This window comes from Peromyscus californicus, unplaced genomic scaffold (genome assembly GCF_007827085.1).
Source record: "Peromyscus californicus insignis strain IS unplaced genomic scaffold, ASM782708v3 Scaffold_19__1_contigs__length_69161282, whole genome shotgun sequence".
NCBI classification, from domain to species: Eukaryota; Metazoa; Chordata; class Mammalia; order Rodentia; family Cricetidae; genus Peromyscus; species Peromyscus californicus.
Window position 1 is genome coordinate 1,864,305 of NW_026294491.1, and position 139,012 is coordinate 2,003,316.

At 51.0% G+C, this 139,012-nt stretch overlaps 6 protein-coding genes across 21 annotated transcripts; 5 read left to right on the top strand and 1 right to left on the bottom strand.

Moving 5' to 3' along the window:
• Positions 1-59,523: 59,523 nt before the first annotated feature.
• On the top strand, positions 59,524-80,509 carry Ddr1 (discoidin domain receptor tyrosine kinase 1). 15 transcript variants are annotated; one of them, XM_052744141.1, is made up of 19 exons: positions 62,617-62,815; positions 67,825-67,885; positions 68,628-68,757; positions 68,851-68,953; positions 69,363-69,591; positions 70,847-70,994; positions 71,202-71,301; positions 72,357-72,543; positions 72,647-72,893; positions 73,925-74,008; positions 74,099-74,250; positions 75,170-75,335; positions 75,899-76,009; positions 76,924-77,168; positions 77,280-77,407; positions 77,943-78,161; positions 78,576-78,810; positions 79,275-79,424; positions 79,550-80,509. In XM_052744141.1, the coding sequence occupies exons 3-19, from the start codon at positions 68,670-68,672 to the stop codon at positions 79,688-79,690; spliced, it is 2,733 nt and encodes a 910-aa protein (XP_052600101.1). In that variant the 5' UTR covers positions 62,617-62,815; positions 67,825-67,885; positions 68,628-68,669; the 3' UTR covers positions 79,691-80,509. The 15 variants fall into 15 exon arrangements, with proteins under 15 accessions (XP_052600113.1, XP_052600106.1, XP_052600103.1 ...); XM_052744152.1 differs by lacking the exon at positions 67,825-67,885 and adding an exon at positions 67,608-67,693 and having other exon boundaries at positions 62,724-62,815; XM_052744151.1 differs by lacking the exons at positions 62,617-62,815; positions 67,825-67,885 and adding exons at positions 64,891-65,028; positions 67,608-67,693.
• Positions 80,510-86,052: 5,543 nt separating this feature from the next.
• Positions 86,053-91,475, top strand: Gtf2h4 (general transcription factor IIH subunit 4). 2 transcript variants are annotated; one of them, XM_052744157.1, is made up of 14 exons: positions 86,053-86,232; positions 87,006-87,148; positions 87,402-87,506; positions 88,327-88,458; positions 88,694-88,790; positions 88,876-88,964; positions 89,146-89,257; positions 89,370-89,438; positions 89,594-89,677; positions 89,873-90,005; positions 90,169-90,299; positions 90,481-90,528; positions 90,669-90,747; positions 91,186-91,475. In XM_052744157.1, the coding sequence occupies exons 2-14, from the start codon at positions 87,009-87,011 to the stop codon at positions 91,356-91,358; spliced, it is 1,392 nt and encodes a 463-aa protein (XP_052600117.1). In that variant the 5' UTR covers positions 86,053-86,232; positions 87,006-87,008; the 3' UTR covers positions 91,359-91,475. The 2 variants fall into 2 exon arrangements, with proteins under 2 accessions (XP_052600117.1, XP_052600118.1); XM_052744158.1 differs by lacking the exons at positions 86,053-86,232; positions 87,006-87,148 and having other exon boundaries at positions 88,327-88,454.
• A 125-nt stretch (positions 91,476-91,600) lies between these two features.
• On the top strand, positions 91,601-102,634 carry Vars2 (valyl-tRNA synthetase 2, mitochondrial). Its single transcript, XM_052744156.1, has 29 exons — positions 91,601-92,129; positions 92,258-92,339; positions 92,433-92,533; positions 92,963-93,084; positions 93,191-93,257; positions 93,345-93,442; positions 94,367-94,448; positions 94,588-94,707; positions 95,026-95,137; positions 95,668-95,756; positions 96,157-96,247; positions 96,413-96,540; positions 96,632-96,735; positions 97,361-97,442; positions 98,046-98,122; positions 98,195-98,270; positions 98,378-98,483; positions 98,585-98,655; positions 98,754-98,879; positions 98,960-99,064; positions 99,162-99,230; positions 99,325-99,403; positions 99,492-99,619; positions 99,696-99,848; positions 100,558-100,764; positions 101,647-101,758; positions 101,866-102,041; positions 102,152-102,274; positions 102,363-102,634. Exons 1-29 carry the CDS (start codon positions 91,929-91,931, stop codon positions 102,456-102,458), a joined length of 3,183 nt encoding a protein of 1,060 aa, XP_052600116.1. The 5' UTR covers positions 91,601-91,928; the 3' UTR covers positions 102,459-102,634.
• A 5,949-nt stretch (positions 102,635-108,583) lies between these two features.
• Positions 108,584-110,233, bottom strand: Sfta2 (surfactant associated 2). Its single transcript, XM_052743826.1, has 3 exons — positions 109,130-110,233; positions 108,858-108,946; positions 108,584-108,725 (listed from the first exon to the last, which is right to left on the bottom strand). The coding sequence occupies exons 1-3, from the start codon at positions 109,188-109,190 to the stop codon at positions 108,639-108,641; spliced, it is 237 nt and encodes a 78-aa protein (XP_052599786.1). The 5' UTR covers positions 109,191-110,233; the 3' UTR covers positions 108,584-108,638.
• A 2,351-nt stretch (positions 110,234-112,584) lies between these two features.
• Positions 112,585-121,002, top strand: Mucl3 (mucin like 3). Its single transcript, XM_052743827.1, has 3 exons — positions 112,585-114,646; positions 117,567-119,953; positions 120,363-121,002. The coding sequence occupies exons 1-3, from the start codon at positions 114,490-114,492 to the stop codon at positions 120,507-120,509; spliced, it is 2,691 nt and encodes an 896-aa protein (XP_052599787.1). The 5' UTR covers positions 112,585-114,489; the 3' UTR covers positions 120,510-121,002.
• A 10,560-nt stretch (positions 121,003-131,562) lies between these two features.
• Muc21 (mucin 21, cell surface associated) lies at positions 131,563-133,533 on the top strand. The gene is made up of 2 exons (XM_052744030.1): positions 131,563-133,050; positions 133,384-133,533. Exons 1-2 carry the CDS (start codon positions 131,563-131,565, stop codon positions 133,531-133,533), a joined length of 1,638 nt encoding a protein of 545 aa, XP_052599990.1.
• The last annotated feature ends 5,479 nt before the right edge of the window (positions 133,534-139,012 follow it).

Below are 139,012 nucleotides of genomic sequence, written 5' to 3' on the forward strand. Positions count from 1 at the left end.
GCCTAGAGTTACAGACAGTTGTGAGTGCTGGGAACTGAATTTGGGTTGCCTGCTAGAGCCGGCCAGTGATCTTGACCGCTGAACCACCTCTTCAGCCCTCTTGCACCATAATATTTGTCATTCTGTTTATCTCACCCTCTTCTGATCCCCCGAACTAAGGCGCTTCCTCTTCATATACATCAGCTTGACCAGCTTCCTCTTCATATAATAACTGATGAGGGAGAACTGCCCAGTGCAGGAGCAAGCTGGGAAATTCTTGTGGCCTTGGGCAGAGAAGCTGTAACTATTATTTTTTACAGAAGCTGCAAATAAGCTTAAGAGAGAGAAGCCACTTAAGGATCTACAGTAGTGGGACTGGGAGATAGATGGCTCAGTGGTTAAGAGCGCTGACTGCTCTTCCGGAGGCCCCGAGTTCAATTCCCAGCATCCACATGTGACTCACAACCATCTGTAATGGGATCAGATTCCTTCTTCTGGTGTGCATGGAGACAGAGCACTCATATACTTAAAATAAATGAATAAATAAATTATAAAAAAATAAGACTCTATAAAATAAGACACAGGGGGAGGTAAGAACTGATTTCTAGGTTTTCTGACTGAGGAACGTTCGTGTCCTGGACAAGGTTTATCTGTTCAAAATGGAGTCCCCAGCCACATATGGCTGCAATCCTGGATACTCAGGAAGCTGAGGCAGGAGGATTAGTTGAGGCCAGCCTGGGAAACAAGACAGAATTGCCAGTAGTGCTGCACACCTTTAATCCCAGCAGGCAGATCGTTGTGAGCTCCAGGCCACTGTGGTCTAAATAGTGAGACCTTGATTACCACCCCCACCTCCCCCAGAGAGAGGGGGGGTGAGAAGAGCCAAGGGAGGCATACATACCATAGTTTACAGTTACTCCAGAGGGGACAAAACTGGTGGTAATATTTGATAGCATTTAGCACCTTTGGTTTGGTTTGGGGTAGGTTTTTTGTTTGTTGTTTTTTGAGAGTCTCATGCAATCCAGTTTGGCCTCTTATTCACGGTGTAGCTCAGGATGATCTTGAACTCCTAATTTTCCTGCCTCTACTTCCTGAGTATTGGGGTTAGTAATGCTTGGCACCAACCCCAGTTTATTCTGCTCTGGACAATCAAACCCAGGTCTTTGGGCAAGCTAAGGAACTCCTCTACCGACCGAGCAACAATCCCAGCCTTCTTTGTATCTTAAGACAGGATCTCACTTTGTAGTCCATGCTGGCCTTGAACTCTTGGCGATTCTCCTGTCTCAGCCTCCTGTAATGCTGGGATTGTAGGTGTAGGCTGCCATACCAGCTCCAGTTTTCTTTTGTCCTGTGCTTCTTCCTAGTCTGAATTCTGCCAACCCTGAATCTAAGGTGCCAGGCAACATAGTCCCCTGTCCACAGATCTCTTGGTCAGTTGAAAACTACATCTAGAGGCAGGAGCAGGCTGGGGCTTGGTGCTTTCTTCCCAGAGACTCCTCGACTGCGTCATGCATGCTGGTTCACAATCACCAATGGATCTGTGATGTCACTAGGGCCTTTAAGATGGTGACATTGGCGTTCTGTCACTTCTCTTTTCACTTGTAAGATGTGTCACGTCTGTAAGTGAAATTACTTCATTTTCTACATGATCTCTTCCTGCAGGCAGGCAGGATTCATGCTGAATTTACCAGTTTAAAAATAAGTATATGTATCTTCCATCTGTCATTCCCCCAGAAAGTGACCCAGCTGTTGCTCTCCTAGAAAATGTCCCAGCTGTTATTTATGTTTACCATTCGAGAGAAGCCATGAGGCACAACAAAACCCACTATGAGAGTTTATTAAGGGAACAGAGAGGGGGTGTGCATAGGCCTATGGAATGACCGTGCAGGAAGAGAGGGGAGGAATAGGTGGAACCTGCTTTTATAGGTGCCCCCCCACGCATGTGGGCTTACTTAGCTACGCCACACATGCGCATAGATTATGTGACCACGGAAGGCCCTAGGATGACTAAGCATCTTGCCTGGCTACTGGACAGCACACACGCAGTCATGTAGCTGAGGGAGTGGCTAGGAATTTTTTTTTTTCTAATTTTTCAAGACAGAGTTTCTCTGTGTAACAGTCCTAGCTGTCCTGGAACTTACTGTGTAGACCATACCCACAGAGATCTGCCTGTCTCTGCCTCCCAAGTGCTGGGATTAAAGGCTTGTGCCACCACCACCCGCCGGCTAGGAATTCTAACACCAGCTTCCAAACATACCAGCATATTTAGTATCTTCAGTAGTTACGCACAATTTAACCCCACTCTCAAGCTGCTTTCAAACTCCAAAGCTCATGGGAATCAGCTTCCTGAGAATATAGGCAGACCCCACAGATATGGGTCCTTACCAGTTTTGTTTTGAAGACAGGATCTCATTTTGTAGCTGTGAGTGGCCTGGAACTTGCTGGGTAGATCAGGCTAGCTTTGAACTTGAACTTGCAGAGATCTACTTGCCTCCAACTCAGAGTGCTGGGATTAAAGAAGTATACTACCACATCTAGCCTTTGCCAGAGATTTGGTTTTTCAAGACAGGGTTTCTCTGTGTAGCTTTTGGTTCCTGTCCTGGAACTCACTCTGTAGACCAGGCTGGCCTCGAACTCACAGAGATCCACCTGCCTCTGCCTCTTGAGTGCTGAGATAAAAGGCATGCACCACTACTGAGATTTTTTTTAAAGTGCTTTCCTAGAAGTAATATTGCTTTAAAAGGATATGTATGTGTATGTAGCTCTGCAAACTATTGCCGCTGACAGACAGACAGACAGACAGACACACACACACACACACACACACACACACACACACACACACACACACACACACGGGTTACCTCTTTTGCATCCCACCAATGATGCCCTAGAGGTCTGGTCCCCACAGCTTTGCCAGCCACTCTTCCTGACAGGCTTTGAGTTCTTCTCAACCTGATTTGCAGGATACAATACTAAAACGTTTGCGTTTCTTATTAGGAGCAAGACCCAACACCTCTTTTGAATTTCTTTTTATGGGGACATTTGTTTGTGTCTCTTTACTTTTCGAAGCTGTACGTGTGTCAGGGACGTTAGCCATTTGTCTGTGACATCTGCTGTTTTTCCTTTCACTTTTGTTGTGGAATGCTTCCAGGTTTTTACTTTTATATGTGGGGGTACTAGGGCTGGTATGATAATGCAGCTGGCCCTCTTTTCAGCTTTCGTATGTGAGGCAAGGGCTTTACCCTGAACTATGCCCCCTTGAACTTGACGAGGTTTTGCTTCTAAAGTATTATGTGTAAGGAGGCTGGAATGATGGTTTAGGGATGAAGAACATGTATTGCTCTGGCAGAGGACCCATGTTTGGTTCCTACCCACATCAAGTGGCTCATAATTGCCCGTACCTCCAACTCCAGAGAATCTATACCTCCAGCCTCCTCAGGCACCTACACACACACACACACACACACACACACACACACACACACACACACACACACACACACACACACACTGAAAAAAAATTTTGGTGATGTTTTTGAGATAGGTTCTCACTGTGTAGTTCTGTCTGTCCTGGATCAGGCTGGCCTCTAACTCACAGAGATCAGCCTGCCTCTGTCTCTACCTCCTGAGTGCTAGGATTAAAGGTGTGTACCACCACATCCAGTAAAAAAATTTTTATGCCAGGCCAGTGAGATAACTCAGCAGATGAAGGCACCTGCTACCAGGCACAAAAACCTGAGCTCCACGTCTGGGGTCTCACACAGTGGAAGGAGAGAACCGATTCCTGCAGGTTATCCTTTGACCCCCACATCCATCATGATATGCATTTCCCTCCCCCAATAAATACATGAAACAGTTTATGTAGTCAAATTCATCAGGGCTACAGTTATAGCTTAGTGGTAGATCATTTGTCTACTGAATGAGAGGGCCTTGGTTGATTCCCCACAACAAAACAATCGGATGAAACAAGTGTCTCAGACCTGACCTTCAACCATGGCTGTGAAAACCCCCACTCCAAGCTGTAGAGGAATCCACTTCTTATCTATAGTGTAGAGAACAAACCATTTGGATCCGACCATTTTGTTCACTACAATGAGCTAATTAAACTTTATCCTTTTCCATCAGAGTCCTGAGTTTGACTTATGGCCCTTCCCCGCCCCGCTCAGCTTCAGTTTTCCTGGACAAGATCTCCTTGTCCTGGCTGGGCTGAAACTGGACTTGGGTCAAAATCAACAGGAGTCTGGTTCCCTGCACTGGGCTCCTAGTTGCTGTCTGTTTTCCTTTCCTGGACTCTGGGTTTTCTCTTTAGTGTTTTTCCAGCCATTCAAAGGTGTTCTGACCTTCAGGGCTTGAGGAGGAGGACACTGAAGGTCCATGCAGGGAGTGACTCATGCTGGGGTGGCTCTTGAAGCCCAGAGGTCTCTGCAGTGAGTTGGGAGATTTCTAGGAGAAGGAGACTTAAAGTCTCTCTGTCTCTGTCTCTGTCTCTCTCTCTCATGGCTTTCAAGCTGGCCACAAACTTGGTATGTAGCTGAGGTGACCTTTAACTCCTGATTCTCCTGCCTCTCCACCCCTTGGGTGCTGGGATCACAGGCATGAACCATCACACCCATTTTACGTGGTTCCAGGGATTGAACCCAGGGTCTTCTGTATGCTAGATGAGCACTCTACCAAATGAGCCATACACATCAAAACCAGGCATAGCGATGCTTACCTCTAATCTCAGCATTGGGGAGGTAGAGGCAGGAGGATCAAAGTCATTCAGCTACATAGCAAGGTTGAAGCCAGCCTGCAATATGTGAGACCTTGTCTCAACAAGACAAACAACTAACCAACATTAGTAAATAATCTATTCTTGTCTGTTGGTTGCCTAGGGTTATTTCCAGAAAGCTATAGAAGTGCAGAGATAAAGCCACACAATTGGTAGACAGGGTTTGGGTCTGTAGGACGTGAAATTCCAGGCCATGTTGGAACTCCCACAGCAGCCTGTGTTCCCATCCAGTCTTCTGTCTACTGACCAACCTCACTCTGATGACTGTGTCGATGGGCTCAGCTCCGATGCGGGCACTGACTCAGTGGTCACCACCCTGGGCTACAGGGACCCACAGCCAAGGAGGGGCTCCCGGTTGACATCTTTATTCCATTGCCAGCATGGTGCCTGGAACACTGTGGCATTCTGCGTGTATCTGTTGGGTGACTGAACAAAAGAGTGGGGGAGGATTGTCGGTTAGAGATAAAGGTGGTATTGTAGAGGTTTGGGTGAAGGCTGTGATATGTGGCTAAATCCATGGCCCTGAAGGTGCTCACCAGGCACCTTGGCCACTGATTGCCCAGAAATGATTCACTGACTTACCATCTCGACCTTGATAAACAGCCCGGACTGTGCTCACATTAAACTGCTCAGGAGACTGGGCACTCTTCTAGCATCCTTGCTGTAGTAAAAGGCCCTTACAAAGGGAAACTTAGGGGAAGAGGGTTTATTTTAGCTAAAAGCTTCAGGTTACTGTCTATCATTGTGGGGAAGTCAAGGCAAGAACGTCAAATGTCACATGTGGACAGCTAGGAAATGCGAATGCGTGCCTGCGGGTGTGCGTGCACGCTAACGTGGTTGCTTCTCCTGTCGACAGCAGAGAAATGAGAATGCGTGCACACTAACGTGGTTGCTTGCTGTGCTTAGCGCTCTCCCCTCACTCACATGTAATCCAGAAATCTCTACCTAGGGAATGGAGTCACCCACAGTTCCCTGGTTCTTCCCACATCACTTAAGACAGTCCCACACAGGTAAGCCCAAGGCAGACAATCCCTCACTGAGACTTCTTTTAGGTGATTCTAGGCTGTGCCAGGGTGACAGTTAAAGCCAATCATCATAGGTTTGTATTCAGGACGGGATGCCATAGATTCACTTTCTGCTTCTTATCTCTTACCAGACAGATTTCTGAACACTTAGTCTTACTGGTCTGGGCTGATGTGGGAGTCTTCCTCTGTCCTGTGTATCTCAACGTTTCCACCCCATAGTCCAACCTCTGTCCATCATCCCAAACTAGAAACTGTGGACATGTGAAAGACTTTATTAGGAGTCTTTTTAAAAAATATTCATTTCATTCATTTTGCGTGTCTTTTAAAAGCTATTTTGGCTGGGTGGTGGTGGCACATGCCTTCGATCCCAGAACTTGGAAGGCAGAGGCAGGAGGATCTGAGATAGAGGCTAGCCTGGTCTACAGATTGAGTTCCAGGACTACACAGAGAAACCCTGTGTAAAAAACCCAAAACAACAACAAGATTTATTTTAATTTTAATTTTATTATTTGTTGGTTTTATGAGACAGGGTTTCTTTGTGTAGCCCTGGCTGTCCTGAAACTCGCTCTGTAGATCAGGTTGGCCTCGAACTCACGGAGATCCACCTGCCTCTGCCTCCCCGGTGCTGGGATTAAAGGTTCTGTGCATGGGTGTTTTGCCTACATGTTATGTCTATGCACCATGTTCATGAGGTGCCCCTGGAAGCAAGAAGCAGGCATCCGATCCCCTGGAATTGTGTTTCAGACAGTTGAGTCACCATGTGGTACTGAGGATTGAACCCAGGTCCTCTGGGAGAGCAGTCAGTGCTGTTAACTGTGGAGTCATCTCTCCAGCTCCTCGTTATATTTTTAAATTTGTGTGCAGCATGCATGTGCGTTTATGTGTGTGTGTGACTCAGCAGGCCTTGCTCTTTCCCCATTCACTCTGCCTTGCTAAAAACTGTAAATTACATTCCTAAAGCTAACCACCAAGGTCTATTCCCTTATTTGGCCTCTTCCTCCTGAGGCTGACTACCAAGCTCCAGCTATCAAAGTCCTGAAGTCCAGTAATCAAAAGCCCCTTTTGGGTGCCCTAATTAACATGCCCAAACAGAATTAAACACCTCATCCTAACATGGGATTTCCCCTTTTATCTTTATAAACCGCCATTTGCCTTCCGGCCACTTTGTCTCCTCTCCGTCCAGAGGCAGTCCTTTGTCCCTCCGGGACAACTATCTCTTCCTTCTCTCCCTTGTTCCCTTCCCCTTCTCCCTCTTCCTCTATCTCCTGTCTTTGTCTCTTATGCCCTGCCCTTTGTCCCTCTGGGGCAAATAAATCTCCTTTGTGCTAAGAACTTGGTCTTGAGGTGTCTTGTGCCAAATACTTGTTCTTTCAAGTGACAGCTCACAAAAGCTGGGGACCTAGAGCACACTGCCCAGCCCGTAGGCAGCTCAACAAGTTAGAAAGTGCCCTTTCCAAGTGACTCAGTTGTCTAAACCTCTTTTAGATAGCTCTGCTGGTTTCTGTTTCTTCATTCTTCTGGGTAGCTGGTCAGATCTCAAGAGTCATCTTTGCAGCTTGCCTTAAGGAAGGGCACTCAGCTTTTATTGTTTAATTTCGAAGGGAGGGACCTAATGAATCTGGTCAATTTCAGGGACTTCTGGAAGTTGTCTTGTGTTGTTTACCTCCCTGTTTAAAGAGCCTCCCTGAAGTAGAGAATGTTTCCATCTCAGGGGAAACTTACACAACAGACATTCAGAGAGGCACCCCAGCTGGGGAGCAGGGAGTGCGGGGAGAGCTTTTAGGGGCACCCACAGGGGAGGAAGGAAGCAGAGGGTACTTACACTTGGGAGAACCTGAGTGCTACCCAGCTATAGTGCAGCTGTGCAGGGAGGGGAACGTACTCTGATACCAGGAGATGCCACAGCCCCTACTTTATACCAGGAAACACTAGTGTGTCCCATTGATGTGAGATTACCTCAAGAATTATCAATGGTCACCAAAGCCACCGAAGCTAGTGTCTTCCAAATTCGTTGTCTTGTTCCCAGGAATAAGGAAACAGAGTAAGCAGAGAGAGGTAGAGTTGTGGAGGGGCTGTGAGGAGACTCCCAAGTGGGAGGGGCTCTAAGGGAAGAACGCTGATGGGCTGCTCTGCCTGATGGGCTCTTAGAGGGCCTTACACCGGGAACTGGACGGAACTGGATGGAGGCTGAGGTGGTTTTTATGGAGACAGGTCACTTTTGAGCTCATCGCAGGCTGAACTAGTAAGTGGTCCACACACCTTACCCATGTCCCAACTAGGAAAGTAATCATGTCGGTGCTCCAATCAGAGGAGAGAGTTCATAGGTGCTGCTGGAGTGCTCGAAATCCACCATGTCCGTCACCGCCTAAGGGAAGCTAGCGTCTCACGGTGATTACATGAATGAGGGCAGAGCAGGTCTGAGAGGCGTCCGCTGAGCACGATGAAGATAAAGTGTGTGAAAGAGTGGGGTTGAGAATTGTCCACAGAGGTGTATCCCAGGCAGAGATCATCGTATAGACCATTGTCTCTGACGTGAAATTCTGCTGTTTCTCCCATAAAGTAGGGGCAACGCCATCTCCTGGTATCAAAGTATGTGCCGCACCCCCATAATTTTGGTTTTTGCAGACAGGGTTTCTTTGTGTAGCCTTGATTGACCTAGAACTCGCTCTGTAGACCAGGCTGTTCTCAGAGTCACAGAGATCTGCCTGCCCTTGCCTCCCAGTGCTGGGATTAAAGGTGTGCGCCTCCACTGCCCTGCACAGCTGCCCTTCTTAATTGGATTATTCATGGTTCAAGCTTTACTACAGTTGAGTTGAACGCCAGCCAAGTGTCAGCTTGTACTACAAGGGAGGTGAGAGGAAAAAGAAGAGGTGAATGGATGTACTTCCCAGGCCAGGGTCCTGGACTTTCCGCAGCAGAAGCCAAGTCAGGACCTGAGTTTCTTGACTGTGGAAAGGCATCCAAAGGTTGAGACTCTTCTGGGATTCCCTGTACCATCTGGAGGCAATGTTTCCCTCCAGGTATCTGCACCCCTCAGAATTTTTCCCTTTTATCTTCTTCTCCAGCTACTTCTCCTCATTCCTCCCAAATACTTTCAATCACAATCATCAACATTTTTCTTTCCATATTTTTCTCCTTTTTTCATACCAACATCTTTATCCCTTCCCTCCCCCATCTCTCTCCAGGATTCCACTATGTAGTCGAGGCTGGCCTTAAACTGAAGAGAGGTCCTCCAGCCCCATGAGCCTCCTGAGTATTAGGATCACAGACACATGCCACCATGCCCAGCTTTCCTTTTGGGGTATTGCCTTTTTCACACTCTCACCCAGGTCCTTGCTTTTCTTTGCAACAGCTTATTTTTTTTAATGTATTTTATTTTTATTTATGTATATGTATGTGCACACGCATGCAGGTCCTGGAAGAGGTCAGAAGAGGGGGTTGGATCCCCTGGAGCTGGAGCTACCGACAGTCATGTGCTGGGAATTGAACTTGGGTTCTCTGCAAGAGAAGTACACACTCTTAACCCCTGAACCACCTCTCCAGCCCTTTTCAACAGCAGAGCTGGAGAGACGGCTCGGAGGTGAAGAGCACTGGCTGCTCTTCCAGAGGACCCAGGTTCAGTCCCCAGCACCCACATGGTGGCTTACCACCGTTTGTAACTCCAGTGCCAGGGGACCTGACACCTTCTCTTTCTGGCCTCCACAGGCATGCACACCGCCATACATGCAGAGGAAACACCCACACACATAAACAAAACAACAACGACAACAGATCTAACAGAAACCGTCCAGGATTCTGGTTGTTTTTCCTCAGGAGCCCAGCTCACGGCTGGTAACAGAGTGAAGCTTCATGGAGTAAAGCTGGGCCGGCGGTCCCTCAGGTCAGGTCTGCCTGTGTGCACTACCACGTGAGGGAAATTTGAATTAGCTCTTAGCTCAAGCAGTTTTTTCTTTTTCTTTTTTCCTCTAGAAGATACAGCTCATTTTGTACCCATCTCCCATTTTTTTTTCTTTTTTTTAAAGATTTATTTGTTTATTTATTGTGTATACAGTGCTCTGTCTGCATGTGTCCCTGCAGGCCAGAAGAGGGCACCAGATCTCATTACAGGTGGTTGTGAGCCACCATGTGGTTGCTGGGAATTGAACCACAGTTCTCTGGAAGAGCAGCCAGTGCTCTTAACCACTGAGCCATCTCTCCAGCCCCAAAGGTCTTTTTTTTTTTTTTTTTAAAGATTCATCTCCTATTTCTTTATCCAAAGGTAGGCAAACAGAGAGTTGGCGAAGACCCCTTATACAAAGATGCAGCCCTGGATGTCTGGAAACTCCAGGTGCAGTGAGAGGCCCTGTGTCAAAATATAAGATGGAGAAGTGATTGAGGAAGACACCTGACAGTGACCTCTGGCCTCCATACACACACACACACACACACACACACACACACACACACACACACACACACACGTATGCCCACAATCAGGGACACATACACACACCACAGACATACACAAAGGAAGGGGGAATGGATGCAGGATCTGCTCCCCTCTCCAGCCCCCTCCCCCAAGGCTCCCTTCCCTGCTCCAGGATCACAGGCAGCTAACTCTCACTTTGCTGTTTATTTACTAACTTTTGGGGGGTGGTCACATAAACTTCCTTGAACTCTGCCAAACTTTGGTTACTTAACTCCAGGTTTCCTGTTTATTTGTTGAGTTTCCAAGATGTAATTTGCATATAATTCAGGAATTATGTGGAGTAAGAGTCCCCTGCAGTTACCAACTGGCCTTATTTTTTAGGAATGACAATTGTTACTGAAACATTTGGAGGCTTTGGAAAGGCTCCCTGCTGTGTGTGAGCCTGTGTGTGTGTGTGTGTGTGTGTGTGTGAGCCTGTGTGTGTGTGAGTCTGTGTGTGTGTGTGAGTCTGTGTGTGTGTGTGTGTGTGTGTGTGTGAGTCTGTGTGTGTGTGTGTGAGTCTGTGTGTGTGTGTGTGTGTGTGTGTGTGTGTGTATGTGTGTGTGTGAGTCTGTGTGTGTGTGTGCCCACACATCACAGGAAGGGCAGAGGGAGGGGAGGACTTTCCACATCCCTTCCTCTTCTTTTCCAAACCGGTGTCCCTAACTGAAAATGCTTTCCTGTTTCAAATAACCAGGTCACCGGGAGGGTTGGATCGGTGCCATCCTGCCCATGAACTCCAACAGAGTCTGGTAGGCGGGGCTGAATGCCAGCCTGGACGCCAGCCTGGACTCAGCTTCTCGGTCAGGTCATGGGCTGCCTGCCCAGAGGAAGGGAGAAGCCCCTCTTCCTAACTCACACAAAAGCATGAAAGGAGCTCCTTGTTGTCAGGCTTGTGTGTGTCTGCCAGCTGCCTGTGCCAGCAGGAACACTCTCCGTGTGTGTGTGTGTGTGTGTGTGTGTGTGTGTGTGTGTAATAAACTGAGGACACACATGCTCTGTCTTTCTTTGAGACAGAAGCACTCTGCTCAGGATCTGTCTCCTCAGTGAGATGGTCAGCTCCCCTGGGCACTGCCTGGACTAGTGAGGGGCACCGGGAACATTCCAGCCAGGCTCCAGCTCACATACAGATTGTTTCTGCAGGTGTCTGCCCTTGGTCTCCCTCATTTTAATTTTGTCTGGGATGTGACATTTTCTGATACTGGTGGCAACTTGTGGAGCCCTGTGTGCCTGGATCATGCCTGGTGACCTGATGTCTTAGGACTGAAGGAAACAAATCTGTCTTAAAATACTATCTGAACAGGGCTTGGGAGCCTCGCTTGGGGGTAGAGTACTGGTCTACCAAGCATGAGACCCTAGGTTCAATCTTCTCTACAGAAAACCAAAAACACAGGGTGTTATTCTGAGGAAATGGTTCAATGGTTAAGGGCACATACTGCTGCTGTTGCAGAGGACCCAAGTTCAATCCTTAGCACCCACATGGGGTAGCTTAAAACCACCTGTCACTCCAGCTCCAGGGAACCTGGCACCTCTGACCTCTACTCACTCTTGTTTTTTTTCGAGACAGGGTTTCTCTGTGTAACCCTGGCTGTCCTGGAACTCACTCTGTAGCCCAGGCTGGCCTCGAACTCTCTGAGATCCACCTGCCTCTGCCTCCTGAGTGCTGGGATTAAAGGTGTATGCCACTACTGCCCAGCTACAAACACACTTGCTAAGACACACACACACACACACACACACACACACACACACACACACACACACACAATTACAAATAACAAAAATAAATCCTCAAAACCAAACAGCCTAGTGTAGGCTATGGTGGCTCATGTCTGTAATTTCAGTATTCGAGAATGGAGGTGGGAGGCTCAGAAGTCCAAGATCACCCTGGGCTATATAGTAACTTTTAGGATGGCCTGGGCTATATAAAACCCTGTTTCCCAAAAGCAAGCAAGTCAGGCAGTGGTGGCACACGCCTTTAATCCCAGCACTTGGGAGGCAGAAGCAGGGGGATGTCTGAGTTTGAGGCCAACCTGGTCTACAAAGTGAGTTCCAGGACAGCAAGGACTAAACAGAGAAACTCTGTGTTGGAAAAAAAAAAGAAAAAGAAAAAAGCAAACAAACAAACAAAAAAAAAAAACCCAACAGCAACAAACCAAAAGTAATATGCAGCAGCTCAGTTGGAAGAATGCTTGGAAAGCACATACAAAGCCCTAGCTCAGTCCCCAGTACCAAATAAAACCAGGTATGGTGGTACACAGCTGTAGTCATAGCACTGGGCAGGAGGCAGGAGAACCATGCATTTGGGGCCAGCTTGGAAGACTTAATAGAAGAACAAACCCCCCAACACAAACAACTGGTTAAGAGCACTTACTGCTCTTGCAGAGGACCTGGGTTTGGTTCCCAGCACTGATGTATTTTTACAACCATCTGTAACTCCAATTCCAAGAGATCTACCGCCCTCTTCTGGCCTCCAGGTGCACATACATATATGCAGGCAAAACACTCACACATATAAAAAATTAAAACACAAAAGGTAGGGCTAGTGTGATGACTAATCAGAGCGCTAACTGCATAAGCCTGATGACCGTAGTTTGAACATCAGAACCCACGTCTTACTGTTCTGTTGCTGTGAGGAGACCGTGACCACAGCATCTGTTATAAGGGAAACATTTAACTGGGGCTGGCTTACAGTTCAGAGGTTTAGTCCATTATCAGCATGGTGGGAAGCATGGTGGCATGCAGGCAGACAGTGCTGAAGAGGAGCCAAGAGTCCTGCATCTGGATCAGTAGGCAGAAGAAGAGTGAGTGAGCTTCTGAAACCTCAAAGCCCACCTCCAGCGACACACTTCCTCTAATAAGGCCACATCTACTCCTACAAGGCCACATGTCCTAATCCTTTCAAATAATGCCACTCCCTGTGACCCTATGGGGGACATTTTCATTCAAACCACCACACCACATAAGGGTGGGAGAACCAACTCCACAAAGTTGTCTCCGACCGCGACACAAGCATCATGACACATGTGTCCACCCCCATCATAAATACATTACCGTCATTGAAATAAAGTTACAAAAACAACAAAAGCCCTACCATAAAAATAAAAACCATATAAGGAAAGTAGATAATAGATAGTATAGTGGCAAAGGGGAGAAAAGTTATCAGTTATTTAATATCATTTTTAATTTTTAACAGTTCGTAGATGTACATATATAATGCATTATGATCATGTTCACCCCTGTTCCCCTCTTATCTCCTCCCTCCTCCCACTGAGCCCCTCCTTCTCAGTCCTCCTCTTTTCCTGTCTTGTGTGTGCACCTGCACATGTGAGTGTGTTCATGATCACGACGACCATACCATGTCCAGAATACCGAGTCTCACGGCATCCTTCCTGGTCCTCCAGTTCTTACCACACTCACATCCCCTCTCATCCCCTCTCTCACTGTGTCTCTTTTAGGGCACACCACCCAACAATCCCTTATTCTCAGCACTTGGCTTAGTTATGAGTCTCTGCTTTTACTGTTGCCCACTGCTGAAAAGACTCCTCTGATTCAAGCTGAGTGTAGCAAGCTTTTTTTTGGCTGCCAGTTCACAAATAATGACACAGAAACTTATTAATTATGAAAGTTCAGCCTTAGCTTAGGCTTGTCCCACCAGCCCTTATAACTTAAATTAACCCATTCATATTAATCTACATTTTGTCTCATGGCTTTTTATCTTTCTTTCATTCTGTATGTCCGACTCCCCCCATGTCTCGTTGGTGTCTCATACATACCTAGATTCATCTTCTACTTCCTCTTTCTCTGCCCGGAAGTCCTGCCTATACCTCCTGCCCAGCTATTGGCCAGTCAGCTCTTTATTAAACCACTCACAGCAATATATCTTCACACAGTGTACAAAAATCCCCAACAACTGAGAGCTGAACTAGTCTGTTAGAATATATGTAACTATTTAGAAGGCAGTTTTACATGGCCATTTAGCAAAACATCTGTAGTATATCTTCCCCTGTTGCCTAATGCCTCCCCAACCATAGGGTTTCACCCAGGTTTACAGTAATAGGTGTTTGTTTCCTCTTGTGGAATCCGAGTAGAGCGTGGTTGGTTACTCCCAGAATAGTCACTATTGCCTAGTAACATCTTGCCCAGTAGATCTGTCCTGTGGCATGTGAAGTCCACAGCTAGGAAAGAGCGTGGATGAGTTTTCTTCCCGGAAATATGCACAGCTCCTTCGGGTGCTGAGAATGCTAGCCAGCAGGAGGCGTCTTCCAGCTCAGTTCCGGCATCATTTCTCTGTGTCTTGTATTCAGAGTGGGAGGTGTCTTCAGCAATATAGTCTTACTGTCTAGTTCTGATGGGCAAGCAAGAGCAGCAGCCACAGCCTCAATTGTTTTAGGGGCCTTTGGGGGCTCCCTGGTCAACAACCCATAGAAAAGCATCCCACACCTAGAAGTGGGATTTTTGACTTAAAAACCTATAGCCATGGGAGCATCAGGCACCTATGTTGGGTGTCCCTGTTCAAGCTCCTTTATTTACTTATACATTCCAGTCAGCTTATAAAGTAGTACGTTTCTATATGGCTTCTTCAGACACCCTTCCCCCAACTCCACCTTTCTCTCACCCTGATCCCATTCCAGCTTTCCACCCGGTACCCCCATCTACAAGTCACCCATGTTACCTAATAGGTCTCACAGCAGAGCTCACAGTCTGGCACATCTGATTCAGTCCCAACCATTGTGTTCCCTCGGGGACAGTCATTAGAGCCCTGGTACCCCCAATCAAAGGTCATTGTATTGAACGTGGTTTGCAAATGTGTGGACCCTAGAAAGAACTCGGGCTCAGTGTTATGGAACGGGTTGAGTCCCTGCTGCATTGTCTCATGACCCGAGGCGGTGAAACAACCCACTCTTTCCCTATCACTCACCAGCTGACACCCACAGGAACGGAACAAGCCAGTGCCCGTGGCTGCTCTGCCGAGGGAGGCTGGCTGGGTTTCGCCGCCTCCACCTCCTCCTCCTCTGCCCTGAGTTGTTTCTCAGCAGCCTCCTCCATCTTCTCGCCTGGCAGCTCATCTTGACGTACTCTGGCCGAGAGCCCAATGCCACCTCTCCTGCCTCGCCATGACATCGCTGTCCCTCCTGGAAATGCTCACTTCCTCAGGTCTCTTGTACCTGAGCTGGTCCAGAAGTGGAAGTTACCCTGCAGTATGACTCCTGAGAGTGGAGTGGCCATCTTGTACTCACGGTGTACAAAAAGGTGTGAAGACATCAAGTAGCAGACTGGGCTCCCGGTGACTCCTTCCCGGAGCTCTACCAGCCTGGTTTTCCTACTCCATCTTTCTTTCATGCACCCAAACTGTCTCTGAACTCACTATGTACCCAACTGGAACTCCTGACCCTCCTGCCTCCACCTCTAAGTGCTGGGATTACAGTCCTGTGCTATCTATCACATCTGGCTTTGCATTGTTTTTGTTACTCAAAAGGAGTCAAGTATGAGAGGGCTGGAGATGATGCATTTATCTAATTATTCTTTATCAACAAAAATGTGGGAGTCAGATACCTGGGTAAGAACCAGATAATACCTCTGAATGATCAGAGAAGTGGAGAAGTGAACCACCTTCTATCTCTGTTCCTCCATCCAAACGGGCTGAGACCTTCTCTAGGCCCTGCCCTACTACTTCCTGTCTTTCTATCCCCAGTCCTCCAAAACCTCTAGGGTTAATTTGGTCAGCTAGTAGCTAGCTCTGCCCTCTGATTCAGAGCAAACTTTATTGTCAGAATGTGATCAAAATATCACACAACAGGAGAGACCGTGTAGCAGTTAAGAACACTTGTTGCTCTTGAAGAGGATTAAGTTCCATTCCCAACACCTGCATGGTGGCTCAGAACCTGTAACTGGACTTCCAGGGGGTCCATTGCCCTCCTGTGGCCTTCACAGGTGCTGTGTGCGTGTGGTGCGGGCAAAACACTTATAAAAAATAAATCTAAGCCGGGTGGTGGTGGCACACGCCTTTAATCCCAGCACTCGGGAGGCAGAGGCAGGCGGATCTCTGTGAGTTCGAGGCCAGCCTGGTCTACAGAGTGAGTTCCAGGACAGGCACCAAAACTACACAGAGAAACTCTGTTTCAAAAACCAATAAAACAAAACAAACAAAACAAAAACAATCACAGTGAAACATTTTCACACAGTGTAAAGGAATATTCCACAACATTATCCATGATGTTTTTGCTATACATGATATTTTAGCTCTTGGTGGATTTCTCCAGGGGGTGGGCTTCTCTGCTGTTTGATGTGGTCTTCATCTAAGAGCTCAGAGGGAAGACAGAGGACTCTGCATTGTGACCTGCGTCATCACTGTACACAGTCAAGAATCACATTTCATCATGGCTGCTACTGGGAAGTTCCTATTTTCCTTGTGAATCATCATGAGAGCCATTATCAGATAATGAGGGACAAAGAGGGAAGAGAGAGGGATTCATTGCAAAGTACATTTAGAGAACTCATAAATGCTCTTTGTATATAATTTTTCTTTTCTGTTAATTAAAAACAATCAGAATCGGGTATGGTAGGTGGAGACAGGAACTCGGGGCTAGCCTTAGCTACATAGCAAGTCCTAGGTCAGGCAGGACTACATGAGACTGTCTTAAAAAAAAAATCAGCCTGTAGTTTGGCTCTTGCCAAGGAGTCTGTGTATCAGCCTGCCTGCTGCTTTGATGAAATGATCATTTGATAAATCATCCCTGTCTAATTTCTTCCTTTTTTCTTTGTTGAGACGGGGTGTCCTGCTAAGGGTGGCCCTGAACTTCTGGTTGATCTTCCTGCCGATCACAGTGTGTACTCCCACCCTCGTGGTTTGTGATAGACAGGTATCACACACGAGACCAGCCCACCTGCCTGCCCAGCCCCTACCATCCGTCGCCAGAGCTGGGTGCCTGACTGGTTAAGGCCACTGAACACCTGCCCTAGCTGACGGTGTCTGTGTAGGTGGGAAAAGGCCAACACCATTATGGGTGAGTTTTAATTTTTTTTCAGTAGTTTTTATAGTGGAATAGCTGCTACAATCTGAGAAAGGGGGGCAGAGGTTAGAGGAGAAATGCAAATCTGATCTGTAATCTTTCCCGTGGTTTGTCTTCTTTACAATTCGCATTTGTCCGTAAGTTCTGCTTGGTTGTTTTTGTTGTTGTTTGTTTTGTTTTTAAGAGATCCACATATGTGGGAGCCCGTTCTCGGGTTCCTCGTGGCTTTACCCAGCAGGTCTGCATAGAGGATGATTAGACCACGGGCCTAAGTGCAGGTGTCTGGGATGGTCTGCACTTGGCTGTGCTGGGGGAGGAGGTCTTTTGCTCCACCCCTTGGTGTCTCTATAAAAACCCTGGGGCAGAGACAGTCGGGGCCCGTTGGAATAGGTTCCAGGCCCTTTCGAGGCTATCCTTTATTTTCTATCTGTTTATCTCCAAGATATTCTCCACAATAAATCCTTCTATCTAATATTTCCTGCTGCTCGCACTCAAGAAAACTCTGGGGAACTGTGGGGGTGGTTGGGTAAACACCCCACACACATACATGCCGGATACATATATAGGTCGCCCACAGTGGTGTAGCGACTTCAAGACTACCATGGCTACAAAAGACCCTGCACCAATTTCTTTCTTTCTTTTTTTTTTTTTTTAAAGACAGGGTCTCTCTTCGAAGCCCTGGCTGGCCTGGAACTCACTGTGTAGCCCAGACAGGCCTCAAGCTCACAGAGAACCCACCTCTGCCTCCCAAGTGCTGGGATTAAAGGTGTTGTGCCAACACCTGCCCGCCTCAAAATAAAAATAATTTAAAAGACTTGGAGATGACACCACTGAAGTAAGAGTCAGGGCGCCTCACTCCTTTTCTCAACCCCCGGTCGGCAGAAACCAATGTAGAACATTGGTTTCTCTAATCTTCGTTATTACGTGATAAAAATCGTGTATTGAAATTCACAGTTTGCCCTGTTTGGTTTGTAATGGCAACTTGCAAAGCATAGTTTGAAACACAATTAGAAGCTAATTGAAACACAAAGGTTGATTGTGTATTTTTTAAAAGTGTGCACCCCCATGTCTAATAGCAGTCTCTTTTTGGTGGGCATCGTCCTTCTTAGGGAGCTAGTAGAGATGGGTTCTTGGGGCCACCAACACCACCCTACCCACGATGATGGTGAAACAAAGGACAATAAGGGACTGAGTCTGAGCTGTGGCCTTTCGGGGGTCAGGGGACAGCCATTTGGCCTTTCCTGGTGTTTTCTTGTGATGATATGTTTTTCCTGGCTTTGAAGAAGTAAATGCTGATTTGTGAGAGGTCTACATGGGTAGCCTCTAGGAGCTGAGCAGCCAGGAAGAAAATAGGGTCTTAGAATCCACAGCCACGGGGGATTGAACTTTGGCCACAGCCAGAATGAACTTGGAAAACACAAGCTCTGGACAGACTCGGCATCCGCTGGGTTTGGTGGTTCACAAGAGCAATCTCAGGATTTGGGAGATGGGGGCAAGTAAGGGTTCAAGGCCAGCCATAGCTACACAGTAAGAGTGAGGCCAGCCTGGGCTACATGAGACCCTGTTCAAAAAAAAAAAAAAAAAAAAAAAAGAACTCAGCCTCATTGATTTCAGCCTGTGATACCCAGAACACGAACCTTGTCACACTGTACACAAATGTGTCATCCTCAGAACCTCATGAGGCAACAAATGAGATGTCACATCATGTCTCGAAGCAAACAAACCAAATACTATGTTAATAATCCCCCACCGCTGACCTTGACCCTCCCTAACCTCCCAGGGTATTTCCGTTGTGCAGAATTTGGCTTTGGCTCTAGGAAAGTTCCTTGCTATTGTTTTTTGTTTATTTTGTAATTTTCTGATGATATTCTTCCAATAGCTTTTGCAACTGGCCATTCTTCCCTCTCTCAACAAAGTGCCACTGTTATCTCCTGCTTATTTCTATTTCTCCTTGAAATTTGATCTGTTCTTAGGGTCTCACCTCAGGAGTCCTTCCGTTCCCTGGAAACCCACATCATTCTGGCAGTGGCTTTCTGGAGCTCTAGTTGCTGGTCTGTGCTTGTGTTCGCCTTAGCCCCCACCAGCCTCTAAAGTGGGGACCATGCCCCTCCCTATACACCAGCCTCTAAAGCGGGGACCATGGCCCTCCCCCCCAGCCTCTAAAGTGGGGACCATGGCCCTCCCCCACACCAGCCTCTAAAGTGGGGACCATGGCCCTCCCCCTCCACCAGCCTCTAAAGTGGGGACCATGGCCCTCCCCCACACCAGCCTCTAAAGTGGGGACCATGGCCCTCCCTATACACCAGCCTCTAAAGTGGAGACCATGCCCCTCCCCCCAGCCTCTAAAGTGGGGACCATGCCCCTCCTCCCAGCCTCTAAAGTGGGGACCATGCCCCCACACCAGACTCTAAAGTGGGGACTATCCCCCTCCCCCCAGCCTCTAAAGTGGGGACCATGCCCCCACACCAGCCTCTAAAGTGGGGACCATGCCCCTACACTAGCCTCTAAGATGGGGACCATGCCCCTCCCCCTCCCCCAGCCTCTAAAGCGGGACCAGCCTCTCCCTCACCAGCCCCCCCCAGCCTCTAAAGCTGGAACTATGCCCTGAGGAGCCCCCACCTCCACCCAACACAGGCCTCTAAGGCAGGGACTATGCACCTCCGCACCGGACCGTGCTTGGCCTTGCCCACGATTACTCATTAAATTCAATTAAAAATTTTCAATTTAGGGAGAGGTGACAGATATATACCAAGTATAATGAACTAAATAACTTGGAGATGATATCCCTTGAGGCACACCTCTTGTATCAAGCAGGTCTAGGCCTGGGGATGAAAGGTGCGGCTAAGACCCACCTGCTCAAGGGATTCTCTTTTAGAGGAGCTATAAAACAAACCACTGCCTTTCATCACCTGTAATGAGGAAATTCTGAATAACTTTCCTAGGGACCCACTGAGTCAGAGCTCACGCCTAGTTGGGCAAGGAGTGGGTGTGGCCAGGTGACTGTTTTCTTGGCCTCTGCACCCAAACATCCAACTATTTATGGACCAGTGAGGGAAGTCCCCCATACTCAGAACCCTGATACCCTCTAGGTTCTCTCTTACACAAGCAGGGACAGGCGGGCTAGTTGCCTGAGCCAGAGGCTCCAAGGATCTTCTCAGTTCTCACACTGGAAAGGAGTCGGCTGGCCTCTCTCAGGGAGATACGGAATTCACTGTCCTGCTGGCCTGGGCCTGGAGACCCCACAGCCAGTCAGATAGGAGGAAGCCTGGAGAGAGGGTGGGCTGCAGGGACGCGGGGTGGTTGACAGTGTTTGCTGTTCTTGCAGAAGACCTGAGCTGGTTTCCCAGCTGCGGGGAGCTGGGCAGTCTTTTCTGGCTTCTACCAGCCCTACATAAACCCACGTGCAAACACTTAAGAAAGTAAAAGTTTTTTAAGACAAGTTTAAAATGTGTGTGTATACACACATGTGAGTATAGTTGCCTATGGAGGCCAAAGGCATCAGATATCCCTGGAACTGGAGTTACAGATGGTTGTCCGCTGCTGGACATGGATGCTGGGAATCAAAACCTTTAGAATAAAAAAAGCAATACATCTTCTTCACCACTGAGCCATCTCTCTAGCTCCAAGAGGTGTTTTGTTTTGAGAGAGATAGACAGGGAGAGGAGGAAAGGAAGAGAGAAGCAGGGAGGGGAATGGGAAGCTTAGAAGGACTGCAGAACAGAGATGAAAGTCATTGTGTAAATGGGAATTCACTATGGCAGTTGGAGATGTCTCGGTGGGAGGGCAGATAATGGACTGAGGATGGAGCCCAGCACTTAGGTGTGTGGAAAACAAGATGCTTGTGGAACCCAGGAAGGCACCTCTGGGAAATTCAAGAGGTTAGAGAAAGTGAATGTGGAGAGAGAGAGAGAGAGAGAGAGAGAGAGAGAGAGAGAGAGAGAGAGAGAGAGAGAGAGAGAGACACCATGAGCCCCAGTGGACTGCAGTCGTTTGTGATATACAGTAAGTTTCAAAAGCACTGTTGTTTTGGCAGTAAGGGAAAGGGATGGGATGACATAATAAAGTGGGGCTGAAGGTGGATTTGAGGTGTCCCAGGGAGGAAAGAGGAGTTCTCAGAGTGTGACAGACACAGGGATGTGCCACTGAATCTCCGTGGAGGACCAAGAGGAGTCAGTGACCATCTCCAGCTGTCGGCTCTTTTAGTTCCCTGGGGTTGCACAGCTTCCTGGCCCCTCTCCCTGCTCACAGTTCTTCTGGGTTGAGGGCTGGGAAGGGCTGCAGAGTCCTGCTCCAAGCTCTCTGCAGCCTGAAGCTCTCTGGGTCTGCATCCTTTTGAGATGCTGGTTGAGGGAAAGGGTAAAAGCAAAACAAACAAACAAAACAAATCCTGGGTTTGTTTTTCTTTTTGTTATTAGTTTTGATTTTTGGTCTTTTTTGAGACAGGGTTTTTCTGTGTAGCCCTGGCTGTCCTGGAACTCACTCTGTAGAACTCAAGAGATCCGCCTGCTTTTGAGTGCTGGGATTAAAGGCGCTGCCGCCACCTGGCCCTATTTTGTTTTTTAAGATAAGGAAGGAGCCAATTCAGAGGAGGAGGAAATGGATGGTTTTTAAGACCCAGGAAATGGCTGAGAATGGGCAGATGGCTCTGTGGGTGATGTGTTTCCAGTGATCATGAGGACATGGGTCATGAACTCCAGACTCCAAGCATCTGTGTAAAGGCTGCACCTATCACCCCTGCACTGTGGATGTGAGGATGGGCACATCTTGAGAGCTTGCTGGACAATCTACACCGAGAGACTCTGCCCCAAAAACACAAGGTGGAGGGCTGGTGGGGTGGCTCACTGGATAAAGGCATTTGCTTCCAAGCCTGATGGCCCGAGTTGGATCCCTAGGACCTACATGTTCGAAGCAGAGAACCCACTCCTGTGACTTATCCTCTGACCTCCTCACACATGCACACTCACACCGAAAAATCAATAAAAGGTAACAAAACAAAACATGGTGGAGAGTGATGGAGACACCGACCCTGAACCTCTGGCGTCCACACGTGCATTTGTGGGCTTGTTTACACACACACACACACACACACACACACACACACACACACACACTCACACTCATACAAGTCTGGGAAAAGTAATTAGTCTGGAACAAGAGAGACTCCCTGAGGTTTAGGCTGAAGACTCCAATGAGTCTAATGTGGTTTGGGAGTCATCAGAGAGACCTGATGTCTTTGGTTGCTCATCCAATGACCTGCCTGATGTCTTCGATTGCTCAGCCAACGTCCCCGGCTTCATTCCTGTTGCTGTGATAAAAATACCCCCACAAAAGCAGCTTGGGAGAAAGGTTTATTTGTTCACAGTTCCAGGTTACAGTCCGTCATAGCAGGGAAGTCACAGAGGGAGGCGCTTGAGAGGAGCGGTCACATCCATAATCAGGAAGAGAGACCGCCCAGGATCTCCGGCTTAGGGAATGGTGTGGCCCATAGTGGGCAGGCCTTCTTGCCTCATAATCAGATCGTCTCTCACAAACATGCTTACCAGCCAGCCTGATCTAAACAATCCCCCGTTTGAGCTCTCTTCCCAGGTGATTCGGATAGTGTCCAGCTGTCAGCTAATGCTGACCGCCACAGGATGGTCCACCCTTTCGGAGGTGAAGCAGGGGTCTTTGGGGTGAAGGTTGTTAGAGCACTCTCTGTCTCATTCTGGGTGAAGCTTTAGCACCGGTGACAACAGATGAGAGACTGTAAAGCCAACACACAAGGCCCTGCGGAGGGATGGGAGAATCCAATCAACCTTTCTCCACACTGCCCTCCACGCATGTGCAGAGTGTATCTACGGGATGTGCCCAGGCTTGGTAGCCCATACCTGTAATCCCAGCACTCGGCAAGTAGAGGCAGACAATCAGGAGTTCATCTTACTACATAGTGAGTCTGAGGCTAGCCTGCGCTACCTGAGACCCTTGTCTCAAACAAACAAACAAACAAACAAACAAAAGGACAAGACCGAGGTAGGAATCATCTGCTCCTCCACTCAGCCACTGAATTCATCCCAGTTCCTCCTGGCTGTAGCTTCCTTACCCATTTCTCCATTTGCTTCAGAGGGGTGGAATTGGGGTGTCAGGCAAAGTGTGTTGGTTAGTTTTTTGTCAACTTGACACAAACAGGGGTCATCTTGGAAGAGGGAACCTCCTTGAGAAAATGACCCCACCAGATTGGCCCATGGGCAAAGCCCGTGTTGAACTTTCCAGCCCACGGGAGCAGTGCCACCCTGGGCAGGAGGTCCCGAGTCGTATAAAAAAGCCGGCTGAACAAGCCATGGGGAGCAAGTCAGTAAGCAGTGTTCCTGCCTGGTCTCAGCTTCAGTTTCTGCTGCCAGGCTCCTGCCCTGACATCCCTCTGTGATGGACTCCAACTGTAAGATGAAATAAACCCTTCCCTCCTCAGGTTGCTTTCGGTAATGATGTTTATTACAGCAATGAAAATCTAAACCGAGACTTCGGACCTAATGAAGGGTGGAGCCCTTGCTCTCCCACACTGCCCCATTCTATCCATCTGGAGGCCCTGAAGAGAGCGGAAATAACGCTGGTGTGGTTTGTCCTCGATGAGCTCCTTGCGCCCCCTGGTGGCCGCATGTTTTGATTTGGTACCGTGTTGCCCAGGCTGTGATCCTGAACTTTGTGCTCCTCATGCGCCTCAGTCTCCCCAGCGCTGGGACAACAGGTGCATGCCTACATGCCCCAACGCATTTTGCCGTCAGGATTCACAGGACACCCTTTTGGGTCTAACTGGAAGGTTTCCACAGTCACTCTGAGGCCGCCGACCTGTGGTTCTGATCATCGTCTATTTTCTGTCTGTTGTACGGGACGGTCCTCTGAGACAAGCAGCCGCCGTCTTGGGGAGTTCAGCTGTTGCCCTTTGCAGAGCTTGTGTATTGCCTATGGAGGGGTGGGGTCAGGAGACCCTCACCTGAGTATCCAGCTGCCTTAATTGCTCATGGCCTGAGGGGAGGCCAGGGAAAACTGGGGGCCGGGGACCCACTTTGCGGCTGGCTATGGAGAAGCCTTCATTCCCCGATGTTGCAGGAGGAGCACCCACACTTCTGTAAGCAACCCCTCACCCCTGCTCTGTCGGGGAGCTCATTGTTCTCCCCCCGGAGTGAACCTTGGTGGAACTGTGTTTGTCACTGGGACCTGAGAAGAGGGTGGCCCTTGGGAAGTCGGGGCTCTGCTCCCCCAGTCTCCCGACTCTTCGCCTCGGTGATTGCTGGTGCTGACTCGTGACCCATGGTTAATTCTGGTTTGGGTGCTTGTTTAGAACAACTGTGGAGATCTTTCCCGGGGTTGTGCTGCAGTCCCCAATATCAATGGCCCTTGACTGTTTTCTAGTCAGAGACCACGCTTCCCTCGGGAACCTGGAGGGGCTCAAGACTGCTCAGTCTCTTACCTGAAGACAGTAAATCATGGAGTGTGAGGAAAAGCCTCTCTCTTTTTTCTTTAAAAGAAAACTGTGTTTATGATGTGCATGTGTTTGTCTCTGTGTGGAAGTACACTGAGAGCCGGAGGAGGACTCCACAGGAAGCCATGGGACCCCGGAGCTGGAGTTACGGGCAATTATGAGCTGCTGCTGTGGGTGCTGGAAACTGATCTGGTTCTCTGAGAGGGCAGCAGGTGCTCTTAAACGCCGAGCCATCTCTCCGGCCCCCCTTCTTTTTAAAATCAGGGTCTCATGTAGCTCAGGATATAGCTTAGGTCAGTGGTTCTCACCCTTCCTGATGCTGCGACCCTTTAATACAGTTCCTCATGTGTGGTGACCCCCAACCATAAAACTTTTTTTTTTTTTTTTTTTTTTGGTTTTTCGAGACAGGGTTTCTCTGTGTAGCTTTGCGCCTTTCCTGGAACTCACTTGGTAGCCCAGGCTGGCCTCGAACTCACAGAGATCCGCCTGGCTCTGCCTCCCGAGTGCTGGGATTAAAGGCGTGCGCCACCACCGCCCGGCAAAACTATTTTTTGAGTGCTACTTCATAACTGTAATGTTGCTACTGTTATGAATCTTAATGTAAATATATGTGTTTTCCAGTGTTCTTAGGTGACCCCTATGAAAAGGTCGGTTGACCCCAAAGGGGTCGTGACCCACAAGTTGAGAAGCACTGGCTTAAATGATCTTGAACTCTAGATTTTTCTGCCTCCACATGCTGGGATTGCAGGTGTGGGCGGTGGTGTCTGGTTTACGCAGCACTAGGGATGGAATCCAGGGCTCCGTGCATGTGAGGTAAGCGCTCCACCGTCTACGGCAGGTCCCAGCCTCTTGTCATAGCCAAGGTCGTTCGTGTCTAGACCAAGCTTTCTCACTTTTCCCACTCGGGGATCTAGACAGGAACACAGCTAACGCCTTGAACACTTCCTGATGTGGGGCGTGCCAGATGCTGACGGGAAAGGGAGGGATTCTAAAACAACACGTTAGTACTTTCCACTGTTGAAAGGGCCCTGCTCCACCAGGAAAAGCCAATGTACGGTCTAATTTTCGTGGCCGCCAGAGGGCAGCACCGAGTCAAGGAGGAGCGAAGAGAGGCCAGAGGCCAAGGAAACCCGGCGGAGATTGCTGACCGCGCCGGGGAAGCGCATTCCACCAGCGTGGTTTTCTGTCCGTCACAGTACAGTGGCGAGGGTTTGAAATCCTTTCCTTGGTGGGCTTTATGGTGCATGCCTGTGATCCTGGCAGCCCGGAGATCGAGGGTGGCCCCAAGTTAGAGTCCAAAATGAGTTCCAGACAATTTGTGTCCAGTTTGGGCAATTTAGCAGACTCTGTCTCAAAAAATAAAAAGTGAAAAAAAAGGGCTGGAGAACCGATGCAATGGTTAAGAGCATGTGCTGTTCTTTCAGAGGACTCGAGTTTGGTTCCCAGCACCCTCCCATCCAACTCCTCACAAATCACCTGTAACTCCAGCTCTAGGGGCATTCGACGCCTCTGGCCTCCACAGGAACCTGCACTCTCATGCTCAGATACGTGCACACACACATAATTAAAAATAATAAATTATTTAAAAAGCGAAGTTAAAGGGGCTGGAGAGCCAGGGGTGGTGGTGCACACCTTTGATCCCAGCACTTGGGAGAAAAAGACAGGTGGTATCTGAGTTGGAGGGCAGTCTGGTCTACATAGCAAGTTCCGGGCCTGCCAGATCTGTGTACATAGAGAAATCCGATCTCAAAACAAAAGCGGGGTGGATGGGATGAGGAGGGTGTGTGTGCGTGCTGAACTGGAGATAAAGCTGAGCGATAAAACAACCATTTTTTAGCGTGAATTAGGCTGTAGGTTCAAACCTCCAACATTGCTACAAGATGTTGTTAAGGGCCAGGAAGGTGGCTCGGCAGGTAAAGGCACTTGCCACTAAGCCGGATGATCTGAGTTCAATCTCCAGAACCCACAGGGTGGAAAGAGAGAACTGACTCCTGAACACTGTCCTCTGATCTCCATACTTGAGCTGGAGTTACAGGTGGTTGTGAGCCATCAGACGTGGGTGCTGGGAATGGAGCTTGTGTCCTCGGGGAGAACCTAAGTGCCATCTCTTCAGCCCCTAAAACATTTTTTTAATTAAAAAGCTTTTAAAAGGTCAGGCGGTGGTGGCGCACACCTTTAATCCCAGCAGAGGCAGGCGAATCTCTGAGTTCAAGGCCAGCCTGGTCTACAGTGAGTTCCAGAACAGGCTCCAAAAGCTACACAGAGAAGTCCTGCCTCAAAAAAACAAAACAAAACAAAACAAACAAACAAACAAAACAAAACCAAAAAAATTTTAAAAATTAAAATTAAATAACAAAGAAATCCTTCTCTAAGACCATTTTCTAAGACCCTTGCTGCTCAAGTATAAAAGTCCCCTGGGAGGAAGATGGAGGATGAGCTATCTTTGATGGCTGTGAATGTTTTCAGTGAGCTGACTGGAGCCCTTTGGCCCTACTTGGCTAGGAATTGTGGGGAGGCCAGGGAGAAGGAAGTTCTTCCAGAACTGGCAATCCCAGCCCTTGGGTGCTCACGACTTAGAACCTATTGCTCCAGGCTTTAGAAGCCAGAACCTGTGGCTGCAAACCCTCGGGCCAGAGGCTGCTCTGCGCTTTAGCCCCCGACACTTGGATTTCATAATCCTCTGCTTCCAGATGCAGCTGCTGGTGCTGCGACTTTTGTTGTAAAATTTTTCTAAACCGGGTTTCCGTGTGTAGCCCTGGCTGTTTTGGGACTCGCTCTGTAGCCCAGGCTGGCCTCGAACTCAGAGATTCGCCTGCCTCTGCCTCCTGGGTCCTGGGATTAAAGGCGCGGGCCGCCAGGAGCTGATGTTGAAACTCTTTGAGGCAATCTCATGTGCTGGGGCCTCCGCTCTACAGGAGCAGGAGTTGCAGCTCTGGAGGCTGAGCGCCGGGACCCCCAGTCCTCAGCAGCCTCGACAGCAGCAGCGTATTTATAACCAACGGGCCTCAGGACTGGGACCCTCACTCCTTCCAGCTTCTCAGTGACTTTGAGCTCTCCCAGTGAGCAGGCCCCAGTTTCTCTTCTCAGGCACCTCTTTTTCCAGCCTCGCCCTCACCGTCTCTACTCCCATGGCCGCTCAGCCCTCATCGCCAGGCTGCTCACCCCTGGCTGTTGTAGAAGTGGCCTTCGCCGTCCCTGCTGCTGCTGCTGCCACCAGGGGGGCATCTCCTCACTGACCCAAGAACTTTGGGTCTGGTGACCCGAAGGCAGTTTATCTGGCTGCTTGTCCATAGACCTTCAGTTAAGGTAAGGAGACACCAGAGAAGGGACCCAACAGCTGTCATTTGGGGAGTCAACTCACCCCAGCATCTTAGCATATTTAAAGGGAAAATAAGGTTTGTCACTAATCCCGACAGTGCTTAAAAAAAAAATCACATTTCCCCAACTATTTCTTTTTGTGTGTGGAGGCCAAAGGACCAGTGAGCTCTCACCTTTACTTCGTGGGCTCCAGGGACTGAACTCAGATTATCAGATTATTATATGGCGGAACGTACCTTTACCCCTGAGCCATCTGGATGGCCCTCAAGAGCTCTTTAACAGTGTCTACATTGCCTTGAGAAGGCTTAGCTTCTTCTCTAGTGCCCTCTGCACAGGAGAGTCCCTAATCTGTCCTAACTAGCTCCCTCCCTTGCTGTGAACTTTTCTCTACTAAATCTTGAATCCAGGGAAGAGGGCAATGTACCACATCCTGTGAAAAGTGGGGGTCTAAGGGTGAGTGGAATTGACCAGGTGTCAGCCGGCCTCTTCTGGTTACGCATGGACACAGCTTAGCCCATGTCAGATGTGGGTCACATCAAGAAGGGGAAAGACAGCCAGAGAGGGGTTCTGTGTCTCCATGTGGGGCTGAGGGTGTGGCTCTGCTGGTGGAGTCCTCGTTTGTCCTTCACGACACTCTGGGTTTGAACCACAAAAGCAGGGTAAGTGACTCGTACCTACAGCCTTAGCTCTCAGACGTGGGGGCAGGAAGAGCAGAAGTTCAAGGCCATCCTTGGCTACCTGGCAAGTGGAGATCCTGTCTAAAAATAATAAATAGAAGAGTTCTTGCCTTTCTCAGATCTTCCTTCAGTTCTGGGGAGCCCACCAGAGATGGCCTCTTAGACACAGTTTAAAGTCAATTAAAATCTTCATTCCAGCCAGCTGGGACTGCACCAGGCATCCAGGGACCTAGGTGTGGCCCCGAGTGTCCATAACACAAGGTTTCTGAAGGCAGAAACCTCGTCCTGGCATCTCATTCAGAAGCTTTGGGGAGGGGTGCGGGGGCAGAGCAACTTCCAGGTAAGCAGGCAGTTTAACAGAAGCCAAAGGTGAGTTAGTGAGAACATCTTGATCTTGGGTTCCTAGAAAAGGGCTGGGTAATTTTCCACGGGATTCTCCATCAATGAGATCAAATTCTAGTTAAATCTGAAACGGCCTCAGCAAGAAGGACAGATGGAGGAACCTCTGCCCTGCCTTGTCCTGCCACACTTTCCCTCCCTCCCTTCCTCCTTCCTTGTTCTTAGGTAGATATTGAACCCAGGGCTTCACACATCCGAGGCCTGTGCTCTACCACTGAACCATGTTCCCCACATTCAAACTTTCTGATTTTGTTTTTCAGCCCCACAAACACAAGCTGGAAACCCAGCAGAGGCTGTTTGGAGCTCAGAGGGAATACCTGTTGTGTACAGGTGTGGGTGGAGACACAGCTCTTGGAGACAGAATTTGATTTAAATTGTTGATTGTGATGGACAAGTCAAAATGACCAATGTAGCATCTCGGTCCAGGGCCATGAGAAAGAAGACGTTGAGGTTGGGCTTTATCTTGACTCTCAGCAGGAAGGGACAAAGTAGATCCCAGTGTATGGGGCCTCATTCCTTCCCCCATGGGCCTTAATTTTCCCTGTCTTTATTTTTTTAATTTTACATGGGTGTACCATTTGCATAAGGGTGCTTCATGGCAGGGATGTCTGTGTGCTGCTTGCATGGCCCCTCGAGACCAGAAGAGGGCTTCGTTTTCTCTTAGACATCCTACTACCTCTTGTAGAACAAGAACCCTGCTGTTGCCCTGACTCTTTCCTTTCTGTGTCTGGACCACACTTTCTCCATGTCATGATGGCCTCCTATCAGCCTCTGGTGATGGGACCCGAGCTGTGTGCTTATGTGAGAGCCCTGTGGAAGCAGACTTCACAGTCAATCCCAAAGGGTCACCTTAGGCCATGTGCAAACAGTTCCCTGAACCACAGGGGGACAGAGCTGTCAAAAGCCGCTCCCCAGGAGGGAGGGCTAAGGGGCAGACATCGTTCAGTAGGTTACTACCTGGCTCTGAGCTTTATTTCAGTGAGATTTGGAAACAGCAGCCATGGTGGCAGTAAAGTTTCCTCAAGGTGTCTGTGGAGTGCTGCCACCAAGGGAGGGACCGGTTGACTGGCAGGGAGAGGCCGGCAGGGGTGTGGAAGGGCCCATCCAGCTGCCAGCTCTGGACAGTGCGGCGGTCACTCACAGAGAGCACTGCAGGGTGTTTCTGATAAAAACTTACCTAAAACTCAACACAAGACTCACAATTTCAGAGTTGGGTGTGGAAGGACATGCCCGAGACCCCAGCACCAGGAAAATGGAGACCCATAAAGAGTTAGAGGCCCACCTGGAAGATACTGTTTCAAAACAAGACACAAAATCACCCCACACTCGAATTAGTAATTTTTTCCTACTTATTTGTGTCTGGGCTGGGGCACCACTGTTTGCGGGCCTCGGAGGTCAGAGGACCACTTTTGGGAGTTAGTTCTCTATTTCCTCCACGTGGACCCTCAGGGCCACCAGGCCTGGCGGTAAGTGCCTTTATCAGCCGAGCCATTGGACAGCCCAGATGACAGTCCTAACTGGACTGTACTCACCAGTGCTCAGCACTGCTCATCTGCTCAGTCCCCGGATAATCATCTCTCCCAAACTGTTCATTGAATACTCTTCAGTCCCGCTGTGTTTTCAGGTTTTGTTTTTTGGGTTGTCTCACTGTGTAGCTCTGGGCCCAGAGGTGTGCACCACCAGGTCTGGCTGCCCCATTGATTTTCTATGGCACCTCTCTGCCTGGTTTTTTAATGCCAGTCACTTGTTTTGAAATGAACATAATGTCCTAGTTATCTTTTCCAGGTGACTAAAGTCTTTCCAGCCATTCTTTTCTTTTGTCCCCGATGCCGCGTCTGCCTCTGGCCTTCACATTCGGCTGGCGGCTATTAGTGGCTACTTTCTGCCTACATTGCAAGACCAGTTTCCAGGTTCTCCCCTTTCCTCTGCTCTCCTGTTCCTCCTCTCTGTCTCCTGACTGTGCAGTTGCTGCCCAGGGCCAGGTGTCCTGGAGGTTTCATATGGCCACTGGGATTCCTGGCCTGGAATGACAGTGATTCAGAGAGCTGGAGGCCAAGGGACGTGAGGCCCAGGTGCGGCTGGATCGCCTGTTGGAATCCATGGTCCTCCCCAGTCCCCTGTCCCAGGCAAAGTTAGTAAGGAGTTATTTGTAATTTTCCTTTTCTGAAGATAGTGAAAGAGAAACAGGCAGAGGCAAATCCTGGCTCCTGATTGATGTGTCTGTTTATTTTTGAGACAGGGTCTCGTATATCCCAGGCTGGTCTCCAACTCACTTTGTAGCCTAAGGTGACCTTGAACTTCTGATTCTCCTGTTTCCACTTCCCTGGTGCTGGGATGACAGGAGCGCGGCCTCTGCCCACTTTGTGTGGTGCTGGGAATTGAACTCGTTGTTAGGTTTTCGCCGCAGGCCTCTTTACTTGCTGAGCCATCTCACCAGCCCCAGCTGGGCTGGCTTTTGTTTGCTTTTAAAAAAGATTTATTTATTTTTTATATATATCTGAGTGTTTTGCTTGCATGCATGCCTATGTACTATGTGCATGCATGCCTATGCATTATGTGCATGCATGCCTATGCACTATGTGCATGCATTACCTTTGGAAGGAAGGCAGAAGCCCCTGGAATTGGAGTTTTAGACAGCTGTGAGCTGCCGTGTGGGTGCTAGGAATGGAACACAGGTTCTCTGGAAGAGCAGGCAATGTTCTTCACTCACTGGCCCATCTCTCCAGCACCGCCATTCTCCCCCCTCCACTTCCTCCCCTTTTATCTTCTTTTCTTTTTTGAGACAGGTCTCATTGTGTTTCTCTGGCTATCCTGGAACTCCCTATAACCCGGCTGGCTTCACACTCACAGAGATTTGCCTACCTCTCTCTGTCTCCTGAGAATGTGCATTAAAGGTATGTACCTGACCTGAGCATAGGATTTTAAGGTGTCTTCTTTAATATTGTGTCTCTCACTGCTCTCTGTCTTGGTAACTGCTGTGCTAACTGCTCTGGCTTACTGGCATCATCTACTCTGCACATGTCAATTACTGTAGCTTTTAGCTGTGCATTCAGGAGGCAAGTAACAGCCTCTAATCACATTGGAATCACTCTCCAGGATCCAGTGGGAGGCCTGGACACAGTGACTGAAATTGAGGACTGAGGAAGACGTCTAACCTGGAGAACAAATTGAGGAGCTCTGGTCCGCAGGGCTGTGCAACAGTCCCTGGGAGTCCTTGGGTGTCACGTGTGATGGGGACATTTCCTCCCTCAGAAACTAAATGCTGGGCATGGAAACCAGGGTGCCCCCAGGGCACTGTATAGCTGGGTTCTAAAAGCCGGCTGAGTAAATTGACCAATGCTGCAAATCTTCTTTGACCTAGTCAGTGATTGCTTCCAGACAGAGGCCGAGCACAAGACCTACCCCAGCTGGATGCCTTTCCTGATGCGCAGGGAGTATTTCTCAGTGGCACAGTCAAGATGCTCTGGACAGGACCCTGCGTAGGCAGTGGGCCCTCCTTTCCAATATAAGCAGGCTTCTCTTAGCTATGGGAAACACATTCTAAGATCCTCAAGTGTAAACAAAAGTTCCTGAAAAGAAGCTATGTCTGGCTGTAAACAAAAGGCTCCTGGAAGGAGTTTCTGTGTTTGCAGAGACTGATGGACCAATTGGAATTTCAGTACTGTAGAGAGAATAGGATTTCGTAGGTTCAGAATCTAATTACTTTAATTCGGGCTAGTTTTAGCCTCCTAGAACAGCCATGCCTTGACCCACTCTGTAGCTGAACTAATACCTTGTGATAATAAATAAAAACCTCTTAGAAGCTATTGCCTCAGCAGAACACCAGTTTTCACCAATCTAAGAGCTTTCCTGTCTCCATGTATCTGCCTCTCTGGTGAACCCACCAACATTTTTTAAACTTGTCTTGATGTATGACTTTCTTTGTGAATGAAAAAAGAAAAAGGCAGGACATGACTGCTCCTAGGTATGGTGGAGGAGAAGGTTTGTTGTAGATAAAAGGGAGAGCATAGCCAGACACATTGGGAGAGTCCAGAGTGGACATGACCCTGAGCCAGGCCGTGTGAGGAGAGGGAAGAGCCAGGAGAGTAAAGGGTACACAAAAAAGGCCAGGTAACCAAAATGGCTGATTAGATACTCTAGGGGTAGGGCAGCCCAGCCCTGGACTGGAGAGTTTCTGGTAGTGGGTGGGATATGCCAGCCATACCCTATAACAGATTGAGACTGAGGGATGCTGGGAGAACCTGGCAGCCAGGTCCACTTTGATATGTTAAATAAACCTCAGCCATTTATTCCAGGGTTTGAGACCTAACAATGTTCTGTAAAACTATAAAGATGTTGGAACATGGAATCTGGGGTAACATAAGTACGTGTTCCTGGGCAATCGCACTCATAATGGCTCCAGAATAAACTGTCTCTTATTCTCTTTTTGGTGAAAGATGTAGTTTGCATGTCGACACAAGCGATGCCTGAAACCCAGACAGTAACAGTCCATAAAGATGCTGCATGTTTGTCTGTCCCACGCAGACGTACCCATGATGACTAATTTTTAATTGTGTGTGTGTGTGTGTGTGTGTGTGTGTGTGTGTGTGTGTGTGGTGAGTGTAGGTGCTTGGGGAGGTCAGAGGTGTCAGATCACTTAAAACTGGAGTTATAGGGTTATGGGCTGCTCAGGGTGGGTGCTGGGAACCAAATTCAGGTCTGCAAGAGCAGTATGTGCCTCTTAACTGCTGAGACGTCTCTCCAGCCCCTGTGTTTTTTTGTTTGTTTGTTTGTTTGTTTGTTTGTTTTAAGGAAGGGCTTCATGTTGCCCAGGCTGGCCTTGAACTTCTCATCTTTCTGTCTCAATCTCTCAAGTTTTGAGGTTACAGGCATGTGTCATCATGCCTATCTTAATTGATTAATTAGGTATAATAAGAGATTAAGAACAGCTAATGATAGAACAATTATAATGCTGTGCAATGTAGGACACCTTTAAAACTATGCATTGTTTGTTTCTGGAATTTCCCACTTAGCATTTTCTAGCCGTGGCTGACGCAGAGTATTTGAAAATGTGGGGACTAAAGGTTTAGATATGGGGCAGCTACTGAAGAGACAGTCAGGCCCTCTGCCTGGCTGAGTCCAGGCTCCCTTTCCAGGACTCTGGTCAGGCAGCTGGGGCGGAGCCCTGTGGGCCATCTTCTCAAAGTTACTTTAGACAACCCTCGCGGCCAGACTGTCTCCTGGGCCGCCTGTGCAGTTTTTTCCAGAGGCCGGTTCTTCCTGGAACTGGGTGTCAGCTCAGGACAGAGAATGCCGGGAGTGAAACTTGGCCCTGAAGGGAAGAAAAGCTTTCCAACTGAGCCTGAGATAGCAGATTGCGGAGCTGCATTGGGCGGGGCTTGCAGTTCCTCCAGGACGATGCCACCAGAGGGCGCCCTTTCCACACCTCACACCTAAAGGGCACGCTCCTGCTTGTGTAATGCGGCAAATGGCTTTCTTGCGATTACAGTACGAAATCATGATTCAGCTTTCCTAAATGAAGTATTCAATTCAGTCTTCTGCAGCATCCTGGGTCTGTCATACTTCTGAGTTACACGTGGCTCTAGTTACGTCACGTAACAACCCTTGACGATGTGCTGGGGGGCGGGGGGGGGGGGGAAGAGTGGTAACTAGCTCTCACACTTTTCAAATGCCATTGGGTCTTCTCATTGGCTGTCAGGGTCACGAGACAGTGGTTGGAGACCCAGCAGAGGGAGGAGAGGTGTGTGGAAGCTGAATCATGAGCCCCAGCTTCTGGATGAATTCTGCCATTCTCCAGAAGGTACCATCAGTGACATTAAGAGATCCAGGGCCAGCAGGGCAGGGGTGGCGCACGCCTTTAATCCAAGCATTTGGGAGGCAAGAGACAGGAGAATCTCTGAGTCTGAGGCCAGCCTTGTCTACAGAGTGAGTTCCAGGACAGCCAGGGCTACACAGAAAAACCCTGTCTCGAAACCAAACCGAAACAAAACAAAAGGTCCATGGCCACTGGCAAATTCTCCTTGTTCCTGCCGGGTGTCATAGAGACAAGTGTTATTTGACTTCCTTTTGGGGCCTCCGACCCACAAATAACGACACGGAGATGCATTATTAATTATGAAAGCTTGACCTTTAGCCTAGGTTTGTCCGCAGCTGGCTCTTTTCTTTTCTTCTTTTTAAGATTTATTTGTTTATTATGTACACAGTGTTCTGCCTACATGCCATAAGAGGGCACCAGATCCCACTATAGATATTTGGGAGGCACCACATGGCTGCTGGGAATTGAACTCAGGACCTCTGGAAGAGCAGCCAGTGCTCTTAACCTCTGAGCCATCTCTCCAGCCCCAACTAGCTCTTATAACTTAAATTTAACCTGCTTCGATTAATCTGCATTCTGCCCCGTGGCTTTTTTACCTCTGTAAGTCTAGCTTGGTCCGAATCTCGCTGGTCTCGGTGTGCCTAGATTCACCTCCTCTTCCTCTCTTTCCCCGGGAATCCCGCCTATCCTCTCCTGCCTAGCTATTGGCCGTTCAGCTCTTTATTAAACTAATCGGAAGGAGCCTTGGCAGAGACACAACTTTACAGTGTGCAACAGCCAAGGGTGGGGCTGGGGGCAGTGTGGCTCAGGGTCCGTCAGCTGACCTAGCACAGGCAAGCAGAGGAGGTAAGGGGCCGACAGTGAAGTGAGGGCTGTGGAGAGGCCGCGTAAGGGGAACAGGACCCAGGGGACTAGGCTGGCTGTTATTTAATGGCATAAAGAGCACCATGTAATGCATACTCACTCAACCTCTATATAAAGCACTGCTCACCCCAGCCTGGGTCAAAACACAAGCAAGGAAGGTGCTGGAAGCCATCCAGCAAGTCTGAAGGGATTTCAGGGTTATAGGGCTGAGAAATCCCCTGGATAAGGCTAAGAGAATGGTATGTTTTTCTAGAAAAGTACCATGTTCATACAGTGCTGCCAGATTGTGAGAGGTGGGGGTGGGGCTCTAAGTTGGGAGAGAATACAGGAGATGAGGTACTGGATCCTCTGTGGTGTCTGTGAGGTGGACCAATTGAAGTTTCCTTGATTGTTCCTGAAGGGAGAGGCTGGATGGCAGTCAGGAGAGGAATGCTTACCTTTTGGCTTTTGCCAAAGGTGGGCAGATGTAGAACACAGAAGGTGTGGGTCTCCTCAGCAAGCTGGAGCCAGAGGCACAGCTAATGGTTTTGGGGGCACCCACAGGATGCAGTGGGATGCCTGTGATCTGGAGACGTGAGGACCAAAGGACACTCAGCAGCATCCCTGTGTGGGTTGATGGCCCTCACCCAGACACTCTCCTTTTCTTTTTTTGAGACGTATTTATCTTATGTGTATGAGTGTTACGCTTGCATGTATATGTGTACCACATGTGTGCCTGGTGCCCAGGGAGGTCAGAGGAGGTTGTGGGGTACTCTAGACCAGGAGTTACTGATGGTTGTAAACCAGCATGTGGATACTGAGAATTGAACCCAGGTCCTCAGCAAGAGCAACAAGTGCTCTTAACCTCAGAGCCACCTCTCCAGCCCTGATGCTCTCCTTTGCATGTAAATGAGGAGAGAGCTGGAGATGGCTCTGTGATTAGAGCTCTTGCTGCTCTTCCAGAGGACCTAAGATAGGTTCCTAAACCTACATCAGGGGCTCACAACTGCTTGTAACTCCAGCTCCAGGGTCTGTAACTCCTCCTCCTGGTTTCCATGGACACCTGGCTTCAATCCCAGAACTCTGGGTAGAGGCAGATAGATCTCTCTGAGTTCCTCACCAGCCATCGCACCTGACTCTGCGCACGACTGCTGAGCCATCTCTCAAGCCCCTTGCCTTGTCTTGTCTCATATAGTTCAGAATGGCTTTGGACTTTGCATCTTTCCCTACCTTAGCCTCTGTTTCGGGCATGTTCCACCGTGCCCATACTTAGGCCCTGTGTTTGTGTTTTATTTTAATACCTGTGGAGGCCAGAAAAGGGCATCAGATTTCCTGGAACTGGAGTTATCAGTGGCTGTGAGTTGTCACATGGGTGTGGGGAACTAAACTCGGGTCCTTCGGAAGAGCAGCCTGGGCTCTCCAGCCGGGTCATCTCTCCAGCCTCTGTGTTTTTAAGAGTGTGGGAGTGGCCAAGAGCATCACCAGCTAGCAGTCAAAGGCCCAAGAGAGATGGTAGCGGTGCCTAGCTCCAAATCAAATCCTTTGGTTGCAGCTGGTGAGGCGTATTTTAATTTCCCTCCCCACCACTGTCTCCCTGTTTCTCTCCCACCCCCCCACATTCAGCGGAAAGCAGATCACAGCAGCACATTTGATCTCCTGTTTCAGATATGAGGCCTTCTGGGGAAAGAAAGGAACTGGGAGTAGGGTTCTTTTTTGTGCTTGGCACTTTCCTTGAATCTTTTTTTTTTTTTTTTTGATACAGAGTCTTATTATCTAGCCCAGGCTGACCTTGACATCATGGTGATCCTCCTGCCTCTGCCTCCTAAGTGTTGATAGACCTATGCTGTCACACTTGGCTCTTTCTCAGGGCTGGTGGCGCAGAGCGCAGGACACAGGAAGAGTGAGTAGAAGAAACTGTTCACAAAGCTTACAGGGCAATCATGCTGTCAAACTGGCACCTTCCTGAAAGGGTTGCATGGAGCCAGGGAGTAAGTGCAGCTCATGCCTGAAATCTCGGAACTCAGAAGCTGAGGCAGGAGAATTGCTATGAGCTCCAGGCCAGCCTGGGCTACATAGTGAGGCGCTATCCCAAAATAAAAGACTGAAAGAAAATCAGTGTTGCATGAAGCAGGGCACAGAGCGAAATGTCCAGGCCAAAGCAGGTGTCACTTCTGGCTTTGCGTGTCTGGGGAGGGTCCCGGCCAGGAAGGCCTCCAGGTGCCCCATGCCCCCTTGAGCCAGGCAGCTATCTTTTCTCTCCGTCCATCTTCAGGCTTGTATGTGGTCCGCATCAGTCTGTTCAGAGCTCATGGTGTTCTTACTGCCCAAATCCCAAGGTCTCCTGATGGAATGGGCTCCTTTGCTTGTCTACATGATGGCTATTTGTGGACTCAGGAGTTTGTGCCAGGGCACAGCTCCTCAAGACACTCCCTGTCTCCTGCCCTGGCCTCCCCTGAGGTCTTGCTGGACCTTGACCTGGCCTGGGCTGTGGAATTAGGGACAGTCGAGGGATCTCTTGGCTTCCCAGCTCAGGGACTCTTGCTCTCTGGCTGCCCTCTGGGCTCCCTGCATACTTCCCAGTACACAACCCTCCCAAGTCACTGCAGGCAAAAGCACACAAAAGCCTGCCTGGGGCTTCTGGCCTCCTCCGCGAGGGGAGTCCAAAGTCCTCTCTCCTGGCTTGGGAGTGTGGGATGCAGAGGAGGGGCGGGTAAAGAAAAGCAAAGTATACATTAGCTTCACTCACTCAGGCTCTCAGGAGTCTGTGTTCTCTAGTCAGAAAACTGACTTCCACCGCCGCCGTCCTTGGCCACAGCTGCTGCTGCTGCTGGGCCTGTGGGGTGACCTCAGCTCCAAACCGAAGGTGCACTATGGAGGGTCTTTAGGGCATTCTTTTTTTCTTCATTTTTCTGGACAAAGTCCCATGTAACACAGGCTAACTGTGTAGCTCCAGATTACCCTGCACTTTAACCTTCCTGCCTCCATTTCCCAAGTGATATGATTACAGGTATGGGCCACCATGCTTGACTTAGGACAGAATAAAATGTTCTGCAGTTCTGGAGACAGAACTCTGGGCCTCGTGCTAAGGAAGAATTCTACTGCTTCCATTCCCAGGTCCTGCACTGTAGTGATTTATTTATTTATTCTTCTTTTTCTTCTTCTTCTTCTTCTTCATCTTCATCTTCTTTTTTGAGACAGGGTTTCTCTGTGTAGCTCTGGCTGTCCTGGATCTTGCTCTGTAGACCAGGCTGGCCTTGAACTCACAGAGATCCTCCTGCCTCTGCTTCACAAGCGTTGGGGTTAAAGGCATGCGCCACCATCGCTTGGCCCTCTTTCTTTTTTGATACAGGGTCTCCCTAGGTTCCCCAGGATGACATTGAACCCCTGGGTTCAAATAATCTTCCTGTCTCGGTTTCCTAAGAGGCTGGGAATACAGGCGTGCACCATAGCACTTGGCCTATGGACAGCTTTAAAATTTTGTTTTATTTTTAGTTATGTTTGTTTGTGGCTGAGCTGTGGGTTTGTGTTCACAGAGTTCAGAAGAAGGCCTCACATCTCCCAGATATGGAGTAAACACATTGTGAGCTGCTCTGGCGGTGGGATGCTGGGAAATGCACCTGGGTCCTGTGAAGGAGCAGCATAGGTTCTGAGTAAGGCCAGCGTGGATCCGCGAGGGAAGAAAAAGTCGGAGAACTCGGAAAGAGCGTGAGGGTGAGGCAGAACCGGAGAAAGAGAAAAACGGTGACCGCAGGGGGGAAGAGGGGGAGAGAGAGATGAAAGAAGTGTGAGGGATGGGGCGCTGAGCCCTGCCTGGAGCAGGCTGGCTTTCCTAGTCCCTGGGGGCCGGAGGAGGTGTGCGTGCCCTCCCGTCTTTCCACCTTCCTTTGTCTGAGTGAGATGTCAGTCTCTGGCTCCTTCCCCATCCCTCTGACGCATGGAGTGTGTGGAATGCTGTGCTCACTTCTCACAAGCAGCTGGAGACTGAGATAACTCCCTCCCTGGAATCTAGAGAATTCGGGGTGCTGTGGAGAGAGAGCTAGCAGAGGGCCAGAACAGAGAGGGAGCTGGTGTCAAAGCCTCTCCGAGCTGTCAGCGGGACCTGGACAGCATCCATCTCTGAAGGCGATGGGCCACGGGGCTGGGGGAGGGGTGGACGGCAGTCTTAGAGAAGGGTCCCTGGGATACAAGCATGTATTCATGTTTGCAGGGACCTCTTCCCAAAAAGACAGCAAGTGGGAATGTGGTGCTGAAGCCACATGCTCCCACCATGCTGTGCAGTTGGGAACTGAGGCAGGACACCCAAGAGCTCCTGGAGGACCTTCTTGGCGATTTCTAGTCCCTCATCTCTCAATTGAGGGGGCACCAACGTGCTCCTTATCCTTCAAGGTAGAGATTCAAGGACTGCAGCACCCAGGCCAAGGACCTGTCTCCAAGTGGCAGTGGCTGGGGTGCCTGGTGGCAGAGAGTCTGCCCCTGTCCCCTGAGTGGTAGTGCCTGGGGTGCCTGATGGCATGGCGGGGAGCCTGTCTCTGTCCCCTGAGCGGCAGTGGCTGGGATGCCTGATGGCAGGGAGCCTGTCTCTGTGGCCTGAGTGGCAGTGTCTAGGGTGCCTGACCCAGCCCACCTGGCCCAGCCTCTGTATTCAGCCGGTCACGGTCACTCCTTCTGGCAAGAGCTTCTCACAAACACCTCCGGTTTGTGATCCACAGCTGTTGCTCAGACTGTCGCCTTGTAACTGGAGACTATGAATGCTGGTCATAAGAAACACTTGTCAGTTGAGGAAGAGAAAGATGCTTGTCCACTGCTGCAGTCTGAATCGGGCATGTCCCGAGGAGGAGCTCATGGGCTTGGTCCCCAGTATAGCAGAATTCAGAAGTGGAGCCTTTAGGGGGTAATTGGATCATGATTTGGTACCTGGCCTCAAATTTGGTACATAGCCAACCATGACTTTGAATTCCTAATCCTCCTGCCTCTACCTATCTTGTCTGACTGTGATTTGGGTTTTTTTTTTTTTTTTTAAACAGCATCTTGTTATGTAGCACATGCTGGGCTGGAATTCACCATACAGTCCAGGAAGTCCTGGCACCCAGGAAGATTTCCTGCCTCAGCTTCTTAGTGGTGGGATACTGGGATGCCCCATTATTGACTTAATTTTTTTTTAAACTGTACTAGGGCCTCACAAGTGCTTGACAGGCTCTCTACCACTGAAGCATATCCCTAGAACTATCTATTTATTTCCTAGAGCTCCTTCTGCCTTTTCTATTTTATTACACTTTTTTTTATGTTACACATGCATGTGCACATACGCCACAGTGCTCCAGTGAAGTCAGAGGACAACTTTAGGGAGTTAGCTCTTCCTTTCCACTGTGTGGTTCCCAGAGACTGAACTCAGGTCATAAGGCTTGGTGGCACGCTCCTTTACCCCCAGAGCCATCTCTCTGACCCATACTTTTCCTTTTTAAAAGCAGACTTTAGGAAGAGCATTGAGGAAAAGTTCCCAGAGCTGAGTTCAGTTTCTAAATGTTCGTCCTTCAGATGCAGGAGGTGTCTATCCCCTTCTCCCAGTGAAGAAGAATCCGGTCTCCCCAAGGATCAACGTGCCTGGGTGCACATGGCTGAGGATATCGTCATAAGCAAACTTGACTTCCCATGTTTAACCTCATGCTCAACACCCTTGGAGACCACACTGCTGTCAGACAAACCTGAGAAAATGTACCTCAAAGCACACTCCTCAGAGGAGTCTCCCATGGTCACCAAGTTCAGCCTAAGGACACAGACTTGATCACCCAGTCTGATGTGGTTAACCGACATCTGTCTGTCCTCATCTCCCACAGGCTTGACTCACTTGAAACAGTGGTGCAATTCAGCAAGGTATCAGCAAGCAGCCAGACAATGGTGGTGCACGCCTTTAATCCCAGTGCTCAGGAGGTAGAGGCAGGAGGATCTCTGAGTTCTAGGCCAGCCTGGTCAACAGAGTGAATGGCCAATAGCTAGGCAGGAAGAGGTTAGGCGGGACTTCCAGAGACAGAGTTCCAGGACAGCCAGGGCTCCACAGAGAAACCCTGTCTTGAAACAACAACAGCAACAACAACAACAAGATATCAGGCACCACTGTCTTGATATGTTAGCTGTTGGGCTAACTGAACTTAAGAGCAAACTTCCAGACAAGCAGCTCCTCATCCAAAAATATCAAATCTAAGACAGAAAGGATTGTCTCTGATGTTGCCCAATTTTCACCAAATTTAAGCATATAAAGGTCATGACAGGACCTACAACATGGACACTAGATGCTTTAGAGACACATGAAAAAAAAAATCCACCTCCAGGACCTGTTTTGAGTACATTAGAACAGCATGGAGTTATGAACGATAAAGTCCTGTTTATTCTATTCCCAGCTCTGAAGAGGCTGGGGGCAGGGGGAGGGGGGCTGACCTGGGAGCTCTGTGTGCCAGTCAGGTGAAGGAGACAATTTTCCCCAGTGTGATCTTAAGCCAAGGCCTCTTCAGCGCCTCCTTATGAGCCCCTTGACGGGGAACTGTAGCAAGCTTTCTTGTCCGACTATCTTTGGACTGACATCCACAAATAATGACCTGGAGACTTATTATTAATTATGAAAACTTGGTCTTTAACTTGGGCTTGTCTCAACTAGCTCTTTTTTTTTCTGTTTTATGTAAGTGCATTTTTAAAAAATTTTTATTTTATTTTATAATTTAATTTTACATATCAGCCATGGATTCCCTTGTTCTCCCCCCTCCCACCCACCCCTCCCTCAACTAATTCTTATAACTTAAACTAACCCATATTTTTAAAATTATGTTCTCCCACATGTCGTTACCTCTCTTCCATCTTGTACCTCTCCTTTCTTCTCCGGGTCTGGCTGGCAACTCTGCCTTTTTTCTTCCCCAAGTCCTCTCTGTCTGTGGAAGTCCTGCCTACCTCTTCCTGCCTAGCTACTGGCCATTCAGCTCTTTATTAAACCAATTAGAAGGTGCCTTGGCAAAGACACATCTTTACTGTGTGAACAAATATTCTGCAACAGGGAACCACACGTGTAGCTAGAGTTTTCCTGCCTGACCCACAGTTAGGACAAATCTCTGTCACCCGCCAGTCCCACAGCCACTCAGACCCAACCAAGTAAACACAGAGACTTATATTGCTTACAAACTATATGGCCGTACCAGGCTTCTTGCTAACTGTTCTTATAGCTTAAATTAATCCATTTCTATAAATCTATACCTTGCCACATGGCTCGTGGCTTACTGGCATCTTTACATGCTGCTTGTCATGGCGGCGGCTGGCAGTGTCTCCCTCCACCTTCCCGTTCTCTCAATTCTCCTCTGTTAGTCCCACCTATACTTCCAATCAGTGTTTTATTTATTTTTTTTTTTTCTTTTTTTTTTTTTTTTTTTTTTAAGGTTTATTTATTTATTATGTATACAGTGTTCTGCTTGCATGTATGCCAGCATGCCAGAAGAGGGCACCAGATTGCATTATAGATGGTTGTAAGCCACCATGTGGTTGCTGGGAATTGAACTCAGGACCTCTGGAAGATCAGCCAGTGCTCTTAACCTCTGAGCCATCTCTCCAGCCCCAGTGTTTTATTTATTGACCAATCAGAGCAATTTGACATACAGATCATCCCACAGCACACATGGCTTTCCATGAGTTGGTGAGTGTCACAACAAGTGAGCAGGAGTCCCAGCAATCTTCAAGGTGCTTTGGATGAATTCAATCAAAGGCTGGCTTCTGTGGGATGTCTTTCTGTGTGTTGGGAATATGTGTTGCTCTGATTGGTTGATAAATAAAATGCTGATTGGCCAGTAACCAGACAGGAAGTATAGGCAGGGTAAGCAGACAGGGAGAATTCTGGGAAGTGGAAGGCTGAGTCAGGAGTCGCCAGCCAGACACAGAGGAAGCAAGATGACAAGGCAGAACTGAGAAAAGGTATCAAGCCATGTGGCTAAACATGGATAAGAATTATGAGTTAATTTAATTGTAAGAGCTAATCAGTAATAAGCCTGAGCTAATGACCAAGCAGTTATAATTAATATAAGCTTCTGAGTGATTATTCTATAAGCGGGCCACAGGACTGCAGGGGCTTGGCAGGACCCGAGAAAACTTCTGACTACAGCAGGCAGAAGGGTTGTCAGTCAAGACTGCTGTCCTGTCCATAACTAGGTGAACTGATCATTTCTGAAACAGTCCTGCTCCGGTCAATGATATTAAATTCAAGAGAGAACTGCCCCAAGCCTGTCACGGAAGTCTGGGGACTGTGCCCACAGGAGACACCACACTGGAGAAAGGGTGGGTCTTTATTTATATAACCCCAAAGGGTGCAATAGGGTTAAAAATCTAAAAGTTGGTCATGCTTCAGCTCTTTTTACCAGCCGCATTAGGTGAATCATCACCCGTGGTATTAAATAAAGTAGTCATTTTATCCTTTAATTGATGTGATAAACATGAAGAAAAAAAGGCATGTGAGGGAGGATCGATACACCAGGGGCTGGAAAAACTATGCCAGGCACAGAACTTACATCAGCATCAGAACCGAAGTACATTACTGTGAGTGATAGAAGGGGAAGCCTGACAAGATGGCTTCTCCTCAGAGCATGCCAAAAGATGCAGATGATGCCCAAAGTCCCAAAGGATACGGGGTCACAGAATGTGAGCCCAGAGTTATAATCAGATGTTGAAGATGGCCTCCTGGTATGTGACTACATTTCTAGATGGCACTAAAATTTATCCGAACTCTAACTACTAATTTATCCAAACTACGCTAAGCTACTGTTGATGCAGATGATGTGTGACTGGAAATCCATCATCATGCCAACCAGCCTTTCACTTCTCCTCACCCAAGAGGTTTCTTGCTATATTTTGCAAGACAAAGAAATGACAACCCAGCTTACACATTATACAACACGATGAAAGGATGATTTGACATAGTTTTATTATTATTATTATTATTATTATTATTAATATTAATAGGTTTTCTACACACTTTGTTTCTCTGTTTAATCATTATTAATTGTTCCTCCAATGCAGTAAGCCCTATCAAGCCGGATTGAAAAAGTATAGCAAAAGGTATGTTGAACAAAGCAACTCCCAGGCAGGTTCACTGGTCTCGGATAATGAGGCCAGAGAAGTTGCACTCTTAAGCAAGGGCAGGAAGGTTTTATATCTTGTAGTCGAGGGGTGATGACCTGTCTGCCACAAGCTGGTGGTCAAAAGCTCAGGTGGGGACTAAGATGCCTGGTGGCATCGGGAGGGGGCTGCAGCAGCGGCCAAGAACATGGAACTGGGCTTTTGGTGCCTTTGTTAAGAGACTCTGAGCAGGCAGTGATTGGAGAGAGAGGGGTGGGAGATGGGGCTTCCTGGATCATGCAGGGGTGAGCTGGAGGCTCCAACGGAACTATTATTATTATTATTATTATATTGTTTTTCAAGATAGAGCTTCTCTGTGTAGCTTTGGCTGCCTGCTGTGGGATGGTCTGTATGTCAAATGTGTTGCTGATTGGTCAATGAATAAATCACTGATTGGTCAGTGGCCAGGCAGGAAGTATAGGCGGGACTAACAGAGAGGAGAATTGAGAGAACAGGAAGCTGGGAAGAGAGACACTGCCAGCCGCCATCAGGATAAGGAAGATGTAAAGTACCGGTAAGCCACAAGCCACGTGGCAAGGTATAGATTAATAGAAATGGATTAATTTAAGCTGTAAGAACAGTTAGCAAGAAGCCTGCCACTGCCATACAGTTTGTAAGCAATATAAGTCTCTGTGTTTACTTGGTCGGGTCTGAATGGCTGTGGGACTGGCAGGTGAGAGAGTTTGTCCTGACTGTGGGCCAGGCAGGAAAACTCTAGCTACAGCTGTCCGAGAACTCACTCTGTAGACCAGGCTGACCTCGAACTCACAGAGATCAGCCTGTCTCTGCCTCCTGAGTGCTGGGATTAAAGGCATGCACCACTACCACCAGGTTTGATATAGTTTTAAAAAGAGGAACAAAGGGAATATGTTCAGTTTACAAAGTCCCTTTCCTTCTTGAAAATGAGTATAGTCTAAAATTTAGAAATGAGACAAAGAAGGTAATGTTAGGTGCTAAGTGTTGGGTTGGAGCCTCTAGCTCCTGCATGGTCCTGGAAGCCCGGTTCCCCTTCTCTCTCTCTCTCTCTCTCTCTCTCTCTCTCTCTCTCTCTCAACGCTCCCCACTCAGAGAGTCTCCTAACAAAGAAAGGCTCCAAAAAGCCCAGTTCCACATTCTTGGCGACTATCGAAACTTCCTCCCCTGATGCAGCCAGTCACTCAAGTCCCCGCCTAAGCACTCAGCTTTTGACTATACTTGGGCAGGAGCTCAGCTTATGGCAGACACGTCATCACCCTTCACCTACAATCTATAAACCTTTCCTGCTCTGGCTTGGGTGTGTGACTTCTCTGGCCTGGGTCTCTGGAACCAGAGAACCCTCCTGGGAGTTGCTTTGCTCAATATACCCATTATTACACTATGGGAGTCCAGCTCCCACCTTGTGGAGGGTTCTTAGGAGGAGGAGAGAAGGATAAGAAAATATCATGTAGAATGATAGGCCTACCGATGAGAAGAAAGACAGAAACACAGGATAGCTTCAGGAGGGCCTGGATCAATACTAACAGCCTCAGGGCTTTATTCAAAAGGCTTTTTATAACATGCCAAGGGGAGAGGCAAACGACCTTCCCCTTGCAAGATCAAAGCACATCATAGAGCCAAGTGTGGACCCTTCCAAACACCTGGTAACCACGCCCGTGGTCAAATCATCCCATTATTCAGCCCTGCTGGGTAAAGCAAGCTCAGATTCTCTGACCCTGAGTAATTTGGGCCTCTACACTACACTTCTTCAGTTTGGCTTGATCTAGCTTACTGTGTCAGCAAAGGAACTTATTATAAGGAGGAAGAAAACCTATTAATACGAAAGGACAGAATGTAGGCAAAAGAACACATGAGTCAAGAAAGGGCATAAAGTTATTTGTTTTCCCAGTTTCAACTCTGTCATAGTTTTTCTTATGGTGGATCTGTGAATTCAGCTTTCTGGGTATTGAAGTGGCCTGTTGCTCTGATGGACCTTGAACTTGCTATCCTGCCTTACCCTCCCCAGTGGCTTGCAGACAGGTCTAGTCCCACCGTGGTCAGCTGTACTAACTCATTTATGAATTCTCTGCCTCCCAGCTACTACAAAGCAAGCAGCTCTGCTCAGCCCTATGCTCCCACCACACCCTGGGTCTCCCTCACCCTGGGCCTGTAGCTTGGGGACCAAAGAGTCATTGTCTGAGACTCAGAAACCACAAAGCAGAATAAACCTTTCTTCCATTTAAGAGGTTTATCCCAGGCATTTTATCACAGCAACACAAAGTGGACTGAAAGACAGCCTTGAAGATTTTTATTGTCACATGCCTGTAATCCCTGAACTAGGGAAGCTGAGGCTGGTGGAGAATCATGAGTTCCAGGCCGTTCCAGGCTATAGAGTAAGGCCATATCTCAAATAATTTTTGTTGTTAAAGATAAGTCATCTCTAAGTGGCCCAGACTGGCCTCCACATCTCCATCTTCCTGCCTCCACTTCTGGAGTGATGGGATACAGGTGTTTGATAACGTATACCCAGCCACTTAAAGCCTTACAGCATGATTTCATCGGAGGTGGATAGCAGAATTCACCTAGCAACCTGGTAAATATTAACCACCTGTCTGTGACCCTGCTGATCCAGCTTAGCTCATTGTACAGTCTGGTGCTTGGACACTGTGGAAAGCTGTTCACTTACAATTAAGGGCATTTAGCCAGGTGTGGCAGTGTACACTTGATATCCCAGCACTCAGGTGGAGACTTGAAGGACCAGGTGCTCAAGGTCATTCTCAGTTACATAGCAATTTGGAGGACAGTTTTTAATTACATCGTGGGGACTGGAGAGATGGCTCAGTGGTTAAGAACATTTTCTACTCTGTAGAGAGCACCATGTGGTGTGTGTACAGTGTCTGGGGAGGCCAGAAGAGGGTGTTCAGTCCCATGGAACTTGAGTTACAGGCAGTGTGAACTACCCCATGTGGGTGCTAGAAGCCAAGCTCCCGTCCTCCATAAGAGCAGCAAATACCCTTAACCACTGAGCCATCTCTCCAGCCCCTTATATTATTATATTATATTATATTATATTATATTATATTATATTATATTATATTATATTATATTATATTATATTATATTATATTATATTATATTATATTTTACCTCCTGGATTGAGACTCCAGAAATATTTTTGGTTTATTGTCTGTTTAGTGTGGATCCTTTGAGACAGGGTTCTCACTAGGCAGTTCTGGCTGGTCTGGTGATCCTCCTGTCCATGATGTCCATGTGCCCAGATTACAGGTGTGCACCATCCAGGGAGACTCATACATCTTGAGAGTTCTTTCAGAAACACCCAGAATTCGGGAGCAGGGAAAAGGCTTACTTAGCAGACCAAGACGCTGTGTACCGTCTCTAGCAAGCCAAGACGCCGGATTTCATCTCTAGCATAAATTAGGTAAGAAGGAAACTTCTGATGTCCAGTATGTTTCCAGGAAACTTCCTAAAAACAGCCTTCCAGAAGAAGGACGTTTTCTCTTCTCTGTTCTTTGCACATTATCAAAGGAAGCCTCCAAGTTCCAGGCAGATGTGACTACCGATGCCGGTAAATGGACACTGACACAGTCACTTTCTAACAGACACCCATGGCTTATGCAGTGCTTGCCCTGGGTGGAGGAGGACTGAGGTAAGTATTTTATTTAAGCCTTAAAGGTACCCTTAGTAGCCGGGCGGTGGTGGCGCACGCCTTTAATCCCAGCACTCGGGAGGCAGAGGCAGGCGGATCTCTGCGAGTTCGAGGCCAACCTGGGCTACAGAGTGAGTTCCAGGAAAGGCGCAAAGCTACACAGAGAAACCCTGTCTCCAAAAACTAAAAAAAAAAAAAAAAGTACCCTTAGTTTATCATCTGAAGTACGGTGGTTTGGAGATGATGAATTACCAGTGGCTAACACAAGGTCCATGAAGACATTGGGGAACTTCCTCGTCTGCTTAGAAAACTGGTGGTGGTCATTTCAAACATGTCAAAGCCCCAGGGAATGCCAAACAAGCCTTTCTGTCCCCAGCCCAAGACTTCAGCTAGGCTCAGAGTAGGGGAGATCCTCCTGCTTTAGCATCCCAAGTCCTGAGATTACAGGCATCATACTCTACGCCTGGCTTGTTGGAGATCCTTTCAAACAAATTCCAGACACCATGAAATTTCGTCCCTATGGTCTTTGACATGACTTTCAGCCCTTACTGGCTCCTTGTAGGCCGAAAGCACAGAGCCAGTGCACAGTTCACTGGAAGACATTCGACAGAGGTTTAAAACAGCACAGGGAGGCTGTTAAAATGGCCCCGATGTTTGTCACAGGTAAAGGCACCTGCTGCCAAGCCTGGCAACCCGGATTCAGTCCATGGGACCCAACAGCAGGAGAGGATAGACTCCAGAAAGTTGTCCTCTGACCTCCACAAGCAAGCCATGCATACAGGTGCACCCCTATACCGATAAATAAATAAAACGTCTAAAATAAATGAATCAATATGATCAGTCTTAACAATAAAAACCCAGAGTCAGATATCAAGGGTAAACTCTGAAAGATCAGAGAAGCAGAGCAGCAGCCACTAGAAATTTCTTACCCTTACAAATCCTCAGCCCAAATGGGGGCCGAGATCCTGTCTCCACTCACCTTATATTTCTACCTCCTTAGTGCTGGGATTAAAGGCATGCACCAACACTGCCCAGCTCTGTCTCTCTTTTAGACTGGTTCGATCTTGTGTAGCCCAGGATGGCCCTGAACTCCTGATCCGCCTGCCTCTGCCTCCCAAGTGCTGGGATTAAAGGTGGGTGCCACCACTGTCTGGCCTCTATGGTTAACTAGTGGCTAGTTCAGCCCTCTGATGGCCAGGCAAACTTTATTTGTCATAACACAAACAAAGTATCATACAAAAATATATTATAAATAAAAACAAACAGATATTCTAAGCAGGTTAGCAGTTCATAATTGTAATTCCCAGTACTTAGGAAGCTGAGGCAGGAGGATCACTACATGTTAGAGGCCAATCTAAGCTATGTAGCAAATTCCAGGTGGGTCTAGGCTAAAGAGTTAGAGTCTGTCAATCAATCAATCAGTCAATTAATCACTTAACACTAATCAAATATATAGTGATAAACAATAATACGCCACTGCTGCCAGTGTCTGAGGTTACATACTACACCATGCTGCATATTCTTCAAGGATCCTCTGGTCTTTAAAGCCCCTTGCTGAGGTTTTGGTAAGAATTGGTGGGGAAACATAAAACGGTTGGTGTTCAAGGTTATAAAGTCTGGCAAAAATAAGAATATAACTTATTGTTTCTCATTAAGAGAGATCCATTAACCACCAAGTACTGTAGGCATCCTTAGAAAAAATTACCCAGCCTATGGGGCTGAACAGATGGTTCAGTGGTTAAGAGCACTGGCTGCTCTTTCAAAGGAACTGGGTTCAATTCCCAGCACCCACATGGCAGCTCACAACTGTCTGTAACTCCAAGATCTGACGCCCTCACGTAGATATACAAGCAGGCAAAACACCAATGCACACAAAATAAAAAATAAATTATTAAAAAGAAAAAGGAAATAAAAATTACACAGTCTAACCAAACCCTGGGACTCCCAGAGGCAGGAGCTCCCTGGCCTGGTTCCTGAGCTGAGCCGTGTTCAACTGGAACAGGGTCTCCTCAAAGTCGACAGCCAGAGAGCAACGCTGGGCCCAGAAAGATGAGCGACTGTGTAAGTTCATGCATGGAACACTCTAGGAAATGCAAACTAGTCTATAAAGGTGAGAAGCCGGTCAGTGTTTGCTTGGGAATGGAGGGTAGACAGAAGGAAGGCAGGAGGGTAACAGATGTCCACACTGGGGAGGTGTCGTGCTCCACACATGACAGCGGTTATCAAAGGGACCCTCTTTGTTTTCCTCTCTTCCTTCCTGCTTGTTTTTTGTTTGTTTTGTTCTTGAGACAGGTTTCAAACAGTCTGGCTTGGCCTTGAACCTGCTGGGCACTCAGGGTCATGTGGTTACAGACATGTACCACCGTGCTCGGCTAAAGTCCATGCTTTGCGTTTCTGCAACTTACTATTTGATGATTATCTCCAAATAAAGATTTTGTTGATTTTTTTTTTTTTTTGGACCAATTGTGGGAGCACACATGTGCAACTCCAGCACTGAGGAGGCAGAGACAGGAGGATTGCCTTGAGTTTCAGGCTAGGCAGGGATATATAGCAAGACCCTGTCTCAAATAGAACAGAAAAACACCTTTAAAGGAAAACCCAGGAGCCGGAAAGACAGCAGGTGTGGCCCGGAGGTGTGGCCCTGCAGCTGCAGGTCCAGGTCACAAGAATAAGGTATTTTCGGCTAGAAGCAACAGGTCTCAAGGCTGACAACCACAGCTCAGAGGTTATGGAGTTTCAGCTAACTGTCCAGGCCTGGTGTTGAGTGAAGCTTTTATTTAGTTATTTGTTTTGAGACAGGGTCTCACTGTGTAGACCAGGCTGGCCTCGAACTCACAGAGATCCCCCTGTCTCTTCTTCCTGAAGAAGCTTTATTTAGGTGTAAGGCTTTTCCCTTTTCTTTGCATCATTTACAGAACAGCTGCCCTTGGTGGGGACAGGGATCTGTGGGATTTGTGACAGAGGCTACCATTGTCCCTGGCAACGCTTCTCCTCCTACTTCTCCTTTTCCTTCTTTTTCTCTCTTCTTTCTTTGTGGAAACAGAGTCTCAAGTAGCCCGAGTTGACCTCACACTCCCTATGCCCTTACATTCCTATTCCATCTGCCTCCACCTCCCAAGTGCTGGGACTTCAGGAATGCTCCCGCACACCCTGATTCAGTTCAGCCTGTGCTCAGGAGCCCAGCCATCTGGGCATGCTGCAACTCTGCCTCTCACCCTGAGGAATCTGAGCCCTTAGATCTCCCAAATCTGCACCAAGCGGGCCGTGACTTTGCCCAATGTCTCTGCCTGTGTCGTCCATCAACGGGCCTTACAGCTTCCACACTCCTCTGCTTAGGTTGGAGGCAGGGCTGGATTAGACATGGTGACAAGCCATGTGCACTTGGCCTTTTGTTCAGCAAGTGTTTCCTGGAGTCCTCTTCAGGATCGCCACATGGTGCACAGGATAAACGCAGTCTCTGCATACATGCAGTGTGGGACCAAACAGCACACGTATGAACAACAAAAAACACTTAGGCTTTGAGGTCAACCGCTTCTGAAAGGACCAAGTTCATCAGGCTTGGATGCTGCTTCTGCTTGGGTGAGTTTTGTGCAAAGCCTGTTAGCTCTCAAGCAGATCAGCCCTGACAGCCCGCCTCACCACAGAAGCTTCCCAGCCTCCCCTCCCCGCAGGCTGCCAGGGCTCTTCTCTTCCCTCAGGAGATTAACTCTTAGTGTGCAGAAAGTGACAAGGACCTCCAAAGATTCCCACTTTATGTCTAGGGTGGTTCCTTCCCGACCCTAGAAGGGGGTGGGGATGGGGGAAGCAGGAGAACCAGGAGTTTAAGACATCCTTAAGTACATAGTAAGTTCAAAGCCAGTCTTAACAACCTAAGACTTTAAAAAGGAAAAAGCCACACGGCTGGGTAGCTCATCACTGTAATCCCAGCATTCAGGAGGCTGGAGTAGGAGGGTTGGCTCAAGTTCCAGGCCAGCCTGAGACACAAGAGTAAGACCCTGTCTCAAAAAACCAAGCCAAAGAAATAAATGTACCCTCAAACAAACAAACAAACAACAAACAGTATGTGCTTCCTGGCACTGCTGCCCCTGACTCTCTCTCCACATCTTTATCTGACCTTACACAGACTCAGCTCTGTTGTTTTAAAGGTCCTTGAGCCAACTGCATCATACCCAACCTCCTTGGCCCAGCCAGGCCCACAAGTGTTTTGAGGAAGGCTGCTCCAACCTTAGAAAGCTTTTGAGGAAATGCTCTTAGAGACAAATCAGCCTCCCCCAGCCCTCACTGCAGAGACAAGTCAGCCTCCCCCAGCCCCCACTGCAGAGACAAGTCAGCCTCCCCCAGTCCTCACTGCAGAGACAAGTCAGCCTCCCCCAGCCCTCACTGCAGAGACAAGTCAGCCTCCCTCAACCCCCATTCCAGAGACAAGTCAGCCTCCCCCAGTCCTCACTGCAGAGACAAGTCAGCCTCCCCCAGTCCTCACTGCAGAGACAAGTCAGCCTCCCCCAGTCCTCACTGCAGAGACAAGTCAGCCTCCCCCAGTCCTCACTGCAGAGACAAGTCAGCCTCCCCCAGCCCTCACTGCAGAGACAAGTCAGCCTCCCCCAGCCCTCATTCCAGAGACAAGTCAGCCTCCCTCAACCCCCATTGCAGAGACAAGTCAGCCTCCCCCAGCCCTCATTCCAGAGACAAGTCAGCCTCCCTCAACCCCCATTGCAGAGACAAGTCAGCCTCCCCCAGCCCTCACTGCAGAGACAAGTCAGCCTCCCTCAGCCCTCATTCCAGAGACAAGTCAGCCTCCCTCAACCCTCACTGCAGAGACAAGTCAGCCTCCCTCAACCCCCATTGCAGAGACAAGTCAGCCTCCCCCAGCCCTCACTGCAGAGACAAGTCAGCCTCCCTCAACCCCCACTGCAGAGACAAGTCAGCCTCCCCCAGTCCTCACTGCAGAGACAAGTCAGCCTCCCTCAACCCTCACTGCAGAGACAAGTCAGCCTCCCTCAACCCCCATTGCAGAGACAAGTCAGCCTCCCTCAACCCCCATTGCAGAGACAAGTCAGCCTCCCCCAGCCCTCACTGCAGAGACAAGTCAGCCTCCCTCAACCCCCACTGCAGAGACAAGTCAGCCTCCCTCAACCCCCACTGCAGAGACAAGTCAGCCTCCCCCAGCCCTCACTGCAGAGACAAGTCAGCCTCCCTCAACCCCCACTGCAGAGACAAGTCAGCCTCCCTCAACCCCCACTGCAGAGACAAGTCAGCCTCCCCCAGTCCTCACTGCAGAGACAAGTCAGCCTCCCCCAGCCCTCACTGCAGAGACAAGTCAGCCTCCCTCAACCCCCATTCCAGAGACAAGTCAGCCTCCCCCAGTCCTCACTGCAGAGACAAGTCAGCCTCCCCCAGTCCTCACTGCAGAGACAAGTCAGCCTCCCCCAGTCCTCACTGCAGAGACAAGTCAGCCTCCCCCAGCCCTCACTGCAGAGACATGAGGAGTCTGCAGGGCACTCCCGGGAGAGATCTTGTGCCTCTGGAAGTGGCTGTGGGGATGTTTTGCTGTTGTTTTTCCAGACAAGGTTTCTCTGTGTAGTCCTGGCTGTCCTGGAACTTGCTCTGTAGACCAAGCTAGTCTGGAGCTCAAGAGATCCACCTGGCTCTGCCTCTGAAGTGCTGGGATTAAAGGTGTGCGCCATTATGCCCAAAGAACCACAGCGTTCTTAAAAACATGCTCCTTATCTTTCTCCTTTCCTTCTATTTAAAGTCGGGTCCTTCGAGGTGTGCGTGTCGTCGCTATTGCTGGGGCGAAGGCTTGGTTGGTAACGTGCTTGCTCAGCATACACAAAGCCCTGGGTTCTGTCCCCAGCACTACACAAAGCAGAGTCATGTGCATCCTCTACTCAGGAGGCAGGAAGAACAAAGTTATCTTTGGCTGCGTAACAAGATGGAGGCCAGCCTGTGATACAGGAGATACTGTCTTACCAAAAGAAAAGAAAAATGTATGTATACTTATTTCAGAAAAAAACTTAGCCTAGGTTGGTTTTGCTGTTGTTGCTTTAAGAAATAGATTTCTTAAAAAGTTAAGAAAGGCCAGATGTTATGGCACGCCTTTAATCCTAGCTCTCAGAAGGTAGAGGCAGGCAGATCTCCCTGAGTTCTAGGCCAGTCTTTTCTACAGTGTGAGTTCCAGGGCAGTCAGGGCTTATGTAGAGAAACCCTGTCTCAGAGAGAGAGTCAGGGTGGGGGGTGGAGGGGTGGGAGAGGTGTCTCACTGTATCACCCCTGGCTACCTGGCTGTTCTGGAACTCCACTCACCTCTTCCCATGATTAAAGGGATGCACTACTGTGCTTGGCCTAGACAGCCCAGTTTTATACAGTGCTGGACTTGAACCCAGGGCATTGTGCATTCTAGGCAAGTACCCTGTCAAATGAGCTACATCCTCCCCCCATTTTAATTCCTGACTCTATCCTTTACATTTGCCTTGACATTCCCTGAATCTCCACTCTGCCCCAGGTTCCAACTTCCTTGAGCTTGGTCTTGAGGTGAGGGATGGGGGCCACACGGGACATTGACCTTCACTAGGGACTCCAGCACTACAGTTTCCCCTGGAGTCTCCTGGGGCCCAGGTTCATGTTAGTCCTGCAGTAAGGAGCCCCTAGGAAAGCAGGCATGGCTGTATGATCACTTTTGGAAGAACGGTCATTTTCATGAACTCAGCTGAAGCTATTTTTATCAAGTGTGCAAAATCAGCTAGCTATGAATTCTGAATACTTTAGCAATTAAACAGTGATAAAGCCCCAAACAGAGTAGCCACTAACATAAACAAAAGGCAACTTGAAAATTAACACCAATTTAAGGTGATGAATGGTGTTGTTTTTCTGAAATGAAGTTGGGCTGCAACATGAACTCCGCCCAATGCTAGGTTCTTTTGAACTTGGCACGATGTTTTACTGTGTGCCCAGCGATGACTCAGTTCTTCCCTGGCTCAGGTCTATTCAAATTGCCAAGAAATATGTTAGTACTGGCCTTGTGGCTTTCACTTGGTATGAAAGCAAGCAAGACGTTGAAGCTGTAAAGGGTAAACATCAACACAAGTCAGGTGCTCACACGCAGGCAGAGTCATTTATACATGACCCACATGTGCTTTCCATAATTTTCAAAGTTTCTGAGAAAATGAAAACATGGAGTGAATAATTTTCACATAGATCCATAGAAGTCTCATTGGCTTTGGTTGGGAAGCATTGACCTTGGCTTCCAGTCGCCTTAAGCCAATCATTTGCCACTTAAAAAATTGTTATTTAAAATTTTTTATTTATTACCATTAACTATCATTATTATTATTCGTAATAGTATTTTGGTTTTTTTTAAGACAGGCTCTCGCTGGGTGGTGGTGGCACATGCCTTTAATCCCAGCACTCAGGAGGCAGAGCCAGGCAGATCTCTGTGAGTTCAAGTCCAGCCTGGTCTACAGAGCGAGATCCAGGACAGGCACTAAAACAACACAGAGAAACCCTGTCTCAAAAAACCATACACACACACAAAAGACAGGATCTCATTATGTAACCTTGACTAGCCTGGAGCTCATTGGTAGACCAGGCTGGCTTAAAACTCAAAGAGATTCTTTGCTTCTGCCTTCTGAGTGCTGGGATTAAAAGGCCTGTGCCATGTACCACCACACCCAGCTGAATTTATTCTTATTTTATGTGTATGAATGTTTGATTTGCATGTATGTAAGTGCATCATGGGTGTGCAGTGTCTGTGAAGGCCAGAAGACAAATTCCCTGGACCTGGAGCTATAGAGAGTCATAAGCCTCATGTACATGCTGGACACTGAACCCAGGGCCTCTGCAAGAGTAGCCAGTGCCCTTAACCACTGAGCCATCCCTCCAGGCCCTCACTGGCCATTTTCAGATCTCTGTCCATTCTCTGTACACAAACAAGAAAGATAGAGATAGTTGCTAGTATTCTTCCTGAGAGATGAGGAAAGCATTAAGGTCAGCATTTTCTTCTTCCTTCTTCCTTCCTTCCTTCCTTTCTTTCTTTCCTTTCTTCTTTCTTTTCAAGGCAAAGTTTCTCTGCGTAGCCCTGGCTGTCCTGGGATTTGCTCTGTAGACCAGGCTGGCCTCGAACTCAGAGATCCGCCTGCCTCTGTCTCCTGAGTCCTGGGATCAAAGGTGTGCACCACCACATGCAGCTTAGTGTTCTTTCTCAAAATCTTATTTTTATTTATATTGATGTGTCTGTGTACATGTGAGTGGCCTTGGAGGCTGGAAGAGAATGTTGGATCTCCAGGACCTGGAGTTACAGGTGTTTGTGAGTCCCCTAACATGGATGCTGAAAAACAAACCCAGGTCCTCTGGAGGAGCAACATGTGCTCCTAACTGCTGAGCCGTCTCCCCGTCCCACCTCCAGCATGTACCCACAATGGCCTCAAATTCATTGTGAGGCTAGGAAGATGGCTCCGTGGTTAAGCATGTGTCCTGGAGTATGACCACCAACCAGTGTTCGCCAGAACCCACGTAAATACCAGGTGGTGGCCTGCCTGTAATCCCAGCCTAGGAAAGCTGAGGTAGTGGATCCACAGAGCAAGCTGACCCCTAGAACTCACTGGGTAGCTTATGAAGACCTTGAACTTTGATCCTGTCTCTCAAGCAGTTGGGATCCCAATGCCTGTACCACCAGTCAGTCTCTGTCTTTCTGTCTGTCTTGTTCTCTTTAGTGATGAGATTACAGGCCTGCACCACTATGTATACCTGGCAAGAGAGAGCATATTTTAAAATTCTCCATCACAGCAGCGCATGGTGGTACACTGGGGACGCAGAAGCAGGCAGATCTTGAGTTCTAGGACAGCCTGGTCTACATAGCGAGTTCCAGGACAGTCAGGGCTACATCGTGAGACCCTGTCTCAAAAAAACCAAAAATTCTCCATCATAGAACTGCTGCGTGCATAAAACCCGAGGAAGTGGAAAGGCCGGAGCGGCCTGGTATATCACAGGCAGGCTGCTGATCCTAAGGGCCCCTTAGCAAATGACGGCAGGAGAGAAAGTGACGTTTGCGTTTGGGAGCACAAATGTAAACAGCCTGGCGCCCCCGGCGGCGCTGACATTCAGCCTTTCTGACCCATCCCTCGGTATTTGTGGCTTGGGGCTCCTCCCTACCCTCCCCCGCTCGCCAGCTTCTCCATCCCGGAGGCCTTTCTCCGCCCGCGTTCCGCCTAGGTCACCTGCGCGGCAGCGCCCCCCGGTGGTTTTCTTGTTCATTGCTACCACTGGGAAATCCACGGAAGACTGATAAAGTCTGTATCAATACGAGGGTTTGCCAAGTGCCCGGAACTCAAGAGGCTCAAGAGTGCGTCCAGGGAGCCACGCTAGATCCCCACCCCCACGTTGGAAAGGTGATATGGAAGAATCCAGAAACTCTGAGCGGGAAGTGTCAACTTCCCTTGGATCTAGGGCAAGTTCCAACATCTCTGGCCCTGGTTGGTTGTTTTTATGAAGAGCCCTGCCCACCCTCCTCCCAGGGCTGGAGGAGACAACACAGAACAGAAATGGCTGGAGAAGGGCCTACCGTCGGCTGCGGCTGCATCATTTACTCATTGCATTCCTGGCAGAGGTGGGAGGTGAGCCTCCAGGGCAGTGTGGACCGGACAAAACCGGGCTCACTATCTTCCCTCTACCATTGTCCTGAGCTTTGCATTTCTGAGAAACTGCGAGGCTCCACTTAGGGAAAAAAAAAATGCAAACCTAATCCTGTCATTTCCCAGCTCCCAGCCCAAGGCCCTTCTTCCTTACCTTCAGAGCCAGGCCAAGCTAGTTAATGAGAGTTCTAGCTGTGGCGCTGGTGTCCCTCCCTGGAACCACACTTCCAGTTAAAGCTGCCTTTCACACCCTGCGCTGCCTCAGCCAGGAGGAGCCTTGCCTCATCTGCAAACCTTAACTTCACCGAGACCTGCTTGAAGTTGCGCTCTTACGGGAGGCCTCACTCAGTCTCCTCCCAGCCCACTCGGGAGGTCGCTTCCTGGCTCTCCCCTGGCTCCCATGCCTCCTCTCAGCCCTAGCTACAGCACGTGGAGCCTGCCTTCCGTGACTACTACTCTCCCTCTGTAGGGCAAGCCCTTGAGGAGAGCCCTCTCAGAGTCCTGCCCCGTGCAAAGTCTTTTAACTCTCTGTGAAACGGATTAGGAGGATGGACTCCGAGATCCGCGGCGACACATCAGAAAGCCACAAAGGAAGCTGATGCTGGAGGAGTGACCACCCACACTCTCTCCAGGGCCCCTCATCCTGGTGGGAGGGACCGCATTGTGGAGACTCAGCCGAGGGAAGGCGGATGGGGTAGGGAGTCAACATTTCAGACCGTTCAGAGGGCAGAGCCCGGCTTCCTCTCACGTGCTGAGATGAGTTGTCACCTCCCGGCCCCACCCCCGCCGGCCCCACCCCCTGCCTGCCCAATCAGTCAATGTCCTTTGGCTTTGGGGTTCAAACCACAGACCGGAGAGTCCTCTGAAGATGCTTCTTTTTTCGTAGAACAGGTCAACTGCTGAAAACTGAAGCTGCCTTTTGGCTTTGGGTTGCTTATGTGGGCCGACACTTTAGAGAGACAGCCAGTTAAGAAACTGGGACTCTTCTCAGGGAACAAAATCAAAGTTCCAGGAAAGGGAGTGCATTGTTGGGGACTCAGAAGGAGGTCCCCAAAGGACCACCCTCAGTCAGTTCCGAACCTCTCTGCTTCCAGCTTTAGCCCTCACATCCCGCCTCGTCCTCGGCTCTGCAGGGCGAACTCAGCTCTAAGCCGTTGGCTGCAGCCAGTGCCTGCGGCTTTCCGCGGGACCTCCTCCTCAGCGGCCTTTGTCTGGGGGTCTCTTTGTCTGGGGTCTCTTTGTCTAGGAGACCCCTTTGGTCCAGTTTCACAGTTCTGTGTCCGCTCCCTTTCTCTGGGTTAGGCTGTCCCCTCCCTCTCTGCGGGGGCTGAGAGGCTCGGCGAGGGGAGCGGGGCTGGGTTGCCATGGTCACCTTGAAGCCAGCCGCAGCTGGCCAGGGCAGCTGCTCTTGGGCCCCCGAGGCTGGAGCTTGGACAAAGCCGGGAGGCTTCATCGGCCTCAGATCTGGATCCCCAAAGGCCTGAGCCTGGGGACACTGAAACTCGGGAGAACCTGGAGGTGAGAGGGAGGAAGAGCTCACCTGGGAGAGCAGGAACAGACCTTGGGGCTGGGCTGCCCTTATGAGAAGGGACCAGGTAGGCCTGGAGGCGTGGCGGGAAGGGAGAAGGATGCAGGCCCTGTGCCGAACCAGGTTGACCAGCTAGCGGGCGGGGCCTTGGTGGCCGGCAGCCTGGAGACAGGTTTAATTCCATCTCTGGGCCTTCCATCTATCTTGAAATTGTCCTTCCTTTTTAAGTCTGCCCCACAGCGTCTTGTTTTTGTTTTTGTTTTTTTTCCTTTCTTTCAAACTCCATGCCTCAGTCCCTCCCTCCCTCCCTCCCAAATCTTAATTTCATTCTAACCTCCTCTCTCTCTATTTTCTCCATCCCAGTTTTCTTCCAAACATTTGTTTTCCTTCTGTGTGGGATCAGCTCCCCTCGATTCAATCCTTTCTCCTCCTCGATCTCTCACCTTTTATTTTGGTACCATCCGCCTTTGGTACCATCTGACTCTGGAGTCAGTTGTGTGCTCTCCTCCTGGGTTCTGTCACCATTGTCTTTCTGTGACCACCAACCTCTCTCTTCTGGTCCTCCATCCCTTCTCGGTCTCCCTCCCAGACTATCCACGGCTCATCTGTCTCATTTTTCTTTCCTAGATTTATGTCATATCTTCCTTGGTCATCATACTCCAGGCCTCAGTCCCATTTGACTCAGTGGCTTTAAAATATGACCTGTGGCCAGGGTCTTTTCCAGCTCCCAATTCTACCCCCCCTCCCACACACACACCAGAGGCTTTCCACTCTCCCCAGCTGCTGACCCAACCTGCTTCCCCAGAGGCAGCTGCATCTCAGGGCAGGGACTGTGGCTAGTGTGTGTTGGGGGCGGTGAGGGTGGGCCCTTCTGGCCCACCCTCCTCCCACTCTTCTGTCCTGCTTCCCTGCAGTGGCGGGTGGTCTGCCGGCCTGGGGCTGAGCTCTTATTTCTCCTGCGTGCCTCTCTTCACATTTCCCCCCCAGCTGTTTCCCCTCTTCTTCATGGGCTTGCAGGAAAAAAAAAAAAAATCAGTCCAGCATGGGAGAGTATGCAAGAGGGAGAAGTCTAGAACCCTCCCCGGCTTCCAGGGTGCAGTGGGGGCTTCTGGGGTTGTGGGTGGTGAGAGAGAGGAGCAGTGGGTCGGGGAGCCGCAGATGGGCACACTCTTGGTTCTTGGCTCAGCTCTGTAGGCCCCTGGATGGCTGGGATTTCCCTCTCTGGCCCCTGGGAATCTGGGCTCCAAGCAGCACATTCCAGCCGGCTCCAGCTCCTTTTCTGCTGTCACTTGACTCCGCTGGGCCCCAGTCCCTGCTGCCTTTCCAGCCCTGGTCTGGGGCGAGGTGGGCATCACCGACTAGGAATTTTCCCTGGGAGAGTGAGAAAGGGGCAGAGGCTTCCTCCACACCCCCCACGGACCCTTCACTGGTCAGCGCGAGTCTGGGGCGTGCAATGTTCCACCGGGTGTGAGGAACTGAAGCTCCGCCCGTCGGGGGCTTCCCCAGAGCGTCTCTCCTGGGAGGAGGGGCTGTTACCGTCGCAGGTGAGGTTACTGGGAAGCCTTGGCCCCACCCCCAGCCGGACTCCACACCCCGCCCAGCCTCTGCAGCGCCCAGATTTCCTATTGCTGCCTGCAGAGGGGTAGGTAATTTGGGGAGGGGGAATCCCTGAGGGCTCGGTGGAAAGGCCGGAGGCAGTTCTCCCAGTGACCAAGGGAGCTACTAGCAGGTCTTTCAGCCGCTGGAGCGTCCCTGGGTGTGTAAACTGGAGACTCAGCCTGCCTTGGCCTCTCTCCCGAGCTTATCTTCCTGGTAGCTTTTTCTGTTCTTGTCTGTTTTTTCTTGAGACTCTTTGGAAATGCTTTTGGGTGTGAGTTTTCAGTCGGTTGAGAGGTGCAACAGGGTGGTAAGACCGGCAAGGTTTCTGGAGACTTTACTGTGATCTGACATCATTCGGGGACTTGGCAGGTGTGGGGTTCGGAGAGAGGTAGGACTGACAGGTGGTGCTGAATGGGGACAGAACACTTCCTACACAAGCTCTGCTACCCTCCCCCGCCCCCCGCATCTCTCCCTTCCGAGGCTCAGCAGCTCTCTCTGTTCATTGTTTTCTTGCATCCTTGGGTCTTGCGTTCCCGTCTTTTTGGGCAGCATGTGATTTTTCAGGGCGCCTATCTTTCTCCTCCACCCCCACCTCGTCCTGGCTCCATTTTGCGCCTCTCCTTGCCAGAAACCAGACTCCGTGGCTCCCACCAGGGACTGAGCTGGCTGGGAACTGAGGAAGGCTTGCCTGAGGAGGACTCCAGAGCGAGCCTGGATGGAGCAGGGAGCCCAGGGGGACCCAGAGTCTGGGAGTCTGGACCTCAGGGCTCCTGGGAGAACAGGAGGGAGAAGCAGAGCTGGGGAGAGGTTCTGGAAGAAGGGGACAGAGAGAAGTGGGGACTAAAAGAGTGTGGCCTGCCCTCAGGCTCGGGGGTAATCTAGGTTGGGAGCCGTGGGGCGAGGGGGTGCCAAAAGGTAGCAAAGTAGGGTAGGGTGAGAACCAAGCGGGTCTGGCTAGACAGGTGAGCCCGGCTCCCTTCCCCCAGCCGGGCTCCGGCTCTCGCTCCCGTGCTGGGCCTGTGGGAACCCGCTGCTTCCTGCGTGCCCTGGGGCTGCTCCTCCGTGCCTCTCTCCCCCTCTCTCCAGGAACCGAGCCCAGAAAAAGGGGAGGAGGGAACGCGCCATCTCCTCGCGGGGCCACCGCGTGGGGGTCCTGGGCGGGCTGTAGCCGGGCCCATGCTGGTGCTGCTGTACCCCAGCCTCGGGGCGGCGGGGGATGGGCGTGCGGATCACCTAAGAGAGGCTACGCGCGCAGGGGGACATGCGGGGCGGGCTCCGCGCTTGGAGAGAAACGAGGGGCGGCGCCGGGCGTGGGAGCGCGGGCGCCGGGGCGGGAGGACGGGCGGGGGACGGGCGCGGGGAGGCGGCGCCTGGGCGCGATCCGGCCCCGCGCTGGCTCCTCTCCCCGGAACAGGCCCCCGACAGCTGCTCGCGGGAGCCGCCTCCCGACACCCGAGCCCCGCCGGCGCCTGCGCTCCCCTCCCGCGCCCCGCCGCCGAGGAGGCCCCAAGTCGGGGCCGGACGCCTGAGTCGGCCCCGGAGAGCGATGAGAGGTAGGGAGCGAGGTGGGGACGCGCAGGAGGCAGGGGGCACGGGTGGGGGAGCCCCAGCTCTGCCCGCCGCCCCGGGGTTTTGATTCTCTATCCGAAACAGAGAGGGCCCTGACTTTCCGAGGAAGTATTTTCTCGTAGGGAAGGATCTCTCTTTTCCTGGGTGAGGGGAGAACCGAGCCCCAAGAGGACAGGTGCGCATATGCAGCCCACTGAGTCATCCTATCGGTGTTCCCTGTGCCATGCCTACGAGCATGCTCTGTTAAGCTGCCCCGGCCAGAGGGAGCCAGCCTGACGCCCAACCTACCAGACCAGCCACGCTCGGTGGTTGCCGGGTGGTGCCAAGAGACGAAGTCACCGCCCAATGAGCAACGCTCCCAGGGTCCCCTTCTGGCCGGGCATTCCTGTCCAGCACCCCTTCTCCCAGCCATCGCCCGCCCGGCTGGCCTGGAACGGACTGGCTGAGAAGGATGGAGGTGTGTCCAGACCCCAGTGGCACTGTAGGGACAGGTCACAGTAGAGTGCATGAGTGGAGAAATGGCCTTGTTCTTGCTCCTTTTCCCACCCCGGCTCCACCTGTCCCCACCTGCTCTTGGCTTAGTCACCCATGTGTGTTTGGGAGGGGCAGTTCTCTGGGGATCCCGGACCCCAGGGCCTGAGTTGATTCCACACTGGGCCTGAGTTGATTCCACATTGTCTTCTGATGTGATGTCGCAGCAGCATGTGTCTGGCATTGAGTATTCACAGGTGTCTAAAGGTGGCAGCTCACTAAACGGTGAGATCTGACTTGATAGATTACCTCGGGGTGTGTGGCACACACCTGTAATCACCTGAGAGGTGGAGGGAGGCAGCAGGATCAAGAGTTAAAGGTCAGCCTTCCTTGGCATCGTCGTGAGTTTGGAGACTTGAACTACTTGAGACCTTGTCTCAAAAAAACAATCAATCATCTGGCTGTGGTGGAACATGTCTTTAATCCCAGCACACCCAGGAGAGAGGCAGGTGACTCCCCATGAATTCAAAGCCAGCCTGGTCTACATAGCTAGTTCCAGGCCCACCAAGGCTCTATAGTGAGACCCTGTCTAAAAAGAACCAAAACAGCAACAAAAATCCCTCCATCCAACCAACCAACCAACCAACCCCCCTCCACCTCAAAAACATAAATCAAACACACACACACAACAGAAGATTTCAAGGTGTATATGGAGTGGATAAGAATTGTGTGTAAGCTGGTCTTGGTGGCACAGAGGCCAGTAGAATATGCTGAAGAGGCAAGGGGATCAGAAGTTAAAAAGAAGAAAGAAAATGTATGTTTATATGTATGTGAGAGGCTATAAGGCACCCAGAGGTGTGAGCATGGTACATTTAGTTTACTCTAGTGTTTACAGTGGGCTTGTTAAGTCTCACCCCACCTCAGTGTATGTGTATAGAACTGTGTGGGCGTAGTTCCCTGGATTTGGAGATGGGGTTTAGGAGAGGAGAATGAAGGGCCTGAGACAGAGTGTCATGTAATTGGTTGAAGAAAGGCCAGGTAGGGTGCCGATGAGGTGGAACTCCTAAGCCTCTCTGATAGTGGGAATCCAGACCTAAGGGATGATGAGAAAGGGATTGCCCTGGACCTTGTCAGCATGCTTCTGCAGCTCCTCCGCTTGGCCCGGTGCCCTGCTCTCAGAGCCTGCTCTACTTACCTCCAGCTTTGTGTTTCTGCTCTGTCTCCCCCTGCCTCCTGTCCCCGCCTGGCTTTGTGTCTCTGCCCCAGGCTCCTCTCAGCACTGTCTGGCTCTGATGACTCATCTGGGATAGGCATGAAGGTTACTCAGGGGAACAAGGGCCCTGCTGTTTCTACAGAGGTGGGGGTGGAGAGTGGCACCCAGGAATTCCCTGCCAGACTTCTCAGTCCCTGCGCCCCTGCACCACGGGGCTGTCTCCTCAAGGGACTGGTCTTGGTGCCTTTTGGTTCTAGGCTCTCCTTTGATAGCGAGGTGGCCTCTGGCAACCCAGTCAGCCCCTCAGCTGCTACTTCAGTGATGGGGGGTCTCAGCTGCCTCTTACATTCCTGCCCTAGAGCATTATGGGAGCAGCTGGAGGAGGACAAAGGGATGGGGGAGACTCCCCCCAACTCCTCCTACCTCCTGGGGTGACCTGGCTTCGCTGTAGTTAAGCCCGCCCTCATCTCCAAGGCAACTCAGCCTTCTCAGCTCAAGGTTCTGCTACCTTCAGTAAGTTGGAACTTGGGGAACGGGATGTCAGAGGCAGGGCAAGGAGAGCTGGGACCTGGTGGCAGAGGTGTGAGAGGGGCAGTGGGTGTCCCTCGGGATTCCAGGACATTTAGACTTCAATGCAGGCCTCAGGCATTGCCAGGTATCAGGAGAACTTTTCTGTCCCCAGTAGGACAGTAGATCCCTGAGTTTATACGAAGACTTCAGCTGGTTTTGGGGAGGGTAAACTGCCCACACCCCAGAAGGAACAGAGGAAGCATCTCGGTCTTCAGGGAGAAACAATTACATGGGGACTTTGATCCCGAAGGTCCAGGTGGGGTTCCGAGTCTCTGCCGAGCGTCAGAGGGTGTCCAGTCTGCTGGTCTGGCTACCTCAGTGGGCTGGGGAACTGCAGAGGACCATGAGGTTGAGCGCTGATGGAGTCTTGTCCTTAGAGGTTTGAGGCGCTCGCTAGCTGGTGTTTAGTTCTATTGTATTTTCCTCAATAAACCAACGAAGCTTCTCTAGGACTTAGGTTTTGAAAACCAGAGTAGGTTTTACATTGGTTTATATGTTAGATGGTTTTACATGAATGCATGTTACTGTCTCAGGGTTGTAGAGAGCCAACACAGCCGGTTTTCTCCTTTTTGTGTGCTCTTCCCTCTCTCCCCTGTTCATGGTCGCGCACAGCCTCACCAGACAGACTATATGAGAGTGGGAACAGGCGTGGGTTTGTTTATCCTTTGCTTTCACGGGGTGGAGTGATTCTCGTACTTCTGAGTCTGGCTTTTTATGGTGACCGGTGGCATGGCAAACACATGCCGAATCAGATTCACAATACTTTTTTTTTAATTTAAAATAATTTTTTAGGTTTATATATTCTTAAAATTTTTTCTATTTATGGGTGTTTTCCCTGCATGTATATCTGTATAATGTGTGTGCACCTGGTACCCTCGGAGCTCATAAGAGGGCATTGGATTCCCTAGAACTGTAGTTATGGATGATTGTGAGCCATGGTGTGGGTCCTAGGAACTGAACCTGGGTCCTCTGTAAGAGCAACAAATGCTCTTAACTGTTGAGCCATCTCTCCAGCCCTCACTTTTTTCTTTCTTTTTTTTTTTTTTTTTTCGAGACAGGGTTTCTCTGTGTAGCTTTGCGCCTTTCCTGGAACTCACTTGGTAGCCCAGGCTGGCCTCGAACTCACAGAGATCCGCCTGCCTCTGCCTCCCAAGTGCTGGGATTAAAGGCGTGCGCCACCACCGCCCGGCCCTTTCTTTTTTTTTAACTTTTGTTTTTTGGTGTTTGATTTGGAGTCTCATGTAGCCCAGGCTGGCTTCAACTTTAGAATGGGTCTGAGGCTAACCTTGAGCTACTGGTCTTTTGCCTCTCAAGTTGACTTGCCAGGGTATGCCACCACACCCTGCCTTTCTTTCAAATTTATTATTGTTGTTTATTTTATATGTGTGTGTGTTTGGGCTTACATGTATGTCTGTGCACCACAGGCATGCTTGGTGCCCATGGAGGCCAGCAGAGAGCGTGGGATCCTCTAGGGCTTGAGTTACAGATGGTTGTGAGCTGCCATGTTAGTGCTGGGAATCTAACCTGGGTTGTCTGGGGCAGCAGCCAGTACTCTTAACTGCTGAGCTGTCTCTCCAGACCTTTCTTTTTTTATTTTTTTATTTTATTTTATTTTTTTTGTTTTGTTTTGTTTTTTCGAGACAGGGTTTCTCTGTGTAGCTTTGCGCCTTTCCTGGAACTCACTTGGTAGCCCAGGCTGGCCTCGAACTCACAGAGATCCGCCTGCCTCTGCCTCCTGAGTGCTGGGATTAAAGGCGTGCGCCATCATTGCCCGGCCCTTTCTTTTTTTAAAAAAAATATATATATTACATTTATTTTTTTTTGTGTGTGTGTGTGTGTGTGTGTGTGTGTGTGTGTGTGTGAGAGAGAGAGAGAGGATGGCTGGTAGTAGGGGCACACACCTTTAATCCTGGCACTTGGGAAGCAGAAGCAGGTGGATCTCTGTGAGTTTGAGGCCAGCCTGGTCTACACAGTTCCAGGATGGCCAGGGCTATCTAGAGAGACCCTGTCTCAAAAACAGATAAAAAAGGGTCAGTTTTCACCTTCCACCCCAATTCTCTCCTTCCACCCGTGAGTCCCAGGGATAGAACTCAGGTCATTGAACTTGGAGCCAAGTGCCTTTACCCACTGAGTTATCTCTCTGGCCTTTTACTTTTTTTTTTCTTTTCATAGCTACATAGAAGTTTAACCCCCGCCCCCTGCCGCTCCCAACCCCCAGAACATCCCCTGTGGGTATTCACATAGTTTAGGGATTTGGGTCCTCACCAAAGGCTCCATGGTGGACATCTGGAGGCAGTTTTGAGTTCTCCTATTCCCTTTGTTTGAACCATCTGCCCTGATCATATTGCTAGATTGCTTTCCAAGTAGATGCTGATACTATAACAGCACCCCCACCCACTCACACACACAAAAATGGTGGCTTCTCTTTTTGTCCCTCTCCCATGGAAGATATAACCTTTAACAATATTTTGTTGGAGCTGGAGAGATGTCTTAGTGGTTAAGAGCACTTACTGCTCTTGCAGAGGACCCAGCACCCACATGGTGACGACTCACAACCATCTATAACTCAAGTTCTAGAAGTTCTGCCTCCCTCTTCTGGCCTCCTCAGGTACTGCATGCATGTGGTGCACATACATTCCTGTAGGTAAACACTAATATGCATGAACATCTAAAGCATAAATCTTAAAAAATACTTTGTCAAGTTGGGTATGTCAAATATGTACCTATCTGTAATTCCAGCATTTGGGATATTGAGGCAGGAGGATTTCTTCCAAGTTCCAGACAAGCCTTAGGCTGCAGAGTAAGTTTGAGGCCAGCTTTGGGCTACACTGTAAGATCCTATCTCATAAAAAGAAACATTCCTTTGTCAGTCTGATTCATATTTTTCTAATTCTAGTGAACTTGACTATTTTTTAAAAATATATATTTTACCAAGTGAGTCCCAGGAAAGGCGCAAAGCTGCACAGAGAAACCCTGTCTCGAAAAACCAAAAAAAAAAATATATATATATATATTTTAAACTTGTTGGCTCTGTTCTTGTATGAAGTGAATCCTCAGAGTGTTGGGCCATTTCTCTATTGGGTTGTTTATAAAATGGTTCCTCTTCTCCATTTGTAAGAGTTCTTAGTTTCTAACCACTAAGCCCTTTGTCTCTACTGTGTGTTGCCGGCATTTTTTTGAAGCCATTGTTTTTTGTTTTTGTTTTTGTTTTCTCTCTTGAGGGGTGGGGTGGGGCTTCAGGCCCGTTCTTTAATGAACGGATCTCTGTCTGGTTCCTTTGTGTGTTAAATGTGGATCATAACATCTACCTTATAAAGTGGCTGGTGATAAAGTTATGGAGTCTTGTTTGAGGTCTCAGCCAGTGCCTGGTGTGTAGGAGGCAGTCTAAAAGTAGAGCCATGCTCTGAACAGTGACTTCTTATTTTTATTTTTGGCCATTTCACTCTCCTTATCCCCAAAGCAGCCCCCCTGTCTGTCTCTTGCTGTTGGCTGTACCTAGATCCTTTGGTGAGCCGACTCTCCTCCCGATTTGTCCCCTGCAGAAATGCTGTCCCCTCCTCCATAGGCCAGAGGGACCAGGAGCGATGGGGACAGCGGCCCTCTCACCTCTACTGCTGCTGCTACTCTTGGTGACAATTGGAGATGCTGACATGAAGGGACATTTTGACCCTGGTGAGGAGACTGACTCTTGGGTCCCTGAGGAATAGAGCTTGGGAGTCAGAGAGTTGGGGGGACCCTGATCCATCCTGTGCCTGTGTCCTCCAGCCAAGTGCCGCTATGCCCTGGGCATGCAAGACCGCACCATTCCTGACAGCGACATCTCCGTGTCCAGCTCCTGGTCAGACTCCACCGCTGCCCGCCACAGCAGGTACCTGATACTGGGTGTTGCCTTGAGGGAGCTCTTTAGTGGACCCCTCTGTGCTCTTCCAGCCCCCAGCGCAGGCCAAATGTCTTTTGAGAAGGCCCAGGCGAGCGAGACATATGCAGTGTGGTGTTAGCAGGCTTTAATAGACCCACTGCCAGGCTGGCAATGTGCTCAGTTAGGGTACTCAGCTAGTATGAAGCTCTGTATTCAATTCCCAGCACCCCGTGAATGGGTGTGGTGGCATATACTATAATCCCATCACTCAGGAGGTAGCAGCAGGAAGAACAGAAGTTCAAGGTTACTTAATGAGGCCAGCCTGAGCTACAAAGTAACACTGTCACAAAAAAAAAAACAAAAAAAAACAAAACAAAACCAAGGTGAAGTGTTGCCCTGACCTCCTTCTGACTCCCAGGCTGGAAAGCAGTGACGGAGACGGAGCATGGTGCCCTGCAGGGCCTGTGTTCCCCAAAGAGGAGGAGTACCTGCAGGTGGACCTTCGGAGGCTACATCTGGTGGCTCTGGTAGGCACACAGGGCCGCCATGCTGGGGGCCTGGGCAAAGAATTCTCCCGAAGCTACCGGTTGCGTTACTCCCGAGATGGCCGCCGCTGGATGGACTGGAAGGACCGCTGGGGTCAGGAGGTGAGGCTGAAAAGGGAGGCACCTGGAATACATTCTTCTCCTTGCCATACTCTAAACAGCATCTGCCACTGCCCATGCTCTAGCGCCTCCAGCTCCAGACTCTGCCAGGAGCACCACCCAGTGTTGCCAACTGGCGCCAGTCTCAAACTTACCATTGGTCTTTCCAGTGGACGCCAGTCCCCACTCTTATCCCAAATCTGTTCCTTTGGGGAAATTTACAGCCCCCCCATCCCATGTCCACAAACTAAGATGGTATTGGTGGCTCGCTCTCTCAGCTCCTCTCTGCACCCACCTTTGTGGCATTTCCTGAACCCCATCACTCCACCCCCACCTCCCAGGTCTAAGCCGTGTGTTCTTTCATCCAGCTGAAGTCTAAACCATTCAACTGGCTTTGGTCCCTTTCTACTATGTATCAAACTTCTTCCTACAAACAGCATACCCAGCTCTCAGCCCAACACTGGCTCTATCAGAAAGAAAAAAAAAAAGACTCCAATTCTTTGACTGAGTTAATCACGCACTTTGATTAACCCAGTTTCAGCTCCAGGGGATCTCGCACCATCCTCTGGTCTCTGCAAGCACTGCATTTGCGTGTGAAAACCCGCACACATGTACATACGCTGTGCCATACTGCCTTTATCTGTGGAACAAGCCAGGGTCCCTCTCCACAGTCAGGGGCCAGACACTTGCTGCTGTCTGTGCCCGGTCAGCCCTCCCCCCAGACACCCAGAGGCTTTCTCTTACTCCACCCAGTGCTCCTCAGAGATGTCACCTCCTGCAGATCTTGCTCTGGACGTCCACCTCGCTGCTCTGCCCCACACACTGCCTCTTGTTCCTCACAGCTGCCCTGTGAGGAGGGGTTCCCTTCACCACTGAGGTCATGTCTGGCCCAGAGCGGGCCCTTGGTCAGCTGCTGAATGAACAGAGAGGGTGAGGTGAAGAGGCAGGGTACTGAGATTCTGGGGGAGGGTCTGGGTACAGCAGCTTGGATGGCTTGGAGACACGCGGAAGCAGGCAAGGAGAGGGTAGGTGAGGTACGACTGAGGACAGACCTCCAGAGCTTCAGGAGGCATCAGTGGTCACTGCCACAGAACCTCCTTTTAGAAATGCCCAGCTGCGTCCCACAGTGCTCAGTGTTACCCTTTGCCAGCGTCTCGGTGGCCCCTGCAGACTGAGCCGGGGAGCAGCCGAGGCCTGGGAGGTTAGCTCTGATCTGCAGCCCTGCTCACCCATGCACCCTTTTTTTCCTGGCCCACAGGTGATTTCGGGTAACGAGGATCCTGGTGGAGTGGTGCTGAAGGACCTTGGGCCCCCCATGGTGGCCCGGCTAGTCCGCTTCTACCCTCGGGCTGACCGAGTCATGAGTGTCTGTCTACGGGTGGAGCTCTATGGCTGCCTCTGGCGGGGTGAGTGGGTCGGCCTCACAAGAACCCCTTTCCAGTCCTGGAAGCAAGAAACAGAATGTGAGGAGGGGCATCAGAGGTCCTCCTCTGTCAGGAAGCTGCCACTGAGTGAGGAGAGGGGACCAGACAATGTTGCCTTCTCCACACTTACAGGAAGGGGCTGAAATCACTCAGGCCTGATGCCTCTAACTCCTGTTTCCACCCTCCCAGATGGACTCCTGTCGTACACAGCCCCCGTGGGGCAGACCATGTACTTATCTGAGGTGGTGCATCTCAATGACTCCACCTATGATGGATATACTGCAGGCGGGTAAGAGGGTGACCTGTACGGAGCTTGGGATGGGAGAAGGCCAGCGTGTGTGTGCTGTGTGTGTGTGTGTGTGTGTGTGTGTGTGTGTGTGCTGTGTGTGCTGTGTGTGGTGTCGTATGTGTGGTGTGTGTGTGATCTGTGTGTGCTGTGTGTGTGTATGTGTGTGTGTGTGTGTGATCTGTGTGTATGTGTGTATGTGTGTGATGTGTGTGGTATGTGTGCTGTGTATATGTGGTGTATGTGTGTGATGTGTGTGGTATGTGTGAGTGTGGTGTGTGTGTGTGTGTGTGATCTGTGTATATGTGTGTGTGTGTGTGTGTGTGTGTGTGTGTGTGTGTGTGCATGTGAGGTGAGGTGGAGCAGGGAGTAGCCTGGGCAGTAAAATGAAAGAACTGGGGAGAGTGCCCATTAGGTGGGGCCTGAAAGGACAGGCTGGGAATGAAGGATGGTAAGGTGGCCATAGCCAAAGGGCACTTTGTCTGGATTAGAAAGAGGCACCCATGGTCCAGACAAGGCTCACCTTGTAAGAAAACCTGCAGGGCATCAGAACTCCTGTAACCCCAGTGCTTGGGAGGTAGAGGCAGTAACATCAGCCCTTTCTAGGCCAGCCAGACCCCCCTAAGACACTAGCTAAAAACAAACAAGGCGGGGCTAGAGAGACTGGAGAGATGGCTCAGTGGTTAAGAGCACTGACTGCTCTTCCAAAGGACCCAGGTTCAATTCCCAGCACCCACATGGCAGCCCAAAACTGCCAGTAACTCCAGTTCTAGGGGAACTAACACCCTCACAGAGACATACATGCAGGTGAAATACCAATGCATATAAAATAAAAAAAAAAAATGAAAAACAAACAAACTAATAGATTGAACCTTGTGCCTTAGTGGTGGTGACAGTTTTGGGTGTGATGCATGACATTGGGGTGGGCTGGGAAGGGCCGGGAAGGAGGAGGGTGGGAGAATCAGGCTGTTCAGGCCCCTACTAGGTGCGTGCGTGCAGAACCTGCGTGGCCCCACTGTCTTCCCTCTGAACAGTCCTTTCCTGTTCCCTCCAATCAGGCTGCAGTATGGCGGTCTGGGCCAGTTGGCAGATGGCGTGGTGGGGCTGGATGACTTCAGGCAGAGCCAGGAGCTGCGGGTCTGGCCAGGCTATGACTACGTAGGATGGAGCAACCATAGCTTCCCCAGCGGCTATGTGGAGATGGAGTTTGAGTTTGATCGACTGAGGACCTTCCAGACCATGCAGGTGAGCGAGGGCCCCCCGGAGGACACCGGGAGTGGGGGGTGGGGGCGGGGCGGGGGATGCTGCTGTGGTTTCCTGGCCTGACTCAGTGTCCTCTTTCTCTCAGGTCCACTGTAACAACATGCACACTCTGGGAGCCCGTCTACCAGGCGGGGTGGAATGCCGGTTTAAAAGGGGCCCTGCCATGGCCTGGGAGGGAGAGCCTGTGCGCCATGCCTTGGGGGGCAGCCTCGGAGACCCCAGAGCCAGGGCCGTCTCAGTGCCCCTGGGGGGCCGCGTGGGCCGCTTCCTGCAGTGCCGATTCCTCTTTGCAGGACCCTGGTTACTCTTCAGTGAGATCTCTTTCATCTCGAGTAAGCCGCAGAGTGTGTCTGGCTCTAGCCCTACCTAAGTTTACGTGTTGGTCTGTCAACCCCGTGGTGACCCCAGCATATGGATTCCTGGTATCACCCGGCACCTGTGAGATTTTTCGGACTGGGGCAGAATAATCAGACCCCAGTCCTTTGTAGAGTTTTTTGTTTTTTTTTTTTGGTGTTTTGTAGATTCTTTTTTATCTTATTGTGTGTTTGAGACAAGGTCTCACTTTGTAGCCTTGGCTGGCCTGGAACTCAGAGAGAGATATGCCTGTCTCTGCAGTCTGAGTGCTGAGGTTAAAAGCATGTGCTGCCACACCCAGGTAGATTCCTTTTTAATTAAAAAAATTTTTTTAAGATTTATTTATTTATTATGTATACAGTGTTCTGTCTGCATGTATGCCCTCCAGAAGAGGGCACCAGGTCTCATTACAGGTGGTTATTAGCCACCATGTGGTTGCTGGGAATTGAACTCTGGACCTCTGGAAAAACAGCCAGTGCTCTTAACCTCTGAGCCATCTCTCCAGCCCTTAATTTAAAAATTTTTTAAAATTATTTTTAAAAAATATTTTATGTTTTGAGACAGGTCTTATAATGTAACCTGGACCAGCCTAAAACCCATGATCCCCCTGCCTCAGCCTCCCCAAGCATTAGGATCATAGCTGCGTAGGATCCCTGTTGTTCCCAAATCTCTCTTTTTCCTGTATGAATCCCTCATTCCTGATCCATCCTGAGTGAGGGTGACAGAAGTTCTGGTTAAGCCTGAAAGACTTCTGCCTCGTTGAGAAGGAGCATCTTCTCTTAAGCCTGCAGATCCGCAAGGCCCCTCCCTGAGTCCTCCACTTCCCCTGGGAGAGGGGGCTTCCCACACTGCTGTACCAATGGGCGTGCTCTGACTAGATTGCTGACCACCCTGTCCCCCTCAGTTCCCTAGGTCTTGCGCACCTGTGTCCCCGAGGTCCCCGCCCCCCCCTCCGCTATCCCCCCCCTCCCCCCCACACACACTCCCTCTTCTCTTTCCTTCTCCCCAGACGTGGTGAACGATTCCTCTGAAACCTTCCCGCCAGCCCCCTGGTGGCCGCCTGGCCCACCTCCCACCAATGTCAGCAGCTTTGGTGAGCAGTCCTTGGGTACAGTTCCTCCGGGGCCACCCCCTCTGGTGCGGCCGGACACCTGCTGTGGTGCTGACCATTCTCCCCTGTCAGAGCTGGAGCCCCGGGGCCAACAGCCAGTGGCCAAGGCGGAGGGGAGCCCGACTGCCATCCTCATCGGCTGCCTGGTGGCCATCATCCTGCTGCTGCTGCTCATCATTGCGCTCATGCTCTGGAGGCTGCACTGGCGCCGCCTGCTCAGCAAGGTGGGCAGCGCGTTGTGCATGGGCGGGCACGGGAGCACAGTCCCTGGGAGCACAATCCATGGGAGCACAATCCACGGGAGCACAGTCCCTGGGAGCACAGTCCACGGGAGCACAGTCCCTGGGAGCACAATCCATGGGAGCACAGTCCATAGGCGCACAGTCCACGGGAGCACAGTCCACGGGAGCACAGGCCCTGGGAGCACAGGCCCTGGGAGCACAATCCATGGGAGCACAGTCCATGGGAGCACAGTCCACGGGAGCACAGTCCCTGGGAGCATAGTCCATAGGAGCACAGTCCCTGGGAGCACGGTCCGGGCCGGTAGGATCTATAGGGCTGGGCTTAACAGCAGAAGCAGAGACCACTCTCAAGAGTGAGCATGGTGTGTGAGACGGACACCATGTGAGTCAGTTCCCACCACTGTGAGTCTCCTTTGGTTGAGAGGAGGTGGCAGTTCCCCGAGCTAGGGAGGAGCAAGAGCCGAGAGTCCTCAGAGGGGGCCTTGAAACAGGCAGGGCCTTCCGGTGCAGGATAGAGCGGGTGGCAAACCAGCCCTCTGGGAGGAGCCAGGAGAACAAATCTCCTGGCCTCACCTTGTCCTCCAGCCAAGCCCTGTCCGTCTGGGGTCCTTCTCTAACCAAAGCCCAACCAACCTGTTGGGAGCAAAAGCTGGAGAAGAGCCAGTGAAAGGGGCTCGTGACAGGTCACCTGCTCTCCATATGCCCTGGACCTCCCATGTCTGGGAGGGTCATGTCCATTACGGTTGATAATTAGGGCCTGGTCAGATCTGGGTTGGGTCCTGTGGGGTGACATCAGGGAAGTGGAGCTGCCATGAGCAGAGGACAGACCAGCTCTGATCCAAGCACCCAGGAAGCTGTGCTGTGCAGTGGCTCCATTAATGTTGTCTAATCCCGCAACTAGGCCGAGCGCCGGGTGTTGGAGGAGGAGCTGACGGTTCACCTCTCTGTCCCTGGGGACACCATCCTCATCAACAACCGCCCAGGGCCCCGAGAGCCACCCCCTTACCAGGAACCCCGGCCTCGGGGGACTCCACCCCATTCTGCGCCCTGTGTCCCCAATGGCTCTGGTAAGGCCCTGCCTTGTTCCAGTCCCCCTTGTCATCTGCCTGGGTTCTTGTCGTATCCCTCCTTCTCCTTCACCGTCTGTAGCCAGTCCAGCATCTTCTTATTTTTATGTACCTCCATATAGTCTCCCCCAAAGTTTTCCTATGTATTACCCAGAATGCCAATGGTCTCATCCTGTCACAGTGTCATAGATTTCTGTTGTACCCTCTCGTTGTCTCCTTACCCCTCGGCACTTGCTCTTTCCATCCATCCATCCGTCTTTGTCCATCCGTCCACTCATTCAAGCACCCATCCATCCTACCATCCATCTATATTCATAGACCCATTTGTCTGTCCAGCACTCAGACAGCAGTTTTAGCTCTCACCCATCATCCACTCACCCATCCGTACGTATGCGTACGTACGTACGTACCCATCATCCATTCAGCTCTCCGTGAATTGCTCTATTACTCGTGAGGGCCGTGGTTTACTCTATCTCTGTCTCCTGCAATTTCACCGCCAGAAGCCCCGGTCTTGCCTTGAGTCTCATCCCTTCCCCGTGTCTCCCCCCTCCTTCTCCCGACAGCGTTGCTGCTCTCCAATCCGGCCTACCGCCTCCTTCTGGCCACTTACGCCCGTCCCCCTCGAGGCCCGGGCCCCCCCACACCCGCCTGGGCCAAACCCACCAACACCCAGGGTAAGCCCCTCTGCCGCTGGGCTCTGCAGGCTCCCCATACCTCTACCGGGCCGCCGGGAAAAGCCCTCACACCTTGCGCTGTCCACCTCCCCGCTGTGGCCTCTTCTGCTCTCCCGAGCTCCCCTGCTCTGCCGCCCCTGGAGCCGCGGGGAAGGCTGCTGGTCTTAGCTCTGTCCTCTCCTCCTCTCACACTGCTCTCCAGAGCAGAGAGGACGCTGCTGCGGTGCCGCTCTCCTGTAACTCCTCCTTTATTCTCCCCTCTCTCTAGAGCTGCGAGGAGGAGGGCCTCACCCTGGGCACTTGCCCCCTCCCCCCTGTGTCCTCTCTCCGCAGTCCCAGAGGTGAAGGCTCATGCCGCCCCTCCTGTCCGCTCTTCTCTGTGTTGCTTTCTCACTGTGGCCCTCTCCCCAGGGCCTAGAGGGGACAGCTCTGCCTCCCTCCTGTCTGTAAACATCTCGTCTTGGGGGCCTGTGAACCTGTCGCCCTCTCCTGTGCGTGTGCCCTGTCTCTGCCTGTCTTTGAGCGTGCTGTGTTCGGGATTGGGAGTCATCGGCAGGGAGGGGCTGGGCCGACAGTAGCAGGAGCTGGTGGTCAGTGGGATGAGGATTTGGAACATGGAGGAGACTCGTGGCTTGGTCCTGCTTCAGACACTGGGTGGAGGAGTCCTTCTTCCAGCCCAGGCTTACCTAGTGGTCAGGGTTATGCCAGGAGACCCCAGAGGGTGAAATATTCTGGTACCTTCTGCTAATTGTCTGTGCTGCCTTGAAAGCCTATGGGTGCATAGCACTGGTCTCGCACTTACCTTCTCTGGTTTGAGGCTGGCAGCGGGGGACCTCGGGGAGACTGGGACATGGAGAATTGTGCTGCTCAGGGCTGCTCCTGATGCCTCGTCTTCTCTCCCCTCGCCTCTCCAGCCTGCAGTGGGGACTATATGGAACCCGAGAAGCCGGGTGCCCCGCTTCTACCCCCACCTCCCCAGAACAGCGTCCCCCATTATGCCGAGGCTGACATTGTCACCCTGCAGGGCGTCACTGGGGGCAACACCTATGCTGTGCCCGCCCTGCCCCCAGGGGCAGTTGGGGATGGCCCCCCCAGAGTGGATTTCCCCCGGTCACGGCTCCGCTTCAAGGAGAAGCTTGGCGAGGGCCAGTTTGGGGAGGTAAGGAGGGTGCCTGCCCGGCTTTGACAGCGTCATTTGTGCCGTGATGCCCCATGTGACACTGTGGCCTTGGCGGACCTCGCGACCGAGTGGACAACCTTCCTTCTCCAGGTGCACCTGTGTGAAGTAGAGGACCCTCAAGACCTGGTCAGTGGTGACTTCCCTGTCAGCGTGCACAAGGGACACCCCTTGCTGGTAGCGGTGAAGATCCTCCGGCCAGATGCCACCAAAAATGCCAGGTGAGACCCATGGCAGCAGTAGTGACGGCACAAGCCAGTGGGAATGGGGGAAGTCACATGGGACCCCACTCCTGGACGGGGAGCTGCAGGCAATTAACAGCTTCTGAGAGAGGGCGCGCTAATCTCCAGAGATCAATCCCCTACTTGGTTATCCAGTCCCAAGTGGTCAGCCTTGAGACCTACACACACCAGCAACACTGAGTGGATTGGGCAGAGGCGTTCATAGACTTACTCACATACACACCTATAGCAATGATAATTAGTGAGAGGCCGTAGATTCGAAAGAGAGGGAAGAGAGGGAGAGGGGAAATGATGTGAGCATACTTTAATTCAATTTAAAAAATAATTAACAAAAGAATGCTAGGTAAGGACTAGGGATGATGTCTGGAAAAGGGGAGGGGGGAGGGGGAGGATGACACACGGACTCCATGAAGATCAGGGAGCAGCAGAGCCTGGTGTCTGAGGGAGGTCCTTGGAGGCAAGAAGGAAGATCCACTGTCATGCCACTTCTCCAGCCTTCTCACTGCTTCTCTAGGAATGACTTCCTGAAGGAGGTCAAGATCATGTCGAGGCTGAAAGACCCAAACATCATCCGGCTCCTGGGCGTGTGTGTGCAGGACGACCCCCTCTGCATGATCACAGACTACATGGAGAATGGTGACCTGAACCAGTTCCTTAGTGCGCACCAGCTGGAGAACAAGGCAGCTCAGGGGGTTCCTGGGGACAGAGAGTCTGACCAGGGGCCCACAATCAGGTACCCACTCACTGAGGCAGGGCCTTCCTAAGAGCACCCCAAGTGGGACTCCTGACCCTCACTCAAGCTGAGGAGGAGCGAGGGGAGCATTGGGTGGGGATGGGACCTAGGATGAGGAACTCATGTCCATGGTAGTACATGAAGTAGGCCAGAAACGCTCAGCTCTTAGGAGGAGATGAAGAGGCCTGGAGCCTCCATGAGGTCTCTCTTCCCCAGCCTAACAAAGCATGAGCTCCTCGGGATTGGGTGGGTGGAGTAGGACCTGCCCCATGCTGAACCTCTTCCCTTCCTGGATCAGGAGTGACCTCTCCAGTGGTTGAGGTGTGGGCTCCCCTCCCTCTCCTAGACAGACGCGTGTAAAGTGGGGAGGAGTCTGGACTGCCCTGTGACCTTCTCTTTGACTCCTTCATTCAGCTACCCTATGCTGTTGCACGTGGGGGCCCAGATTGCCTCAGGCATGCGTTATCTGGCCACACTTAACTTTGTGCATCGGGACCTGGCCACCAGGAACTGCTTGGTTGGGGAAAACTTCACCATCAAAATCGCTGACTTTGGCATGAGCCGGAATCTCTATGCTGGGGATTATTACCGCGTACAGGGCCGGGCCGTGCTGCCCATCAGGTGGATGGCCTGGGAGTGCATCCTCATGGTGAGTGGCCCAAAGAAGCAGGCTGGCGGGGGGGGGGGGGGGGGGGGGGGGGGGGGCACTGGCTGCCCTCCTGCCAGCTCTGTGGCTCCTCAGCCACTTGCCTTTCTGGGGCTGCACTCTTCTCATTTGGAAGTCGAGGGTACCTCTGGATCTAGGAACTGGGAAAAGACGGAACAGCAGTGTGTGGGAAAAGGGATCCAGGAGCCAAGAGTGGGTACTGGGTTGGAGGGGCAAGAGTTGGAAACTGGGGATAGAAGGGGTTGGAGTAGGATAGAGGCTCAGTACCAGCAGGTGGAAGGCAGAGAGAGAAGGACAGGGCCAGAGCAGGGGGAGGGGGAGGCAGGAACAGAGGAGCAGGTGTAAGGGGGTCAGGTGGAAGGACATCCTGGGATGAGGATAGGTAGACCTTGGGGTCTGCCCTGTCTGAGATCTTCCTCTGCCTTTCTTGCATTCTCGTGTGCCAGGGGAAGTTCACGACAGCAAGTGACGTGTGGGCCTTTGGAGTGACCCTGTGGGAGGTACTGATGCTCTGCAGGTCCCAGCCCTTTGGGCAGCTTACAGACGAGCAGGTCATCGAGAACGCTGGGGAGTTCTTCAGGGACCAAGGCCGGCAGGTTGGAGCTGAGGGAGGGGGATGTGGCTTGTGGGAGGGGCCAGGAGGCTTGTGGGAGGGGCCAGGAGGGGCGGAGCACGTGGTGATAGAAACTAAAGAGCGCCTGCCCCTGCCTCTCCTTCACAGGTATACTTGTCCCGGCCACCCGCCTGCCCGCAGACCCTCTATGAACTGATGCTGCGGTGCTGGAGCCGGGAGCCCGAGCAGCGGCCGCCCTTTGCCCAGCTTCATCGGTTCCTGGCAGATGACGCACTTAACACAGTGTAAACTCAGGACCCTGCAGCCCTTTCTCATTGGGAGCCCTCCAGGGGAAGCTGGACACTAAAACAAGAGAAGCCCACGGCACCCCACCCCACCATCTCCTGACTTGCCGTCCCTGAGAGGCCGCGTTTCTGCAGGTGGGCTGGGCCTGCCCAAGGAGCTGAAGCCTCTGTCTCTGGAGACACTCTCCCTTCCTGCTCACTTTCCATCTCCCGAGCACCACCCACCCAGCTGGCCCTGTGGTTGGGATCCTGCCTGACTTCTTCCAGCCATCCCCTGGGGAAGGATGGGGACACATGCAGGGCACACACTGGACAAGGCCCCCTGGAGCACCTGGGCCCCACTGGACAACACTGGTTCCTGGGGAGGTGGCTGTGTCCCCGGCCTCCTTCCTGTCACACACTGGACACTGCCAGCTGAGAAACTGGGGGATGAGGTGGACAAGGAAACCTAACCCCTACGGTGGTCCTCAGCCCTGGCTTCCTTCTGATCCCCGCCCCCGACACACTGGACCTGGGGTGATCCCTGTCCTGATCCTCATCACACACCCCTCCTTCCCACTGACTGAACTGCAGCTAGGACTTCTCAAAGCCTATATGTTTCTGTGGAGTAAATACTAGGATGGGGGACAGAGGGATCCATAGCCCAAGGCTGGGGGTGGGGAATCTCTATTGTAGCTACCACATTGGTTTTTCTATAATCACGTGGGTTTGTACATTTTTGGGGGGAGAGACACAGATTTTTACACTAATATATGGACTTAGCTTGAGGCAATTTTAATCTCCTGCATTAGGCAGGTAATAATAAAAGTTGAGTTTTTCCACAGCTGTGGGTGCTTTTCCTGGGGTTTGGGTCGTGTCTGCCTCCTCCCCTCCCTCCCAGGCCATTGTCTTTATTTCCCTGGTCCATGTTCCACATCCTGCATGTGTAGTTGAGCATTGGTCTGTTGTCACAAAATCCAAGCCCATGCCAGTGAGGCCATGAGAGCCCTGTCCACTCGGATGCTCTGCAGAAAGAACATAAATAGTGGTGCCCACTGGGGTCTGGAGAGAGATGGTTCAGTGGTTAAGAGTACTTACTGGATGCTCTTCCAGAGGACCCGGGTTCAATTCCCAGCACCTACATGGCAGCTCACGACTGACTGTAACTCCAGTTCTAGGGGGTTTAACACCTTCACATACAGGTAAAACACCAATGCACATAAGTGAATAATTAAAAACAAACAAATAAATAGTGGTGTCCATTGGTTGCAAGTCAACAGGGATCTCAGAAAACACTAGGAATTTTGCTCTCATTCATCATAAAGAGCAGTGCTAGATTTTGGTTTGAGGTTATCAAAATAAAGGTGTCATTTCTTTTCCTTGTCCAAATTCTAGGATCCAAAGGGCTGGGAAGACCCAGGTGATCTCTGGGTTAGGTTTTGAAAGCATGCACATGCCTCTTGGGTATGAGCTGTCTGGCAGAAACCAGAACTATGAGCCTGGATTGTCTCAGGCCTATGAGGACAGCCTGCACCCACTGTGAAAGCCTTAGATTTCATTTTGGGTGATAGCAAAAAACAACAACAACAAAATCTAGTTGCAGGTTTGGAGAAAATGGCCCCATCTTTATAGCGGTTCCTGTGAAATAAGGACCCTGGGGTTTTGGCTAACGCTATTCACAAAGTGAGCCAAATAGATAATGAGAGGACACACTAAAGATGATTTAATCTGAGGTTGAATTAATGGGCTCTCAGGGCCCAGGTCACCAATCTGACAGTCTTGTTAAAGCTACGAAGGTCAGACTACTGCCTTAAGATTAAGACAGACATTGATGGGTTAGAGTTCAGAGGTCAGACGTTAGAATAATAAACAATGGAATCCCTGGCAGGGAGCCATAGCTCCCAGAGCTCTGTGCCCAGACTTGCTCTAAGTAAGCTTTAGAACTATGTAATTCTAGGCTCCTGTGAAGCTCAGTTCGGCATGTCCAAACCTGCCCCTCTCCCACAGCAGCAGCAGCATCCACCCTGTGGCACCAGTGTGTCCTTGATCCTTCTCGGTGCTGAGTCCAGTCCAGCGTGAAGCTTGAAGGTCTCCCCGCCAGATCTTCATTCTTTCTTGACATTTCCACCGCCCTGGCACATGCCGCCGCAGCACTGACATCTCCCAGCCAGTCACCCAGGACCACTCTGCCCCTCTCTGGTTTGTTTTCAGTTCTGCAGCCACGGTGACCTTTGTTTTGAGGCTGGATCTCAGGGTCTTATGTAGCCCAGACATGTCTCAAACTTGCTGTAGAACAGAGAATAACCTGGAACGGATGCCCCTGCCTTTACCTCCCTGGAATCGCAGGCACACAGCACCACACCTGGTCATCTGTATCTTGTGTTTTAAAAATTGTTACATTTATTTATTTAGTGTGCATGCATGTGGAGCTGTGTGCACACATGCCACAGTGTGTAAGTTAGAGACAACCTGCAGGAACTGATTCTCTAGTTCCATCATGTGGGTCCTGAGTGTAAAACTCAGGTGTGGTGGCCACTGCTGCCTTTACCTTTGAGCCATCTCACCAGCCCCTTTAAGTTTTTTTTTTAATTACATTTTGCTTGTTTTGTGTATATGTGTGTGACAATGGTGATGATGGTGATGATGATGATTACAATGCTGGGGTTGAACCCAGGGCCTTGTACATGCTAAGCAAGCACTCTGCCACCGAGCTATACTCCTGGTCTCCCCTTTTTTTTTGATCTTTCTGTTGTTTTATTCAGTGGGAGTCTCACTGTGTAGCCAAGGCTGTCCTGGCTCCCTAGGTAGACCACGTTGTCCTTGAACTCAGAGATCTGTGGGCCTCTGCCTCCTGAGTTCAGGAATTAAAGATGTGTGCCACCACACCCGACCCTTGTTTGCTAGTAGGAGCTCACTACTAGCAATCTTCCTGCCTCAGTCTCCTGAATGCTTATATTAGAAGTGTTTTCTGATGGGTGGTGGTGGCACATGCCTTTAATCCCAGGAAGTGACATGGCTGGATGGAGAATAGTATACAAGGCGTGAAGAGACAGGAACTAAAGCAGTTCAGCTGAGACTCTCAGGGGTGAGGACTCAGAGGCTTTCAGTCTGAGGATTCGTGGAAACAGGATCAGCTGAGGAGTTGGTGAGATGAGACTGGCTGTGGCTTGTTCTGTTTCTCTGATCTTTCAGTTTTCACCCCAATATCTGGCTCTGTTTTTTTTTTGTTTTTGTTTTTATAAGACTTTTTAAGACTCATGTTACAAAGACTGACTGATTCCTACATCCTATCCAGCACACACACCACTGTCCTTTCAGCTTCTCCTGAGGCCACAGACCCTCCTGGCATGTGGCTTTGTAGTGTGCTTTTGCCCTGGAACAGTGTTCCCTGGGTCTCTTCAGCAGTTTCCTCTGGTCAGGTCAAATCTCCAGAGATGCTCTTCAGCCCGAGGATCTGTTCTTTGCTCACTTGTATGTGCTATCTCACATGTATTTGTGTGTGTGGTATGTGTCTTTGTTTCCTTGGCTGCGAGATTATAAGCTGCAAAACAGCCAATTTAAGGAACACAGGACTCAGTTCTAAAAAAAAAAAAAACCTCAAGGGCTAACATAAAGAGTATCTACAGAGTTAGGGAAGCCTCACCAGGCTCCCAGATCCCAGCCTGTGCTCCGTGTGGCCCCATTAGGCAGGGCTACCTCCTCTACTGAATCCTGCCAAGCAGAGTCAAGTTGAACCTCCTCCCATGGCTTTCCCCTTATCCATTGAGGCAGGGTTTCCCAATCACCCAGAGTTATCTAATGTGGACAGTTTCCCTAGACAGCTGCTCCGGGGATCCCCTGTCTCGTACAGGCAGGTGGCTACTCCCACCCAACATTTTATGAGAGTTCTGGGGGTCTGAACTCTGGTCACTAAACCATCTCTCCCCAGCCTACCTTTCAGTTTTATACATATCAAAGCTTCTTATGGGCTGTTTAAGACACTTTGTAATCTGCATTTCTCCCTCTGCTGGTGGGTCATGTGCAGTTCAAGGCCCCAGTATGTATACAGGCCCCTCCTTTCTCAGGGGTGCCCAGTCTTCCACATTGTTGGGATGATTCATGTTTTATCTAACCAGCTTCTGGCACCGACCTGTGAGCCTTTGCCATTGAGTTCAGGAAGCATCTTTGTTGGGTATCTCTGCATCTAATCTATTCTATGGGTGAGGTTTTCAGGATGATACTTTTTTTTTTTTTTAGGTTTTTTGAGATAGTGTTTTACAGGGCTCTGTAAAACAGCCCTGGCTGTCCTGGAACTTGCTTTTGTAGACCAGGCTGGTATCGAACTCACAGAGATCTGCCTGCCTCTGCCTCACGTGTTATGGGATTAAAGGCATATGCCAAAAGGCCTGGCTTGGATGATGTAATTCTAATGGAAGCTTTGCTGGGTCAAAAAACAATCACACTAAAATTGTTTGTAGAAGCTAGGGTGGTAATGCTTGCCTGTAATCTCAGAACTCCAGAAATGGAGGCAGTAGGATCAGGAGTTTACAGCTTGCCTGGTTTTTTGTTTTGTTTTGTTTTTTGAGACAGGGTCTCTTTACGGCTGTCTTACAACTCTCTATGTAGGATAGCCTGGCCTTGAATTTGCAGAAATCTGCTTGCCTCTGCCTCCTGAGTGCTGTGATTATAGGTGTGTGCCACCACCACTCCTGACCCTCCAGCTTCCCCTTAACCACCCAGTGCAGAATTACAGGCCCATAATGCCACACTTACCTTTATTTTTTTTCTTTCTTGCTAAGATTCGATTGTTTCTTTAATTTCAGTTGTTTTTGTTCTTTTGGTTTCTTTTTTCTTTTTAAAGAAGATTTATTATTTTGAGTTATGTGTATGCACATGTGTGTGCAGGGCTACAGGGGCCAGAAGAGGACATTAGATCCCCCTGTGTGTAACTGGAGTTACAGGCATTTGTGAGCATCCCCGCTGGGTGCTGGGAACTAATTGAACTCAGATCCTCTCCAAGAGCAGTATGCTGTGCTCTTAACCGACCATCGCTCCAGTCTCCATCCCCTGCCCCTTTAATTGCAAATCAAAAGTTTCTCATCTCTTTACAAGGCATTGGGATATCTTACTATTGCTTATTTCTTTTGCTAATCTAGTATGTTTCTTCTTTTCTTATTTTTACTGTTAGATTTCTAAAGCAACTTAAAGGACAGGAGGCAGGAAAGAGACTGGAGACTGACCTCAACAGACTGGACTCTATTTCAAACATAGAGGGGCAGACATGGCAGTAGAGGGGTATCTGCCAAAGATGAAGGGGCTACTTGGGGTTTATAGAGGAGGTTTGAGGAATAGGGAAGTTAAATGCCACTTCTGGGGCTATGTGCAAGTCTTCAGTTTCTCCCTCTGGAGTTGTTCCTCCAGACAAGGCCATTTTATCTTTAGAAACTGCCTTGCCCCAGCTATCAGGATGAAGGTCATAGTGGACAAATGAGTTTGTCGATGGCAATTCTGGGGAAGGGGCTGGTTCAAAGTTTATTCTAACATTTACAACCAAGACAATGTCAAATTACTTTCATTTTTTAAAAAAAATTCCTCATTCATTATTGTGTGTGAGTGTAGGAGGGCAAAGGCGCCTGGTGGTGGGGGCGGTGTGGGAGTGGTGGTGGTGGTGGAGCATGCCTTTAATCTCAGCACTCAGGAGGCAAAGCCAGGCGGATCTCTGTGAGTTCGAGGCCAGCCTAGTCTATAGACCGTGTTCCAGGACATCCAGGGATACACAGAAAATAAACAAATAAATAAACGTAAGTAAATAAACCAATAAATCAGAATTTGTGCCATAAGAATTGGAGAAACTATAGGTGACCTTAGTTGCCTTTTTCTCCGGTAAATTCATAAATCAAATCAGAGCAAACGGCAGCTTTCTTTTAAAAATTGTAGTGGAGTTTTCTAACGACTTGGGAGTTGGAATGACCCTGGAGGAAGAGATTTAAGATTGATTGGGCATTTAGTTGCCAAATAAGGGCGAACTAGATTGTGTTAATCCTCGCTTGGTGAAAATGCTCTGCACTGTGCATTATCTCAGTTTCATGGGGAACATCAGAGATCAAGAAACCCAATTCTGAGGTCTCCAAATCTGACACACCACCAGGGAGCAGACTCAGCGGGCCTCTGATTGGTTGCCTCCGCCTGTCTGGGCGGAACAGAAACTCTTCTTAGTCGCAAAAGAGATGCGGAACCAAATGGTCTGTCTTAGGGTGTTCTTAGGGAATCCAATGAAAAACCAGCTTCTCTCTGCTGGTCCTCTTGCGGTGCCTTTCGGGAATTGTAGTCAAACCTTCCTCACAGTCCTCCAATGTAGGCAAGGAGAGGACTACAATTCCCACCGTGCCACGCGGCAGGCGAGTGCATTGCCTATTCCCATCCCCTTTACTCTTCACTCTTTTCCCTGCATTCCCTTCCCTTTGGACTGGTTTTTGGTTGGTTCCTGTCTGAGAAATACTTCGTGGTTCTTCCACCGTTTTTCTCATCTTTATTCCAGAAGCCAGTGCGAGACACTGGCTCTGATTAAGCGACGGCTCGTGACCCGGGGTACGCGAGGGGGATCCGAGTGGTGAGGGGGTATGAGAGGGCTGAGGGAGAGAGTTGAGCGAGAGGTGGCGTGAAAGGAAAGCCAGGGAGACGTGAGGAGCTGGGACGGCGTGGGTCTCGGTGAGAGGGGTGAGGCTGGCTTGGGGGGAAGGGATAGAAAGGGATTTAGGTTGGTAAGCATGGAGGCAGTTTATAGCCATGTCTCCAGATGAGAGCTAAGAACCTGACAGGTTTGGAGCGTGTAGACTGATCTGACTCGGAGGGTGGGGGAGAAAGAAGGCTGGGCTCAGATAAGCATCTTTGCCACTGCTTAGATGAACCTGAGGCGTCGTTGATATGCAAAACAATTTTGCAAGTATGGAACTATAAATGATTCTGTCACTTGTCCACACTGGTGAGGATCTGGATTTGATCCTCAGCACCATACACAAAAATGGGAATAATTCCACTAGTTGGAGACTGAGAGAAGGTTGAACTTTAGGGGAGATGTAGGATGAAAAGCCAGCTTTGCTGCATTCCTGTGATCCCAGCACTTGGGGAGTGGAGGCAGAAGGCTTGGATGTTCAGAGCCATCCTTGGCTACCTAGCAAGTTCAAGGTGGTCCTGAGCTGCTTGATGACGAAGCAGGAACATGAGGGGTTTGAGAGAAATGATGAGTGGCACCAGAGAGGAAGTTGTAGAAGTGATGGGTTATAGTGGACCTGATAGATCTGGAGTCAGAGTGACACTGGCCTGGATTGTGGGGCAGTACTTCTGACATTTGTACCTCTCAGGTGATGGAGAGCACCCCTGCAAGGGGTGGACTGAACCGAGCGCACCTGCAATGCAGAAATCTACAGGAGTTCTTAGGGGGCCTGAGCCCCGGGGTGCTGGACCGATTGTATGGGCACCCAGCCACTTGTCTGGCTGTCTTCAGGTGAGGAGCCTTTCAAAGCAACCATAGTTTGGGGAATATAACAGGGTCTGCTGACTGGAATTAGTTGTCATGGGGGGAGGCTTAGCCTAGAGCGAGTACCAGCGTGTTAGACATTACTCCAAAGTGTGGCAATCCAAAACGGAAGGAGGTTGTGAGGGTGGTGGGACTGGTAAAGAGGTGTGAGATGTTTGAGAGGCAGATGGGGCAGAGGTGCAGCCAGCTTCTGGTAACATCTGGCCTCTGAACTTTACAGGGAACTCCCTTCTTTGGCTAAGAATTGGGTGATGCGGATGCTTTTTCTGGAGCAGCCTCTGCCGCAGGCTGCGGTGGCCCTGTGGGTGAAGAAAGAGTTCAGCAAGTGAGTCCTAAGCAGAGCTGGTGCTGGCTGCCCAGTGGCTGCATTCTCAAACTGCACGTCCAGGACACACACACACACACACACACACACACACACACACACACACACACAGAGAAGCTAGGGATCAAACCTAGGGCCTTTCAACAGGCTCTGCCCTACACAGGGAAGACCCTCCAGAGTACACTTGCAGTGTTTTCCCTTTGGAGAGTTGTGATGTCTGTAACTAACGAGTTGTATGCTAACTTCCAAAACAAAAAAGACAAAAGAAAAAAGCAGTCCCAGAAGTTGGGAGGTAGAGATGGAAAGATCAGAAGTTCAAGGGCTACGTAGTGATTTCAGGCTGTCCCCGACTTCAAAGGACCCTTTCTGAAACAAAACAAGAAAGGAATTGACTTAGAAAACAGAGAAACCAGCCGGGCGGTGGTGGCGCACGCCTTTAATCCCAGCACTTGGGAGGTAGAGCTAGGCAGATCTCTGTGAGTTCGAGGCCAGCCTGGGCTACCAAGTGAGTTCCAGGAAAGGCGCAAAGCTACACAGGGAAACCCTGTCTCGAAAAACCCAAAAAAAAAAAAAAAAAAAAAAAAAAAAACAGAGAAACCAACAATGATAAACATAGCCACAGACAAACACAAGTCTGGTACTTCATGCTGCAGTATCTGCGGACAGCCCAGGCTCTACTTAGTGTGGCAGCACAGGCGTCGGAGGTAAGGAAACACAGCTTCACTGTTCCAAGGACCACCAGTTTAGAAAAGGTAGAAATGGAGCCCCCGGAGGTCTCCTTTCTGCTCATGACACACCACTCACCTCTGCTTCCATCCAGGGCTCAGGAGGAAAGTACAGGGCTGCTGAGTGGCCTCCGTATATGGCATACCCAGCTGCTCCCTGGTGGACTCCAGGGCCTCATCCTCAACCCCATCTTCCGCCAGAACCTCCGAATTGCCCTTCTGGGTGGGTATGTCGTTTCCCTCTCTTCCTGAGCTAGGCCAGGGGACCTGGTGATTACAGTGATGGAGGAGAAGCTCCTGAGAGGCCTCCCCAGAGCCTATGCCCACCCTCCGCTTTGGAAGCTCCTTCAAAAATACACTGGACTGGGTGTGGGTATAGGGTGTAGAAAATGTCCCCTTCTCATGGTCCATGGGGAAGCAGGAAACAGACGGGCTCCTTACTCCTGCCCATCCTGGCCACAGGGGCAAGGCCTGGTCTGATGACACCAGTCAGCTGGGACCAGACAAGCACGCCCGGGACGTCCCCTCTCTTGACAAGTATGCTGAGGAGCGCTGGGAGGTGAGGATCGGGCCTGCGTGTGCCTCTGCTCTGCTCCCATTCCCCGTAGGCCTGGAGACCACCGTCTGATCCCTTTCCTCTCTAGGTGGTCTTGCACTTCATGGTGGGCTCCCCCAGTGCAGCTGTCAGCCAGGACCTGGCTCAGCTCCTCAGCCAGGCTGGACTTATGAAAAGGTAAGGAGGGCAGAGCACAGCAGCTCCCCGCTCGACTGTCTCTTGCGCCTCAAATAAAGTGGGGGCCTGGGGTTAGGAGGGCTTGAGAAGAGTTGGCTGAGAAGAGGTCCGTCCGTGTAGGTGTAACCAGAAACGGGTAGCCCTTCTTTACATATTGCTCCCGTCACCCCTCCATTTCTAGCGCTGAACCCGGAGAGCCGCCCTGTATCACTTCTGCTGGCTTCCAGTTCCTGCTGCTGGACACGTCGGCCCAGCTCTGGTACTTCATGCTGCAGTATCTGCAGACAGCCCAGGTAAGAGCCAGGGCCTAGGCCGGCGTGCCCGCCCTTCTCAGGTCCCCTGAGTAACAACCCCTACACTGTGCTCCTAACCCCTCTTCCTGTCACTTCTCTCATCTCTCCTCAGAGTCGGGGCATGGACCTAGTGGAGATTCTCTCCTTCCTCTTCCAGCTCAGTTTCTCTACTCTGGGCAAGGTAAGTAGGGCCTGGAGGACTGGGAGGTAACGAGAGGTCAGGAGAAGTGGAATGGGAAGCATGACCACAGAACTAGCTGAGAAGGTAAGAGAGGGAGGAGGGCTGGGTGGTGAGTGGGGATGTGTCACAGCCCCAGCTGGCCACTTCTTCCCCAGGACTACTCCGTAGAGGGTATGAGTGATTCTTTGTTGAACTTCCTGCAACACCTGCGTGAGTTCGGGCTTGTTTTCCAGAGGAAGGTACGCACACCCAGCCACCTGGCTTCTAGAGAGTGGGGTGTTGGGGTGTAGCAGAAAGCCCTTGCCAGGACTGATAGCTGGGCCATTTGAGGGGGTTTGTTAAAGGTTGGTTTTGCACTGGGGGATCTGATGTCTAACAGGAGGATGTTAGGGTGGTGATCTGAAAGAGGACCCTGTTTCTCCGTGTCCTTCCAGAGGAAGTCCCGGCGTTACTACCCCACACGCCTGGCCATCAATCTCTCATCTGGTGTCTCTGGGGCTGGGGGCACTGTGCATCAGCCAGGCTTCATTGTCGTAGAAACCAATTACCGACTGTATGCCTACACCGGTGAGGCGGGATGGAGGCGGATGGGGAGGGAGTGGCGGGGGAAATCCAGTTATGGCCATGTTTATGGTTCAGGAGCTCTCTGGTGTTTCCTCTAACACTTGAGGGCAGGGCTAGAGGAAGGCGGGTGTGGGCAGCCCCCTCACTCCTCTTCGTCCCTGGGCAGAGTCGGAGCTGCAGATCGCACTTATCGCCCTTTTCTCTGAGATGCTCTATCGGTTCCCCAACATGGTGGTGGCACAGGTGACCCGGGAGAGTGTGCAGCAGGCCATTGCCAGTGGCATCACAGCCCAACAGGTACCCTGCGTGGAGAGGAGGTCGGAGATGGGCTGTGCTTGTCCTGGGGGACAAGATATTCCTGTCATGGAAGCATAGCTTCAGGTCTGTCAGGCTTGTGGCTAGGCAAATACAAGAGATGCTGTTTCAGTGACATTAGGGGACTGCTCAGATGGCTTTCTGTATTCTTGTGTTTTCCTAGATAATCCATTTCCTAAGGACACGGGCCCATCCAGTGATGCTCAAACAGGTATGGATGGGTACCGAGATGCCAGAGGCTGGCAGCCTGGGCACCTAGCAATGAGAGGATGGATAGGAAAGGGGCATCTAGACCAGAGACTGCTTTGGGCACCTGCCCTGGGTCCTATAGCCCCACCCTTGTCCCTGCAGACTCCTGTGCTGCCTCCCACCATAACAGACCAGATTCGGCTGTGGGAGCTGGAAAGGGACAGACTTCGTTTCACCGAAGGTGAGTGGCTTCTGTTGATCCAATCTTGGCCATTAGCTAAAGAGGTAAGGCCAGCAATTTGGCCGTGGTGAATGAAAAAGGTCTTGTGGATTTCTTATTTATTTCTCCCACAGAGAGGGAGAGAAAAGCTGGTCCTTTATTTTGATATTTTGGTAGCAGGAAATATGTCCCAAATCAGTGCGGTTTGGATTAAGTTAGGTGAGAGTAAGCGGCAGGGCAGTCCCGTCGTCTCCCTGGGTAGGTTTGCATGGTTTTTCTTGTGGTATTCTGTTGTCTTTTCAAATGTCTGGATGCCACGAGTGTTAAGGTGAACAGACAGTCATCCGTGGAGAGTTCGATCTTAGAACTGGCCTGCTGCCTCTGCGGGGATGCTGCCCGGAGGGGAGGGGCAGAGGCCACCGCAGCCCCTCACCTCCTGCTTGTCCCACCCGACCCCAGGCGTCCTGTATAACCAGTTCCTGTCTCAAGTGGACTTTGAACTGCTGCTGGCCCACGCGCGGGAGCTGGGCGTGCTGGTGTTCGAGAACTCGGCCAAGCGGCTGATGGTGGTGACGCCGGCCGGGCACAGCGACGTCAAGCGCTTTTGGAAGCGGCAGAAGCACAGCTCCTGAGCCGGCCGGGTCTGGGCCCGGGCGGGCGGGCGGCTTTCCAACTCAGATGTGTTTTAGATGTATTTTGTTTACACACCGGGACATTTCTTGTTTAATAAAATTAAGGAAAAAAGCTAAGCGGCTCCGGACGCCTGCCCGCGTTTTCCCGTTCAAGGTGGTGGTACCCATGTCTACACGGGAACCCCTTGGAGGGAGGTCTTCTACGCACGCGCCGGCGCGGCCCCGCCCCTGCGCGCGCGCGCACACCCGGCGGCGGCGGTCCGTCTGCATGGAGAGTCCGCTGTGGCGTTCCGGATAGAGGCGCGTGGTGGGCGCTGGGGCTCCCTGGTTTCCGAACGCCGGCCTTGTCTCCCGCGTGTCCGCGTCAGCGCAGGGTGACGGCCAGAGCCCCCGCCGTCTCCGGCCGCCCTGGTTTCAGGGACTCCAGAATGCTGCGGACACCGTGCGCTCCGCCCCTCGGCGGAAGGACATAGAGTGAGGGGTCCAGCTCGGGGGAGTGACGGAGTGTGACCTCTTAACGCCCCAGGTCCTCTCCATGAGCAGACCTTGACTTCTTCCCAAACACTTCCGATGCCTCTTTTACCTCTGGCCTCTTTCCGGCCACCGCCTTGGGTGCTGAGGCCCTCATGGGGCCTCTCCAGGCCCCAGCCACTGTGTACACAGCCGGAGCTCCACGGCTCGCCCCTCTCTCGGAGGAACCGTGAAGCCAAGCAGAAGCGCCTGCGGGAGAAGCAGGCGGCCCTGGAGGCTGGGCTAGCCGAGAGGAGCAAGGTCAGGGGTCAGGCCTTGGGTCTCCAGGACTGGGGAAGGGGCTGAAGGAGGCTGGTGCGGGATCCAGATGACGGCGGTGTACTGGGAATTGCAAACTCCCACCCCCTCACCCCTGTTTCCTCCCACAGTCACCTGCGGTGCCCACTAAGGCCTGGAGTCACAAGGAGGTAGTATTGTATGAAATCCCCACTGAGCCGGGTGAAAAGAAAGGTAAACTGTAGGGTGCGTTTTTTTGCGATTTTGTTGCTCTTTGGTCTGCTGAAACGCAGTTCACTGGTGGATTCCCTTCTTCTGCTTGTACAGATGTTTCTGGGCCCCTGCCCCCTGCTTACAGTCCCCGATATGTTGAGGCGGCCTGGTACCAGTGGTGGGTGCGAGAGGGCTTCTTCAAGCCAGAGTATCAGGTTAGTGCTGGGCAGGACGGGCTGCGAGGTCCCCAGGACAGAGTGAGCAGCCCTTGAACTTGGTGGGCACAGGCCTGCTTCACAGCTGAGCTCTTTTGGCCCCTGGCTTCCTCAAAGGTTTCTTTTTGCTTTCCCCCACATTGGATATTCTTTGAAATTTTATTATTACTATCATTATCATCATCATCATTTCATTTTTTGAGACAGGGTCTCTATGTAGACCAGGTTGGCCTCAAACTCACAGAGAGCCACCTGCCTCCTGCCTCCCAAGTGCTGGGACTAAAGGTGTGTGCCACCACTACCTGGCCTCGTTGAAGTTCTTTTCGCCCTGAGGGCACCAGGCACACACACACACACACACACACACACACACACACACACACACCATGCAATCCCCTCTTGTGCCTCTGACTTCCTCATTCCTTCTAGGCACGGCTGCCCCATGCTACAGGGGAGACCTTTTCCATGTGTATCCCACCTCCCAATGTCACTGGCTCCCTGCACATTGGCCATGCACTCACGGTGGCGATACAGGATGCCCTCGTGCGCTGGTGAGAGGAAATGGGGCTGCTGCAGTTCCTGAGGGGAAGGTCGAGAGTGCCGGACTGAATGAGGGTAAGCCAGTTCAAGGGTCTCTTACAGTGTTTCTGTCCTCAGGCACCGGATGCGCGGGGATCGCGTTCTGTGGGTCCCCGGCTCAGACCACGCAGGCATTGCTACACAGGTGGGTCTCTTGTCCCATTTCCTCTTCTTGGTTGGTGGTGCTGTCCTCCAAAGCAGCCTGACCAGCTCTTCATTCGCCCTTGGGCAGGCTGTGGTGGAGAAACAGCTGTGGAAAGAGAAGGGCGTGAGGAGACACGAGCTGAGCCGCGAAGACTTCCTTACGGCCGTGTGGCAGTGGAAGCATGAGTACGGTGGTGGGGCCACGTGCATGACCAGCTGAACCTTTGCTGCCTCCACCTCTGACTGGTAGCATTCGGTTCTTCCTAACCGCCTCAGAGCAGAAGCTCTGGAGCTCTGAGCATTTGACGGACAGGGTGTCCGAGCTCTGTGCGCTGTGTTTACGTCAGAATGCACACATTGTGTGTGTGTATGCGAATGGATATATGCGCGTGTGTGCTTTTTAAACCTGTCTACTTGTCTGTTTCCCCTCATTTATCATCACGGCTCCCATGCACCCAGGCCGGTCCCCTCCATGTCTGTTGTCACCTGCTTTTGTCTCTCCCGCTTTCTTAGTTTTTCACAAAGTGGCCGCTCCTGCCGGACATGTACAACATGGGTCTTGTGCATCCCAGCATAGTTGTGAATTGTAAATTTACTTAAAACATTTTGAGGGCTGTGTGTGTGTGTGAGGTTTTCTTTTTTTGTTGTTATTGTTTATTTTTTCCCCCCTCTATTACATAATTCTCAAATGTGAACTTTCTGGATGGCAATGTCATGTTACAGTGTTATGCAGAATAAATGTATATATGCGCTCACAACCCATGGGCTGCAGCTTTAGGGGTGTGTATGTGTGTGTGTGTGTGTGTGTTCTCATAACCCAGGTGCCACAGCTTAGACACCATTGGGTGTAGCCCAAGACAATTATTCATCCTATGTGGCTCAGAGAAGCCAAAGGTTTAGACACTCCTGCAGAGACCTTTATGTGTCTTTCAAAGCCATGGAAAGCCCCACCCTGGTGGGTGTGTGGTTCTGTCTCCATTGGCTTCTAGACTCTGCTGGGCCAGTGCCCCATGTGCTTTATTTCCTCTGGTATCTGGCGTTGATGAGCATCCTTGGTGAGTGTGTGGGAGGTGCTCTGGTCATGTTTACTGATAGGAATCTCTGGTGCAGGAAAGGAGGGGAGATCTATGAGCAGCTGTGCGCTCTGGGTGCCTCTCTGGACTGGGATCGAGAGTGTTTCACGATGGACGCTGTGAGTTCATGTTACAGTCCCTGTGGGTTTTGCGGGGAGGGTGTTAGAGACCAGTGTGGAATGTGTTGGGAGAGGAACGAGGGAATCCCTGAGTTCAGCTGAGGGAGGATGTCAGGTGTGGACACTCAGGTCATTCTAGGGCTCCTCAGCAGCTGTGACGGAAGCTTTTGTGCGACTCTACAACTCGGGATTGTTGTACCGGAACTGTCAGCTTGTCAACTGGTCGTGTACTCTGAGATCAGCCATCTCGGACATTGAGGTGAGGAAAAGGAAGAAAGCAGACCCTCGGAGTCAGGTCCCTGCCGCTGGCAGCTGTTTGATTTTCTGAAGTTCTAGCCACCCAGCCTCTTCACCGTCAATCAGATGATGGTGTACGGCCTTGCAGGGACATTGTAAAGAGTCACATAATTTGTGCAGTGCTCAGCACAGTGAGCTGCCATGGCTTCTGAGCTCTGTGACTTTGCTGTGGAGGATGGCTCCCCAGCCCTCTGGATGGGATTTGGGTGGATGGCTGTGGGACTCCTGGTTGTGAGCTCTGCAGAAAGACTGCTCTCTCACTGCCTCCTCAACCTCCCAGGTGGAGAGCCGGCCCCTGCCTGGCCGCACAGTGCTCCAGCTGCCTGGCTGCCCAACCCCTGTGCCTTTCGGGCTCCTTGTTTCTATTGCCTTCCCTGTGGATGGCGAGCCTGGTGAGTGTAGTCCTGAAAGTTTCCCTTTTAGCGCTGCTTCCTGTTTTCTCGAGCGTACGGTGGGTCGCTGGGACCCTGGGACCCTGGTAGGTTTCCTGTTGTGGGTCCTTACTCTGGGGATCCGGGGGGAAGAAAAACGCACGTGGACCTCTTTTGGGAACTTAGTATGATTCTGTGAGAGTCTTTCACTAAGGAAAGAGGTGGAAGATCAGTTCTAAGCTAATGATGGTGCGTTTGTGACCACAGCGTTTGGGAGGCAGAGGTGGGAGCGCTCCCAAGTTTACGGCTCACCTGGGCTACATGGCAAGTTCCAAGCAGCCAGGGCTACACGAGGCCCTGTCTCAGAAAAACAGTGCAAAGGAAGGTTAGTTGTAAAGTGTAGTTCCTAAGTGTTCCAGATCGTTCAGAAAAGGGCAAAAGGCAGGCTGGGGCCAGCCGGACCTTGTCTGCTCCCAGCTCTACCCGCTTCCCCTGTGTCGGAGGAGGGCTGGGGTGACGGCTGACCACGGTGCTTGGATGCTTGTCTCCAGGTGCGGAGATTGTGGTGGGAACCACCAGGCCTGAGACGCTGCCTGGAGATGTGGCTGTGGCTGTTCACCCCGACGACCCACGGTATACAGTGAGTGACTAGAGTGCCTGCACCCCACCTTCTTCACTGTGAGCCCCTTCTTCTGAGACCCTCCTCCCAGCTCTGCGGTGGCTCTAACTATGCTCGCTTCTTGTTTTTGATACTCTGCTTTTCCTCGTTAACACGCTCGGAGTTAATTAGCCGTGGCCTCCAGACCAAATGCAGCTGCCGCCCATTAGTGTGCCCGCCACACTCCCTGGCTGTGTGCGTCCTGTGGCTGCCTTCGTAGTAGTGGTGGAGGAGCTCTTCAGAGACTGTCTGCTTCTTGGCTCACTCGCTGGGCCTCGCTCATCCCTTCCCTTCCGCCTTCCAGCCCTTGCCCCAGGGTTCTCGCGGCCCAGACCCTCTGCCCCACACTTGTGCCTCTCCTAACTGCTCACCTTCCCTTTAGCATTTACACGGGCGACAGCTCCGTCACCCTTTGACAGGACAGCTTCTCCCCCTCATCACAGACACCAGTGTGGAGCCACATGTGGGCACAGGTGTGTGGAAGTCAAGGGTTCGGGGAGAAGGGAGGGAATGAGGTGGGAGAGCCGTGGGAGCGGGTGGTGGGACTGGCATGGCAGAGGGGATGAGGTGTGGGATATATGCTTCTTGAAACCCAAGCCCAAGATCAGTGCCAGTCTCACGGCAGCTGTTTCCCCCAGGGGCCGTGAAGGTCACTCCTGCTCACAGTCCAGCAGATGCCGAGATGGGAGCCCGGCATGGCCTGACCCCACTGAGTGTCATTGCGGAGGATGGGACCATGACATCCCTCTGTGGAGACTGGCTGCAGGTGGGGCCCGCCTGGGTGTTACCCCGTCTCCTGGAGATACCCTCCGCCCTGCCTCATCCTGTCCGGGGCCTCATCTTGTCACTTTTCCCAGGGTCTTCACCGATTTGTGGCCCGGGAAAAGATTATGTGCATGCTGAGGGAGCGGGGCCTGTTCCGGGGCCTACAGGAGCACCCCATGGTCCTGCCCATCTGCAGGTAGCTCCATTTTTATCCTCTACTGGGGCCATGATGAAAGGGGATGGATGGGCTCCGTACCCGGGTTAGAGTGTGGTTCTGTGCCGGGTGTCCTGGGCTCCGTACCCGGGTTAGAGTGTGGTTCTGTGCCGGGTGTCCTGGGCCCCGTACCCGGGTTAGAGTGTGGTTCTGTGCCGGGTGTCCTGGGCCCCGTACCCGGGTTAGAGTGTGGTTCTGTGCTGGGTGTTCTGGGACTCCGTACCCGGGTTAGAATGTGGTTCTGTGCCGGGTGTCCTGGGCTCCGTACCCGGGTTAGAGTGTGCTTCTGTGCCGGGTGTTCTGGGGCTCCGTACCCGGGTTAGAGTGTGGTTCTGTGCCGAGTGTCCTGGGCCCCGTACCCGGGTTAGAGTGTGGTTCTGTGCTGGGTGTTCTGGGACTCCGTACCCGGGTTAGAGTGTGGTTCTGTGCCGGGTGTCCTGGGCTCCGTACCCGGGTTAGAGTGTGCTTCTGTGCCGGATGTTCTGGGGCCCCATACCCGGGTTAGAGTGTGGTTCTGTTAGGATTATGAAGGGGTGCCACCAGGCCAGGCTTCTGTGAGATTTTGTCCCCAGCTGTTACCTGGTACCTAACCCTGCTACCCTTGCAGCCGTTCTGGGGACGTGGTAGAATACCTGCTGAAGAGCCAGTGGTTTGTCCGCTGCCAGGAAATGGGGGACCGAGCTGCCAAGGTGAGGCCCCAGTATGGGGAGAGACTGGGCCTGGGAGAGGGGGAGCGTCTGAGAACCTGTCATAAAGGCTCTGGTGGTGACACAGGAAGGTGGCCTGCTGGCTGTGCCCTTGTTCTAGCCCAGAATCTTCTTGGACAGCATTCAGGGTCCTTTCTGAGATCTTTGTTGAGATGCCTTGACAGGCAAAAGCTCTGGCTGCCAAGCCTGGCAACAGGAGCTCAATCCCCCGAACACACGTGGTGGAGGGAAAGAACTGATCCCTACAAGTTGTCCTGTGACCTCTGTGTGTGTGTGTGTGTGCACATACATGGACACAATGTTTAAAACTTGAAAATTATTTAATTGCGCTTGTGGCATGGTACCCTGGTGGAGATGAGAGGATAAACTGGATTCGATGCTTCTGTGTGGCTGGAACTCAGGTGGTCATGCTCTGAGCCAAGAGCTCTTGACCTGCTCAGCCATCTCACTGGCCACCTTTTGGAGTTTGAGTCTCACTGTGCAGTCCTGGCTGGACAGGAACTTGGTTACGTAGACCACCCTGACCTCAGACTCACAGATCGCCTGCCTGTGACTAGGATTAAAGGCACGGCCCCTTTTTTCCAGGCTGTGGAGTCAGGGGCTCTGGCGCTCTGGCCCTCCTTCCACCAGAAGAGCTGGCAGCACTGGTTTGCCCACATCGGGTAAGGGGGGCTCTCGGGGGCGGGGGGGACCACTGGTCACATCGAGGCGTTAACTGGCATCTAATTGGATAGGGACTGGTGTGTCTCCCGGCAGCTGTGGTGGGGCCATCAGATTCCAGCCTACCTGGTGGTCGGAGAGAAGGCAGAGGTTAGTGAGAGGCAGCTGGGTGTGGTGGACGGTGGAACCCCCTCTAGACCCTCCTCTAGGGGAGCCTGCCACACTTACTCCTGGGTTCTCTGTCCCTCTTTTTTCAGGACGACAGGAAGGAATTTTGGGTGGTCGGGCGGTCAGAGGCTGAGGCCAGAGCGATAGCAGCAAAACAGACTGGGAGACCAGGGGCAGAATTGACCCTGGAGAGGGGTGAGTGCGTGGCAGAGGCTGGCCAGATCTGTGAGGGACGCTGGGAACGGAGCAGATTTGAGACAAGTCCTAGCTGTCCCCCTTCCCCGTTCTGTCCCCAGACCCGGACGTCCTGGACACGTGGTTCTCATCAGCACTTTTCCCTTTTTCTGCCCTGGGTTGGCCCCAAGAGGTGAGGTGGGTTAAAGGAGAGCATGGAGGTCGCGTAACGCAGGTGGACAGGCCTGGCCGAGGCAGGCTGGGACCTTACTGCGCTTCTTGTCGTCCTAGACGCCAGACCTTGCTCATTTCTACCCCCTTTCACTTTTGGAAACTGGCAGTGACCTCCTGATGTTCTGGGTCGGCCGCATGGTCATGCTGGGGACCCAGCTCACAGGGCAGCTCCCCTTCAGCAAGGTAATGTACTGTAGTGCCCCAAATGTCTGTCCTCCCTCCTGGTCCCTAAGCCCTTCTGCTGACCCTGAACCTGTCTCCAGGTGCTGCTTCATTCCATGGTTCGGGACAGGCAAGGCCGGAAGATGAGCAAGTCCCTAGGGAATGTGCTAGACCCACGGGATATCATTAGTGGGCAGGGGCTGCAGGTGAGAACAAAGGCATTAGCTCAAGGGGTGAAGAGGTCGGAGGAGAGCACGGAGAGTGGCCCTGACCTTGGCCCATGAGTGTCCTGCTCATCCCCAGGTGCTACAGGCCAAGCTGAGAGATGGCAACTTGGACCTGGGAGAGCTAGCCATTGCAGCCGCAGCGCAGGTGAGCCTGGGGCTCTGGTCAGGCCTCTGACTTGGCTGCCAGCTTCCTCTGCCTCCTCGAGGCACTGGCCACACCTGTCTTCCTTTGGCTGCAGAAAAAGGACTTTCCTTACGGGATCCCCGAGTGTGGGACAGATGCCCTGAGATTTGCACTATGCTCCCATGGAATCCTGGGTGAGCCTTGGTGGGTGGAATGGCAGAGGGCGCCTGTGTGGACCGCACTGCTGGCTGAGGGTGAGGAGACTCCTTGTTCTTCCTGCAGGGGGCGACCTGCATCTGTCTGTCTCCGAGGTCCTGAACTACCGCCATTTCTGCAACAAGCTCTGGAATGCCCTGCGCTTTATCCTCCATGCCCTGGGGGAGGACTTCGTACCCCAGCCGGCAGAGAAGGTGGGAGGGCAGCTAGCCTGGAGAGGTGGCAGGAAAGGGTCCAGCCATCCCGGTCCTCACGCCCGCCTGCTTGCAGGTGTCTCCTTCCTCCCACATGGACGCCTGGATTCTGAGCCGCTTGGCCTTTGCAGCCCACGAATGTGAGAGGGGCTTCCTCTCCCGGGAGCTTTCGCTCGTCACCCACACCCTCTATCATTTCTGGCTCCACAACCTCTGTGATGTCTACCTGGTGAGTGGGAGGGCACAGCCCAGCAGCTTCCAGAGCTCCATGGGTACGTCCAGTTGTCCCCCGATCAGGAAAAGCATGCTCCTCCTTCCCTGGCCCAGAGCTGGTGCCTCCCTGTCCTAGTGAGGAAGGAGGCTGGAAGAGTCTAGAAAGAGGGCAGAGGCGGTCGCTTCAGGCCTATAGCTGCTGCAGTTAGAATGTGGGCAGCTGCATCCTGGGAGGACAGTGTGGGGGCTTCAGACCAGGGTCATTACACAGTGTCCCGTGACAGTCACCCAGAGTGCCTGTCCACTTCAGTTCCCCACTTAGGCACTCAGTTGGTTAGGACTTGCAGTGGGGCTGATACCCCTGGCTGTTTCTTAGCTTTGTTCCAGGGCAGAGGACATGGCACATTGTAGACTTGCCTAGGTAGCAAGGTCAAGGCTCTGGGTTCTATCTCTAGCACTGTAGGGAAAAACCTCTGTCCCCTTCTGATAAGCAAAAAAAAGACCAAAACCCTTTTTCCTAAACTGTACTGCTTCCTCTCCCCCACCTCTGGGAGTCGCTGCACGGGCCTGTTCACTTGCACACCCAGGGATAGCACGGTACCGGTGATGTTCAGTCCTTAGTGTAGCTGGAGAGCATATTCCCATCCCAGGAGCTGGTCCCCACCGGCACAGCAGTGACAGAGGCAGGGTGTGGTGGTTGTACTACCTGTCAGCTTCCTCCATAGGAAGCGGTGAAGCCAGTGTTGTCGAAGGTACCCTGTCCCCCAGGACCCCCTCAGGTCCTGTTCTCCTGCGCCGATGTTGGCCTGCGCCTCCTCGCCCCACTGATGCCCTTCCTGGCAGAAGAGCTTTGGCAAAGGCTGCCCCCCAGGCACGGTGGCCGCCTCGCCCCCAGCATCTGTGTGGCTCCCTACCCCAGTGCCCACAGCCTGGTGAGTCATGGGCGGGACGCAGGGCAGCCTGGGAAGGGGAGGTTGTGGGGTCACTGTCACTTAGCTGTGGGGCTTTTTACACGGGTTCCCAGCCCGGGGGATGCCTGGCAAGCATTCACGTGCTGAGCCATTCCCCGGCCCCACTTTTTTCTCATGAGACAGGGTCTCTCTTTATGGCCCTGGCTGTCCTGGAACTCATTACGTAGACCCACCCACCTCTGCCTCCCGAATGCTGGGGTTAGGGGCAGCACCATGCCCAGACTACCTTTGTCTCACTGAATTGTTTCCAGACTTAGCGTTTGCGCTGGGTGTGGTGATGCACACCTTTGACCCTAGAACTTGGGAGGCAGAGGCAGGAGGATTTTGAGTTTAAGGCCAGCCTGGTACACATGTCAAGTTCTAGGACTACATAGAGACCTTATCTCAAAAAAGAGGGGAAAAAGGAAAGTCTGGGGCTGGAGAGGTGTCTTGACAGTTACAGAGCATTTGTTCTCACAGAAGACCTGGGTTCAGTTCCCAGCACCCACATTGGTGGCTCGTAGCTGTAGCCCCAGTTCCAGGGGATCCAGCAGGCATGCATGTGTTTCACATAAATGTATGCTTGCAAAGTAAAATTGTTGTAGATTTAAATCTGACCCTCACTGGGCTTTGTGTTTTGATGGTATTTAGATTTCTCACCCGGTTGGGGTTGGTTGGTATCTTCAGAGTGAGCACAAGCGTCAGCCACTGGTTGTGCAGACCCTCAGGTGGCGCCCTCACAGGTTGCCCTGCTCCTGGAGGGGAGCATTATGCCTGTTGATGAGGCAGCTGGATAGAGGGTACAGCAGCATCAATGCCGAGTTTCCCGGGAACTTCCTCGCTGACTCCGGGTTTCTTCCCCAGGAGTCCTGGCGCCAGCCCGAGCTGGAACGCTGCTTCTCTAGAGTCCAAGAGGTTGTACAGGCACTACGGGCCCTCCGAGCTACCTACCAGCTTACAAAAGCACGCCCTCGAGGTGAGGCTGGTCCTGGGTGTCTTCCAGGGGGTGCTGCCAGGGAAGGGCAGCATGTGTGGGCGCGGATGCCCACGCTGGCCCTGAGTCACTGTCCCTGCCTCCACTAGTGCTGCTCCAGAGCTCTCGCCCAGCAGAGCAGGGCCTATTCCAGCCCTTCCTGGAGCCCCTCGGCACCCTGAGCCACTGTGGGGCTGTAGGGTTCCTGCCCCCAGGGGCAGCAGCTCCCTCAGGCTGGGCCCTGACCACACTGGATGACACCATTAAGATCTACGTGGAGCTGCAGGTGACCAGAGGGGAATGGAGGGATTTCAGAGGAGCAGGGGTGGAAGGGAAGAGCCTTAGGATGGAGGCTGAGCAGGCTGCAGGTGTGCTGATTTCTCTCCTGTTATGCAGGGCCTGGTGGACCCCCAGAGCCAGCTACCTCGGCTAGCTGCCCGAAGGCAGAAGTTACAGAAACAGCTTGATGACCTCTTGAACCGGACTGCATCAGAGGGGCTTGCAGAGAGGCAGCAGAGGGTAAGGCTGAGGAAGCCTGAGTTCCTGGGGGGGGAGGGGCAGGGGCAGGGAGGCCAGCTCACCCATTCTCATCCTTCTCCTTGTCCAGCTTTCCTCCCTCCGCCTGGAACTGTCCAAGCTGGACCAGGCGGCCTCCCACCTCCAGCAGCTGAGAGAAGAGGCTCCCAGTGCCCGGGGACCCTGAGCTCCGCTCACACCCATGCCGGCGTTCCTTCTCAGGCTGTTTTGGAGGACAGAGCGGCCTGCTGTTGGTGCAGTGGGACCTCAGATGTGACACCTTCATTTTGTAAAAGGAAGCAGACCGGAAGTCCCTGTGACGCAAGAATGAGATGGAGATAAAATAATAAAATCCCAGACACACCTGCGTGTGATCCTTCATCACCCTGTGCCTTGCCTCTCCCTTGTTCTGGGAAGAGGAGCCTTGGAGCTTCTGGTGTGACGCTGGTTCCAACAGTTCCCTAGACTTAGAGATAGGGCTCTGGTGACCCTGTTCTCTGTATATCTTACCAAGTAGAAGTTCCTTTGTTCCTTGGTCCTGTGCCTGGAGGTTGATTTTTTTTTCTGGGCATGAGGGGATTTAAGGGGCACTGGGGACCACAGATCACACCCACCACACACATATTCAGTGTCTGAGTTACATGGTCCCAGATGCAGACAGCTACCTGCACCCAACTACCTCACCTCAGTGAAATTCAGAGCCTGCTCAGCCCTTCTGCGTGGAGGTAGCTCAGGGTAGCTACTTGTGTTGAGCCTTTTGTGGGCTGGGTCTTCCATCATCTTGGTATCTTACTAAGATTTGACTCACCTGGGTTTTAGCTTCATTTTGGACACAGATGCTAGAGAGAATGGAACTACCCCAGCTTATCAACAGGAATTTCGTCTAGCTGACTCAACATACCAACTCAGGCGCAGGAACCAAATTTCAAACACGGAGAACCTTTGTGCTGCAGGAACCAAATTTCAAACACGGTGGTTGCTCTGACATGTGCTCCTATTGCTGGGCAGACATGCAGGGCTTGGCTGCCATGTCTCCACCCTTCCATCTTATTTTCCTGACACCACATTCAAGGTCTACTCCATTTGCTGCCGTGTGTCTGCATGCGTACCAAAGGGAAGGAAGGAGGCAGGCTCCTGATTTTTCCCCTCAGGGTTCAGTGGGTGAGTGAGTTTAAAAGTCATCAGATGTGAGAGAGAAGACGACGAACTGAGGTGTGCTGGAATAGTAAATGGGTCAAGGTGAATCTTAGAAAGATGGAATTAAGCAAAGACTTCTGGAAGGTGCAAGAATAGCCAAGCGGGTGCCTGGGAAAGAAAGTGTCCCTCAGAGAAAAGCTGAGATGAGGCACTCCAGGTGCGAAGGAGGCCAGTGTGTAGGGTAGAGCACACAAAGGGTCGCCAGAGGAGGTGAGGGGAGCCGAGGGGTGTGGTGGGGAGCTGTGCTGTAGCCAGCTCACTCAGCTGAAACAAGTTCCTCTCAAACCATGGTTAGCGGCTCCCACACGGTCCAGTTCTAAAGTATGTTATCACGGAGGTTAGTATTGTGGGGGCTCTTTGCAGGGCTTCCCTCTGAAGTCCTTTCCTCAAGGGTGTTAACACTTCCTACTTGCATCGTGTTGGATAGACTATCATCATATAGCCAACCTACCTGCAAAGGGAGGCAGGTAGGTGTTCATCAGAAGCCAGGTTCCCAGCTAAAATTTACACGGCTCTAGAGAAGGAGAATGAACATTGGTTCTTTGCCAGTCCTATGGAACTTCACAATCCAGGACTACTATCCCGTTATCAGCCACAGCTGACAGGCATCCATGGTCCTCCAGGTTTACCTTTGGTGCCTATCTCCTGTTTGGTGCCCAGATGCACAGGCTGGAGGTCTTTGGAGCGACAACTCCTGGTTATTCAAGTTCACACCTGGCACTAGTGTCACCGAAACGGGTTTCATGCAGCGCGTGAGTCCTTTTGGACTCTGCCAGCAAGCTTTTCAGACATGCTGGGCCTGCATCCAGACCAGAGCATTTGCCGGCCATTCTGCCCACTTATCAAGAGAAACTTCGTCAAGAGGCCAAGGGTTTAGGGTAGAAAGCAGCCACTGGGTGGATCCTTAAGGCGGCCTATGCCTGGAGGGCAGGATTATCCACCTGGGAGGAAAAGTGGCCACAGTCCCAAGGGTAGAAGAGTCCATGGTACAACCATGGACACTGAAAGGACATTCTTGACCACTAGGATAGTAATTTCCTCCAGAGCTGCCCTGACCATAGTGACCAGGCCAGAGGCCAGCCAAGGGATTACGTATCTGAAGTGGAAAAGCCATGCTGAACAGGGTAGTCAGACTAGAAGCTGCATTCCCTTCTAACCGCTGGAAACTGGAACCTAGAAAGAAAATGACTATGGGTGCTCAGAGTCCCAGCACTAACCACTCATTCTCCCGACCCTGTAGGAGCAGGCCATCCCTGCTACACCAGCTGTGCCCCTGTTGCTTCTGGGGGCTGCCCTGAAAGCGCCTCCTTTATTGACAACACCTAGCGAATCTGCAGCAATGTGTCAGACTTCACCAGCAAGGGACTGGGCCCACTAGTTCTCACCCATGCCAGGATCTACTCACCGCCACAGAAATTCTCTCTCGTTGGTTTTTATATACCGATATTTCCTGCTAGGGGCCATTAAAAAAAAAAAAATCCTCCAGTTTATATTGAGGTCAGGTCTGTGCATAGGGAAATACCAGGTGTTCCTTGCTTAGACCCATGATCAGAGATCCCAGTAAGGACAGTCTATGGGAGCCTCTGCCGATGACAAGACTCTTGTAGACAAGAGACACTGGAACATCTTCCAGTCCTATCTCCCTCTCCAGAGCATCCTCTTGAGATTTTGCTGACCTGGTATGGGTACCTGTATCCTCTCCTTTCTCAGTAGGACCAAAAGAGGAAGGTGGAGCTTATTCAGATTAATGAATTGCCTATTTACAAACCACCACTCAAAACAAAGCTGGGATAAACATTCCATTTAACCTTTTCCCCTCAAGTTTATAACCTGTAAGCAAGCTCAGCACCCGTGATCTAGAGAATGCAGAACACTCTTTTCTCCTCTATGTCATAGCAACTGGAAATTAAAAACAGAAGAGTGCCCAGGGTGTGACGGGGCAGAAACAGGCAAAAAAGAGGAAAAAAAAAAATAGAGAAAAGCCTGGAGATGCGGGGCAGAAAGAGCTGGTGGGAAGACCCTGTGGAACCCTCAACTCCAGGCTGCCCCCCGCAGGCTGAGCTTAGCAGTTACTGCCAGGGGCTTGGCCAGAATCTGACCCTGATCTGCTGGGGACAGAACCCAGGGCCTTGTGCATGTCTAGGCAAGCTTCAACCCTTGAGCCCCACCCACAGTCCTACAGCCTGTTCTTCCTCCATTTCCTTCCCCTTCAGACCCTCGAAGCTCAGTGTCCCAGCAAGGCCAGGGGGAGAGCTCCTCACACACAATGGGGCTGGGGGTGGTGCCCGGAGTGGGGAGTTCCTGGTTTAGAGGACAGGTATGGGTGGAGAGGCCATTTGTCCTCTTACCTCAGCAGTAGCCATGTGGGTTCTGAGCAAACAGCAGAAGGCCCTCAGGGTACCAGCATCCAACAAAGACTTCCAACCCCTACGGAACCCCCAACCTGCTCACCTGTCGCTGCCTCCACCTGACTTTCAGGCACTTCCAACTCAAAGCAAGTTTGCCATCGCTTTACGTCAGAAAACTTCAAGACTGCTTTTGGATTTTCCTACAACAGTGTAGGAAGCGGTAGAGAGGGGCTGGAGAGGTGGCTCAGCTCTACAGAGAACCCAAGTTTCATACCTAGCAGCCAGGTCAGACGGCTCACAACTGCCTGTAACTCCAGCTGATGCCTCTGACTTCTGCGGGGCACAGGGCAGGCACGCACACGCACGCACGCACGCACGCACGCACGCACAGATAAAGCTGAGCAAGCCTTCCCTGCCCCCACACAGCCCACCCCCAGGTGCCTACACTTAGCTCAAGGGCCTGAGAGCCGGGCAGATGAGGAAGCTAACACCTGCACCATGGCCCTTTCTCAGGTGTGCTGAGTGGGGAGCCTGCCCTCTCCAACCCTTCCTCCCCAGTGCCGTGGGGTCTGGTTTGTTCTGTCTCTGCTTGGGAGTGGTGGCTTAAGCCGCCACCCTGGTTCTCAAGAGAGAAATCTCATTCTGGCAACAGAACTCAAAGCGGCCGACTCCTTACTCCTGATGGAGGTGGGACTGACTGGGGTTCCCATCAGCTAGTCTTAGTCAGGGTGTCCCCTTGCTCTGAAGGGGCCCTTGGAGTGCTAGATGAGTGTGCTACTTCCAAGTCCTGGCAATTTTCAGTCAAGTATACTACCTTGAATAGAAGGCTTCTCAAATCCTGGACAAGATGCCCCATAAAATGTAGTGGGATGCTGCTAGTCATGTAGGGGCTGCTGAGTGTCCCCTAGAGATGAACATCAGGGAAAGACACAAAGACCATGCTGCAGAACCACAAAAGTACCGGTGCCAAAGATGTTCATCTGCTAACAGGAAGCTGGCTTGGGTATTATATAGGGCCCCTGGGTCCACCCCCTTTTACCTACTGGCCCTATTTAGAAACCCCACCCCCATGCCTTCCTGCCATTTCTCCTTGAAATATCTTCTGGGAACAAGAATCCCCCATCTCAGGGAGACTGTTTTCATTTTTCTTGTCTACTTATGTGTCTCCAACTCCCCCTCACAGCTAAGGTGAACCCCAAAGCATTATCTCCTTTGTACTGCTCTAGGAAAAGAACCTGGAAGCTGCACTCTGATGACCACAGGTCTTGAGCTCTAGGAGCTGGGCATGTGAATAGATTTCTGTCCGCTCCTCAAGCCTCAGTCCCAGGTCATCTGAAGTCCCCATGCCTGACCCATGGGGGCCACCTCCCAGCTGGTGCAGTTCCAAGGGCAAGTCACAGAACACTGGGGTCCACTGGGTTCCTGTGGGTTACCTCTCCTTGATGCTACATGTTCCAGGACAGTTAGAAAGGAAAAAGAGGCAAGGCAAAATGTCTGCTCTGCTTCCTTCTCACAGTGTTTCCTCGTCTTCAGAGATGTTCTCTCTGGAGTTTCTAGCACTTCCGCAGGAGTCAGCTCTTCCATGGGATGATGGTGGCCTGGGTGGGGACTGGGAAGGACAGTAGCCGCCATCTCAACACTCCCAAGGGGTCAGTCAGGTCTAGGCTACAAGATTTAGTCAGTGAGAAGCCAAGATAATTGGTTTGTTTTTGAGACAGAGTTCCATTGTGTAGCCCTGGCTGTCCTGAGACTCGCTCTGTAGACCAGGCTGGACTCAAACTCAAGAGATCCGACTGCCTCTGCCTCCCAAGTGCTGAGATCAAAGGTGTGTGCTACTAAGCCCAGCTCAAGATTATCTTGAGGGAGTCTGGTAAAAATAGGAAGAGGACTCTAGATCCCCAAGAGGAACTGAACTGTTAAGGCTGGGTTCCTACTCTGGCATCAGTCTGTCCCAAGTGTGCCCAGCTACCATATGACAGGCTCTGGGGTACATCCCTCCAGAGTTTACCTACATTGTTCTCAGAAGAGGCCTAGGATGCAGGCATTGCCTCCCCATCTTGTGGGTGAATAGAAGCTTGGAGAGGACCGACCCTTCTTCTAGGACACCTGTGATCACAGGTCCAGATGTCAGGTGTCACTCACTCCTCTAACGAACCTGCCTCTCCTCAGTGCTGGGATTTGCTGGTGACTTCTCAGCGGCACCCCTCACTTCTCTCCGAGCCCCCTGTATTCTGCTTTCCAGCCTGACCAGCCATGCAGGCCACACAGGACCCTGGACCAATGGGCTATGTCCTGAGATGTTCTGTCCACATTCTTGGGGTTCCTGGGCCAACAGCCCCAAAGTTGAGGACAAGGGGCTGCAATTCAAGTCCTGCTTGAACTAAGACATCTGTATGGTGCCTGGTTTCTTGGCTGCTGTTGGACCGCAGGAGAACGACCCTCTCTAGGCCTGCAGAGCATTCAGGATTGCCACAGGCATCACATGGAAAAGCCAGGGACAAAGAAGACTACGGCAGGATAGGTGTTCTGAAGAGAGCTCAGCTGGAGGGGCGTGCATGCGTGCGTGCGAAAGAAGTTACCTCACTCCTCATATTCCAGGCTTCTGTGGTGTACAGGGAGAGTCAGTTGGCACCTCTGATCAGTGAACAGGAGTTTCAGTCAGAGACCCTGGCATGCAGCTCACTTTTCCTGTCTGCCCGGTGCTCACAGACCCACTGAACACACCAAGGCAATCATTAGATTCCACATGTTCATTAGCATGCTCACTCCCAATGCCCACCCCCCAAAGCTGAATGCTGGAGGCCCACACAGGCTTCGCTGCCTCAGGTTCTGCAGGCTAGATGGTGCGGTGGCCCTTTGTGATGGAGGGTCATGTTGGTCCCTGATGGGAGGTGGAGGAGGAGGCAGATCTGGGGAACAAAAATGAGTAGAGGATGAGGTGTAGATGGTACCCCCTCCCCGCTTGACTCAGCCAGCCCGAGCAGAGACCCTCAGGGACTCAGAGAAGCACACAGCACCACTATCCCCTTCCTAAGGACTACCTTTTGGAGCATGTCCAGAAAGCTGGAGTCCTGGGAGGCCTTGGCCTGGAAAGCCTCCGTCAGCTTTACTTTCAAAGTCACCTTTGGCCCTGGGAACCCAAAAATGTGTCTCAGGACACTGTAGTCAGGGTCATGTTACCTCCCAGGGGGGCGTGTCCCACATTCCCACCAGACTCCCTTTCCTCCAGGGCTGTCCCATCTACTCTCAGATCAGGGACTCAGTACCAAGGACTCCCCTCCCTTCTCCCCCCTGTCCACCCTCCAGCCCTCACCTGTTGCACATGTGCTGCTGAGGAGGGTCAGAAGGAGGAAGAGGGGCCTCGAAGACCCCATTGTGGCTCCCTCACTTCTCTGATGGCAGGAGAGATGTGGAAGCGGCTTCTCTTGACCCTGGGCCCTCAGCACTGGTGTTGGGGGCACCAAGACATGGCAACTGGATTTTCCAGTTCTCTCAGAGTGGTTCCCATGACCCTGGAGAGGGCCACTCACTGGCTCCTGGGTAATGTGGAGGGTACCCCCCCCATTATTTGCTTCAGACCTCCGAGGAGAGAGAGGTGGGGACAAAGGGGGGGCCCTCCTGCAGGTGTCGGGCCCCACCTAAGCCTGGGTCCTTCAGTGGTTCGTGAAGAATTAATGATTAACTGCTCTTAGCTGTCATTCCTGCCAGAGAAGGGCTCTGGAATGTGAAAGGAGGGGTGGGTGAGGCCTCACTTCGTCATGGCCAAGAGGCGTCTTAACATCCCAGCCTCAGTGGATTTCCAGGTGGGAAATCTGGACAGAGGGGAGCTTCCAGCTTTGAGATTTTCTTTTTATTTTATGTGAGTGTTTTGCCTGCATGTATGCATGAGCACCACATGTGTGCAGTGCTCACAGAGGCCAGAAGAAGGTATCAGATCTCCTGGAACCAGAGCTACAGACGGCTCAGAGCTACCATATGGGTGCTGGGAATTGAACCCAGGTCCTTTGGAAGAGCAACAAGAGCTCTTGACCCCCGAGCCATCGCTCCAGTCCCTCTGCCGGACTTTCTATGTGGATGTTGGAGATAGGACGTAAGACCCCATGCTTGCATGGCAAACACTTTACCAATGAGCTGAATTGTAATTCTCAAATGGTACCGATGTGCGGTAGGCGCTGACCACCACCGCAACCTGGTGATGTGGGCACACACTTCACAGAGGTAGCTGAGCCGTGGGTGAAATGGGAGTGATAACCTCTACCTCAAGGAGGTACTGGGGTATCACATGAGTCATACATGTGAAGCACTAACAGTGCTGAGCAAACAGCTCTCCTGCTAATCACTGCTGCTCCTGCTCAGCAAAGAACACTGAGGACCTGGACTGTCACAGGAGGCATGAGCCAAGAGCTGGGTAGCTGGAGCCCGGGCCCCCGATCGGGACATCCTACCCATTTTTCATTTCACACAGACTTGCCAGTTCTGAGGGAGATGAGTTTGGGGTGCAGCTGTGACCCCTTACATTGCCACCATCAGGCTGCCAGCCAGCAATGCTCTTGAGGGGTGGGGCCGAAATGGCTGAGATCTTCTCCCTCTTTGGCCATTCCTATATCCTCTCCCAGTGTGGCTCCTTCCCAGGCTCCTGTGTCCCATTCACCCTCACTGGGACCCCTTTCAACAGACGGCTTCTTGGGGTTGGGGGCTTCCTGACCCACAGAGTAGTGGGAAGTGAACTGTCAGTCACGGAGTGGGCGGATGGGATTCTCACCCTGACACAGCCTCCACTCCCATGTTGCGGGAGGGGACTCAACTTTTCCAACCATGTTTTCCTCATGCACAGAAGGAAGGCTCAGGGCCCATTTTGCTGGTGTCCTGGCTCCCCAATCTCAGTGCTACCAACTCCACCACCTGGCCCTTGAGGCCCGGTTTGATACAGAAATTCCCAAAGGGAAGGGGAATACCACGGAAGTGGGGCCATTTGAAGATATGAGGAGCGGTGTGCACACAGGCGCGGGCAGCTGTTGGCCACAGAATCTCTGCACTGTGGGGACAGTTCTCTGCTCTGGCCCCAGGGTTTGCATTTGGCTCTTTTTATCTATACCCCAGACTGTCCTGGGGTGAGCAGAGGAAGACTTGGAAAATCCCTGCAATCCTTAAGGACCACCTCCCGCATCTCTCACCTTCAGCAGCAAAGGTCGATGCCGCGGCAATGCAGCCAGGACAGTTGCCCCGGCAGCAGCTGAAGCGGTGGTGGTGGCGGCGGGCCTCGTGGGGAGATGTTGACCCAGATGACATGTCTCAGGTTATTCAGGCAGCAGCTGCAGCCCTGCCTGGCATCACAGGGACGGATCCCAAACTCCTTCGACCCCCGTCTCTGACCTCGTACGACGACTTGGGTGCAACCTTAGCAGTGGCTATTATTATCGACCAAGAGGGAGACAATGGTCATTCTTTCTGGCCCAGCCAGCTCAGCGAGCTGCAACAGACAAAACAAAACTATATGAATCAGAAAAAGAAACAAAAAACAGGAGTTGGGCATTTAGCTCAGCCGTAGAGTGCTTTGCCCAGCAAATATGAGGCTCGGCCCTGGGTTCAGTCTGCAACACGAGGCAGTGGGGCAGGGGGATGATGACGCATGATCAGAAGATGCCCTTGGCTAGGGCAGGACCATCTCTATCCTGTCATAGAGTGTATCCTTTAGATCCTTTACCCCCACCCCTTCTTCCCATCCAAATCCCTTCTTCCCCAGATGTCAGACAAGCTCTTTAGCCCACGACACTCTCCCACTGAGGGAGACCCTTCCCTTTGCTGGGCACTGACCACCCAGGTCCCCCCACCCAACTTTCAAGGCGGGTGGGGATGCCCTACCTTCTCTGTGATGCCCCTTGGACCACTCCAGAAGGGTAATGACCACAGTCTCCCTCCACTGGTCTCCCAGGTACTGTGGGCTTTGAGGCTAAACAGACCCTGATCAAGGTCTGGTCTCTGCTACTCCCCAGGTCTCTGCTGCTCCCCAGGTCTCTTCTGTTCACCAGGTGCAGCTTGGGTACCTCAGTTCCTGGTACCAGGCTCTTTTGCCCTCATCTGGAAAAAACAGGATGGCATTGCTGACCTCTTCAGTTTTCACAGGTGAGATGTTTAACATGCCCAGAGATGCTCGGCCACCATGTGACCGGCTCCTCTGTGTCCAACTCAGACAAAGTTACTTCTTGTGACTGTAAGATGTCATCTTGGGCCAGGCATGGTAGTTTCTTCCTGTAACCTGAGCACCCAAGCGGCAGAGGTAAAAGGATAGCCACCATCTGGGGGCTAACCGGGTCTTCATAATGAGTTCCAGGTCAACCAAGACAAGATACCATGACCTTGTCTCAAAAAAACAAAACAATTTAATAGCCAGGCATGATGGTCCATGCCTGTAATCCTAGCACATGGGAGGTGGAAGAGGAAAGATCATGAGTTCAAGGTCATCCTCAACTACATAGCAAATTACAGGACACCTTGTCTTAAAGCAAAATACACACATACACACACACACACACACACACACACACACACACACACACACAGAGAGAGAGAGAGAGAGAGAGAGAGAGAGAGAGAGAGAGAGAGAGAGAGAGAGAATATTAAGCCAAGTAAAACAAAAAAAAATTTTTTAATTGAGAGTATAGGGCTGGGAAGGTTGAGAACACTGGTTGCTCTCCCGAAGGACTAGGGTTCAATTCCCAGCACCCACATGATGGCTCACAACTGTCTGTAACTCCAGTTCCAGGGGCTCCAACTCTCTATTCTGGCCCCCATGGGCACTGCACACAAGTGGTTCACAGACGCACATGCGGGCAAAGCACCCATGCACGTATAATAAAACAAACTTAAAGAATGGCGGGTGATGAATTACTTAAAAAACCGAGAGGCTCTTTATGCCAAGTTCCTCTTCTCTAGACACCTGGATCTTCTGTGAGTTGTGACCAAAGGTGGGCGGAGGATGTTTGTTCACAAGCAGGCGGTTGAAGCTTATTCCAAAACAAATCCTTACCCTTGGCACTGTTGACACATCAGGCTGGATGGTTCTTCAATCTGGAAGGTGTTTCAAGACATACAAATGGCCAGCAGCATCTCTAGCCTCCTCCTGCTAGATACCAGCAGCATGCATCGCACTCTATGACAAGGATAGGTACTGGAATTGTCACATACCCCCGCTGCGGGCGGCAAAATGGGCCCTTCCCACAGGGAACCAGCGTTTGGGGTTCGGGACCCAGAGGAAGGCTGGTATAGAAGACTGTGGGGAAGGAGGTTGTCAGCTGCTCTCGAGTCCAGATGGAGCCACAAGGAAAGGCCCGTCTCTGCCTCAGTTTCTTTATCCTGCAGGCTGTACTGTTCTGAGCCGTCAGTCTTAGTCACAACTACAGAGGCTCATTAATCTCCCATTAATTGAGCTGATGGGCAGTTGGCCGCCTCTCCTCCTCTTTCCTTCTTGTCTAGCCCTGCCTAAGGGCGTAGGCACTGGTCATGCCAAACCACTAGTCCCCATGAGCCCCAGCTGCCCCAGCTCCAGGCCTCCTACCCTGAGGATCTCAGCTCTCTCCATCCCCTCTGCCGCCCTGTTCCCTCAGGGAGCCACAGCCTCGCTTCCAACCCACCAGGGGACTCACATTTCTTGGGGGGGGCTGGGTTATGAGCCCACAGCCTGGCGCATGTTAGGCAAGCACTCTCCACTGAGCCACATGCCCGACACTGGCAAAGGACTGATGATGACTGTCTCCTGCATGTTGGGCACTGTCCCAGAGACGAGGGCTATGGATGTGGTGGGGACACAAACATTGCCCCAGGATGCCCGCAGTGTAGGGGGCCTTCACATAAACCAGCTTTAGGGAGGGGTAGGGGCTCCTCTCCCCAAGAGCTCCAGTGGAGCTGATCTCAAAGCTAATGCTTGCTTTAGGTAAGGAATGAGTGAAGCCTCAGGCGCAGGGTTCAGAGGGGATGTGGAGGTGATTTCTCATCAAGTCCCACAACTGAGACCTTTCATTGAGGGGAAAGTGGGGGTGGTGGAACTTCCGGAAATAGGAGGCGCACATTTCTGAGCAGGGGTAGGGAAAGCTGCGGGACTGGGGTGGTAGGGGAGGGATGGGAAGGACAGGTGTCCCCCTTGGCTGGACAACCCTGCCTATCTTGTCCCTGTCCCTGCCTCAGCTATTCCCACAGCCTGTCCTATCACCTTACAAATCTGAAAGCAGCGGTCTGTGCGCAGTGGCCGTCCATGTGAGGGTGCCCCTTCTCTGCTCTTTCACCTGGGTCTTGGGGACACTCCACCCAGGGCAGAAAGTGTGGCCATGTGTGAGTACGGGGTGTGGAGCTGGATGACGCCAGAGACACAGGAGGGTGAGTGTGTGCCTCCTCCCAGAGCCTGGACCTGTCCAGAGCCCTGTCCAATCCTTCTAGAACATGAGCATTGGCTCAGAGCCTGCAGCCACCCCTTACAAGTCATTCCTTCTGCAGGGGCTGGATAAGGAGGCAGGTTGGCTACCCCACCCAGATCCTTTCCCTGTCCCCAGATCCCACCCCTTTGGTGGGACCCAGGTACCTAGCTCCATGACACAGCTGCGGTCTCCCATTATCAGGGCACCCCTGTGGGTGGGGCAGCTCCATTTACTCAAGGCTTAGTTCAGAGTAGCCCCAGCCTCCATGACGTCAAACCTGATCCCTTATAAGATGAAGGGACCCCGGCCCATCGTCCCTCAGCGGCCTCCCAGCTCTGACATGGCTCAGCTGACCAGCGGCTTCTGCTCCATGTTTGGCTTCCTCTGCTGCCTCTTCTTCCTTCCAGCTTCTTGGAAGGCAGGTAAGATGCTCAGAGAGGGAAAGGGGTCACCAGGAAATGGGGGGGCAGAAATCATGAAGGTCCTATTTCTCATATTGATGGGGCTGGATGACCAGTCACAGAAATGAATGAAGGTGTGTGGCATGGATGGCCAGGAAGGGTTGCCTAGTGTGTTCATGACGTGCAGGAGAGGAATCTTGATTCTGCTCCATTTCTTTTGAGACAGTCTGAGGGGCTGCTACACCTGCCCAGAGCTTCATGCTTACATAAAGACATGGTGTGGATTTTAGTTCTAGGGGAACAGGGGAGGAAGCTGGCAATTACTGAGCATTTACTTCATGTAAGGAACCCACGGATGCTCATGGTACTTCATCTCCCCCTATCTCCTTAATATCCCCCAGAGGGTCAGTGATATCCATCTTCCAGTGGAGGAGTCTTACAGCTGGGGGTGGGGGACGTTTGTGAGGCAAGAGCACAGAGTGGGCTCCGGAAGGTTCTGTGCAGACCTGGCTGCTCCACTTGACTCAGCCATTTAGCTCAGCTGCCAATGGTACAGCAGGAAGGATGCTGGCAGCCTGTGCCAGCGGCTGGGGTACAGCCTACTCTGCACCAGGCTCCGCCCATATTTATTCATTTAACCCTCGTGGCAGCCCAGTGAGGTTCTGTCCCCATTTGAGAGGTGGAAAACATCCCAAGGCTTGGAGAAGGACGTCTGCCTCGTACAAGAGATGCTAGGGGCGGAGGTGGCATCGCTAGGTCGGTTCAGTTAGTTAACGGAGGTGCTGGGACAGGGGATAGAGATGCCAACTGCAGGGGCACTTTGAGGGGCCTGAGCATCTACAGGAGGGTCTTTATCATGTAGACAAAAGTGCAGAGCTCCCACATCCCTAACAGATATGAGACCCCAGACCGGAGATCTCGGGGTGGGTACTTCTGGGGCATAGCAAGCAGCATCTTCTTCCATAGGCCCAACTAGGGCAAAACTGGGGGGGGGGGCTCCTGCCCTGAACTCAGGGTCTTGCTGGGGTCCCATGGCAGCGGTGGGAGCTGAGACTCTTTCAGCGCCTCTGATAGACTTCTACAGTGTGCTCTGTGGGCTTCCTGAGCTGATGTCCATGTTCCTACCCAGAGGGTCCTGCGGCAGAGCACTAGAGCTGGCCCCAGCTTCCCTGTCTGTGAGGGTACCTACCTGCCTTTCTTCCACCTGGTGTCAAGCTGCTGCACAAACAGAACAAACCAGCAGGGGGCGCAGGGGGCAAGCTCACTACAGTCACCTGGAGATCTGCATCAGGACAGACAGGGTGCGGCAGTAGTGATGGGTGTGGTCAGGGAGGGCCCTGGGAGCTTGGCAGGGCAGGATGCCGAGAGAGGCTGGAGGGTATACAGCACATCAGAGTGGGACGGTGACAAGTGGCGGGGATGGAGGCTGGGCCAGGGCTGGGCACAACAGAGAAGTCAGGGGAGAGAGAGATCACTCGGGGTGAGTGAAGCCTCCTAGACTGTTCTGGTGTGGCCCAGCATCTGCCCACAGGACCTGTTGGTCCCCAGACTCAGGTAGGGCACAGAACTCCAGAGCCTGCCTGAGGAAGAAATACAGGGCAGCACCCAGATTAAATCACAGCAGGGAAGCTCAGGCAGGGGTGAGGGAACAGGGGCTGGGGATGTAGTTACAGCTCTTACCAAGCATGCTCAAAGCCCTGCGTAAGGATCCAGCACTGCACAGCTGTTAGGATTACAGCTAGGGAGGTAGATGCAGGAGGATCAAAAGTTCAAGGCCATCCTGGTTTACCTAGCAACTTCAAGTCCAGCCTGGACTATGTGAGAACTTGCCGCAAAATAAACAACTTAAAAAATTTGATACCCACCCCAGACTAGATGGCCAGACATTTTCTTTCTGTGTGTTCATCTTGGGAAGTCACCTAACACAGCAGATGTCTCTCCCGGGTCTTCCAACCTTTGGAAGTCACAAATTAAATCTACAGACGTATTTCTTAACGTGCACAGTGGAAGGCAGTGAGTATTCTAAAGTCTTTTCAACAGTTTCCTCTGACAATTCAGTAAGTTTTTACGATGTTGCCTGTTATGGGAAACGACTATTCTGAGGCCCATATCTGTCCACTGCTGGGGTGTTTCCCTTCACACCCTGTCCCTAAACAGAACCCCTCCCAGAATCCAGCTGCCTTGCTCACCACTGTCAGGACCTCCAGGAGAAACCATTTTCTGTCAAAAGAATCACCCTCATCTATTCCCAGACATGTGTGCAAAGAGCAGGGCCCAGTGTGGGTACAAGGGCTGAACTACTGCATCCGCCTCCCTCCACTCAGCCCAAACTTCATCACCAGAATTGGTGATTGTTTCCTCTCCAATTCTCTTCCATCTTACCTTCCTCTCACAACCTTTATACCTGGAAAGCTCTGCCAGAAGTTTGCCTCAGTTTCTCCCATTGTCACATTTGGAATGGAACTGGGATGTTACCGAAAGATTCTGATATGGATTCCTTTTCCTCTCAGCTCTTCCATGCAAAGGGAGTTCTAGGAAGGTGTGGTAGGAAGTGGATGTTGACAGGCACACAAGCAAGCGAAAGGTAACTGGAGGAGCCAACGACGACGGTTTTGACTGAGAATGGGTCAGCCCGTGGGAGGACCACAAGAGTCCAAACAATGCCCATGGGGTATGAGGGAGAGACCATATCAACCAATGAGAGACAACTAGGTCTAAAGAGGAACCAGGAGAGATGCTAGAAGGCAGAGAGGAAAGTTGAGGAATGGATTTGCTGAAGGTACAGTCTGAGCCAAAGTTCAGTAGCTAGAGGTGAGAACGGGATCCACAGTGTGGTATTGTAATGAACCTTCCTGAGGAGACAGCTGTGCACCCCAAGGATGCCTAGTACAGAGGCAGGCAAGATTTCAGGGAAGTTTCTTATCTGTCTCTCTCTCCACAGGTGCTAACACATTTCACGAACTTCAGAAGACTGGTGAAGCTTCAACACCTGATCATTTACTCACCCTTACTCCAGGCCTTACTCACGGGGCTCCTTCTGCCCACACTGATCTGGACCCAGGACAACGACCTCCAGACCTGCCCAAGTCTACAGCAACCCAGAAGCCCAAAAATCAGTGCAACAAAGTACGCCTTGCCAAACCAGTTCATAAACCTCTAGACAACTCCAAAGCCATTGACTACCAAAACACCACTGTTCATCATGAAATGACTCCTGCTTTGGAAAAGAACTCCAGCAACCAAAGCAAAGACCCAATGATCCGGAATGGACGCTCAGCTGATGACCCCAAATCCACTAACACAGAGAAAGGATCAGAGGGACGTCATTCAACCTCAGCACCCAGGAGGAGAACGACGTGTAAGTCTACAACAAGCAAAGCCAGAATAACGAGGAACTCGGGTACACCATCCAGACCTGCGGACACCAGCGCTAGGCTAAGGACCACCTCACATAAACCCACAACTCCTTCCCATGACTCAGAGCTCCACAGAGAAACCACATCTTCCTCAGTAAAATCCTCAGAAGCCCCAAGGACCTCATACAGGACTCCAAGGACCCCAGCAACACCAGGAGAGGAAGGTCACAGGACTCCATTTGCCTCAGACAAGCCTGTCCAAGTGACTACAGAACATACAGAACACATCAAAGAGACCACATCGGCCAGTGAGAGGACCACAAGATCCCAAGAGACTCCGGCAGAGCATGAAGGAGAGAATATATCAACTAATGAGAGGACCACAAGACCCCAAGCAACACTCACTCAGTATGAAAGAGAGACCCTATCAGCCAATGAGAGGACCACAAGACCCCAAGCAACACCCACTCAGTATGAAAGAGAGACCCTATCAACCAATGAGAGGACCACAAGATCCCAAGCAACACCCACTCAGTATGAAAGAGAGACCCTATCAGCCAATGAGAGGACCACAAGACCCCAAGCAACACCCACTCAGTATGAAAGAGAGACCCTATCAGCCAATGAGAGGACCACAAGACCCCAAGCAACACCCACTCAGTATGAAAGAGAGACCCTATCAGCCAATGAGAGGACCACAAGACCCCAAGCAACACCCACTCAGTATGAAAGAGAGACCTTATCAACCAATGAGAGGACCACAAGATCCCAAGCAACACCCACTCAGTATGAAAGAGAGACCCTATCAGCCAATGAGAGGACCACAAGACCCCAAGCAACACCCACTCAGTATGAAAGAGAGACCCTATCAACCAATGAGAGGACCACAAGATCTCAAGCAACACCCACTCAGTATGAAAGAGAGACCCTATCAGCCAATGAGAGGACCACAAGACCCCAAGCAACACCCACTCAGTATGAAAGAGAGACCCTATCAGCCAATGAGAGGACCACAAGACCCCAAGCAACACCCACTCAGTATGAAAGAGAGACCTTATCAACCAATGAGAGGACCACAAGATCCCAAGCAACACCCACTCAGTATGAAAGAGAGACCAGATCAGCCAATGAGAGGACCACAAGATCCCAAGCAACACCCACTCAGTATGAAAGAGAGACCACATCAGCCAATGAGAGGACCCCAAGACCCCAAGCAACACCCACTCAGTATGAAAGAGAGACTCTATCAAACAATGAGAGGACCTCAAGACCCCAAGCAACACCCACTCAGTATGAAAGAGAGACCACATCAGCCAATGAGAGGACCACACAATCTCAAGTGATGCTTACAGACTATGAAAGAGAGAGTGTATCGGCCAATAAGGAAACCACAAGATCCCAAGCAACACCCACTCAATATGAAAGAGAGACTATATCAGCCAATGAGAGGACCTCAAGCCCTCAAGTGATGCCTATAGAACATGATACCACATCGGCCAATGAAAAGACAACACAAGTCTCAGTAGAGTCTACAGAACACCCAGAAGAGGCCACATCAACCACCCAGAAAGCCACAAAAGTCTCAGAAAGTCCCACAGTATTCTGGAGGAAAACCACACTGGCCACTAAGACTATAAAAACTACAGGAAACTCAGAGAAAACAGTGGCAGTTTTAGTGTCCACGGGACCTCCAGTCAAGGCCACAGAAGACAAGTCCACTGCTCTCTCTTCCCATTTCCATAAAACTGAGACCACACATCAGGGACTCATTGACTCTGTGACAACTAGAACGGACCTGGGACTCATCACTTCAGAAGCTCATCACCTCCAGCAGAACAGCCACAGCTCACCTGGAGACCTCCACGCTGCTGGGGCGAGGCAGGAGAGCAATTCATTCCCTGCGTGGGCCATAGTTGTTGTGATCCTCCTGGCCGTGATTGTCCTGCTGATTTCTGTTGGCCTGATCTGTTTGGTAAGAGCAATGGGGTTGGGGTTGGGGGGACAGAGAGAGAGGTTGAGGAGAGATTAGGGGCCAGAGTTAGAAAAATGAGCTGGAGTGGAATGTGAAAACAGGAGAAAAACCACGAATCCGTGAGACGTGAACAGTTGGAAGAGAAGGCTGTGGCCGAGATGAAAGTGGTGTGTGAGAGAAAATTTGGGAGTTGGTTGTAGTCTTGGGTGTGAAGGTGGGGATATAAGGACAAGGTGGATAGGGCAGAGGGGGGTGTGGGTGAAATCTGGGACTCTGTATTGGATCCAGGTCTGGAATATGGGCCAAGACTTGGATAGAATCTTGGACAAGCAAAAGGTACAGGAACAGAGAGAAAAGCTCCAAGGGTGGTTGACTGCCGGTGATCTTACTCCTTCCTCTGTGGTCTCAGGTTGCCTGCGCATCGAGAACACGCCGTGTGCTGGCCCAGAACTCAGAGGATGCTGACTTTGAGGACGGAGCGGGCCGCAATTCCTACCCCGTCTACCTGATGGAGCAGCAGAATCTGAAACCAAACCAGATCCCTTCCCCTCCATGATCTTGACACCTGCATCCCCAGCTCTTCCAGGCTTCGCCCCTTTCCTGGAAGATGAATTAGACTCATGACTCCAACTTCCTGGACTTAGAAAGGGCAGCAAAAACTGAGAGATTGGAGCTGTAAGCCCTATCGGCCACGTTGTTAACTGACTAGTTGACGAGCAAGGTGGTAAGGGTGACAGTGTGCACTGGGAGGAAAGAGAAGAATGAATAATGCAAGTGCTCTCCGTAGAAAGTGGTGGTGTGAGAATAAGGCATTTTATGGACAGGGGCAGGACCAGTACAAGACTGCGGATTCTGAGAGAGGCACCTCAGAAGATAACACCCCAAGAGTGAAATAAGACCCTGGGGGGCAGGAGGAATGGAGGCAAGCATCTCAGATTTCAAAACTGATTTATAGGGCCTGGAGAGATGGCTTAGTGATTGGGAGTACTGGCTGTTCTTCCAGAGGACCTGGGTTCAAGCCCTAGCACCCACATGGCAGCTGACAACGGTCTGTAATGCCTGTTCCAGGGGATCTGACACCCTCACACAGACATACATGCAGGCAGAACACCAATGTACATAAAAACAAATAAATTATTTTTTAAAAACTGATTTATAGTAATTCTGTCCACCCCTACTTAAGGTGCACACACTTTTGAATTTCCAGGATACTAGATCTTATTTTTTTTAATTGAAAAAGGGCTCAAGAATAAAGGAAGATTGAAGTGTTTTCTTTCCCATTCTCTCCAATGCCTGGAGACACACACACACACCCCAACCCTGCAAAAGAAACTCCTCCACAAAACTCCTCCATCCCGTGGCTCTCCCCTCTTCCTTGTGAGTCCCTTGGTTATTCTGATGTCTGTGGTGGATTTTCTGTTTGTGGGTGGTACACACAGAGGGGCTTATGCTTGCCTGCAGTCTTACCCACGTCCTCATCAGCAGCCTTCCCTGGTGGTGCACCCACTCAGCAACTGTATTCCTGCATCTTTCACCACGCGTCGGTGCCAGGTTCTTCTCGCCGTCACCGTCTTCTCCCCGGCGCGTCCCTCTCACTCTCCCACCATGCTCTGATACCCGTCTTTTACCAAGTTAATGTCCGTGTGCTTTGGGTTTTTCTTTCCAATTTATCCCGTCCTTTTACCTGGTACTGATGGGGCGGGGGGGTAGTAGACAGAGGACAGGTGCCCTCCGCTGGGTTTCTGTAATAAAGAGTAATGCATTTGTAAGGTACAGACTCCAGACTGTGGAATCTCAGGTGGAAGAACTGACTCGTGTCCCTGGAGTCCCATGTCCTTATGGGTGACCCTGGGCAGGAGAGGTTGGAGTGAGAACAGGAATTCTTTGAAGGGCCAGAGAGAGGAGACAGAATTTCTATTGTTTCTAAAATGGCCATTTCTGGGTTCAGGTAAAAGCTCAGTCCAACTCATTGTGGATTTATCTACCTGTGACAAAGTGAGGGGGGTGAGGAATTCAGTATTGATAAGAAAGGTTTTATTTTTTTAACGATTTTGTGTGTGTGTGTGTGTGTGTGTGTGTGTGTGTGTGTGTGTGTGTGCACATTGCAGTTGCGCACAGAGACCAGAAGAGGGCATCAGATTCTCCTGGTGATGGAGTTACAGGTGGCTGTGAACCACCCAGCGTGGGTGTTGGGAACCAAACTCAGGTCTCTGAAAGAGCAGTGCTTGCTCTTAACAGTTGAGCCGTCTCTGCAGCCCCATAAGCAGCATTTCTAAATATCCTTCATAGGTAGTCTGTTAATATAAAGACATATATGACAAGGTTCCGCCTGAGACAAAAATGAAGGAACACTAAAAGACTTCCACAAGAGTCATCACAGGAAGTGCTGTGCAGATTAAATAACCCGGGTAATTAAACCAATATTTATAAGCAGCATGTCTCTCTGTTAAGATGCCAAAACCGTCCCACAGAACCTGCCCATCACCCACATAGCCTTGATGTCCACTGACCATGGAGAAGGGTGGCTGACAAGGCATTCAGTGTGCCACAGGCCGTCCAGCCAGACTCCAACCTTAACCAGGCAGCAGGGTCGAAGGTCACTATTTGCTACTTTTCTTCTCCCCATTTCTAGATATTAGGAAGTCCCTCAAGGTCAGTAATCCTGGCCCTAATGTGGATGATCCTGAACTATCTGGGTTGCTTCTGGATGGACAATCTCTCTGGATGTCCCATCAGGGGACAGGCTCTGCTAGGGGCAGATGGCAGCTGGGCTTCAGAAAAAGTGTACCTCAGAGGCCAGAGGAACCCCAGACTCAGGTCCCTGGTGAAGCCTATGGCAGGCAGGGACTCCTGGAAAAAAAGAAGGTTGTGTGGTTTCCAGTTGTCTGGGCAGATGTGACTCAGCAGAGCTGTCCACACAGAGTGGAGTGGCCCAAGGAGGGATGCTAAACACCTTAGCCCCGACCTTGAATTCTTCTAATCTAGACACTAATAATAATAATTAAATAGGAACTGTTCCCCCTAGAGTGTAACCATCCAACTAAGTACAGTTCCCCTGGGGCTCATGTCTCTCCTCACTATTACCCTGAAACCCACAGGGAAGTCCTTTAATGAACTTGGGATTGGGCCCACATGAAGCATAACTACTTAATGAGCAGGTCTGGAGGGAATACCTCCTTTTCTGCATGCCTGAGCAGGTCTGGAGGGAATACCTCCTTTTCTGCATGCCTGTGTCCTTGTGCCTCCTGAAGGTCATTGCAGGAGCTTGGAGTGCTCAAGACCCAGAGGGCAGGGGCCAGAGCCTAGGCTCCAGTTCATTAATCTGCAGCCCTGCCTTCTCCTGAGCCCCCCCCCCCATGGTGGGTGGACCTTGGATTTCTTTTGGGGAACAGAGCTGCCATGGTTCTGGATTCCCTTGTCCCAGCATGAGATCTACTAGGTCAGTTTCTGCCCAATCACAGGTGGACAGCCTGGATTTCTCTCCCATAGCCAATCCAAGTGCACACATACCCATTGTCCGTGCTGTGCATCTACAGACCCTGGGCAACCCTCCCGCCACACCTCGACCTCTGAAACAACCCAATCCTCACCGTGATCACCTTGCTCACTGTCACAGTGCCCTTGCCTCCCACAATCTCCATGATAATGTCTGCACATACCCTGCTTCCGCCACACTCTCTGAGACCACAACAGCTTCCATTTCAACCTCTGAGGTTGTCATATCTTCTGCCACAATGTCTGTGCCAATGAGGGTCTCCAGCATACTTCTTGAGGCCACCATAGGGTCCCCCACTTCTGAGACTGTCAATTCCTCTTCTGCAGGATCTGTGACCACCTTGGCTTCCAATTCAAGCTCTGAGACCACTTCCACTGGAGACCCTGGACATTGGCAGTGTCTTCCACAGAAACTAGAGAACCTGATATGCACCACTGCTTCTGTTTCCGGGATCCTGGCAGGGACCCCACACACAATCTCAACAGCTCCGAATACCTCTCGCCTGGGCATATCCTGTGACGGCATCATCAACTTCCTCATCCTTAGATCAGAAGGACCAGTGTCTTAGTTAGGGTTTCTGTTACTGTGAAGAGACACCGTGACTACAGCAACTCTTTTAAAGGAAAACATTTCATTTAATTGGGGCTGGCTTATAGTTTCAGAGGCTTAGTCCATTATCATCATGGTGGGACATGGGGGCACGCCGGCAGACATGGTGCTGGAGATGGAGCTGAGAATTCTACATCTTGATCTGCAGGCAACAGGAAGTGAACTGTGTCACTAGGCATAGCTTGAGAGTAGGAGACCTCAAAGCTTGCCTCCACAGTAACACACTTCCTCCAACAAGGCCATACCTACTCCAACAAAGTCACATCTCCTAATAGTGCCATTCCCTAAGAGCTTATGGGGGCCAATTTCATTCAAACTAGGACAACCAGACTGTCCATCCACTAACCAACCACCTCTCCCAAAGACAGGGCCATATAATAAGGACCAGTATCAACAAGCACCCGCCCCCCACCCCCCGAGACAAACAGGGTCAAAACAGCTGGATATTTTCACCTCTGTCCCTCATTTCTCTGGTTTTAGTTGCTATGGATGCTGTGGGACTGAGTTTCCACATGGTGAGCTTGTGTGGAAACAGAGGAACCTTCCTAGCGCTTCCAGATATTGAGAGCATGCCAGAGTTGTGGATGGAGAATGGCTTTGGTCCTAGCCCAAGTCACCGAAGAACTCAGGAACAAACCTGTGGCCTCCCAAGGTCAGGTCCTGCATCAACAGAAACCACACCAACAGGTCTAAGGGGCTTCTCACTGGGAAAAGGAAAAGTCCCACTCTTGTATCCAGATTGTGGGTTTTTGGTGACATTTAAATAGAATTCATTTTTTTCTTTAGAATTCATTTTTTAAAAAGCTTTTATTACGTTTGTTTATTGATTGCAGGAGGCATCCTACCTCACTGGCACGTGGAGGTCCGAGGAAAACTGGGAGAAGTAATTTCTCTCCTTCTACCACGTGAGTGCTGGGGACTGAGCTCAGGTCCTCAGGCTCGGCAGCAGGCTCGGCAGCAGGCATCTTTACCCACTGCGCCATCTTTCAGGCTTTAGAGTAAAGTTTAGATAAATTCAAAATGGAACGAGGCTGTGCTTTAGGAGTCAATGGCAGCTGTAGACTGTGAGACTCGGTTTCCTTCAAAATTGCACAATGTAGTGTAGACCTACCTTCCAATTCCTGCCTTGACCTCCCTCGGTGATGGACTGTCACCCAGAACCGTAAACGGGACAAACCGTTTCCTCCTCTAAGTTGCTCTTGGTCAGGGTGTTTTAGGGCAGCAACAGAAGGAAACTGCAGCACTCGGTAATGGACTGGAGTTCTCGCCAAAAGGGTCCAGAAGGAAAAGGAGACGGCTGCAAGTGTTCTTTGGAGAGCTGTTGACAGGAAAGTGAGCTGTGCTAAAATTAAAAAACAATGAGTCAACCACGGTGATGTGCACCCATGAAGCCAGCACTCAGTGGGCTGCAGCTAGCAGGACAAGAGTTTGCAGGGCAACCTGGGCTACGTGGTATGACCCTAGATAAACAAAAACCACCTGGGTTGACGTAGGAAAGGAAAGAACCAGGAAGTGAGAAGCAGCCATGGAATTTGAGCTTAAGGTATTTCAACCTTGGTGGTCTGTCCAGTAGTCCTCTTTTAAATCAAGAGCCCTCCCTGAGAATATAAAATAAAATGAAACTCATCCTTCCCAGAAGGAAACACAAGCAAAATCACCTGCCTCTAGGCACGGTACAGGGAAGGGTAAGGAATGTATACCTTGAGAAACAAACAGTAAACACAACAGTATTTAACATGACTTCCAGCTAGAGTCAACGTCACTGGAAAGACCTCAGTCCTGTGATACTTGAGGCTTCACCTGCTAGAGTTGAGAGATCTTATTTAAAATACTTGAATTTATTTACTTAGTGTTATTTATTTATTTATTTATTTGAAAAAGAGACTTACTGTGTAGCCCTGGCTATCCTGGAACTCACTATGTAGACTAGGCTGGCTCCGAACTCATAAAGATCTGCCTGTCTTTGTGTGTGTGTCCCCCCCCTGTCCCCACCCCCCCCCCCCGTGCTGGGATTAAAGGTGAGAGCCATCCCTTGCTTGAATTCGTTTATTTTTATTTTATGTGTGTATCTTGCCCACATAAGTGTAACTACACCACACGAGTGCAGTGACTCAGGATCCAAATGAGGAGATTGGATGCCCTGGAACTGGAGTTTTAATTGTCTCTGAGCCATCATGTGGGTGTTAGGAACCTAACCTGGGTCCTTTGGAAGAATAGTGAGACGATGTTTGGCTGGTGGTGCATAAACTGGTATTGTTAGTCTCTTGTGAAGGAGAAAGAATAAAATAAAATTAAAGCCTGAGGCTGGAGCTCTGTGTTGTAGAGCTCTGAGTGACATTTAGAAGGCCCACGGTTCTACCCCAGACACAGTCACAACAAGGCAAAGAAACTGCTGGGTGTAATGGAGCACACCTAATGCAGGGGAGATAAGGCAGGGGTGGGTCTGTAGTTTAGGCCAGCCTGGGCTAGCCCCTGTCTCAGGAAACACAGTCACAGATCTCAAAAGACAGAACGAAAGTGCTTATGGCATTCGGGGGTGACTGGGAGATGAGTCATGAGAATTATTGAGGTGCTCCAAGTTCCCTGTTTGAGTAAAGAGATTAGTTACTTTTAGATTCTGATCAGTACACACGGCACAACTTTTGGAAAGCTGCTAAATCATAGACTCTGAATTTACATCCACGATCCTTCCCTCTGGCTAAGTCTGGGTTGGGCTGGCAAGGTCCCTTTCCTGGAGAGCCATCAACTTTAGCTGAAGAGTTGCTGGAAGCCTAGAACCTCACCTGTCACTGCAGGCTCTCGCCTTAGTCTCAGGAGCGGCCCGTCATGGCCACAGTGGGGACCTGCTTCTGAGCCTTTCCCGGCACACCGCATCCCTTCCTGTCTCAGACCCCTCCATTCCAAGCTGCTCCCTCACAACGGGTCTTATTCACAAAGAACGTCCGCTCACCTGCACATAGACGATCGGAAACGTTCCCTCTGGCGTGAAGCTGCTTCTCTCATAGGGGGGCGAGGGCCAGGTCGGGCTGACAGACCAGCAGCACTCCATCATCCTGGGCATATGGTGCCCTCCTCCACACTCCCCAAATCCCCCGCTCATTTGGATGTGTTCGGGCACACTCATTTAGCTGACCATGCGTACTCTCTGCTGGTAACATCCAAGTGTCCAGACCAAACTCAATGCTCCAAGAGGACTCAGACTGAGCCCCCTTCCAGTAGACTCAGTCTTCCAAGGCAGGGCCTGCGCCTCACCCTGGTATGTGCTTCTGAGAGATGTCTTGTTTGGAAAGATGAACCAGCATGTTGGAAGGATCCTAGGTGGGAAAGCTCCACCGGGGGGAAGGGCACACCCACGTTTGAGAGTCAAGAGGTGAGACCCAGGGGGAGGTGATTGGCATTTTGAAAGGGGTCAATGTTTGTCTTATGATGCGGGAGGGGGTACTTTCTCACTCTGGAGAGAGCAGGGTACTATCAGAGAATCTGTTCTATTCCTAAAATCCCTCTTCATATCTCACCATGTGATCTGGTTCTGCTCACATGTGTTTCTGCCATGACATCAACCACCATGTTGTAATTATGAGCCTTCACCACAGGCAAGCAGATGGGACTGCCCAATCTTGGACTCTGAGCCTTTTAAACTATAAGCTAAATCAACCCCCCCTTTTTTTTAGGCATTGTTCTGATGGACTGTAATTGCCAACCTGACACAGCCTAGCATCCTCTGAAAGGAGATGTCTGGATGGAGACAGTGCTAGAATACACTGACCTGTAGGCATGTCTGTAGGAAATCATCTTGATTTGTTCATCGATACAGGAGGGTCCATCCACTGTGGGCAGCACCGTCCCTAGGCAGGTGATCTTTCACCACATAAGAAAGCTAGCTGAGCATGAGCTGGCAAGGGAGCCAGAGAGCGAGGGCCTACTCCGACTTTCTTCAAGGGTTGACTATGACCTGGAAGTGTAAGCCAGATAAATAAATCTTTTCCTCCCCACGTTGCTTTTGGCCAGAGGGTTTTGTCACAGCAACAGAAATCAAACAAGACAGGCACTTTGTTCTAACAACAGAAAATGGACAAAGACAGATCCCAAAGAAGGCTTCACCAACCCTGGATCTCTCTTCCTCCATCGATTCAATGCAAGTCAATGAGTGTCTACCGCACACCCAGGCGCCCAGGTCCCTACCGACTGCTCCCTTTGGAGTCTCATGTTTTCATTTGCTGTGGTGACGCAGGGTCCTGCCCTTCAGCTGAGATCCTCTGGACTTCTTCTCTGCTCAAGTCAAACCACAGAACATCTTGACCAGGAAACAAAACCTTGAGCTAGAACAGGTTTCTGACCCCATCCCTGCCTCAGGGTGGGTCCCTTCTCTCTGACAATCTTTCCTTTTTCCCTTCCTGTTTCAACCCAGCCCAGTGTGATCATGTCACTCCTTTTATTTATTTATTTATTTTGTACCATCCCCTTGACCCCTTGGCCGCTGCCTCCCCAGGCTCAGTACTGTTTCCTTACATGCTCACAGTTGGCAGTCTGTCAGGACAAGTGCCCAACCTCTCCCTGGCCCACAGGAATCTATAAAGGTCACAGCAGCGCTTCAATGATGAGAGAGAGGTGACAGCCTAGTGCTGAGGAAGCTTCACAGCTCAGGCATCCACCCCCTCCCCAGGAGCCAAGCCCTTAGAAGAACTCCTGGGAGCTTCTTTATCTCTTCTTTCTCAAGAACTCTCTAGAGCTTGGCCACATTTGGGATCCAGGTACCTTTGCCTGTCAGCCACAGGGACAGATGAAGATGCAGAGGAGAAGTAACTCCGGGTGCTGGTTGCTTTTGCAGCTCCTGCTCTTAGGAGATGGTGAGTGATTTTATCTAAACATAGATGGTCTGGGAACGTCTGAGGAGGTGGGAGAGTTGGTAACAAGCTCCAGTTCTTCCCAGAGAAGAGACCCATCATTTCAACTCTTCAGGGGAATGGTGTATCATCATCCAGGAGCCAGTGACTGACAAATGTGGGCTCTGGTCTCACATTGCCTATAATCTGAGTTATGGCTCCACTAACTACACTGTGGAGTACTGGCTTCCCTATGCCTCAGTTAACACATCTGTGAGAGAGTAATAACCTGTGTGGTGTGGGTCAGTTGTTTAAATAGTAAGAAAAGTTCACTGTTTTTAAGGTTTATTTATTTAATGTACACTTGTGTTTTGCCTGTATATATTCTATATGAGGGTGTCGGATCCCTGGAACTGGAGGTACAGCCAGCCATGAGCTGCCATGTGCTCGCTGGGAACTGAACCTGGGCCCTCTGGAAGAGCAGTCAGTGCTCTCCAGCCCTGGGTTGACTGTTTTTTGTTTTGTTTTGTTTTGTTTTTTTGTTTTTTCGAGACAGGGTTTCTCTGTGTAGCTTTGTGCCTTTTCCTGGAACTCACTCTGTAGCCCAGGCTGGCCTTGAACTCACAGAGATCTGCCTGGCTCTGCCTCCTGAGTGCTGGAATTAAAGGTGTGCGCCACCACCGCCCGGCTCTGGGTTGACTGTTTTTAATGTCAGTTTTTCATATTCTAGACATTGAAATTCTCTCCTGTCTGTAACCCTGATCCCACATCAGTGTAAGTCATCCTCAGAGCAAGAAGAGGGTCCAAACACCAAGCTGGGTCTGGTGTCCAGGCCTGTAATTCCATCTACTGGTGGGGCTGAGGTGGGAAGTTGGCAAGGCTTATCTGGGCCTGGTCAGTGTGGTGAAACCCTATCTTAAAATAATATAGCATAGAATAAAAAAAAGTAAGAAGCTAGAGTGTAGCTCATGGCTAGAGTGCTTATGTGGCATATGGGAGGCCCTGGGTTTGAAACTCTGCAATACATTCACACACACACACACACACACACACACACACACACACACACACACACACACACAAACACACACACTAAAATAAAAAAAAGTAGGGCTGGGTGTGCTCCTTCATGCCTGAGGTCTCAGCCATCAGCCAGAGCTATCTAGCAAGACTCTGTCTGAAAATAAGAACTGACTTATTGGCAAATTTATTATAAAGACAACAATAAAAATGATCATAAAATTAAAGGAAGGCTCTCTCTGTGAGAAGGTGGTGAAGAAAGCACTGTCTCAAGTAGATGGAAAGAACCTTCTAGATTCTGGATTCAGCAAAAGAGCAGAGGGTGAGAGACCCCAGTGGGCCTTTGGTCCTCACTGGACTTCTTTCACAAAGCTTAAGATATGTTATGCTGAAGGCTGGACTACTGTAGTGTGTGAGAAACCCTCACGACAGTGCTTTTAAGCCTGTTGTCCCAGCACACAGGAGGCTGAGGCAGGAGGATCAGGAGGAGTTCAAAGACAACCTGGTACGGAGTGAGACTCTGGACTTATATGCCAAAGTTCTGACATCAATTAACACTCCATGGTCTGCCTCCGCAGAAGAGGGGAGTGGGATGCCTGGGGGAACTTATCATTTTGAACCCAAAGCAAGCCAGCTACAATTTACTTTGTGTGGGGGGGCATTTTGCCTGCACACGTATCCATGTGCCATGTGTGTACAGTGCTGTGGAAAGCAGAATGGGCATTGGACTCCCCGGAACTGGAGTTAGAGGAAGCTATGACCTGCCTACATACATGCTGGGAACCAAACTTAGGTCCCCTGAAGCAGCAAATGCTCTTAACCACTGAGCCATCTCTCCAACCCCATGTCCAAACTTTAATTTTTATTATTTTTATCCTTCAAAACATTCCCAATCAAATCCACCCCTTTCCCATGCCATTTCTGCTTGGGTCATCCTTGGCTTCCCTGCAAGGAGGTACCATAACCTGGAATTGTAAATAAATCCTTCCTCCCTTGAAGTTGCTTTTGTTGGGATATTTTATGACATCAACAGAGTACATTATATATTTACATAATATAACTTTTATCCAGTTACTTGATAAAACTATATCTGTCTCTGTCTCTCTCTGTCTCTGTCTATTTGTGTGTGTGTGTGTGTGTGTCTGTGTGTGTGTGTACACATCCATATTGAGGCTCAAATGCAGGGTTTTGCCTATACTTGGCAAACACTTACCACTAAGATGCAGCCCCTGTAATTCCTTTATGATATTTTTATAAAACTTGGATTTTTTATGTGGCTGGAGAAATGACTCAGTAGTTTGCAGCACAGGCTACTCTTCCACAGGACCCAGGTTTGATTCCCAGAATCCAAATGGTGACCAACAACCATCTGCAATTCCAGTTCTAGAGAATCCAACACACTCTTCTGCCCTTCATAGGCACCAGGAAAAACAGCAATATTTGTAGTACTTCATTAGATAATTAATAATAATGGTGTCCATAAAGCAATCATGAGCACTGAATAAAATCACTCATGCAATGATTTTGAGAAAGAAGGAAGCAAAAGGCAAATATGTTCAATCTATACAGTTATCTTTCATGGTTATATTCAGAAAAAAAACTTGTGTTATACCACAGTAAATATCAGCATTACCTCCAGCACACCCTTACCCTCTACATCAATGTGGAAAACCACTGAAACCAGCACGGCCTCCAGCTCTACATCCATCCCAACCACAGCTGAGACCAGCACAACCTCCAGCTCTACACCCACCCCAACCACAGCTGAGACCAGCATGGCCTCCAGCTCTACATCCATCTCAACCACAGCTGAGACCAGCACGGCCTCCAGCTCTACACCCACCTCAACCACAGCTGGAACCAACATGGCCTCCAGCTCTACATCCATCCCAACCACAGCTGAGACCAGCACAGCCTCCAGCTCTACATCCACCTCAACCACAGCTGAGACCAGCATGGCCTCCAGCTCTACAGCCATCCCAACCACAGCTGGGATCAGCACAACCTCCAGCTCTACAGCCATCCCAACCACAGCTGGAACCAACATGGCCTCCAGCTCTACATCCACCTCAACCACAGCTGAGACCAGCACGGCCTCCAGCTCTACACCCACCCCAACCACAGCTGAGACCAGCACAGTCTCCAGCTCTACATCCATCCCAACCACAGCTGAGACCAGCATGGCCTCCAGCTCTACATCCATCTCAACTACAGCTGAGACCAGCATGGCCTCCAGCTCTACATCCATCCCAACCACAGCTGAGACCAGCATGGCCTCCAGCTCTACATCCATCTCAACCACAGCTGAGACCAGCATGGCCTCCAGCTCTACATCCATCTCAACTACAGCTGAGACCAGCATGGCCTCCAGCTCTACACCCACCTCAACCACAGCTGGAACCAACATGGCCTCCAGCTCTACATCCACCTCAACCACAGCTGGGACCAGCATGGCCTCCAGCTCTACATCCATCTCAACCACAACTGAGACCAGCACGGCCTCCAGCTCTACATCCACCTCAACCACAGCTGAGACCAGCACGGCCTCCAGCTCTACATCCACCTCAACCACAGCTGAGACCAGCACAGTCTCCAGATCTACATCCATCCCAACCACAGCTGAGACCAGCACAACCTCCAGCTCTACAGCCATCCCAACCACAGCTGGAACCAACATGGCCTCCAGCTCTACATCCATCTCAACCACAGCTGAGACCAGCACGGCCTCCAGCTCTACATCCATCTCAACCACAGCTGAGACCAGCATGGCCTCCAGCTCTACATCCATCCCAACCACAGCTGGAACCAGCACGGTCTCCAGCTCTACACCCACCTCAACCACAGCTGGGACCAGCATGGCCTCCAGCTCTACACCCACCCCAACCACAGCTGAGATCAGCATGGCCTCCAGCTCTACATCCACCCCAACCACAGCTGGGACCAGCACAGCTTCCAGCTCTGGCAGGACAACCACCCGCAGCACCTCTAGCCTGGCAGTTTCAACTGGAACGTACACCACCTCCAACCACACTGACACGGTGAACGAGGAGAAGCCCAGTGGGTCCCTGAAGCCTTGGGAAATCTTCCTCATCACCCTGGCCTCTGTTGTCATGGCCGCAGGACTCTTTGCCGGGCTCTTCTTTTTCGTGGTGAGTGCCTGATATATAACAAGGTGCTTAGGGAAAGCAGGGGTGGTAGATCACAGAAGCCCCAAGTCAGAAGTAGAGAGGAAGCAGAGATCAGGAGAGTTACAAGTAGAAACACCTAGTTATAATCAGAAGGGCAGATCCACACCCCAAGGAAACCGCTGAGTCTGAGCAAAGAGTGCTAAGAGGGCTGGAGGCCAGCTGGAGGGGTTTCGGGAGAGGGGATGGTTGGAACATCGGGAAGAGTTTTGGGGAGAGGGGAACGGTTGCATAGTCACCCATGGTAAGTGCCTGGGGAGGGAAACATGGTTCTTAAACTATGGGCTCTTTTTCTAGAAAAGATACCTGTCTCTGAGAAATGCTGCTGACATAGCTCTCTACAACCCCCACCCTGGTCCTGGAGAACCCCATACACCTCTGTGGAGCCCTACCTGGTCCTGGAGGAGACCAGTAACCTCTGGGGTCATGGAAATGAATGAGAGATGACAAGCACTGCCCATGGAGCCCAGGACTGCATCCTTCAGAGGAGATCCGAGCTGCTTTGTAGTTCGTTCCCCCAGGAGTCCCTTCCCAACTTTGTTTGGGTCCCTGATATCCTTGAGAAAGACGCATTCTTCCCTTCTCCTGTCTTTACCAGACACAGGAAGGAGGGTAATGCATTGGTCATTTCACAAAGAAATAAATACATCCAACATGTCTGAAGAGAGAATCTATGTGTATGGGTGGGTATCTAGAGCTCTGAAGGAAACTGCCCAGTCATATGAGAGTGCTTTCATACTGGAATCTCTGCAGCCTTCACAATCTCCACAGCAAAATCCAGAGGGCTCGCTCAAGATCCGTGTGTTCTCATTTTCTTAGTCTTCCCGCCCCAAGCAGGATCCACTATCCTGGTGTCTTAGTTATTTTTCTAGTGCTGTGATGAGATACCATGACCCAGGCAATTTATAGAAGAGTTTATTGGGGGGCTTTCAGTTTCAGGTTAGAACGTCCATGACCAGCATGAGGAGCATGACAGCAGGCAGATAGGCAGGCTTGTTGTTGGAGCAGTAGCTGAGATCCCACATCATGAGACACAATGAAGAGACAGAAAAACACTGGGAATGACCTGGACTTTTGAAACACTAAGCTCATTCCCAGTGACACATCTCTGACAAGGCCACACCTCCTAATCCTTCCCCAACAGTTCCACCAACTGGGGACCAAGTATTCAACACATGAGCCTATGGGAGCTGTTCTCACTCAAACCACAGCACCTGAATGTATCTGTATGAATGTATTCCACATGAGTGCAGCTCTACAGAGGCCAGAAAAGGGTGTTAGATCCCCCGGGGCTAGAGTTACATGGAGTTGTGAGCAGCTGGCAAGGGTGTGAGCAGCTGCACGGGTGTGAGCAGCTGCACGGGTGCTGGGATCCCAACTCCAGGCCTCTACAAGAGCAGCAAGGACTCTTGACTGCTGAGCCATCTCTTCAGCCCTTAACTTTCTGGTTTTTAGGACAGGATCTTACACACTAGCCCAGGCTGGCCTCCAACTTATGGCAATTTTCGTGCCTCAACCTTCCTGGTGCTGTGATTCCAGACATTAGCCACCACACTCAGCCTAAAGTTTACCACTTCAATAAACAAATTTTAAGAGGCAGCTCATTGTTAAGGATAGAATTAATATATAGTCTGGAAGGCTAAACGTCAAAAGTAGTTCAATTACATATAATAGTAAGGGGATGAAAACCATGTGGAAAATGTAAGGTAAACAGGGGCTAAATCCAGGGCTGAAACATTAGCAATAAAGTTCAAAATTGAGATAAAAAGATGCGTAAAAAATCAAGACGATTTGACTGTGTAGACTGAGGACATGCACCAGCTGTTCCAGTTTGCTGTGTTGCTGTGATAAAAACACACCTTTAATCCCAGCACTCAAGAGGCAGAGGCAGGAGGATCCCTGTGAGTTTGAGGCCAACTTGGTTTACACAGTGAATTCCAGGATAGTCAGGGCTACATAGCAAGATCCTATCTGAAAATAAAAAACAAAACAACAAAGCTGCCTCCCAACACACACACACACACACACACACCCCACTGACCAAAAGCCACTTGGGGAAGAAAAGGTTTATTTCAGCTTAAAGTTACAATCCATCGAGGGAAACCAAGGCAGAACTGAAGCAGAGGTAGGTCTTGGAGGGAGGCCATTTACTGGCTTGCTTCTCTGGCTTGCTCAGCTACCGTTCATAGAGAGTCCAGGTCCACCTGCCCAGGGATGGCACCACCCACAGTGTACTGGGCACCCCCACAGCAATGAGTGATTATGAAAATGTCCTACAGACTTTCCTCCAGGCCAGCCTGATAGAGACAGTCCCTAAACTGAGGTTCCCTCCCTGAGTGTGTCAAATTGACAACCAAGCTTGGCTACCACACCAATTACATTGAGGGATGCCAAATCCCTTTGGGTTACACTCTGTAAACCGGTGAACTAGACAGCATGTAACTTGTACCACAATGAAACTATCAAAATATTACAAGGCACATCTTGTAAATATACATTTTCATATACAAAGAGAAACAACTAGTCCCTGGAAGAAGGAATGTCAAGGAGGAGGAATCCACAGCAATTTATTCCCAGGACTGTGCTCTGAAGCACACATTTCACTCAACAAATGGTGTGTGTACCCAGAGCTTGTTAACATCACTACCCAGATGCATCACGGGATTACCAACTTGTATGTATGTATGTATGTATGTATGTGGGGGAGTGCCATGGTGGATGTGTGGCTGTCAGAGGACACTTGTGGGAGTCTGTTCTTTGACCCCATAACCTACTTCTTTATCCTGACCATGTCAAAGCCCACCAAGACTACCCAACTTAAGCAAAAACACTCTAAAGAGTAATAAAGCTATAATTTCAATGTCTGTATTTACAGTGTAGTACAAATTACATTCTTTGAGATTGTTAAATTTATGACAAAAAGTTAGATATATAGGCGGATACAGTTCTTCAAAAAAAAATTTTTTTTTGAGAATATATCCACAGAAGGTAACAGCAACTAAGACTGCTGTTCAGGCACACAAGGGCATTTCCATGCCAATGGAAGTTCCAGTCAGTCAGCAGAGCCTAAGCAGCCTCATGGGAGTTCACTGAGTCTGAGGGATGGGTGCCACCGCTGCTCAGGGGCAGCTTGTGAAGACAGGTGGCAGCTTAGAGCAACCAGGCTGAATTCACAACCTCCTTCTATTTATTTATGTGTAGAGGTATGTGTGTGCACCAAGCACATGCAGTGCTAGCTGAGGCCAGCAGAGGGAGTCAGAGTTCCTTGACCTGGAATTACAGAGGTTTGTGAGCCCCTTCGGGATGCTAGGAATCGAACCTGGGTCCTCTGCAAGAGCATCCCTGGCTGAGGATTGAAGACAGAGCCTTGCCAATGCTAAGTGCACAATGTGCCTCTGAGCTTTACTCCCAGCCCTTTCCTGTATTTACTTCCTTGTAAACCACGTGCCCTGTAGGAAGGCACCTTGGAGGTCTCCACTGCACTGTGGAAACAGCCTTCATGTCTGGATGAGGAGAGAATAAGCTAAAATTAGAAACAACACAGACTTATTGAACCATGTTCAAAAGCTGATGGGACAGTAAGAATCAGGAAATAAGTTATTTGCTAAATAAGACTATCAGCTTAAGCCATGCAAGGATCAGTTTCAAAGCTATGCTGGGGGGCTGGAGAGGTGGCTCAGGGGTTAAGAACACTGACTGCTCTTCCAGAGGACCCGAGTTCAATTCCCAGCACCTACATGGCAGCTCATACCTGTTTGTAACTTCAGTTTCAGAGGACCCCAATATCCATGGCAAAAACACAAATGCACATAAAAATAAAACAAAATATACTTAAAAAAAAAAAAGCTATGCTGAGTCTTTAGGTCTTGTTAAAATTCCTTCCCAGGGGGAAGACATGAACAGTCTCTACCTTTTCTCCTAGGGTCCCAGCGACAAATTGGGGCACAGTTCCACCAGAGTTTACTCTGGGGACCCGTGAGGTTTTTTTGCCTTCCCTACAGAGCATAGGTAAGGGGTTGTTTACAGGGCTGTGGGCGCTCACTTCTCCTCGGCCACATCCAGCATGGCTTCAGGGGTGGACATGATTAGGGCAGCAGGAGAATGAAGAAAAGGCACACAGAAACTCGGTGGGCCGGGCTCTCTGATGAAGCTGCGGCACCCGGAAGCTCAGCATGCTTGCTGTGCAGAGTAGAACGGAGGGTGGAGTTATTGCAGCCACACAAGGAGGCAGGGTTTATGGTGTTCAGCGGAATCAAGGAGACCTGCTTAGCTAATCTTGGTAGGAGCAGTCTTCAGACCGTAAACATTCCGAGGTGAAAGCGATGGTGGACTCTTTCTGTGCATGCTATCAATACCCAGACCAGAGGAGGCTTGGCTGTCCCTCTGAACCCCACCCCAGTGGGGAAGGCTTTGCCATTTTCTCATGGGTCTGAGGTTATGGAGTCCTTGACATGACTGCTCATGTCAACAGTACACTCTCAGGGATCCCTCCAGTCCCCACACACAATAGGTCATACATGCAGAGGCTTTATCCAGCAGGGATAAAGGCTCCCCACAGTTGCACACACGGACCCCCTCCGCTATGTTCCCTGGCCTTTATATACTCCAGCTCCTCCCCAAGGCCACATGCAATTAAGGCAGAATTTCATACAACAGGCAGTAGGGAGCTGCTGATGCCCACGCGTGGGTCTTGTGACTTGCCTTAACTCTCCATGAAGGGGGCATAAACAATCAAGAAGCCGCCCAGATGGAATAACGCTTTCAAATGGAGACAGCTGAACTCCCCAGATGGCAGTCATTTGGCTCAAAGGAAAATCACTCACAACGAAGTCTCTACCACATGCTCGGTCCTCAACCCCTCACACGGATGAAGCTTAGCCCCTAAATTCCTTGTGCTGTGACAAACTTGTCAGCTCTCAGAGAAACCTGGGACAAGTCTCACCTGTAGCTCCTGCCAGCACTTCTTACCCCGCCCCTACCCTAATCCTCTCCCTCTCAGGGGCTGGACTTCCCTTCGCCAGATTCTGGTCCCTATATATCTCAGCCATTTTGGACGCACGGCCTCTTGGTCTGCTTGCTCCCTTCTCTTCCTCTCTCTCTCAGCTTCTCTCACTCTCCACCCCCCCCCCCCACCCCGCCCCTCTCATGGCCGGGTTCAGTCTGGACTCTTCCAGATGCCTCTGGCTGTTCTCTCCCTCATATCTACAATAAACTTTCTCCTCATCCATGCCTAGGAGCAGTTGTGCCCTCATTTTTTTACATTCAAAACTGATCTCTCTTACTGAAAACAAACACAAGCTCTAAGCCCGAAGCCCCTGCAACCACTGACTCTCCAAAGAGGCATGCAAAAAATGGCCTCAGACTTGACAAGTCCCCCAGGTAACTGCTCCAGAGTCATTCACTATGACCCGTCTCTTCTGATGACACTGTGTTTCAAACTCAGTGGCTGGGCCTCCTCAGTGTGGGCGTTTTTTTTGTTTTGTTTTGTTTTGTTTTTGTTTTTTTTTAAGAGTCTAGATACATTCTAACAGTGACCATCCCAGAATTTTTATCTGAACAGGGGTGGGAGCAGGCGACCCATCATCCACTGACGGAGGAGCAGTTTGTTGGCCAATGCTCTGTCATTGTAACAAAATGCTGGGATGATCTACTTACAAAGAGCAAAGAGAAGTTTAACTCACAGGTTTTAGAGGTTTCAGCCCACAGTCAACTGACCCTGTTGCTCTGGGTCTGTGGGAGTCAGGAAGAGAAGGGAGAGATGAAGACACCCCCATCTTCTTCAAGGTTCTGTCTCCAGGGACTGGAAACCCTCCAACCAGGCCCCATCTCAAAGTTTCTACTCCCTTCCAATAGTGCCACTCTGGTTTAGTTGTCTGTTTTTGAGACAAGATCTCACTGTGTCGCTCTGGCTTTGAATGTGTGACAT

What these genes read in the sequence shown, in the direction of transcription:
- Ddr1 (XM_052744146.1), top strand. An exon ending in GGACCTTCCAGACCATGCAG is followed by an intron (nt 72,544 to 72,646) that starts GTGAGCGAGGGC and finishes TCTTTCTCTCAG; the next exon opens with GTCCACTGTAACAACATGCA. An exon ending in CAAACCCACCAACACCCAGG is followed by an intron (nt 76,010 to 76,923) that starts GTAAGCCCCTCT and finishes TCGCCTCTCCAG; the next exon opens with CCTGCAGTGGGGACTATATG.
- Muc21 (XM_052744030.1), top strand. Translation starts at nt 131,563, where the DNA reads ATGTGGAAAACCACTGAAACCAGCACGGCCTCCAGCTCTACATCCATC. An exon ending in CCGGGCTCTTCTTTTTCGTG is followed by an intron (nt 133,051 to 133,383) that starts GTGAGTGCCTGA and finishes CTCTTTTTCTAG; the next exon opens with AAAAGATACCTGTCTCTGAG.
- Sfta2 (XM_052743826.1), bottom strand. Translation starts at nt 109,190, where the DNA reads ATGGGGTCTTCGAGGCCCCTCTTCCTCCTTCTGACCCTCCTCAGCAGC. An exon ending in CAGCAGCACATGTGCAACAG is followed by an intron (nt 108,947 to 109,129) that starts GTGAGGGCTGGA and finishes TTGGGTTCCCAG; the next exon opens with GGCCAAAGGTGACTTTGAAA. An exon ending in TTCTGGACATGCTCCAAAAG is followed by an intron (nt 108,726 to 108,857) that starts GTAGTCCTTAGG and finishes TTTGTTCCCCAG; the next exon opens with ATCTGCCTCCTCCTCCACCT.
- Mucl3 (XM_052743827.1), top strand. Translation starts at nt 114,490, where the DNA reads ATGACGTCAAACCTGATCCCTTATAAGATGAAGGGACCCCGGCCCATC. An exon ending in TCCAGCTTCTTGGAAGGCAG is followed by an intron (nt 114,647 to 117,566) that starts GTAAGATGCTCA and finishes CTCTCTCCACAG; the next exon opens with GTGCTAACACATTTCACGAA. An exon ending in CTGTTGGCCTGATCTGTTTG is followed by an intron (nt 119,954 to 120,362) that starts GTAAGAGCAATG and finishes CTGTGGTCTCAG; the next exon opens with GTTGCCTGCGCATCGAGAAC.
- Vars2 (XM_052744156.1), top strand. Translation starts at nt 91,929, where the DNA reads ATGCCTCTTTTACCTCTGGCCTCTTTCCGGCCACCGCCTTGGGTGCTG. An exon ending in TACCCCAGCCGGCAGAGAAG is followed by an intron (nt 99,620 to 99,695) that starts GTGGGAGGGCAG and finishes GCCTGCTTGCAG; the next exon opens with GTGTCTCCTTCCTCCCACAT. An exon ending in TACAAAAGCACGCCCTCGAG is followed by an intron (nt 101,759 to 101,865) that starts GTGAGGCTGGTC and finishes TGCCTCCACTAG; the next exon opens with TGCTGCTCCAGAGCTCTCGC.
- Gtf2h4 (XM_052744157.1), top strand. Translation starts at nt 87,009, where the DNA reads ATGGAGAGCACCCCTGCAAGGGGTGGACTGAACCGAGCGCACCTGCAA. An exon ending in CGAATTGCCCTTCTGGGTGG is followed by an intron (nt 88,459 to 88,693) that starts GTATGTCGTTTC and finishes TCCTGGCCACAG; the next exon opens with GGGCAAGGCCTGGTCTGATG. An exon ending in GGCTTGTTTTCCAGAGGAAG is followed by an intron (nt 89,678 to 89,872) that starts GTACGCACACCC and finishes GTGTCCTTCCAG; the next exon opens with AGGAAGTCCCGGCGTTACTA.